Source organism: Sceloporus occidentalis, unplaced genomic scaffold (genome assembly GCF_023333645.1).
Source record: "Sceloporus occidentalis isolate IW3139 unplaced genomic scaffold, rSceOcc1.0.p SCAF_185, whole genome shotgun sequence".
NCBI classification, from domain to species: domain Eukaryota; kingdom Metazoa; phylum Chordata; class Lepidosauria; order Squamata; family Phrynosomatidae; genus Sceloporus; species Sceloporus occidentalis.
Genome location: NW_028317165.1, coordinates 588,013 through 732,191, shown reverse-complemented (window position 1 = coordinate 732,191; position 144,179 = coordinate 588,013).

Below are 144,179 nucleotides of genomic sequence, written 5' to 3'. Positions count from 1 at the left end.
TAATGTCCTTTGTTTCTCTTGTGGTTGGTCAAACTGGTGACCAGGGGAGGGCTGGCAGCCTAAGGCCTGGGGGGCAAGTCTAGTCAAGTGGCCCATTGCGCCACCAAAGCGGTTGCGAGCGACATTGATAGCAGTCACTCCACCGGCGCCTAATGAAATTAAAGCGGCCGGCGTGCACGCACCGCGCCGCCCAATAGCCGTGCCTCAGCTCTTTATCCCACCTCTTTTAAGACGTGGGACAAAGAGCTGAGGAATGGCCATTGGGTCTGACTGCTGCATGATGCAGGGGCGTACCTAGAGTATTTGGCACCTGTGGCAGATCCTGTATGTGCCCCCCCCCCCACACACACACACACACTTTAAAACTGCATAGTTTCTATGGTTAGGCAAACATTGACAGGGGTACAGCATAACTGTTATCATTATATACTTAGGGATTACGCTGTACCACTGTCAATGTGTGCCTATACATTGAGCCAGACACTGACAATACTGCAGTACAACCCCTATCACTGTATACTAAGCCAAACATTGATGTGGTGTAGGCCTACCACTTCAGTGACTGGCTTAGTATATAGTAGGGATGCACCGAAATTAAAATTCTGGACCTAAACTGAAAATTCAGCATTCATTTGGCCAAAACCGAAAATAAAAACGTTTCAAATACTTTATTTGTAAGTAACACACCAAAATTAGACAAAAAAAAAATCGATAACAATATTAATATATATATATATATATATATATATATATACACATATAATTAACAGCAATCACAATCCTATCATGCCCAAGTTCTAGCATGTACTGGCTGACTTAGCATAAGGATAGGCGTGTGATTGCTGTTTGCAAGCATATATATATATTAATACTGTTATTGAATTATTGGACGAAAAAAAATAAAAAATTGATAACAGCAATCACACTCCTATCATTCCTAGACAGCCTCCCTATGCAATGCTATCCCCCCACACTTCCATGCAATCTGAAACCCTCATTCACAAACATTCATCATAAACTACAGCATAACACCCATCCCTCTCACACACTTACTAATATTTTCCTACCTTTCCTCTGGCACTGTCACTTTTCCTACTCCTCTTCATTCTTCCTCTTCTTCTCCCTCTTCTGTGTCCTGTCCTTCCGGTGTGCGGAAGACGGTGGGCGTGGCTTCAGTGTTGTGCGCCGGGATTTGACATCAAGTCCTGACGCACAGCCACAGTTGCCGCGCGCTTCGTTTTCGGAGGCGTGCCGGCACCCCTCAGTGAGCGGCACGCCAGGCGGACCACCCCCCACCAGGTACACTACCGGCACGGCGGCCAGTCCCGGTGGCAGCCGCTTAGTTTTTAACTTTGCGGCTGCCATGAATGGTCGTCTGCCGGCCGGCCGCCCGGCCAGCCGTCCGGCCCGGATTCAGGGCGGCCTGGGGGGCAATTGCACGGCGGCCAGTCGCGGTGGCAGCAGCTTAGTTTTTAACAGTGCAGGCACCGGCAGTGCATATACCTGTTTGGATTAACACAGAAAGTGGGTGACAAAGACGGTTTCCTTAGCTTTTGCAGAACTAATCCAGGAGTCCTGGTCAACGGAGCTGATACCAAGGAGAAATATAAGAAGAAGAGAAGAAGTGGAGCTGGCTGAAAGAAGACGCGTTGGGGCCAGCGGACAAGGTAGAGCAACTTTTTTATTATTTAGAAAGAAATATTCATTAACAATGATTATGAGAATAGTCAAAGCTTTTTTTTTTTTATCATTTTAAATATTGGATGAATGGGTGAGGTGGTGGCCACGATGGGGTCCTGCTTGGTGCATAATGTCCTTCTTGTGTAGCAGATTTAGTCGTTTACAAGATAGAAATTATCAGGAAAGACTAAAGTATCTTAATATATATATAGCTTGGAGTAAAGAAGATGATTGGAGATGCAATAGAAGCATTTAAATACTTAAACGGGAATTAACATAGTAGAAAAGGTCATAGTCTAAACAGGTCATAGTCTAAACCTAGAGGGTCTGAGGCTTAGGGGCAATTTAAGTGTCAAGTTAACCCTTTAAGGCTGAAGACTCGTGGGGTTATGTTTGAGTGTGGGAGTAGGGCACTTTTGGATTTCTGGGGAGACTGCTTACCTGCTTGCCCAGTCCCTTGTCTGGGGAGCACAGGGTGTTGGAACCAGACTCCCATGCACTAGCCGGCCATGGGGGGTCTGCAAGCCAGGAAACACTCGATGCGCCTGACCGGGACCTAGCCACAAATTCATGGAACTGTGCGGCAGCTAGGGACCGTGGCGATGCCTGCCGACAATTGGAACAGCGTCGTTACGGATGCTCTTTTGAGGGTACATTAAGCTTGTGGTGGGCAATACTTGGTGATGGTTACAGAGAGCGAGCTCGTTTGGGAACCGTGGTTTAATTACCGATTTCTAGGACTGGGGTCTACCCAGCAGCGGCTGTGGTACTCTGCCCGGCTACCGCATGGACTATTCCCGGGGATGTTTCCAATGCTGCCGCTCAGGGTACCAACGTCGGATCACGTCGCTTTTTGGATCATAGAATCTTTGGACGCTGAGCTCTCTAATGGTACCCCGGGATTGACACCGCTCTACCGGGATCACCCTGAAATAGTGACTCTTTGTCGGGTGGGCATAGCTGGCCATAGACCTGTATGGTGGTTCTGGGCTGCCTGGTGGGTGATGGGATTATACCTTTAATCCAATCATGTTTGCTGTAAATATATATATATATATATATATATATATATATATGTGTGTGTGCTTTCCTTAGTAAAGAAAATTCTGTTTTACCCCTACACTAAGTCTCGGCTTGGGGGAATATACAGGTTTAATCACTTTAGCAATTAAGCTTTCAGTGGCAAGGATGATCTCTACAGTTCTCATCTGTGGTCAAATTCTGTGTTTCTATCAAGTCATAAAAATGACATGCATAAAGATTTTGGGTTTAAACGGTCGTTTATTATAGACGCTTGGTTATATTTGGACATTGCGTTAGCTGTTGTAAAAGAAAGCTCTTTATATAAAAAGGCAAAGAAGCTCAGCCGCCCACTTCATGTCTTGGCTCTGTTGTGGGGGCTGGAACAGGTACAGAACTGTGACCTGCTCCCGGATTCCTGCTAGACATACCTTGCGTCGGGGTAAGGGGAGAGTGGCGGGCAAGGGATCCTCTCTCACGAGAGCTTCCCCTGCTGGAGGAGCGTGGCTTCAGCCGGTGCAGGATTAAAAAATCCGGAGGTTCCAGTCTCTTTACCCTGGCGTGGTCCTCGCTTTGATATCAAGTCGGTTGCATTTTTGTTCGGCATGTTCCCGACCCTTGGCGTTCCTGACCTTCCTTTTGCTCAGCGATTCGAATTTGTTTCCGTCCTGTGTATGACCCGGTCCGCCTGACTACGCGCTCTGGAATTTAACCCCTGACTAGCCATCTAGTGTATGACCTTTGGACGCCTGACGTCCCGCTCTGCTTGTGATTCTGAGCTTGACTACATTTGTTTTTTGTGGTTTCACTAATTTAGCGAATCGTGCCCCAGACACGATTTTCCCATTCTCTGTGGTATTCAGTTTCAGAAACTTCACCTGGCATACTCAAGAACTATCATTTTAACATATTTATCTACTTATTCTGGAGCCTCCTCACTGTTAGGATCATTGGTACCCTGGTGGACGTTACTTGGGGTTTTTCCACTTGTACTGTTTTGCTGGGAGAAGAACTTTTGCGGCGAGTTCTCCGGCAAACGGTAGACGAGACAAGAACAATAGTACCGGTGCCGGCATTGTCAATACCCGTCTGGATCTGTGTCACACAGAAAGTTGGCGACAAAGGTGTTCTTTTTGCTTTCGTCATTGAACACATTCAGCTAACGACTGTGTATGCTTTAGTTTTAATAGATGTGTTAAATTAGTTAGATGTGTTTTTACAATAAATAACTAAAACATTTGATGTCAATTTCACAGTAACACCAAATTTCAATGACATAAAATCAAATTGGTAGTCCAAAAATAAGTTTCATTAGCACAGCATTGTAGACTTTTTGGAATAATACCATTTTAACTAAAGGTGATATTAATTTGAAAGAATTACTCATAGACCGCAACAATTATGAGAACAAACCTTTTTATTTAATAGTAAACATTGTATGGATAGTTTAAAGATGGAGCTGCCTCTGGACTCACGAAGAGTCATTCTTCAGCACGGAGGAAAGAAAAAACCTTGTTTTATTGAAGGAAATCTCTGGGAAGCCATGGCTCGAAGAACTGCCCCTCCCTCTGGGCACTAAGAGGCTAACTCTGACTAGTACTAAAATGTAAAGAATTTTTTTCTTAAAATGTCATAGCAACAAGAAATACATAGAAACGTTGACAGTCTTCAAATCTGTTGATGGAAACCTGACGCTCTGCGGATCTCTTTGCCGGGGAGCCGACACTCCGCAGATCATTTTGCCAGGTAGCCAGCTGTCTTGAGATGGTCCTTCAAAAGTGTTTGCGCTCTGTGTGTGTGTGTGGAGAGCCAGCGTAACATATGAGACTTCTAGTATGATGGCACAATGATAGCTGGCAGGAGAGGTTCCATTGGTCACAAAGCACGTTGAAGCATATAACTAAATACTACAGCTTTATTTAAAAGAACAAAATGTGCAAGTGTAAATCACTAAGATGCTAATCCATAAATTTTATTGAAAAGATTACATTTTACATTTCCTTTTAAGTTACATTTTAATGTGATATTTGAAACTATGTGGATTTACCTTTTTACTTTTAATTTGAGGCCCCCTGGTGTTGGAGATGTGAGAGGAGACCAAGTGAAATGTGGGAAGGGAGATCTAAACAGATATGCTTGGTGGTTTGGATATGTCTTTCCATGCATATATGTTTCTTTTTAGTAAACCCCATGGAATAACTTTATGAAGTGTACTAAACAGCATTCAATGGAGGGTGGACCCTAAAGGTCAGAAAGGAGTTGTTTTGCTTTTTTTTCAAGAGTTATAGAGCATCCCATTCCTTTAGTTTGCTCCTTGTTGGTGTTCCTTCCTGAGCATAATCGCTTGACACAATGCAGTCTATTGAAGGTCAGATTGCACACTGTTCCTGCAACATTTCTACAGGTGGAGCGCTATGATACAATTGTAACAGAATATAACAAAATAGTATTATCACAAAAGTAAAACATGATACTTAAGTAAACTGTTAGATGGTCCTGAAGAGCTTCATTTGAGAATACAATTTATCTTCCTCTTCTTTTTCCTCAAATATCAGGCTATTATAAAATAAAAAAATCAAACATCGTACACACTGTGTGATACGATTTTAAATACACAATCTCCCCCTCTGTAGTTCCACTCACAGATTAAAATACTGCTCAGTATATCGGCTTGTCTTTTTTTATTTTCTTTTTTTCAGATCCCAACCTCCAACATATAGCAGATGGCGCAGGCTCATACCGTAGAAAGCACAAGGGAAATACAATATATAGTGTAACACGTTTTTAATCATATATAAATTGAAAAAGATTAAAAAAGGCCTACTCTTAGCTGTGGTGACTACTCTCACGAGAGTCACCACAGCTAAAAAAATGACTTTTTCTCACTTTTGCTAAAAATAATGAAAAAAACCTGCTAAATAGATTATACTGTTTGTCTTGAGTTTTGTTTAGAAATACCCAATGTTTTTTTTGTTGTTGCTTTTTTCTGCACATTATTTTTCCCCCATGGTATGAGGGCATAAATTGCATTGGCCTGCTTCAAAGATACCCGAAATAGCACATGGGGCAGAATGAACAGCTTTGGGGAAAAAAATGGTTTCAAAACAGCAAAACGCTTCTTGTTCTTATTGCCCGATAATCCATAAAAACATTGGCTATTTCTAAACTCAGGACAAATAGTAGAATCTATTTAGCAGATTTTTTCATTAGCTTTTTTGGATGAATAAGTGAGAAAAAGTTTTGGTTTTTTTCAATTTTTCATTATATATATATATGTATATATATATATATATATATATTTATATATATATATATATATATATATATATATATTAGGAAATTAGATAATGTGATCAAAAAATGGTATCTGAACAAAGCCTATATAACGTGTGTGGGTACACTAAATGAGTGACATCTAAGCACAAGAACCGAAAAAGTGTTAAAACATCCTCGGTCCCAAAGGGTACAAAAAAGTAAAAGACTGGTCCTTAAGGGGTTAAAAAAATCTCCTCCTTTATCATGCTGATTCCCTTTATGTATTTACATGTTTTTATTCACATACCTCCCCCCCCCAAACCCCTTTCCTTTCGTACAGTCCTAACCTCAACATCACATGTTCTATGCGCTGCCCTTGGGTTTTTATGACCGAAGGGCATTAACTTGCCCTTTGCCACATTAAACACAAGTTGCCACGGCTCTGAGTATTTGTATAGTTTACCTAAATCATTTGGCATTTGACTTATCCCTCCAAGAACATCAATATAGCAAAATAATACACATATAATTAACTTTTTCTGCCTATGTGTTTGATTTCATACACTTGTTAGCAATGGGTGCAGCCGAAACACCTAAACTCAATAGTTAGGAGGGGTGCCCCAATACTTTTGGTCATATAGTGTATCTATATCTATCCATTCATACAAACGCTGCAGCCTGGATTGTGAATGTGTCCCTGCGATGTCCTGTCATCCCCTCTAGATGGCAGTGAAGCCACACTTAACCCGTAGAAGACCATAAAAGAAACTGACATAATATTTTGGAGGGCTTAATGGCATTATTGGGATTTTAAAAAGTGAATGGCAGCGGTGGGAATCGAACCCACGCTCTCATTGAGACTGGAGCCCGCCTCCTCCAGTGCCTTCTACCAGTAGGCCACGCTGCCTTACATCAACTGTAACTTGTGGTTGTCATTTAGTACCTTCCTTTGTCTTGTGTACGATCAGTGCAGACATGTGTGTATATATATATATATCCACAACCTTTGTAAAGTAATATTTCCTGATTTGCCCCTCTAATTTAAATCTATGTCCTTTTGGTTTTGGTAGTTTCTCTTCTTTTAAATATACTCTCCTCCTTTATCTGGCTGATTCCCTTTATGTATTTACATGTTTTTATTCACATACTGTTACCTCCTCCGTCGGGCTGCCGGCAGGGACGCCGAGACGCAGCCCGCGCAGTCGGCTCCCTGCTGGTGCCGTCACGGTGAGCTGCCGCCAGGTCCGTTCTCCTGCGAGACGCGCGTCCCCGGCGATTTCGAGGGATAATTCCGGGGCGCGCGCCTCTACGTCGTGAGAGCCGTTCGTGCATGCGCGAACGGCTAATCTTATGAATATTCATGTCGCTCTTAAAGCGACATTTATTCTTTTTCCTCCTCCCCCTAATTAGGAGGGTAGGAGGATCCATATTGTTGGAGGGATATTTAAACCCTCATTTGGCACTACACCATTGCCTGTGTTAGTGCCTTTTTGCCTTTCACTAGCGTTTGAATCCTGATTAAGCTTTCTGGTATTGACTCCTGCTTGAACCTGACCTCCGTTATATTGCTGCCTGCCCTGACCTTTGCTTGTGACCCCGACTACTCTTTTGCCTGACCCCTGACTGGTGGCAGTACGTCCTCTCTCCTCCAGAGGGCGCTGATTCTGCAGCGCGGATCCAGAACCTGTACCCCGGTCGTGACACATACCGCCCAAACCCCTTTCCTTTCATACAGTCCCAACCTCAACATCAAATATTTTATGCATTCCCCTTGGTTTTTTATGCCCCAGGGGCTTTATCTTGCACTTATCCACACAAAACACCAGTTGCCACAGCTCCTGAGTGTTTTTATAGTTTACCTAAATCATTTGGCATTTGGCTTAGCCCTCCAGGAACATTAATATAGCAAAAATACACATATAATTAGCTTTATATGCCTGTGTTTTTGATTCCATACACGTGTTAGCAAAGGTGTGCGGCTGAAACACCTAAACTCAATAATTAGGAGGGGTGTCCCAATACCTAGAAGAAGGTAGAAGGTAAGCAGGCATTGCAAGAGTGAGAATCTGACTATACACACCTAGAACCCTGGAGCTCAGACCCTGAATGTTCCAGGTATCGGCGGGATAGGCAGTGGTATTAAGCTATGGGGTTTGCATATAACGACCAATACTAATACAAAGGGTGATATCCATAATCATTAGTATTAAAAACCATAAGTGTACCTACAGCATTAATATGTTCAGTGAAGCAAGCATGTAGGATCTGAAGACAATTTAGTTTCAAAGATGTATTTTGTTCTGAAACAACTTCAAAGGAACAGTGTGTCTTACAGCACTTTCTTTCTTTGCTTGGCGTTTAAAAAGAGGGTGTGGGTAACTGGGTGATATATTATTTGGGCAAGAGTGAGATCAAGGTTCTTTTTATGAGCTACGAAATCCTAGTACAATAAAGTATGAAGAAAATGGAACTAATCGTCAAAAGAACCAAAGTAAGCAGATGTCTTGTCAAGTTTGTACATAACCATAGTTTATGAACCTCCTAAGAGACTGTAAGCTCACAAGACCAGGGATCTCTTTTCCTTCTTTACCAGATTCCTGAAATACATACATCGCCTACATAGCCGTGGTGACTACTCTCACGAGAGTCACTAACAATGCATAGAGTCCGTCTCTAGCAAAGGTTTGCTCTTTAAAGACAAAATCTTTTTGTTTTGTTTTTTTAAAATCCTCATGAAATGTTGACAACGCTTTATAGAATGTTACTTACATAAAAATACCGTATTTGCTCGATTATAAGAGAAGGTTTTTTTTCAGAGCAAATGCTAGTCTGATGCAGACCTTCCCCGGCTGTCAAAAGATCAGAGTTCCCCGCACCGGTGTGGCACGCAGACAACCCCCGCTGCTAGCCACGCCTCCTTCCGGCTGCAGCGTGAGTCTACACGCTGCCCCAGCTACATGACAGGAGACTCAGAAGTACCGGTAAGTGGGGCGGGGGGGAGTGTTAAATGGGGGGCATAAGGCATTTCTGGAGGCAGGGTGCTTTGTGAAATGCCTTTTAACCCCCTTAATGCCACTCTGCCTCCAGAAATGGCTTTTTAACCCTCTATACGCCACTCTGCCTCCTGAAATGCCTTAAACCTCCCTATATGCCACTCTTCCCCATAATATGCCTTTTAACCCTCTAAGTGCCAGAGTGGCATATAGGGTTAAAAGGCATATCATGGGGCAAAGTGGCATATAGGGTTAAAAGGCATATCATGGGGCACAGTGGCATTTAGAGGGTTAAAAGGCATATCATGGGGCACAGTGGTATATAGGGGGTATAAGGCATTTCTGGGGCAGATGTGCGTTACTGGGGGGCAGGTTGGAAAATAGAAGGAAATAAAACCAAAATATTTTTCTCAGTCATAGCTTTTATTAAAAAAATAGTTTAAATGAATTAACATTTACTGGTAAAACTTTTTTCCTATAGGGTCGTCTTATATTCAGGCTTTTTCTTTTTTTCCTAAATTAATATTAAGATTTGGGGGGTCGTCTTATAATCAGGGTCGTTTTATAATCTAGCAAATACGGTATATGGTTTTTAGTAATTAGCTAAAAGCTTCCAATGTTAAGCTTACCTCTGCTGCCCACTTCTGTAATGTCCTTTGTTTCTCTTGTGGTTGGTCAAACTGGTGACCAGGGGAGGGCTGGCAGCCTAAGGCCTGGGGGGCAAGTCTAGTCAAGTGGCCCATTGCGCCACCAAAGCGGTTGCGAGCGACATTGATAGCAGTCACTCCACCGGCGCCTAATGAAATTAAAGCGGCCGGCGTGCACGCACCGCGCCGCCCAATAGCCGTGCCTCAGCTCTTTATCCCACCTCTTTTAAGACGTGGGACAAAGAGCTGAGGAATGGCCATTGGGTCTGACTGCTGCATGATGCAGGGGCGTACCTAGAGTATTTGGCACCTGTGGCAGATCCTGTATGTGCCCCCCCCCCCCACACACACACACACTTTAAAACTGCATAGTTTCTATGGTTAGGCAAACATTGACAGGGGTACAGCATAACTGTTATCATTATATACTTAGGGATTACGCTGTACCACTGTCAATGTGTGCCTATACATTGAGCCAGACACTGACAATACTGCAGTACAACCCCTATCACTGTATACTAAGCCAAACATTGATGTGGTGTAGGCCTACCACTTCAGTGACTGGCTTAGTATATAGTAGGGATGCACCGAAATTAAAATTCTGGACCTAAACTGAAAATTCATTTGGCCAAAACCGAAAAATAAAAACTTTTCAAATACTTTATTTGTAAGTAACACACCAAAATTAGACAAAAAAAAAATCGATAACAATATTAATATATATATATATATACATATATATATATATAAATATACACATATAATTAACAGCAATCACAATCCTATCATGCCCAAGTTCTAGCATGTACTTGCTGACTTAGCATAAGGATAGGCGTGTGATTGCTGTTTGCAACCATATATATCTATTAATACTGTTATTGAATTATTGGACGAAAAAAAATAAAAAATTGACAACAGCAATTACACTCCTATCATGCCTAGGCAGCCTCCCTATGCCATGCTATCCCCCCACACTTCCATGCAATCTGAAACCCTCATTCACAAACATTCATCATAAACTACAGCATAACACCCATCCCTCTCACACACTTACTAATATTTTCCTACCTTTCCTCTGGCACTGTCACTTTTCCTACTCCTCTTCATTCTTCCTCTTCTTCTCCCTCTTCTGTGTCCTGTCCTTCCGGTGTGCGGAAGACGGTGGGCGTGGCTTCAGTGTTGTGCGCCGGGATTTGACATCAAGTCCTGACGCACAGCCACAGTTGCCGCGCGCTTCGTTTTCGGAGGCGTGCCGGCACCCCTCAGTGAGCGGCACGCCAGGCGGACCACCCCCCACCAGGTACACTACCGGCACGGCGGCCAGTCCCGGTGGCAGCCGCTTAGTTTTTAACTTTGCGGCTGCCATGAATGGTCGTCTGCCGGCCGGCCAGCCGTCCGGCCCGGATTCAGGGCGGCCTGGGGGGCAATTGCACGGCGGCCAGTCCCGGTGGCAGCAGCTTAGTTTTTAACAGTGCAGGCACCGGCAGTGCATATACCTGTTTGGATTAACACAGAAAGTGGGTGACAAAGACGGTTTCCTTAGCTTTTGCAGAACTAATCCAGGAGTCCTGGTCAATGGAGCTGATACCAAGGAGAAATATAAGAAGAAGAGAAGAAGTGGAGCTGGCTGAAAGAAGACGCGTTGGGGCCAGCGGACAAGGTAGAGCAACTTTTTTATTATTTAGAAAGAAATATTCATTAACAATGATTATGAGAATAGTCAAAGCTTTTTTTTCTTTATCATTTTAAATATTGGATGAATGGGTGAGGTGGTGGCCACGATGGGGTCCTGCTTGGTGCATAATGTCCTTCTTGTGTAGCAGATTTAGTCGTTTACAAGATAGAAATTATCAGGAAAGACTAAAGTATCTTAATATATATATAGCTTGGAGTAAAGAAGATGATCGGAGATGCAATAGAAGCATTTAAATACTTAAACGGGAATTAACATAGTAGAAAAGGTCATAGTCTAAACAGGTCATAGTCTAAACCTAGAGGGTCTGAGGCTTAGGGGCAATTTAAGTGTCAAGTTAACCCTTTAAGGCTGAAGACTCGTGGGGTTATGTTTGAGTGTGGGAGTAGGGCACTTTTGGATTTCTGGGGAGACTGCTTACCTGCTTGCCCAGTCCCTTGTCTGGGGAGCACAGGGTGTTGGAACCAGACTCCCATGCACTAGCCGGCCATGGGGGGTCTGCAAGCCAGGAAACACTCGATGCGCCTGACCGGGACCTAGCCACAAATTCATGGAACTGTGCGGCAGCTAGGGACCGTGGCGATGCCTGACGACAATTGGAACAGCGTCGTTACGGATGCTCTTTTGAGGGTACATTAAGCTTGTGGTGGGCAATACTTGGTGATGGTTACAGAGAGCGAGCTCGTTTGGGAACCGTGGTTTAATTACCGATTTCTAGGACTGGGGTCTACCCAGCAGCGGCTGTGGTACTCTGCCCGGCTACCGCATGGACTATTCCCGGGGATGTTTCCAATGCTGTCGCTCAGGGTACCAACGTCGGATCACGTCGCTTTTTGGATCATAGAATCTTTGGACGCTGAGCTCTCTAATGGTACCCCGGGATTGACACGGCTTTACCGGGATCACCCTGAAATAGTGACTCTTTGTCGGGTGGGCATAGCTGGCCATAGACCTGTATGGCGGTTCTGGGCTGCCTGGTGGGTGATGGGATTATACCTTTAATCCAATCATGTTTGCTGTAAATATATATATATATATATATATATATGTGTGTGTGTGTGCTTTCCTTAGTAAAGAAAATTCTGTTTTACCCCTACACTAAGTCTCGGCTAGTGCTTGGGGGAATATACAGGTTTAATCACTTTAGCAATTAAGCTTTCAGTGGCAAGGATGATCTCTACAGTTCTCATCTGTGGTCAAATTCTGTGTTTCTATCAAGTCATAAAAATGACATGCATAAAGATTTTGGGTTTAAACGGTCGTTTATTACAGACGCTTGGTTATATTTGGACATTGCGTTAGCTGTTGTAAAAGAAAGCTCTTTATATAAAAAGGCAAAGAAGCTCAGCCGCCCACTTCATGTCTTGGCTCTGTTGTGGGGGCTGGAACAGGTACAGAACTGTGACCCGCTCCCGGATTCCTGCTAGACATACCTTGCGTCGGGGTAAGGGGAGAGTGGCGGGCAAGGGATCCTCTCTCACAAGAGCTTCCCCTGCTGGAGGAGCGTGGCTTCAGCCGGTGCAGGATTAAAAAATCCGGAGGTTCCAGTCTCTTTACCCTGGCGTGGTCCTCGCTTTGATATCAAGTCGGTTGCATTTTTGTTCGGCATGTTCCCGACCCTTGGCGTTCCTGACCTTCCTTTTGCTCAGCGATTCGAATTTGTTTCCGTCCTGTGTATGACCCGGTCCGCCTGACTACGTGCTCTGGAATTTAACCCCTGTTCATCTGACTAGCCATCTAGTGTATGACCTTTGGCCCGCCTGGCGTCCCGCTCTGGTTGTGATTATGAACTTGACTACATTTGTTTTTTTGTGGTTTCACTAATTTAGCGAATCGTGCCCCAGACACGATTTTCCCATTCTCTGTGGTATTCAGTTTCAGAAACTTCACCTGGCATACTCAAGAACTATCATTTTAACATATTTATCTACTTATTCTGGAGCCTCCTCACTGTTAGGATCATCGGTATCCTGGTGGACGTTACTTGGGGTTTTTCCACTTGTACTGTTTTGCTGGGAGAAGAACTTTTGCGGCGAGTTCTCCGGCAAACGGTAGATGAGACAAGAACAATAGTACCGGTGCCGGCATTGTCAATACCCGTCTGGATCTGTGTCACACAGAAAGTTGCGACAAAGGTGTTCTTTTTGCTATTGTCATTGAACACATTCAGCTAACGACTGTGTATGCTTTAGTTTTAATAGATGTGTTAAATTAGTTAGATGTGTTTTTACAATAAATAACTAAAACATTTGATGTCAATTTCACAGTAACACCAAATTTCAATGACATAAAATCAAATTGGTAGTCCAAAAATAAGTTTCATTAGCACAGCATTGTAGACTTTTTGGAATAATACCATTTTAACTAAAGGTGATATTAATTTGAAAGAATTACTCATAGACCGCAACAATTATGAGAACAAACCTTTTTATTTAATAGTAAACATTGTATGGATAGTTTAAAGATGGAGCTGCCTCTGGACTCACGAAGAGTCATTCTTCAGCACGGAGGAAAGAAAAAACCTTGTTTTATTGAAGGAAATCTCTGGGAAGCCATGGCTCGAAGAACTGCCCCTCCCTCTGGGCACTAAGAGGCTAACTCTGACTAGTACTAAAATGTAAAGAATTTTTTTCTTAAAATGTCATAGCAACAAGAAATACATAGAAACGTTGACAGTCTTCAAATCTGTTGATGGAAACCTGACGCTCTGCGGATCTCTTTGCCGGGGAGCCGACACTCCGCAGATCATTTTGCCAGGTAGCCAGCTGTCTTGAGATGGTCCTTCAAAACTGTTTGCGCTCTGTGTGTGTGTGTATGTGTGGAGAGCCAGCGTAACATATGAGACTTCTAGTATGATGACACAATGATAGCTGGCAGGAGAGGTTCCATTGGTCACAAAGCACGTTGAAGCATATAACTAAATACTACAGCTTTATTTAAAAGAACAAAATGTGCAAGTGTAAATCACTAAGATGCTAATCCATAAAATTTATTGAAAAGATTACATTTTACATTTCCTTTTAAGTGACATTTTAATGTGATATTTGAAACTATGTGGATTTACCTTTTTACTTTTAATTTGAGGCCCCCTGGTGTTGGAGATGTGAGAGGAGACCAAGTGAAATGTGGGAAGGGAGATCTAAACAGATATGCTTGGTGGTTTGGATATGTCTTTCCATAGTAAACCCCATGGAATAACTTTATGAAGTGTACTAAACAGCATTCAATGGAGGGTGGACCCTAAAGGTCAGAAAGGAGTTGTTTTGCTTTTTTTTCCAGAGTTATAGAGCATCCCATTCCTTTAGTTTGCTCCTTGTTGGTGTTCCTTCCTGAGCATAATCGCTTGACACAATGCAGTCTATTGAAGGTCAGATTGCACACTGTTCCTGCAACATTTCTACAGGTGGAGCGCTATGATACAATTGTAACAGAATATAACAAAATAGTATTATCACAAAAGTAAAACATGATACTTAAGTAAACTGTTAGATGGTCCTGAAGAGCTTCATTTGAGAATACAATTTATCTTCCTCTTCTTTTTCCTCAAATATCAGGCAATTATAAAATAGAAAAAATCAAACATCGTACACACTGTGTGATACGATTTTAAATACACAATCTCCCCCTCTGTAGTTCCACTCACAGATTAAAATACTGCTCAGTATATCGGCTTGTCTTTTTTTATTTTCTTTTTTTCAGATCCCAACCTCCAACATATAGCAGATGGCGCAGGCTCATACCGTAGAAAGCACAAGGGAAATACAATATATAGTGTAACACGTTTTTAATCATATATAAATTGAAAAAGATTAAAAAAGGCCTACTCTTAGCTGTGGTGACTACTCTCACGAGAGTCACCACAGCTAAAAAATGACTTTTTCTCACTTTTGCTAAAAATAATGAAAAAAACCTGCTAAATAGATTATACTGTTTGTCTTGAGTTTTGTTTAGAAATACCCAATGTTTTTTTTGTTGTTGCTTTTTTCTGCACATTATTTTTCCCCCATGGTATGAGGGCATAAATTGCATTGGCCTGCTTCAAAGATACCCGAAATAGCACATGGGGCAGAATGAACAGCTTTGGGGAAAAAAATGGTTTCAAAACAGCAAAACGCTTCTTGTTCTTATTGCCCGATAATCCATAAAAACATTGGCTATTTCTAAACTCAGGACAAATAGTAGAATCTATTTAGCAGATTTTTTCATTAGCTTTTTTGGATGAATAAGTGAGAAAAAGTTTTGTTTTTTTTCAATTTTTCATTATATATATATATGTATATATATATATGTATATATATATATATATTTATATATATATATATATATATATATATATATATCTTAGGAAATTAGATAATGTGATCAAAAAATGGTATCTGAACAAAGCCTATATAACGTGTGTGGGTACACTAAATGAGTGACATCTAAGCACAAGAACCGAAAAAGTGTTAAAACATCCTCGGTCCCAAAGGGTACAAAAAAGTAAAAGACTGGTCCTTAAGGGGTTAAAAAAAAATCTCCTCCTTTATCATGCTGATTCCCTTTATGTATTTACATGTTTTTATTCACATACCTTCCCCCCCCCCAAACCCCTTTCCTTTCCTACAGTCCTAACCTCAACATCACATGTTCTATGCGCTGCCCTTGGGTTTTTATGACCGAAGGGCATTAACTTGCCCTTTGCCACATTAAACACAAGTTGCCACGGCTCTGAGTATTTGTATAGTTTACCTAAATCATTTGGCATTTGACTTATCCCTCCAAGAACATCAATATAGCAAAATAATACACATATAATTAACTTTTTCTGCCTATGTGTTTGATTTCATACACTTGTTAGCAATGGGTGCAGCCGAAACACCTAAACTCAATAGTTAGGAGGGGTGCCCCAATACTTTTGGTCATATAGTGTATCTATATCTATCCATTCATACAAACGCTGCAGCCTGGATTGTGAATGTGTCCCTGCGATGTCCTGTCATCCCCTCTAGATGGCAGTGAAGCCACACTTAACCCGTAGAAGACCATAAAAGTAACTGACATAATATTTTGGAGGGCTTAATGGCATTATTGGGATTTTAAAAAGCGAATGGCAGCTGTGGGAATCGAACCCACGCTCTCATTGAGACTGGAGCCCGCCTCCTCCAGTGCCTTCTACCAGTAGGCCACGCTGCCTTACATCAACTGTAACTTGTGGTTGTCATTTAGTACCTTCCTTTGTCTTGTGTACGATCAGTGCAGACGTGTGTATATATATATATATCCACAACCTTTGTAAAGTAATATTTCCTGATTTGCCCCTCTAATTTAAATCTATGTCCTTTTGGTTTTGGTAGTTTCTCTTCTTTTAAATATACTCTCCTCCTTTATCTGGCTGATTCCCTTTATGTATTTACATGTTTTTATTCACATACTGTTACCTCCTCCGTCGGGCTGCCGGCAGGGACGCCGAGACGCAGCCCGCGCAGTCGGCTCCCTGCTGGTGCCGTCACGGTGAGCTGCCGCCAGGTCCGTTCTCCTGCGAGACGCGCGTCCCCGGCGATTTCGAGGGATAATTCCGGGGCGCGCGCCTCTACGTCGTGAGAGCCGTTCGTGCATGCGCGAACGGCTAATCTTATGAATATTCATGTCGCTCTTAAAGCGACATTTATTCTTTTTCCTCCTCCCCCTAATTAGGAGGGTAGGAGGATCCATATTGTTGGAGGGATATTTAAACCCTCATTTGGCACTACACCATTGCCTGTGTTAGTGCCTTTTTGCCTTTCACTAGCGTTTGAATCCTGATTAAGCTTTCTGGTATTGACTCCTGCTTGAACCTGACCTCCGTTATATTGCTGCCTGCCCTGACCTTTGCTTGTGACCCCGACTACTCTTTTGCCTGACCCCTGACTGGTGGCAGTACGTCCTCTCTCCTCCAGAGGGCGCTGATTCTGCAGCGCGGATCCAGAACCTGTACCCCGGTCGTGACACATACCGCCCAAACCCCTTTCCTTTCATACAGTCCCAACCTCAACATCAAATATTTTATGCATTCCCCTTGGTTTTTTATGCCCCAGGGGCTTTATCTTGCACTTATCCACACAAAACACCAGTTGCCACAGCTCCTGAGTGTTTTTATAGTTTACCTAAATCATTTGGCATTTGGCTTAGCCCTCCAGGAACATTAATATAGCAAAAATAAACATATAATTAGCTTTATATGCCTGTGTTTTTGATTCCATACACGTGTTAGCAAAGGTGTGCGGCTGAAACACCTAAACTCAATAATTAGGAGGAGTGTCCCAATACCTAGAAGAAGGTAGAAGGTAAGCAGGCATTGCAAGAGTGAGAATCTGACTATACACACCTAGAACCCTGGAGCTCAGACCCTGAATGTTCCAGGTATCGGCGGGATAGGCAGTGGTATTAAGCTATGGGGTTTGCATATAACGACCAATACTAGTACAAAGGGTGATATCCATAATCATTAGTATTAAAAACCATAAGTGTACCTACAGCATTAATATGTTCAGTGAAGCAAGCATGTAGGATCTGAAGACAATTTAGTTTCAAAGATGTATTTTGTTCTGAAACAACTTCAAAGGAACAGTGTGTCTTACAGCACTTTCTTTCTTTGCTTGGCGTTTAAAAAGAGGGTGTGGGTAACTGGGTGATATATTATTTGGGCAAGAGTGAGATCAAGGTTCTTTTTATGAGCTACGAAATCCTAGTACAATAAAGTATGAAGAAAATGGAACTAATCGTCAAAAGAACCAAAGTAAGCAGATGTCTTGTCAAGTTTGTACATAACCATAGTTTATGAACCTCCTAAGAGACTGTAAGCTCACAAGACCAGGGATCTCTTTTCCTTCTTTACCAGATTCCTGAAATACATACATCGCCTACATAGCCGTGGTGACTACTCTCACGAGAGTCACTAACAATGCATAGAGTCCGTCTCTAGCAAAGGTTTGCTCTTTAAAGACAAAATCTTTTTGTTTTGTTTTTTTAAAATCCTCATGAAATGTTGACAACGCTTTATAGAATGTTACTTACATAAAAATACCGTATTTGCTCGATTATAAGAGAAGGTTTTTTTTCAGAGCAAATGCTAGTCTGATGCAGACCTTCCCCGGCTGTCAAAAGATCAGAGTTCCCCGCACCGGTGTGGCACGCAGACAACCCCCGCTGCTAGCCACGCCTCCTTCCGGCTGCAGCGTGAGTCTACACGCTGCCCCAGCTACATGACAGGAGACTCAGAAGTACCGGTAAGTGGGGCGGGGGGGAGTGTTAAATGGGGGGCATAAGGCATTTCTGGAGGCAGGGTGCTTTGTGAAATGCCTTTTAACCCCCTTAATGCCACTCTGCCTCCAGAAATGGCTTTTTAACCCTCTATACGCCACTCTGCCTCCTGAAATGCCTTAAACCTCCCTATATGCCACTCTTCCCCATAATATGCCTTTTAACCCTCTAAGTGCCAGAGTGGCATATAGGGTTAAAAGGCATATCATGGGGCACAGTGGCATTTAGAGGGTTAAAAGGCATATCATGGGGCACAGTGGTATATAGGGGGTATAAGGCATTTCTGGGGCAGATGTGCGTTACTGGGGGGCAGGTTGGAAAATAGAAGGAAATAAAACCAAAATATTTTTCTCAGTCATAGCTTTTATTAAAAAAATAGTTTAAATGAATTAACATTTACTGGTAAAACTTTTTTCCTATAGGGTCGTCTTATATTCAGGCTTTTTCTTTTTTTCCTAAATTAATATTAAGATTTGGGGGGTCGTCTTATAATCAGGGTCGTTTTATAATCTAGCAAATACGGTATATGGTTTTTAGTAATTAGCTAAAAGCTTCCAATGTTAAGCTTACCTCTGCTGCCCACTTCTGTAATGTCCTTTGTTTCTCTTGTGGTTGGTCAAACTGGTGACCAGGGGAGGGCTGGCAGCCTAAGGCCTGGGGGGCAAGTCTAGTCAAGTGGCCCATTGCGCCACCAAAGCGGTTGCGAGCGACATTGATAGCAGTCACTCCACCGGCGCCTAATGAAATTAAAGCGGCCGGCGTGCACGCACCGCGCCGCCCAATAGCCGTGCCTCAGCTCTTTATCCCACCTCTTTTAAGACGTGGGACAAAGAGCTGAGGAATGGCCATTGGGTCTGACTGCTGCATGATGCAGGGGCGTACCTAGAGTATTTGGCACCTGTGGCAGATCCTGTATGTGCCCCCCCCACACACACACACACACACACTTTAAAACTGCATAGTTTCTATGGTTAGGCAAACATTGACAGGGGTACAGCATAACTGTTATCATTATATACTTAGGGATTACGCTGTACCACTGTCAATGTGTGCCTATACATTGAGCCAGACACTGACAATACTGCAGTACAACCCCTATCACTGTATACTAAGCCAAACATTGATGTGGTGTAGGCCTACCACTTCAGTGACTGGCTTAGTATATAGTAGGGATGCACCGAAATTAAAATTCTGGACCTAAACTGAAAATTCAGCATTCATTTGGCCAAAACCGAAAATAAAAACGTTTCAAATACTTTATTTGTAAGTAACACACCAAAATTAGACAAAAAAAAAATCGATAACAATATTAATATATATATATATATATATATATATATATATATATATACACATATAATTAACAGCAATCACAATCCTATCATGCCCAAGTTCTAGCATGTACTGGCTGACTTAGCATAAGGATAGGCGTGTGATTGCTGTTTGCAAGCATATATATATATTAATACTGTTATTGAATTATTGGACGAAAAAAAATAAAAAATTGATAACAGCAATCACACTCCTATCATTCCTAGACAGCCTCCCTATGCAATGCTATCCCCCCACACTTCCATGCAATCTGAAACCCTCATTCACAAACATTCATCATAAACTACAGCATAACACCCATCCCTCTCACACACTTACTAATATTTTCCTACCTTTCCTCTGGCACTGTCACTTTTCCTACTCCTCTTCATTCTTCCTCTTCTTCTCCCTCTTCTGTGTCCTGTCCTTCCGGTGTGCGGAAGACGGTGGGCGTGGCTTCAGTGTTGTGCGCCGGGATTTGACATCAAGTCCTGACGCACAGCCACAGTTGCCGCGCGCTTCGTTTTCGGAGGCGTGCCGGCACCCCTCAGTGAGCGGCACGCCAGGCGGACCACCCCCCACCAGGTACACTACCGGCACGGCGGCCAGTCCCGGTGGCAGCCGCTTAGTTTTTAACTTTGCGGCTGCCATGAATGGTCGTCTGCCGGCCGGCCGCCCGGCCAGCCGTCCGGCCCGGATTCAGGGCGGCCTGGGGGGCAATTGCACGGCGGCCAGTCGCGGTGGCAGCAGCTTAGTTTTTAACAGTGCAGGCACCGGCAGTGCATATACCTGTTTGGATTAACACAGAAAGTGGGTGACAAAGACGGTTTCCTTAGCTTTTGCAGAACTAATCCAGGAGTCCTGGTCAACGGAGCTGATACCAAGGAGAAATATAAGAAGAAGAGAAGAAGTGGAGCTGGCTGAAAGAAGACGCGTTGGGGCCAGCGGACAAGGTAGAGCAACTTTTTTATTATTTAGAAAGAAATATTCATTAACAATGATTATGAGAATAGTCAAAGCTTTTTTTTCTTTATCATTTTAAATATTGGATGAATGGGTGAGGTGGTGGCCACGATGGGGTCCTGCTTGGTGCATAATGTCCTTCTTGTGTAGCAGATTTAGTCGTTTACAAGATAGAAATTATCAGGAAAGACTAAAGTATCTTAATATATATATAGCTTGGAGTAAAGAAGATGATCGGAGATGCAATAGAAGCATTTAAATACTTAAACGGGAATTAACATAGTAGAAAAGGTCATAGTCTAAACAGGTCATAGTCTAAACCTAGAGGGTCTGAGGCTTAGGGGCAATTTAAGTGTCAAGTTAACCCTTTAAGGCTGAAGACTCGTGGGGTTATGTTTGAGTGTGGGAGTAGGGCACTTTTGGATTTCTGGGGAGACTGCTTACCTGCTTGCCCAGTCCCTTGTCTGGGGAGCACAGGGTGTTGGAACCAGACTCCCATGCACTAGCCGGCCATGGGGGGTCTGCAAGCCAGGAAACACTCGATGCGCCTGACCGGGACCTAGCCACAAATTCATGGAACTGTGCGGCAGCTAGGGACCGTGGCGATGCCTGCCGACAATTGGAACAGCGTCGTTACGGATGCTCTTTTGAGGGTACATTAAGCTTGTGGTGGGCAATACTTGGTGATGGTTACAGAGAGCGAGCTCGTTTGGGAACCGTGGTTTAATTACCGATTTCTAGGACTGGGGTCTACCCAGCAGCGGCTGTGGTACTCTGCCCGGCTACCGCATGGACTATTCCCGGGGATGTTTCCAATGCTGCCGCTCAGGGTACCAACGTCGGATCACGTCGCTTTTTGGATCATAGAATCTTTGGACGCTGAGCTCTCTAATGGTACCCCGGGATTGACACCGCTCTACCGGGATCACCCTGAAATAGTGACTCTTTGTCGGGTGGGCATAGCTGGCCATAGACCTGTATGGTGGTTCTGGGCTGCCTGGTGGGTGATGGGATTATACCTTTAATCCAATCATGTTTGCTGTAAATATATATATATATATATATATATATATATATATATGTGTGTGTGCTTTCCTTAGTAAAGAAAATTCTGTTTTACCCCTACACTAAGTCTCGGCTTGGGGGAATATACAGGTTTAATCACTTTAGCAATTAAGCTTTCAGTGGCAAGGATGATCTCTACAGTTCTCATCTGTGGTCAAATTCTGTGTTTCTATCAAGTCATAAAAATGACATGCATAAAGATTTTGGGTTTAAACGGTCGTTTATTACAGACGCTTGGTTATATTTGGACATTGCGTTAGCTGTTGTAAAAGAAAGCTCTTTATATAAAAAGGCAAAGAAGCTCAGCCGCCCACTTCATGTCTTGGCTCTGTTGTGGGGGCTGGAACAGGTACAGAACTGTGACCCGCTCCCGGATTCCTGCTAGACATACCTTGCGTCGGGGTAAGGGGAGAGTGGCGGGCAAGGGATCCTCTCTCACGAGAGCTTCCCCTGCTGGAGGAGCGTGGCTTCAGCCGGTGCAGGATTCAAAAATCCGGAGGTTCCAGTCTCTTTACCCTGGCGTGGTCCTCGCTTTGATATCAAGTCGGTTGCATTTTTGTTCGGCATGTTCCCGACCCTTGGCGTTCCTGACCTTCCTTTTGCTCAGCGATTCGAATTTGTTTCCGTCCTGTGTATGACCCGGTCCGCCTGACTACGTGCTCTGGAATTTAACCCCTGTTCATCTGACTAGCCATCTAGTGTATGACCTTTGGCCCGCCTGGCGTCCCGCTCTGGTTGTGATTATGAACTTGACTACATTTGTTTTTTTGTGGTTTCACTAATTTAGCGAATCGTGCCCCAGACACGATTTTCCCATTCTCTGTGGTATTCAGTTTCAGAAACTTCACCTGGCATACTCAAGAACTATCATTTTAACATATTTATCTACTTATTCTGGAGCCTCCTCACTGTTAGGATCATCGGTATCCTGGTGGACGTTACTTGGGGTTTTTCCACTTGTACTGTTTTGCTGGGAGAAGAACTTTTGCGGCGAGTTCTCCGGCAAACGGTAGATGAGACAAGAACAATAGTACCGGTGCCGGCATTGTCAATACCCGTCTGGATCTGTGTCACACAGAAAGTTGCGACAAAGGTGTTCTTTTTGCTATTGTCATTGAACACATTCAGCTAACGACTGTGTATGCTTTAGTTTTAATAGATGTGTTAAATTAGTTAGATGTGTTTTTACAATAAATAACTAAAACATTTGATGTCAATTTCACAGTAACACCAAATTTCAATGACATAAAATCAAATTGGTAGTCCAAAAATAAGTTTCATTAGCACAGCATTGTAGACTTTTTGGAATAATACCATTTTAACTAAAGGTGATATTAATTTGAAAGAATTACTCATAGACCGCAACAATTATGAGAACAAACCTTTTTATTTAATAGTAAACATTGTATGGATAGTTTAAAGATGGAGCTGCCTCTGGACTCACGAAGAGTCATTCTTCAGCACGGAGGAAAGAAAAAACCTTGTTTTATTGAAGGAAATCTCTGGGAAGCCATGGCTCGAAGAACTGCCCCTCCCTCTGGGCACTAAGAGGCTAACTCTGACTAGTACTAAAATGTAAAGAATTTTTTTCTTAAAATGTCATAGCAACAAGAAATACATAGAAACGTTGACAGTCTTCAAATCTGTTGATGGAAACCTGACGCTCTGCGGATCTCTTTGCCGGGGAGCCGACACTCCGCAGATCATTTTGCCAGGTAGCCAGCTGTCTTGAGATGGTCCTTCAAAAGTGTTTGCGCTCTGTGTGTGTGTGTGGAGAGCCAGCGTAACATATGAGACTTCTAGTATGATGGCACAATGATAGCTGGCAGGAGAGGTTCCATTGGTCACAAAGCACGTTGAAGCATATAACTAAATACTACAGCTTTATTTAAAAGAACAAAATGTGCAAGTGTAAATCACTAAGATGCTAATCCATAAATTTTATTGAAAAGATTACATTTTACATTTCCTTTTAAGTTACATTTTAATGTGATATTTGAAACTATGTGGATTTACCTTTTTACTTTTAATTTGAGGCCCCCTGGTGTTGGAGATGTGAGAGGAGACCAAGTGAAATGTGGGAAGGGAGATCTAAACAGATATGCTTGGTGGTTTGGATATGTCTTTCCATGCATATATGTTTCTTTTTAGTAAACCCCATGGAATAACTTTATGAAGTGTACTAAACAGCATTCAATGGAGGGTGGACCCTAAAGGTCAGAAAGGAGTTGTTTTGCTTTTTTTTCAAGAGTTATAGAGCATCCCATTCCTTTAGTTTGCTCCTTGTTGGTGTTCCTTCCTGAGCATAATCGCTTGACACAATGCAGTCTATTGAAGGTCAGATTGCACACTGTTCCTGCAACATTTCTACAGGTGGAGCGCTATGATACAATTGTAACAGAATATAACAAAATAGTATTATCACAAAAGTAAAACATGATACTTAAGTAAACTGTTAGATGGTCCTGAAGAGCTTCATTTGAGAATACAATTTATCTTCCTCTTCTTTTTCCTCAAATATCAGGCTATTATAAAATAAAAAAATCAAACATCGTACACACTGTGTGATACGATTTTAAATACACAATCTCCCCCTCTGTAGTTCCACTCACAGATTAAAATACTGCTCAGTATATCGGCTTGTCTTTTTTTATTTTCTTTTTTTCAGATCCCAATCTCCAACATATAGCAGATGGCGCAGGCTCATACCGTAGAAAGCACAAGGGAAATACAATATATAGTGTAACACGTTTTTAATCATATATAAATTGAAAAAGATTAAAAAAGGCCTACTCTTAGCTGTGGTGACTACTCTCACGAGAGTCACCACAGCTAAAAAAATGACTTTTTCTCACTTTTGCTAAAAATAATGAAAAAAACCTGCTAAATAGATTATACTGTTTGTCTTGAGTTTTGTTTAGAAATACCCAATGTTTTTTTTGTTGTTGCTTTTTTCTGCACATTATTTTTCCCCCATGGTATGAGGGCATAAATTGCATTGGCCTGCTTCAAAGATACCCGAAATAGCACATGGGGCAGAATGAACAGCTTTGGGGAAAAAAATGGTTTCAAAACAGCAAAACGCTTCTTGTTCTTATTGCCCGATAATCCATAAAAACATTGGCTATTTCTAAACTCAGGACAAATAGTAGAATCTATTTAGCAGATTTTTTCATTAGCTTTTTTGGATGAATAAGTGAGAAAAAGTTTTGGTTTTTTTCAATTTTTCATTATATATATATATGTATATATATATATATATATATTTATATATATATATATATATATATATATATATTAGGAAATTAGATAATGTGATCAAAAAATGGTATCTGAACAAAGCCTATATAACGTGTGTGGGTACACTAAATGAGTGACATCTAAGCACAAGAACCGAAAAAGTGTTAAAACATCCTCGGTCCCAAAGGGTACAAAAAAGTAAAAGACTGGTCCTTAAGGGGTTAAAAAAATCTCCTCCTTTATCATGCTGATTCCCTTTATGTATTTACATGTTTTTATTCACATACCTCCCCCCCCCAAACCCCTTTCCTTTCGTACAGTCCTAACCTCAACATCACATGTTCTATGCGCTGCCCTTGGGTTTTTATGACCGAAGGGCATTAACTTGACCTTTGCCACATTAAACACAAGTTGCCACGGCTCTGAGTATTTGTATAGTTTACCTAAATCATTTGGCATTTGACTTATCCCTCCAAGAACATCAATATAGCAAAATAATACACATATAATTAACTTTTTCTGCCTATGTGTTTGATTTCATACACTTGTTAGCAATGGGTGCAGCCGAAACACCTAAACTCAATAGTTAGGAGGGGTGCCCCAATACTTTTGGTCATATAGTGTATCTATATCTATCCATTCATACAAACGCTGCAGCCTGGATTGTGAATGTGTCCCTGCGATGTCCTGTCATCCCCTCTAGATGGCAGTGAAGCCACACTTAACCCGTAGAAGACCATAAAAGAAACTGACATAATATTTTGGAGGGCTTAATGGCATTATTGGGATTTTAAAAAGTGAATGGCAGCGGTGGGAATCGAACCCACGCTCTCATTGAGACTGGAGCCCGCCTCCTCCAGTGCCTTCTACCAGTAGGCCACGCTGCCTTACATCAACTGTAACTTGTGGTTGTCATTTAGTACCTTCCTGTGTCTTGTGTACGATCAGTGCAGACATGTGTGTATATATATATATATATATATATATATGCACAATGTCTATCCCTCGCATGCTTAAACTCCTTCACTCTATTAACGTCTACCACTTCTGTTGCAAGGCTATTCCATGCATCCACAACCTTTGTAAAGTAATATTTCCTGATTTGCCCCTCTAATTTAAATCTATGTCCTTTTGGTTTTGGTAGTTTCTCTTCTTTTAAATATACTCTCCTCCTTTATCTGGCTGATTCCCTTTATGTATTTACATGTTTTTATTCACATACTGTTACCTCCTCCGTCGGGCTGCCGGCAGGGACGCCGAGACGCAGCCCGCGCAGTCGGCTCCCTGCTGGTGCCGTCACGGTGAGCTGCCGCCAGGTCCGTTCTCCTGCGAGACGCGCGTCCCCGGCGATTTCGAGGGATAATTCCGGGGCGCGCGAACGGCTAATCTTATGAATATTCATGTCGCTCTTAAAGCGACATTTGTTCTTTTTCCTCCTCCCCCTAATTAGGAGGGTAGGAGGATCCATATTGTTGGAGGGATATTTAAACCCTCATTTGGCACTACACCATTGCCTGTGTTAGTGCCTTTTTGCCTTTCACTAGCGTTTGAATCCTGATTAAGCTTTCTGGTATTGACTCCTGCTTGAACCTGACCTCCGTTATATTGCTGCCTGCCCTGACCTTTGCTTGTGACCCCGACTACTCTTTTGCCTGACCCCTGACTGGTGGCAGTACGTCCTCTCTCCTCCAGAGGGCGCTGATTCTGCAGCGCGGATCCAGAACCTGTACCCCGGTCGTGACACATACCGCCCAAACCCCTTTCCTTTCATACAGTCCCAACCTCAACATCAAATATTTTATGCATTCCCCTTGGTTTTTTATGCCCCAGGGGCTTTATCTTGCACTTATCCACACAAAACACCAGTTGCCACAGCTCCTGAGTGTTTTTATAGTTTACCTAAATCATTTGGCATTTGGCTTAGCCCTCCAGGAACATTAATATAGCAAAAATACACATATAATTAGCTTTATATGCCTGTGTTTTTGATTCCATACACGTGTTAGCAAAGGTGTGCGGCTGAAACACCTAAACTCAATAATTAGGAGGGGTGTCCCAATACCTAGAAGAAGGTAGAAGGTAAGCAGGCATTGCAAGAGTGAGAATCTGACTATACACACCTAGAACCCTGGAGCTCAGACCCTGAATGTTCCAGGTATCGGCGGGATAGGCAGTGGTATTAAGCTATGGGGTTTGCATATAACGACCAATACTAGTACAAAGGGTGATATCCATAATCATTAGTATTAAAAACCATAAGTGTACCTACAGCATTAATATGTTCAGTGAAGCAAGCATGTAGGATCTGAAGACAATTTAGTTTCAAAGATGTATTTTGTTCTGAAACAACTTCAAAGGAACAGTGTGTCTTACAGCACTTTCTTTCTTTGCTTGGCGTTTAAAAAGAGGGTGTGGGTAACTGGGTGATATATTATTTGGGCAAGAGTGAGATCAAGGTTCTTTTTATGAGCTACGAAATCCTAGTACAATAAAGTATGAAGAAAATGGAACTAATCGTCAAAAGAACCAAAGTAAGCAGATGTCTTGTCAAGTTTGTACATAACCATAGTTTATGAACCTCCTAAGAGACTGTAAGCTCACAAGACCAGGGATCTCTTTTCCTTCTTTACCAGATTCCTGAAATACATACATCGCCTACATAGCCGTGGTGACTACTCTCACGAGAGTCACTAACAATGCATAGAGTCCGTCTCTAGCAAAGGTTTGCTCTTTAAAGACAAAATCTTTTTGTTTTGTTTTTTTAAAATCCTCATGAAATGTTGACAACGCTTTATAGAATGTTACTTACATAAAAATACCGTATTTGCTCGATTATAAGAGAAGGTTTTTTTTCAGAGCAAATGCTAGTCTGATGCAGACCTTCCCCGGCTGTCAAAAGATCAGAGTTCCCCGCACCGGTGTGGCACGCAGACAACCCCCGCTGCTAGCCACGCCTCCTTCCGGCTGCAGCGTGAGTCTACACGCTGCCCCAGCTACATGACAGGAGACTCAGAAGTACCGGTAAGTGGGGCGGGGGGGGAGTGTTAAATGGGGGGCATAAGGCATTTCTGGAGGCAGGGTGCTTTGTGAAATGCCTTTTAACCCCCTTAATGCCACTCTGCCTCCAGAAATGGCTTTTTAACCCTCTATACGCCACTCTGCCTCCTGAAATGCCTTAAACCTCCCTATATGCCACTCTTCCCCATAATATGCCTTTTAACCCTCTAAGTGCCAGAGTGGCATATAGGGTTAAAAGGCATATCATGGGGCAAAGTGGCATATAGGGTTAAAAGGCATATCATGGGGCACAGTGGCATTTAGAGGGTTAAAAGGCATATCATGGGGCACAGTGGTATATAGGGGGTATAAGGCATTTCTGGGGCAGATGTGCGTTACTGGGGGGCAGGTTGGAAAATAGAAGGAAATAAAACCAAAATATTTTTCTCAGTCATAGCTTTTATTAAAAAAATAGTTTAAATGAATTAACATTTACTGGTAAAACTTTTTTCCTATAGGGTCGTCTTATATTCAGGCTTTTTCTTTTTTTCCTAAATTAATATTAAGATTTGGGGGGTCGTCTTATAATCAGGGTCGTTTTATAATCTAGCAAATACGGTATATGGTTTTTAGTAATTAGCTAAAAGCTTCCAATGTTAAGCTTACCTCTGCTGCCCACTTCTGTAATGTCCTTTGTTTCTCTTGTGGTTGGTCAAACTGGTGACCAGGGGAGGGCTGGCAGCCTAAGGCCTGGGGGGCAAGTCTAGTCAAGTGGCCCATTGCGCCACCAAAGCGGTTGCGAGCGACATTGATAGCAGTCACTCCACCGGCGCCTAATGAAATTAAAGCGGCCGGCGTGCACGCACCGCGCCGCCCAATAGCCGTGCCTCAGCTCTTTATCCCACCTCTTTTAAGACGTGGGACAAAGAGCTGAGGAATGGCCATTGGGTCTGACTGCTGCATGATGCAGGGGCGTACCTAGAGTATTTGGCACCTGTGGCAGATCCTGTATGTGCCCCCCCCCCCACACACACACACACACACTTTAAAACTGCATAGTTTCTATGGTTAGGCAAACATTGACAGGGGTACAGCATAACTGTTATCATTATATACTTAGGGATTACGCTGTACCACTGTCAATGTGTGCCTATACATTGAGCCAGACACTGACAATACTGCAGTACAACCCCTATCACTGTATACTAAGCCAAACATTGATGTGGTGTAGGCCTACCACTTCAGTGACTGGCTTAGTATATAGTAGGGATGCACCGAAATTAAAATTCTGGACCTAAACTGAAAATTCAGCATTCATTTGGCCAAAACCGAAAATAAAAACGTTTCAAATACTTTATTTGTAAGTAACACACCAAAATTAGACAAAAAAAAAATCGATAACAATATTAATATATATATATATATATATATATACACATATAATTAACAGCAATCACAATCCTATCATGCCCAAGTTCTAGCATGTACTGGCTGACTTAGCATAAGGATAGGCGTGTGATTGCTGTTTGCAAGCATATATATATATTAATACTGTTATTGAATTATTGGACGAAAAAAAATAAAAAATTGATAACAGCAATCACACTCCTATCATTCCTAGACAGCCTCCCTATGCAATGCTATCCCCCCACACTTCCATGCAATCTGAAACCCTCATTCACAAACATTCATCATAAACTACAGCATAACACCCATCCCTCTCACACACTTACTAATATTTTCCTACCTTTCCTCTGGCACTGTCACTTTTCCTACTCCTCTTCATTCTTCCTCTTCTTCTCCCTCTTCTGTGTCCTGTCCTTCCGGTGTGCGGAAGACGGTGGGCGTGGCGGACAAGGTAGAGCAACTTTTTTATTATTTAGAAAGAAATATTCATTAACAATGATTATGAGAATAGTCAAAGCTTTTTTTTCTTTATCATTTTAAATATTGGATGAATGGGTGAGGTGGTGGCCACGATGGGGTCCTGCTTGGTGCATAATGTCCTTCTTGTGTAGCAGATTTAGTCGTTTACAAGATAGAAATTATCAGGAAAGACTAAAGTATCTTAATATATATATATAGCTTGGAGTAAAGAAGATGATCGGAGATGCAATAGAAGCATTTAAATACTTAAACGGGAATTAACATAGTAGAAAAGGTCATAGTCTAAACAGGTCATAGTCTAAACCTAGAGGGTCTGAGGCTTAGGGGCAATTTAAGTGTCAAGTTAACCCTTTAAGGCTGAAGACTCGTGGGGTTATGTTTGAGTGTGGGAGTAGGGCACTTTTGGATTTCTGGGGAGACTGCTTACCTGCTTGCCCAGTCCCTTGTCTGGGGAGCACAGGGTGTTGGAACCAGACTCCCATGCACTAGCCGGCCATGGGGGGTCTGCAAGCCAGGAAACACTCGATGCGCCTGACCGGGACCTAGCCACAAATTCATGGAACTGTGCGGCAGCTAGGGACCGTGGCGATGCCTGACGACAATTGGAACAGCGTCGTTACGGATGCTCTTTTGAGGGTACATTAAGCTTGTGGTGGGCAATACTTGGTGATGGTTACAGAGAGCGAGCTCGTTTGGGAACCGTGGTTTAATTACCGATTTCTAGGACTGGGGTCTACCCAGCAGCGGCTGTGGTACTCTGCCCGGCTACCGCATGGACTATTCCCGGGGATGTTTCCAATGCTGTCGCTCAGGGTACCAACGTCGGATCACGTCGCTTTTTGGATCATAGAATCTTTGGACGCTGAGCTCTCTAATGGTACCCCGGGATTGACACGGCTTTACCGGGATCACCCTGAAATAGTGACTCTTTGTCGGGTGGGCATAGCTGGCCATAGACCTGTATGGCGGTTCTGGGCTGCCTGGTGGGTGATGGGATTATACCTTTAATCCAATCATGTTTGCTGTAAATATATATATATATATATATATATATATATATATATATATATATATATATATGTGTGTGTGTGTGCTTTCCTTAGTAAAGAAAATTCTGTTTTACCCCTACACTAAGTCTCGGCTAGTGCTTGGGGGAATATACAGGTTTAATCACTTTAGCAATTAAGCTTTCAGTGGCAAGGATGATCTCTACAGTTCTCATCTGTGGTCAAATTCTGTGTTTCTATCAAGTCATAAAAATGACATGCATAAAGATTTTGGGTTTAAACGGTCGTTTATTACAGACGCTTGGTTATATTTGGACATTGCGTTAGCTGTTGTAAAAGAAAGCTCTTTATATAAAAAGGCAAAGAAGCTCAGCCGCCCACTTCATGTCTTGGCTCTGTTGTGGGGGCTGGAACAGGTACAGAACTGTGACCCGCTCCCGGATTCCTGCTAGACATACCTTGCGTCGGGGTAAGGGGAGAGTGGCGGGCAAGGGATCCTCTCTCACAAGAGCTTCCCCTGCTGGAGGAGCGTGGCTTCAGCCGGTGCAGGATTAAAAAATCCGGAGGTTCCAGTCTCTTTACCCTGGCGTGGTCCTCGCTTTGATATCAAGTCGGTTGCATTTTTGTTCGGCATGTTCCCGACCCTTGGCGTTCCTGACCTTCCTTTTGCTCAGCGATTCGAATTTGTTTCCGTCCTGTGTATGACCCGGTCCGCCTGACTACGTGCTCTGGAATTTAACCCCTGTTCATCTGACTAGCCATCTAGTGTATGACCTTTGGCCCGCCTGGCGTCCCGCTCTGGTTGTGATTATGAACTTGACTACATTTGTTTTTTTGTGGTTTCACTAATTTAGCGAATCGTGCCCCAGACACGATTTTCCCATTCTCTGTGGTATTCAGTTTCAGAAACTTCACCTGGCATACTCAAGAACTATCATTTTAACATATTTATCTACTTATTCTGGAGCCTCCTCACTGTTAGGATCATCGGTATCCTGGTGGACGTTACTTGGGGTTTTTCCACTTGTACTGTTTTGCTGGGAGAAGAACTTTTGCGGCGAGTTCTCCGGCAAACGGTAGATGAGACAAGAACAATAGTACCGGTGCCGGCATTGTCAATACCCGTCTGGATCTGTGTCACACAGAAAGTTGCGACAAAGGTGTTCTTTTTGCTATTGTCATTGAACACATTCAGCTAACGACTGTGTATGCTTTAGTTTTAATAGATGTGTTAAATTAGTTAGATGTGTTTTTACAATAAATAACTAAAACATTTGATGTCAATTTCACAGTAACACCAAATTTCAATGACATAAAATCAAATTGGTAGTCCAAAAATAAGTTTCATTAGCACAGCATTGTAGACTTTTTGGAATAATACCATTTTAACTAAAGGTGATATTAATTTGAAAGAATTACTCATAGACCGCAACAATTATGAGAACAAACCTTTTTATTTAATAGTAAACATTGTATGGATAGTTTAAAGATGGAGCTGCCTCTGGACTCACGAAGAGTCATTCTTCAGCACGGAGGAAAGAAAAAACCTTGTTTTATTGAAGGAAATCTCTGGGAAGCCATGGCTCGAAGAACTGCCCCTCCCTCTGGGCACTAAGAGGCTAACTCTGACTAGTACTAAAATGTAAAGAATTTTTTTCTTAAAATGTCATAGCAACAAGAAATACATAGAAACGTTGACAGTCTTCAAATCTGTTGATGGAAACCTGACGCTCTGCGGATCTCTTTGCCGGGGAGCCGACACTCCGCAGATCATTTTGCCAGGTAGCCAGCTGTCTTGAGATGGTCCTTCAAAACTGTTTGCGCTCTGTGTGTGTGTGTATGTGTGGAGAGCCAGCGTAACATATGAGACTTCTAGTATGATGACACAATGATAGCTGGCAGGAGAGGTTCCATTGGTCACAAAGCACGTTGAAGCATATAACTAAATACTACAGCTTTATTTAAAAGAACAAAATGTGCAAGTGTAAATCACTAAGATGCTAATCCATAAATTTTATTGAAAAGATTACATTTTACATTTCCTTTTAAGTGACATTTTAATGTGATATTTGAAACTATGTGGATTTACCTTTTTACTTTTAATTTGAGGCCCCCTGGTGTTGGAGATGTGAGAGGAGACCAAGTGAAATGTGGGAAGGGAGATCTAAACAGATATGCTTGGTGGTTTGGATATGTCTTTCCATGCATATATGTTTCTTTTTAGTAAACCCCATGGAATAACTTTATGAAGTGTACTAAACAGCATTCAATGGAGGGTGGACCCTAAAGGTCAGAAAGGAGTTGTTTTGCTTTTTTTTCCAGAGTTATAGAGCATCCCATTCCTTTAGTTTGCTCCTTGTTGGTGTTCCTTCCTGAGCATAATCGCTTGACACAATGCAGTCTATTGAAGGTCAGATTGCACACTGTTCCTGCAACATTTCTACAGGTGGAGCGCTATGATACAATTGTAACAGAATATAACAAAATAGTATTATCACAAAAGTAAAACATGATACTTAAGTAAACTGTTAGATGGTCCTGAAGAGCTTCATTTGAGAATACAATTTATCTTCCTCTTCTTTTTCCTCAAATATCAGGCAATTATAAAATAGAAAAAATCAAACATCGTACACACTGTGTGATACGATTTTAAATACACAATCTCCCCCTCTGTAGTTCCACTCACAGATTAAAATACTGCTCAGTATATCGGCTTGTCTTTTTTTATTTTCTTTTTTTCAGATCCCAACCTCCAACATATAGCAGATGGCGCAGGCTCATACCGTAGAAAGCACAAGGGAAATACAATATATAGTGTAACACGTTTTTAATCATATATAAATTGAAAAAGATTAAAAAAGGCCTACTCTTAGCTGTGGTGACTACTCTCACGAGAGTCACCACAGCTAAAAAATGACTTTTTCTCACTTTTGCTAAAAATAATGAAAAAAACCTGCTAAATAGATTATACTGTTTGTCTTGAGTTTTGTTTAGAAATACCCAATGTTTTTTTTGTTGTTGCTTTTTTCTGCACATTATTTTTCCCCCATGGTATGAGGGCATAAATTGCATTGGCCTGCTTCAAAGATACCCGAAATAGCACATGGGGCAGAATGAACAGCTTTGGGGAAAAAAATGGTTTCAAAACAGCAAAACGCTTCTTGTTCTTATTGCCCGATAATCCATAAAAACATTGGCTATTTCTAAACTCAGGACAAATAGTAGAATCTATTTAGCAGATTTTTTCATTAGCTTTTTTGGATGAATAAGTGAGAAAAAGTTTTGGTTTTTTTCAATTTTTCATTATATATATATATGTATATATATATATGTATATATATATATATATTTATATATATATATATATATATATATATCTTAGGAAATTAGATAATGTGATCAAAAAATGGTATCTGAACAAAGCCTATATAACGTGTGTGGGTACACTAAATGAGTGACATCTAAGCACAAGAACCGAAAAAGTGTTAAAACATCCTCGGTCCCAAAGGGTACAAAAAAGTAAAAGACTGGTCCTTAAGGGGTTAAAAAAAAATCTCCTCCTTTATCATGCTGATTCCCTTTATGTATTTACATGTTTTTATTCACATACCTTCCCCCCCCCAAACCCCTTTCCTTTCCTACAGTCCTAACCTCAACATCACATGTTCTATGCGCTGCCCTTGGGTTTTTATGACCGAAGGGCATTAACTTGCCCTTTGCCACATTAAACACAAGTTGCCACGGCTCTGAGTATTTGTATAGTTTACCTAAATCATTTGGCATTTGACTTATCCCTCCAAGAACATCAATATAGCAAAATAATACACATATAATTAACTTTTTCTGCCTATGTGTTTGATTTCATACACTTGTTAGCAATGGGTGCAGCCGAAACACCTAAACTCAATAGTTAGGAGGGGTGCCCCAATACTTTTGGTCATATAGTGTATCTATATCTATCCATTCATACAAACGCTGCAGCCTGGATTGTGAATGTGTCCCTGCGATGTCCTGTCATCCCCTCTAGATGGCAGTGAAGCCACACTTAACCCGTAGAAGACCATAAAAGTAACTGACATAATATTTTGGAGGGCTTAATGGCATTATTGGGATTTTAAAAAGCGAATGGCAGCGGTGGGAATCGAACCCACGCTCTCATTGAGACTGGAGCCCGCCTCCTCCAGTGCCTTCTACCAGTAGGCCACGCTGCCTTACATCAACTGTAACTTGTGGTTGTCATTTAGTACCTTCCTTTGTCTTGTGTACGATCAGTGCAGACATGTGTGTATATATATATATATCCACAACCTTTGTAAAGTAATATTTCCTGATTTGCCCCTCTAATTTAAATCTATGTCCTTTTGGTTTTGGTAGTTTCTCTTCTTTTAAATATACTCTCCTCCTTTATCTGGCTGATTCCCTTTATGTATTTACATGTTTTTATTCACATACTGTTACCTCCTCCGTCGGGCTGCCGGCAGGGACGCCGAGACGCAGCCCGCGCAGTCGGCTCCCTGCTGGTGCCGTCACGGTGAGCTGCCGCCAGGTCCGTTCTCCTGCGAGACGCGCGTCCCCGGCGATTTCGAGGGATAATTCCGGGGCGCGCGCCTCTACGTCGTGAGAGCCGTTCGTGCATGCGCGAACGGCTAATCTTATGAATATTCATGTCGCTCTTAAAGCGACATTTATTCTTTTTCCTCCTCCCCCTAATTAGGAGGGTAGGAGGATCCATATTGTTGGAGGGATATTTAAACCCTCATTTGGCACTACACCATTGCCTGTGTTAGTGCCTTTTTGCCTTTCACTAGCGTTTGAATCCTGATTAAGCTTTCTGGTATTGACTCCTGCTTGAACCTGACCTCCGTTATATTGCTGCCTGCCCTGACCTTTGCTTGTGACCCCGACTACTCTTTTGCCTGACCCCTGACTGGTGGCAGTACGTCCTCTCTCCTCCAGAGGGCGCTGATTCTGCAGCGCGGATCCAGAACCTGTACCCCGGTCGTGACACATACCGCCCAAACCCCTTTCCTTTCATACAGTCCCAACCTCAACATCAAATATTTTATGCATTCCCCTTGGTTTTTTATGCCCCAGGGGCTTTATCTTGCACTTATCCACACAAAACACCAGTTGCCACAGCTCCTGAGTGTTTTTATAGTTTACCTAAATCATTTGGCATTTGGCTTAGCCCTCCAGGAACATTAATATAGCAAAAATACACATATAATTAGCTTTATATGCCTGTGTTTTTGATTCCATACACGTGTTAGCAAAGGTGTGCGGCTGAAACACCTAAACTCAATAATTAGGAGGGGTGTCCCAATACCTAGAAGAAGGTAGAAGGTAAGCAGGCATTGCAAGAGTGAGAATCTGACTATACACACCTAGAACCCTGGAGCTCAGACCCTGAATGTTCCAGGTATCGGCGGGATAGGCAGTGGTATTAAGCTATGGGGTTTGCATATAACGACCAATACTAGTACAAAGGGTGATATCCATAATCATTAGTATTAAAAACCATAAGTGTACCTACAGCATTAATATGTTCAGTGAAGCAAGCATGTAGGATCTGAAGACAATTTAGTTTCAAAGATGTATTTTGTTCTGAAACAACTTCAAAGGAACAGTGTGTCTTACAGCACTTTCTTTCTTTGCTTGGCGTTTAAAAAGAGGGTGTGGGTAACTGGGTGATATATTATTTGGGCAAGAGTGAGATCAAGGTTCTTTTTATGAGCTACGAAATCCTAGTACAATAAAGTATGAAGAAAATGGAACTAATCGTCAAAAGAACCAAAGTAAGCAGATGTCTTGTCAAGTTTGTACATAACCATAGTTTATGAACCTCCTAAGAGACTGTAAGCTCACAAGACCAGGGATCTCTTTTCCTTCTTTACCAGATTCCTGAAATACATACATCGCCTACATAGCCGTGGTGACTACTCTCACGAGAGTCACTAACAATGCATAGAGTCCGTCTCTAGCAAAGGTTTGCTCTTTAAAGACAAAATCTTTTTGTTTTGTTTTTTTAAAATCCTCATGAAATGTTGACAACGCTTTATAGAATGTTACTTACATAAAAATACCGTATTTGCTCGATTATAAGAGAAGGTTTTTTTTCAGAGCAAATGCTAGTCTGATGCAGACCTTCCCCGGCTGTCAAAAGATCAGAGTTCCCCGCACCGGTGTGGCACGCAGACAACCCCCGCTGCTAGCCACGCCTCCTTCCGGCTGCAGCGTGAGTCTACACGCTGCCCCAGCTACATGACAGGAGACTCAGAAGTACCGGTAAGTGGGGCGGGGGGGAGTGTTAAATGGGGGGCATAAGGCATTTCTGGAGGCAGGGTGCTTTGTGAAATGCCTTTTAACCCCCTTAATGCCACTCTGCCTCCAGAAATGGCTTTTTAACCCTCTATACGCCACTCTGCCTCCTGAAATGCCTTAAACCTCCCTATATGCCACTCTTCCCCATAATATGCCTTTTAACCCTCTAAGTGCCAGAGTGGCATATAGGGTTAAAAGGCATATCATGGGGCAAAGTGGCATATAGGGTTAAAAGGCATATCATGGGGCACAGTGGCATTTAGAGGGTTAAAAGGCATATCATGGGGCACAGTGGTATATAGGGGGTATAAGGCATTTCTGGGGCAGATGTGCGTTACTGGGGGGCAGGTTGGAAAATAGAAGGAAATAAAACCAAAATATTTTTCTCAGTCATAGCTTTTATTAAAAAAATAGTTTAAATGAATTAACATTTACTGGTAAAACTTTTTTCCTATAGGGTCGTCTTATATTCAGGCTTTTTCTTTTTTTCCTAAATTAATATTAAGATTTGGGGGGTCGTCTTATAATCAGGGTCGTTTTATAATCTAGCAAATACGGTATATGGTTTTTAGTAATTAGCTAAAAGCTTCCAATGTTAAGCTTACCTCTGCTGCCCACTTCTGTAATGTCCTTTGTTTCTCTTGTGGTTGGTCAAACTGGTGACCAGGGGAGGGCTGGCAGCCTAAGGCCTGGGGGGCAAGTCTAGTCAAGTGGCCCATTGCGCCACCAAAGCGGTTGCGAGCGACATTGATAGCAGTCACTCCACCGGCGCCTAATGAAATTAAAGCGGCCGGCGTGCACGCACCGCGCCGCCCAATAGCCGTGCCTCAGCTCTTTATCCCACCTCTTTTAAGACGTGGGACAAAGAGCTGAGGAATGGCCATTGGGTCTGACTGCTGCATGATGCAGGGGCGTACCTAGAGTATTTGGCACCTGTGGCAGATCCTGTATGTGCCCCCCCCCCACACACACACACACACACTTTAAAACTGCATAGTTTCTATGGTTAGGCAAACATTGACAGGGGTACAGCATAACTGTTATCATTATATACTTAGGGATTACGCTGTACCACTGTCAATGTGTGCCTATACATTGAGCCAGACACTGACAATACTGCAGTACAACCCCTATCACTGTATACTAAGCCAAACATTGATGTGGTGTAGGCCTACCACTTCAGTGACTGGCTTAGTATATAGTAGGGATGCACCGAAATTAAAATTCTGGACCTAAACTGAAAATTCATTTGGCCAAAACCGAAAAATAAAAACTTTTCAAATACTTTATTTGTAAGTAACACACCAAAATTAGACAAAAAAAAAATCGATAACAATATTAATATATATATATATATATACATATATATATAAATATACACATATAATTAACAGCAATCACAATCCTATCATGCCCAAGTTCTAGCATGTACTGGCTGACTTAGCATAAGGATAGGCGTGTGATTGCTGTTTGCAACCATATATATCTATTAATACTGTTATTGAATTATTGGACGAAAAAAAATAAAAAATTGACAACAGCAATTACACTCCTATCATGCCTAGGCAGCCTCCCTATGCCATGCTATCCCCCCACACTTCCATGCAATCTGAAACCCTCATTCACAAACATTCATCATAAACTACAGCATAACACCCATCCCTCTCACACACTTACTAATATTTTCCTACCTTTCCTCTGGCACTGTCACTTTTCCTACTCCTCTTCATTCTTCCTCTTCTTCTCCCTCTTCTGTGTCCTGTCCTTCCGGTGTGCGGAAGACGGTGGGCGTGGCTTCAGTGTTGTGCGCCGGGATTTGACATCAAGTCCTGACGCACAGCCACAGTTGCCGCGCGCTTCGTTTTCGGAGGCGTGCCGGCACCCCTCAGTGAGCGGCACGCCAGGCGGACCACCCCCCACCAGGTACACTACCGGCACGGCGGCCAGTCCCGGTGGCAGCCGCTTAGTTTTTAACTTTGCGGCTGCCATGAATGGTCGTCTGCCGGCCGGCCAGCCGTCCGGCCCGGATTCAGGGCGGCCTGGGGGGCAATTGCACGGCGGCCAGTCCCGGTGGCAGCAGCTTAGTTTTTAACAGTGCAGGCACCGGCAGTGCATATACCTGTTTGGATTAACACAGAAAGTGGGTGACAAAGACGGTTTCCTTAGCTTTTGCAGAACTAATCCAGGAGTCCTGGTCAATGGAGCTGATACCAAGGAGAAATATAAGAAGAAGAGAAGAAGTGGAGCTGGCTGAAAGAAGACGCGTTGGGGCCAGCGGACAAGGTAGAGCAACTTTTTTATTATTTAGAAAGAAATATTCATTAACAATGATTATGAGAATAGTCAAAGCTTTTTTTTCTTTATCATTTTAAATATTGGATGAATGGGTGAGGTGGTGGCCACGATGGGGTCCTGCTTGGTGCATAATGTCCTTCTTGTGTAGCAGATTTAGTCGTTTACAAGATAGAAATTATCAGGAAAGACTAAAGTATCTTAATATATATATAGCTTGGAGTAAAGAAGATGATCGGAGATGCAATAGAAGCATTTAAATACTTAAACGGGAATTAACATAGTAGAAAAGGTCATAGTCTAAACAGGTCATAGTCTAAACCTAGAGGGTCTGAGGCTTAGGGGCAATTTAAGTGTCAAGTTAACCCTTTAAGGCTGAAGACTCGTGGGGTTATGTTTGAGTGTGGGAGTAGGGCACTTTTGGATTTCTGGGGAGACTGCTTACCTGCTTGCCCAGTCCCTTGTCTGGGGAGCACAGGGTGTTGGAACCAGACTCCCATGCACTAGCCGGCCATGGGGGGTCTGCAAGCCAGGAAACACTCGATGCGCCTGACCGGGACCTAGCCACAAATTCATGGAACTGTGCGGCAGCTAGGGACCGTGGCGATGCCTGACGACAATTGGAACAGCGTCGTTACGGATGCTCTTTTGAGGGTACATTAAGCTTGTGGTGGGCAATACTTGGTGATGGTTACAGAGAGCGAGCTCGTTTGGGAACCGTGGTTTAATTACCGATTTCTAGGACTGGGGTCTACCCAGCAGCGGCTGTGGTACTCTGCCCGGCTACCGCATGGACTATTCCCGGGGATGTTTCCAATGCTGTCGCTCAGGGTACCAACGTCGGATCACGTCGCTTTTTGGATCATAGAATCTTTGGACGCTGAGCTCTCTAATGGTACCCCGGGATTGACACGGCTTTACCGGGATCACCCTGAAATAGTGACTCTTTGTCGGGTGGGCATAGCTGGCCATAGACCTGTATGGCGGTTCTGGGCTGCCTGGTGGGTGATGGGATTATACCTTTAATCCAATCATGTTTGCTGTAAATATATATATATATATATATATATATGTGTGTGTGTGTGCTTTCCTTAGTAAAGAAAATTCTGTTTTACCCCTACACTAAGTCTCGGCTAGTGCTTGGGGGAATATACAGGTTTAATCACTTTAGCAATTAAGCTTTCAGTGGCAAGGATGATCTCTACAGTTCTCATCTGTGGTCAAATTCTGTGTTTCTATCAAGTCATAAAAATGACATGCATAAAGATTTTGGGTTTAAACGGTCGTTTATTACAGACGCTTGGTTATATTTGGACATTGTGTTAGCTGTTGTAAAAGAAAGCTCTTTATATAAAAAGGCAAAGAAGCTCAGCCGCCCACTTCATGTCTTGGCTCTGTTGTGGGGGCTGGAACAGGTACAGAACTGTGACCCGCTCCCGGATTCCTGCTAGACATACCTTGCGTCGGGGTAAGGGGAGAGTGGCGGGCAAGGGATCCTCTCTCACAAGAGCTTCCCCTGCTGGAGGAGCGTGGCTTCAGCCGGTGCAGGATTAAAAAATCCGGAGGTTCCAGTCTCTTTACCCTGGCGTGGTCCTCGCTTTGATATCAAGTCGGTTGCATTTTTGTTCGGCATGTTCCCGACCCTTGGCGTTCCTGACCTTCCTTTTGCTCAGCGATTCGAATTTGTTTCCGTCCTGTGTATGACCCGGTCCGCCTGACTACGTGCTCTGGAATTTAACCCCTGTTCATCTGACTAGCCATCTAGTGTATGACCTTTGGCCCGCCTGGCGTCCCGCTCTGGTTGTGATTATGAACTTGACTACATTTGTTTTTTTGTGGTTTCACTAATTTAGCGAATCGTGCCCCAGACACGATTTTCCCATTCTCTGTGGTATTCAGTTTCAGAAACTTCACCTGGCATACTCAAGAACTATCATTTTAACATATTTATCTACTTATTCTGGAGCCTCCTCACTGTTAGGATCATCGGTATCCTGGTGGACGTTACTTGGGGTTTTTCCACTTGTACTGTTTTGCTGGGAGAAGAACTTTTGCGGCGAGTTCTCCGGCAAACGGTAGATGAGACAAGAACAATAGTACCGGTGCCGGCATTGTCAATACCCGTCTGGATCTGTATCACACAGAAAGTTGCGACAAAGGTGTTCTTTTTGCTATTGTCATTGAACACATTCAGCTAACGACTGTGTATGCTTTAGTTTTAATAGATGTGTTAAATTAGTTAGATGTGTTTTTACAATAAATAACTAAAACATTTGATGTCAATTTCACAGTAACACCAAATTTCAATGACATAAAATCAAATTGGTAGTCCAAAAATAAGTTTCATTAGCACAGCATTGTAGACTTTTTGGAATAATACCATTTTAACTAAAGGTGATATTAATTTGAAAGAATTACTCATAGACCGCAACAATTATGAGAACAAACCTTTTTATTTAATAGTAAACATTGTATGGATAGTTTAAAGATGGAGCTGCCTCTGGACTCACGAAGAGTCATTCTTCAGCACGGAGGAAAGAAAAAACCTTGTTTTATTGAAGGAAATCTCTGGGAAGCCATGGCTCGAAGAACTGCCCCTCCCTCTGGGCACTAAGAGGCTAACTCTGACTAGTACTAAAATGTAAAGAATTTTTTTCTTAAAATGTCATAGCAACAAGAAATACATAGAAACGTTGACAGTCTTCAAATCTGTTGATGGAAACCTGACGCTCTGCGGATCTCTTTGCCGGGGAGCCGACACTCCGCAGATCATTTTGCCAGGTAGCCAGCTGTCTTGAGATGGTCCTTCAAAACTGTTTGCGCTCTGTGTGTGTGTGTATGTGTGGAGAGCCAGCGTAACATATGAGACTTCTAGTATGATGACACAATGATAGCTGGCAGGAGAGGTTCCATTGGTCACAAAGCACGTTGAAGCATATAACTAAATACTACAGCTTTATTTAAAAGAACAAAATGTGCAAGTGTAAATCACTAAGATGCTAATCCATAAAATTTATTGAAAAGATTACATTTTACATTTCCTTTTAAGTGACATTTTAATGTGATATTTGAAACTATGTGGATTTACCTTTTTACTTTTAATTTGAGGCCCCCTGGTGTTGGAGATGTGAGAGGAGACCAAGTGAAATGTGGGAAGGGAGATCTAAACAGATATGCTTGGTGGTTTGGATATGTCTTTCCATGCATATATGTTTCTTTTTAGTAAACCCCATGGAATAACTTTATGAAGTGTACTAAACAGCATTCAATGGAGGGTGGACCCTAAAGGTCAGAAAGGAGTTGTTTTGCTTTTTTTTCCAGAGTTATAGAGCATCCCATTCCTTTAGTTTGCTCCTTGTTGGTGTTCCTTCCTGAGCATAATCGCTTGACACAATGCAGTCTATTGAAGGTCAGATTGCACACTGTTCCTGCAACATTTCTACAGGTGGAGCGCTATGATACAATTGTAACAGAATATAACAAAATAGTATTATCACAAAAGTAAAACATGATACTTAAGTAAACTGTTAGATGGTCCTGAAGAGCTTCATTTGAGAATACAATTTATCTTCCTCTTCTTTTTCCTCAAATATCAGGCAATTATAAAATAGAAAAAATCAAACATCGTACACACTGTGTGATACGATTTTAAATACACAATCTCCCCCTCTGTAGTTCCACTCACAGATTAAAATACTGCTCAGTATATCGGCTTGTCTTTTTTTATTTTCTTTTTTTCAGATCCCAACCTCCAACATATAGCAGATGGCGCAGGCTCATACCGTAGAAAGCACAAGGGAAATACAATATATAGTGTAACACGTTTTTAATCATATATAAATTGAAAAAGATTAAAAAAGGCCTACTCTTAGCTGTGGTGACTACTCTCACGAGAGTCACCACAGCTAAAAAATGACTTTTTCTCACTTTTGCTAAAAATAATGAAAAAAACCTGCTAAATAGATTATACTGTTTGTCTTGAGTTTTGTTTAGAAATACCCAATGTTTTTTTTTGTTGTTGCTTTTTTCTGCACATTATTTTTCCCCCATGGTATGAGGGCATAAATTGCATTGGCCTGCTTCAAAGATACCCGAAATAGCACATGGGGCAGAATGAACAGCTTTGGGGAAAAAAATGGTTTCAAAACAGCAAAACGCTTCTTGTTCTTATTGCCCGATAATCCATAAAAACATTGGCTATTTCTAAACTCAGGACAAATAGTAGAATCTATTTAGCAGATTTTTTCATTAGCTTTTTTGGATGAATAAGTGAGAAAAAGTTTTGTTTTTTTTCAATTTTTCATTATATATATATATGTATATATATATATGTATATATATATATATATTTATATATATATATATATATATATATATCTTAGGAAATTAGATAATGTGATCAAAAAATGGTATCTGAACAAAGCCTATATAACGTGTGTGGGTACACTAAATGAGTGACATCTAAGCACAAGAACCGAAAAAGTGTTAAAACATCCTCGGTCCCAAAGGGTACAAAAAAGTAAAAGACTGGTCCTTAAGGGGTTAAAAAAAAATCTCCTCCTTTATCATGCTGATTCCCTTTATGTATTTACATGTTTTTATTCACATACCTTCCCCCCCCCAAACCCCTTTCCTTTCCTACAGTCCTAACCTCAACATCACATGTTCTATGCGCTGCCCTTGGGTTTTTATGACCGAAGGGCATTAACTTGCCCTTTGCCACATTAAACACAAGTTGCCACGGCTCTGAGTATTTGTATAGTTTACCTAAATCATTTGGCATTTGACTTATCCCTCCAAGAACATCAATATAGCAAAATAATACACATATAATTAACTTTTTCTGCCTATGTGTTTGATTTCATACACTTGTTAGCAATGGGTGCAGCCGAAACACCTAAACTCAATAGTTAGGAGGGGTGCCCCAATACTTTTGGTCATATAGTGTATCTATATCTATCCATTCATACAAACGCTGCAGCCTGGATTGTGAATGTGTCCCTGCGATGTCCTGTCATCCCCTCTAGATGGCAGTGAAGCCACACTTAACCCGTAGAAGACCATAAAAGTAACTGACATAATATTTTGGAGGGCTTAATGGCATTATTGGGATTTTAAAAAGCGAATGGCAGCGGTGGGAATCGAACCCACGCTCTCATTGAGACTGGAGCCCGCCTCCTCCAGTGCCTTCTACCAGTAGGCCACGCTGCCTTACATCAACTGTAACTTGTGGTTGTCATTTAGTACCTTCCTTTGTCTTGTGTACGATCAGTGCAGACGTGTGTATATATATATATATCCACAACCTTTGTAAAGTAATATTTCCTGATTTGCCCCTCTAATTTAAATCTATGTCCTTTTGGTTTTGGTAGTTTCTCTTCTTTTAAATATACTCTCCTCCTTTATCTGGCTGATTCCCTTTATGTATTTACATGTTTTTATTCACATACTGTTACCTCCTCCGTCGGGCTGCCGGCAGGGACGCCGAGACGCAGCCCGCGCAGTCGGCTCCCTGCTGGTGCCGTCACGGTGAGCTGCCGCCAGGTCCGTTCTCCTGCGAGACGCGCTTCCCCGGCGATTTCGAGGGATAATTCCGGGGCGCGCGCCTCTACGTCGTGAGAGCCGTTCGTGCATGCGCGAACGGCTAATCTTATGAATATTCATGTCGCTCTTAAAGCGACATTTATTCTTTTTCCTCCTCCCCCTAATTAGGAGGGTAGGAGGATCCATATTGTTGGAGGGATATTTAAACCCTCATTTGGCACTACACCATTGCCTGTGTTAGTGCCTTTTTGCCTTTCACTAGCGTTTGAATCCTGATTAAGCTTTCTGGTATTGACTCCTGCTTGAACCTGACCTCCGTTATATTGCTGCCTGCCCTGACCTTTGCTTGTGACCCCCGACTACTCTTTTGCCTGACCCCTGACTGGTGGCAGTACGTCCTCTCTCCTCCAGAGGGCGCTGATTCTGCAGCGCGGATCCAGAACCTGTACCCCGGTCGTGACACATACCGCCCAAACCCCTTTCCTTTCATACAGTCCCAACCTCAACATCAAATATTTTATGCATTCCCCTTGGTTTTTTATGCCCCAGGGGCTTTATCTTGCACTTATCCACACAAAACACCAGTTGCCACAGCCCTGAGTGTTTTTATAGTTTACCTAAATCATTTGGCATTTGGCTTAGCCCTCCAGGAACATTAATATAGCAAAAATACACATATAATTAGCTTTATATGCCTGTGTTTTTGATTCCATACACGTGTTAGCAAAGGTGTGCGGCTGAAACACCTAAACTCAATAATTAGGAGGAGTGTCCCAATACCTAGAAGAAGGTAGAAGGTAAGCAGGCATTGCAAGAGTGAGAATCTGACTATACACACCTAGAACCCTGGAGCTCAGACCCTGAATGTTCCAGGTATCGGCGGGATAGGCAGTGGTATTAAGCTATGGGGTTTGCATATAACGACCAATACTAGTACAAAGGGTGATATCCATAATCATTAGTATTAAAAACCATAAGTGTACCTACAGCATTAATATGTTCAGTGAAGCAAGCATGTAGGATCTGAAGACAATTTAGTTTCAAAGATGTATTTTGTTCTGAAACAACTTCAAAGGAACAGTGTGTCTTACAGCACTTTCTTTCTTTGCTTGGCGTTTAAAAAGAGGGTGTGGGTAACTGGGTGATATATTATTTGGGCAAGAGTGAGATCAAGGTTCTTTTTATGAGCTACGAAATCCTAGTACAATAAAGTATGAAGAAAATGGAACTAATCGTCAAAAGAACCAAAGTAAGCAGATGTCTTGTCAAGTTTGTACATAACCATAGTTTATGAACCTCCTAAGAGACTGTAAGCTCACAAGACCAGGGATCTCTTTTCCTTCTTTACCAGATTCCTGAAATACATACATCGCCTACATAGCCGTGGTGACTACTCTCACGAGAGTCACTAACAATGCATAGAGTCCGTCTCTAGCAAAGGTTTGCTCTTTAAAGACAAAATCTTTTTGTTTTGTTTTTTTAAAATCCTCATGAAATGTTGACAACGCTTTATAGAATGTTACTTACATAAAAATACCGTATTTGCTCGATTATAAGAGAAGGTTTTTTTTCAGAGCAAATGCTAGTCTGATGCAGACCTTCCCCGGCTGTCAAAAGATCAGAGTTCCCCGCACCGGTGTGGCACGCAGACAACCCCCGCTGCTAGCCACGCCTCCTTCCGGCTGCAGCGTGAGTCTACACGCTGCCCCAGCTACATGACAGGAGACTCAGAAGTACCGGTAAGTGGGGCGGGGGGGAGTGTTAAATGGGGGGCATAAGGCATTTCTGGAGGCAGGGTGCTTTGTGAAATGCCTTTTAACCCCCTTAATGCCACTCTGCCTCCAGAAATGGCTTTTTAACCCTCTATACGCCACTCTGCCTCCTGAAATGCCTTAAACCTCCCTATATGCCACTCTTCCCCATAATATGCCTTTTAACCCTCTAAGTGCCAGAGTGGCATATAGGGTTAAAAGGCATATCATGGGGCAAAGTGGCATATAGGGTTAAAAGGCATATCATGGGGCACAGTGGCATTTAGAGGGTTAAAAGGCATATCATGGGGCACAGTGGTATATAGGGGGTATAAGGCATTTCTGGGGCAGATGTGCGTTACTGGGGGGCAGGTTGGAAAATAGAAGGAAATAAAACCAAAATATTTTTCTCAGTCATAGCTTTTATTAAAAAAATAGTTTAAATGAATTAACATTTACTGGTAAAACTTTTTTCCTATAGGGTCGTCTTATATTCAGGCTTTTTCTTTTTTTCCTAAATTAATATTAAGATTTGGGGGGTCGTCTTATAATCAGGGTCGTTTTATAATCTAGCAAATACGGTATATGGTTTTTAGTAATTAGCTAAAAGCTTCCAATGTTAAGCTTACCTCTGCTGCCCACTTCTGTAATGTCCTTTGTTTCTCTTGTGGTTGGTCAAACTGGTGACCAGGGGAGGGCTGGCAGCCTAAGGCCTGGGGGGCAAGTCTAGTCAAGTGGCCCATTGCGCCACCAAAGCGGTTGCGAGCGACATTGATAGCAGTCACTCCACCGGCGCCTAATGAAATTAAAGCGGCCGGCGTGCACGCACCGCGCCGCCCAATAGCCGTGCCTCAGCTCTTTATCCCACCTCTTTTAAGACGTGGGACAAAGAGCTGAGGAATGGCCATTGGGTCTGACTGCTGCATGATGCAGGGGCGTACCTAGAGTATTTGGCACCTGTGGCAGATCCTGTATGTGCCCCCCCCACACACACACACACACACACTTTAAAACTGCATAGTTTCTATGGTTAGGCAAACATTGACAGGGGTACAGCATAACTGTTATCATTATATACTTAGGGATTACGCTGTACCACTGTCAATGTGTGCCTATACATTGAGCCAGACACTGACAATACTGCAGTACAACCCCTATCACTGTATACTAAGCCAAACATTGATGTGGTGTAGGCCTACCACTTCAGTGACTGGCTTAGTATATAGTAGGGATGCACCGAAATTAAAATTCTGGACCTAAACTGAAAATTCAGCATTCATTTGGCCAAAACCGAAAATAAAAACGTTTCAAATACTTTATTTGTAAGTAACACACCAAAATTAGACAAAAAAAAAATCGATAACAATATTAATATATATATATATATATATATATATATATATACACATATAATTAACAGCAATCACAATCCTATCATGCCCAAGTTCTAGCATGTACTGGCTGACTTAGCATAAGGATAGGCGTGTGATTGCTGTTTGCAAGCATATATATATATTAATACTGTTATTGAATTATTGGACGAAAAAAAATAAAAAATTGATAACAGCAATCACACTCCTATCATTCCTAGACAGCCTCCCTATGCAATGCTATCCCCCCACACTTCCATGCAATCTGAAACCCTCATTCACAAACATTCATCATAAACTACAGCATAACACCCATCCCTCTCACACACTTACTAATATTTTCCTACCTTTCCTCTGGCACTGTCACTTTTCCTACTCCTCTTCATTCTTCCTCTTCTTCTCCCTCTTCTGTGTCCTGTCCTTCCGGTGTGCGGAAGACGGTGGGCGTGGCTTCAGTGTTGTGCGCCGGGATTTGACATCAAGTCCTGACGCACAGCCACAGTTGCCGCGCGCTTCGTTTTCGGAGGCGTGCCGGCACCCCTCAGTGAGCGGCACGCCAGGCGGACCACCCCCCACCAGGTACACTACCGGCACGGCGGCCAGTCCCGGTGGCAGCCGCTTAGTTTTTAACTTTGCGGCTGCCATGAATGGTCGTCTGCCGGCCGGCCGCCCGGCCAGCCGTCCGGCCCGGATTCAGGGCGGCCTGGGGGGCAATTGCACGGCGGCCAGTCGCGGTGGCAGCAGCTTAGTTTTTAACAGTGCAGGCACCGGCAGTGCATATACCTGTTTGGATTAACACAGAAAGTGGGTGACAAAGACGGTTTCCTTAGCTTTTGCAGAACTAATCCAGGAGTCCTGGTCAACGGAGCTGATACCAAGGAGAAATATAAGAAGAAGAGAAGAAGTGGAGCTGGCTGAAAGAAGACGCGTTGGGGCCAGCGGACAAGGTAGAGCAACTTTTTTATTATTTAGAAAGAAATATTCATTAACAATGATTATGAGAATAGTCAAAGCTTTTTTTTCTTTATCATTTTAAATATTGGATGAATGGGTGAGGTGGTGGCCACGATGGGGTCCTGCTTGGTGCATAATGTCCTTCTTGTGTAGCAGATTTAGTCGTTTACAAGATAGAAATTATCAGGAAAGACTAAAGTATCTTAATATATATATAGCTTGGAGTAAAGAAGATGATCGGAGATGCAATAGAAGCATTTAAATACTTAAACGGGAATTAACATAGTAGAAAAGGTCATAGTCTAAACAGGTCATAGTCTAAACCTAGAGGGTCTGAGGCTTAGGGGCAATTTAAGTGTCAAGTTAACCCTTTAAGGCTGAAGACTCGTGGGGTTATGTTTGAGTGTGGGAGTAGGGCACTTTTGGATTTCTGGGGAGACTGCTTACCTGCTTGCCCAGTCCCTTGTCTGGGGAGCACAGGGTGTTGGAACCAGACTCCCATGCACTAGCCGGCCATGGGGGGTCTGCAAGCCAGGAAACACTCGATGCGCCTGACCGGGACCTAGCCACAAATTCATGGAACTGTGCGGCAGCTAGGGACCGTGGCGATGCCTGCCGACAATTGGAACAGCGTCGTTACGGATGCTCTTTTGAGGGTACATTAAGCTTGTGGTGGGCAATACTTGGTGATGGTTACAGAGAGCGAGCTCGTTTGGGAACCGTGGTTTAATTACCGATTTCTAGGACTGGGGTCTACCCAGCAGCGGCTGTGGTACTCTGCCCGGCTACCGCATGGACTATTCCCGGGGATGTTTCCAATGCTGCCGCTCAGGGTACCAACGTCGGATCACGTCGCTTTTTGGATCATAGAATCTTTGGACGCTGAGCTCTCTAATGGTACCCCGGGATTGACACCGCTCTACCGGGATCACCCTGAAATAGTGACTCTTTGTCGGGTGGGCATAGCTGGCCATAGACCTGTATGGTGGTTCTGGGCTGCCTGGTGGGTGATGGGATTATACCTTTAATCCAATCATGTTTGCTGTAAATATATATATATATATATATATATATATATATATATATATATATGTGTGTGTGCTTTCCTTAGTAAAGAAAATTCTGTTTTACCCCTACACTAAGTCTCGGCTTGGGGGAATATACAGGTTTAATCACTTTAGCAATTAAGCTTTCAGTGGCAAGGATGATCTCTACAGTTCTCATCTGTGGTCAAATTCTGTGTTTCTATCAAGTCATAAAAATGACATGCATAAAGATTTTGGGTTTAAACGGTCGTTTATTACAGACGCTTGGTTATATTTGGACATTGCGTTAGCTGTTGTAAAAGAAAGCTCTTTATATAAAAAGGCAAAGAAGCTCAGCCGCCCACTTCATGTCTTGGCTCTGTTGTGGGGGCTGGAACAGGTACAGAACTGTGACCCGCTCCCGGATTCCTGCTAGACATACCTTGCGTCGGGGTAAGGGGAGAGTGGCGGGCAAGGGATCCTCTCTCACGAGAGCTTCCCCTGCTGGAGGAGCGTGGCTTCAGCCGGTGCAGGATTCAAAAATCCGGAGGTTCCAGTCTCTTTACCCTGGCGTGGTCCTCGCTTTGATATCAAGTCGGTTGCATTTTTGTTCGGCATGTTCCCGACCCTTGGCGTTCCTGACCTTCCTTTTGCTCAGCGATTCGAATTTGTTTCCGTCCTGTGTATGACCCGGTCCGCCTGACTACGCGCTCTGGAATTTAACCCCTGACTAGCCATCTAGTGTATGACCTTAGGACGCCTGACGTCCCGCTCTGGTTGTGATTCTGAGCTTGACTACATTTGTTTTTTGTGGTTTCACTAATTTAGCGAATCGTGCCCCAGACACGATTTTCCCATTCTCTGTGGTATTCAGTTTCAGAAACTTCACCTGGCATACTCAAGAACTATCATTTTAACATATTTATCTACTTATTCTGGAGCCTCCTCACTGTTAGGATCATCGGTACCCTGGTGGACGTTACTTGGGGTTTTTCCACTTGTACTGTTTTGCTGGGAGAAGAACTTTTGCGGCGAGTTCTCCGGCAAACGGTAGACGAGACAAGAACAATAGTACCGGTGCCGGCATTGTCAATACCCGTCTGGATCTGTGTCACACAGAAAGTTGGCGACAAAGGTGTTCTTTTTGCTTTCGTCATTGAACACATTCAGCTAACGACTGTGTATGCTTTAGTTTTAATAGATGTGTTAAATTAGTTAGATGTGTTTTTACAATAAATAACTAAAACATTTGATGTCAATTTCACAGTAACACCAAATTTCAATGACATAAAATCAAATTGGTAGTCCAAAAATAAGTTTCATTAGCACAGCATTGTAGACTTTTTGGAATAATACCATTTTAACTAAAGGTGATATTAATTTGAAAGAATTACTCATAGACCGCAACAATTATGAGAACAAACCTTTTTATTTAATAGTAAACATTGTATGGATAGTTTAAAGATGGAGCTGCCTCTGGACTCACGAAGAGTCATTCTTCAGCACGGAGGAAAGAAAAAACCTTGTTTTATTGAAGGAAATCTCTGGGAAGCCATGGCTCGAAGAACTGCCCCTCCCTCTGGGCACTAAGAGGCTAACTCTGACTAGTACTAAAATGTAAAGAATTTTTTTCTTAAAATGTCATAGCAACAAGAAATACATAGAAACGTTGACAGTCTTCAAATCTGTTGATGGAAACCTGACGCTCTGCGGATCTCTTTGCCGGGGAGCCGACACTCCGCAGATCATTTTGCCAGGTAGCCAGCTGTCTTGAGATGGTCCTTCAAAAGTGTTTGCGCTCTGTGTGTGTGTGTGGAGAGCCAGCGTAACATATGAGACTTCTAGTATGATGGCACAATGATAGCTGGCAGGAGAGGTTCCATTGGTCACAAAGCACGTTGAAGCATATAACTAAATACTACAGCTTTATTTAAAAGAACAAAATGTGCAAGTGTAAATCACTAAGATGCTAATCCATAAATTTTATTGAAAAGATTACATTTTACATTTCCTTTTAAGTTACATTTTAATGTGATATTTGAAACTATGTGGATTTACCTTTTTACTTTTAATTTGAGGCCCCCTGGTGTTGGAGATGTGAGAGGAGACCAAGTGAAATGTGGGAAGGGAGATCTAAACAGATATGCTTGGTGGTTTGGATATGTCTTTCCATGCATATATGTTTCTTTTTAGTAAACCCCATGGAATAACTTTATGAAGTGTACTAAACAGCATTCAATGGAGGGTGGACCCTAAAGGTCAGAAAGGAGTTGTTTTGCTTTTTTTTCAAGAGTTATAGAGCATCCCATTCCTTTAGTTTGCTCCTTGTTGGTGTTCCTTCCTGAGCATAATCGCTTGACACAATGCAGTCTATTGAAGGTCAGATTGCACACTGTTCCTGCAACATTTCTACAGGTGGAGCGCTATGATGCTATGATACAATTGTAACAGAATATAACAAAATAGTATTATCACAAAAGTAAAACATGATACTTAAGTAAACTGTTAGATGGTCCTGAAGAGCTTCATTTGAGAATACAATTTATCTTCCTCTTCTTTTTCCTCAAATATCAGGCTATTATAAAATAAAAAAATCAAACATCGTACACACTGTGTGATACGATTTTAAATACACAATCTCCCCCTCTGTAGTTCCACTCACAGATTAAAATACTGCTCAGTATATCGGCTTGTCTTTTTTTATTTTCTTTTTTTCAGATCCCAACCTCCAACATATAGCAGATGGCGCAGGCTCATACCGTAGAAAGCACAAGGGAAATACAATATATAGTGTAACACGTTTTTAATCATATATAAATTGAAAAAGATTAAAAAAGGCCTACTCTTAGCTGTGGTGACTACTCTCACGAGAGTCACCACAGCTAAAAAAATGACTTTTTCTCACTTTTGTTAAAAATAATGAAAAAAAACCTGCTAAATAGATTATACTGTTTGTCTTGAGTTTTGTTTAGAAATACCCAATGTTTTTTTTGTTGTTGCTTTTTTCTGCACATTATTTTTCCCCCATGGTATGAGGGCATAAATTGCATTGGCCTGCTTCAAAGATACCCGAAATAGCACATGGGGCAGAATGAACAGCTTTGGGGAAAAAAATGGTTTCAAAACAGCAAAACGCTTCTTGTTCTTATTGCCCGATAATCCATAAAAACATTGGCTATTTCTAAACTCAGGACAAATAGTAGAATCTATTTAGCAGATTTTTTCATTAGCTTTTTTGGATGAATAAGTGAGAAAAAGTTTGGTTTTTTTCAATTTTTCATTATATATATATATGTATATATATATATATTTATATATATATATATATATATATATATTAGGAAATTAGATAATGTGATCAAAAAATGGTATCTGAACAAAGCCTATATAACGTGTGTGGGTACACTAAATGAGTGACATCTAAGCACAAGAACCGAAAAAGTGTTAAAACATCCTCGGTCCCAAAGGGTACAAAAAAGTAAAAGACTGGTCCTTAAGGGGTTAAAAAAATCTCCTCCTTTATCATGCTGATTCCCTTTATGTATTTACATGTTTTTATTCACATACCTCCCCCCCCCAAACCCCTTTCCTTTCGTACAGTCCTAACCTCAACATCACATGTTCTATGCGCTGCCCTTGGGTTTTTATGACCGAAGGGCATTAACTTGACCTTTGCCACATTAAACACAAGTTGCCACGGCTCTGAGTATTTGTATAGTTTACCTAAATCATTTGGCATTTGACTTATCCCTCCAAGAACATCAATATAGCAAAATAATACACATATAATTAACTTTTTCTGCCTATGTGTTTGATTTCATACACTTGTTAGCAATGGGTGCAGCCGAAACACCTAAACTCAATAGTTAGGAGGGGTGCCCCAATACTTTTGGTCATATAGTGTATCTATATCTATCCATTCATACAAACGCTGCAGCCTGGATTGTGAATGTGTCCCTGCGATGTCCTGTCATCCCCTCTAGATGGCAGTGAAGCCACACTTAACCCGTAGAAGACCATAAAAGAAACTGACATAATATTTTGGAGGGCTTAATGGCATTATTGGGATTTTAAAAAGTGAATGGCAGCGGTGGGAATCGAACCCACGCTCTCATTGAGACTGGAGCCCGCCTCCTCCAGTGCCTTCTACCAGTAGGCCACGCTGCCTTACATCAACTGTAACTTGTGGTTGTCATTTAGTACCTTCCTGTGTCTTGTGTACGATCAGTGCAGACATGTGTGTATATATATATATATATATATATATATATATATATATATATATATATATATATATATATATATATATATATGCACAATGTCTATCCCTCGCATGCTTAAACTCCTTCACTCTCTTAACGTCTACCACTTCTGTTGCAAGGCTATTCCATGCATCCACAACCTTTGTAAAGTAATATTTCCTGATTTGCCCCTCTAATTTAAATCTATGTCCTTTTGGTTTTGGTAGTTTCTCTTCTTTTAAATATACTCTCCTCCTTTATCTGGCTGATTCCCTTTATGTATTTACATGTTTTTATTCACATACTGTTACCTCCTCCGTCGGGCTGCCGGCAGGGACGCCGAGACGCAGCCCGCGCAGTCGGCTCCCTGCTGGTGCCGTCACGGTGAGCTGCCGCCAGGTCCGTTCTCCTGCGAGACGCGCGTCCCCGGCGATTTCGAGGATAATTCCGGGGCGCGCGAACGGCTAATCTTATGAATATTCATGTCGCTCTTAAAGCGACATTTATTCTTTTTCCTCCTCCCCCTAATTAGGAGGGTAGGAGGATCCATATTGTTGGAGGGATATTTAAACCCTCATTTGGCACTACACCATTGCCTGTGTTAGTGCCTTTTTGCCTTTCACTAGCGTTTGAATCCTGATTAAGCTTTCTGGTATTGACTCCTGCTTGAACCTGACCTCCGTTATATTGCTGCCTGCCCTGACCTTTGCTTGTGACCCCGACTACTCTTTTGCCTGACCCCTGACTGGTGGCAGTACGTCCTCTCTCCTCCAGAGGGCGCTGATTCTGCAGCGCGGATCCAGAACCTGTACCCGGTCGTGACACATACCGCCCAAACCCCTTTCCTTTCATACAGTCCCAACCTCAACATCAAATATTTTATGCATTCCCCTTGGTTTTTTTATGCCCCAGGGGCTTTATCTTGCACTTATCCACACAAAACACCAGTTGCCACAGCTCCTGAGTGTTTTTATAGTTTACCTAAATCATTTGGCATTTGGCTTAGCCCTCCAGGAACATTAATATAGCAAAAATACACATATAATTAACTTTATATGCCTGTGTTTTTGATTCCATACACGTGTTAGCAAAGGTGTGCGGCTGAAACACCTAAACTCAATAATTAGGAGGGGTGTCCCAATACCTAGAAGAAGGTAGAAGGTAAGCAGGCATTGCAAGAGTGAGAATCTGACTATACACACCTAGAACCCTGGAGCTCAGACCCTGAATGTTCCAGGTATCGGCGGGATAGGCAGTGGTATTAAGCTATGGGGTTTGCATATAACGACCAATACTAGTACAAAGGGTGATATCCATAATCATTAGTATTAAAAACCATAAGTGTACCTACAGCATTAATATGTTCAGTGAAGCAAGCATGTAGGATCTGAAGACAATTTAGTTTCAAAGATGTATTTTGTTCTGAAACAACTTCAAAGGAACAGTGTGTCTTACAGCACTTTCTTTCTTTGCTTGGCGTTTAAAAAGAGGGTGTGGGTAACTGGGTGATATATTATTTGGGCAAGAGTGAGATCAAGGTTCTTTTTATGAGCTACGAAATCCTAGTACAATAAAGTATGAAGAAAATGGAACTAATCGTCAAAAGAACCAAAGTAAGCAGATGTCTTGTCAAGTTTGTACATAACCATAGTTTATGAACCTCCTAAGAGACTGTAAGCTCACAAGACCAGGGATCTCTTTTCCTTCTTTACCAGATTCCTGAAATACATACATCGCCTACATAGCCGTGGTGACTACTCTCACGAGAGTCACTAACAATGCATAGAGTCCGTCTCTAGCAAAGGTTTGCTCTTTAAAGACAAAATCTTTTTGTTTTGTTTTTTTAAAATCCTCATGAAATGTTGACAACGCTTTATAGAATGTTACTTACATAAAAATACCGTATTTGCTCGATTATAAGAGAAGGTTTTTTTTCAGAGCAAATGCTAGTCTGATGCAGACCTTCCCCGGCTGTCAAAAGATCAGAGTTCCCCGCACCGGTGTGGCACGCAGACAACCCCCGCTGCTAGCCACGCCTCCTTCCGGCTGCAGCGTGAGTCTACACGCTGCCCCAGCTACATGACAGGAGACTCAGAAGTACCGGTAAGTGGGGCGGGGGGGAGTGTTAAATGGGGGGCATAAGGCATTTCTGGAGGCAGGGTGCTTTGTGAAATGCCTTTTAACCCCCTTAATGCCACTCTGCCTCCAGAAATGGCTTTTTAACCCTCTATACGCCACTCTGCCTCCTGAAATGCCTTAAACCTCCCTATATGCCACTCTTCCCCATAATATGCCTTTTAACCCTCTAAGTGCCAGAGTGGCATATAGGGTTAAAAGGCATATCATGGGGCAAAGTGGCATATAGGGTTAAAAGGCATATCATGGGGCACAGTGGCATTTAGAGGGTTAAAAGGCATATCATGGGGCACAGTGGTATATAGGGGGTATAAGGCATTTCTGGGGCAGATGTGCGTTACTGGGGGGCAGGTTGGAAAATAGAAGGAAATAAAACCAAAATATTTTTCTCAGTCATAGCTTTTATTAAAAAAATAGTTTGAATGAATTAACATTTACTGGTAAAACTTTTTTCCTATAGGGTCGTCTTATATTCAGGCTTTTTCTTTTTTTCCTAAATTAATATTAAGATTTGGGGGGTCGTCTTATAATCAGGGTCGTTTTATAATCTAGCAAATACGGTATATGGTTTTTAGTAATTAGCTAAAAGCTTCCAATGTTAAGCTTACCTCTGCTGCCCACTTCTGTAATGTCCTTTGTTTCTCTTGTGGTTGGTCAAACTGGTGACCAGGGGAGGGCTGGCAGCCTAAGGCCTGGGGGGCAAGTCTAGTCAAGTGGCCCATTGCGCCACCAAAGCGGTTGCGAGCGACATTGATAGCAGTCACTCCACCGGCGCCTAATGAAATTAAAGCGGCCGGCGTGCACGCACCGCGCCGCCCAATAGCCGTGCCTCAGCTCTTTATCCCACCTCTTTTAAGACGTGGGACAAAGAGCTGAGGAATGGCCATTGGGTCTGACTGCTGCATGATGCAGGGGCGTACCTAGAGTATTTGGCACCTGTGGCAGATCCTGTATGTGCCCCCCCCCCCACACACACACACACACACTTTAAAACTGCATAGTTTCTATGGTTAGGCAAACATTGACAGGGGTACAGCATAACTGTTATCATTATATACTTAGGGATTACGCTGTACCACTGTCAATGTGTGCCTATACATTGAGCCAGACACTGACAATACTGCAGTACAACCCCTATCACTGTATACTAAGCCAAACATTGATGTGGTGTAGGCCTACCACTTCAGTGACTGGCTTAGTATATAGTAGGGATGCACCGAAATTAAAATTCTGGACCTAAACTGAAAATTCAGCATTCATTTGGCCAAAACCGAAAATAAAAACGTTTCAAATACTTTATTTGTAAGTAACACACCAAAATTAGACAAAAAAAAAATCGATAACAATATTAATATATATATATATATATATATATATATATATATATATACACATATAATTAACAGCAATCACAATCCTATCATGCCCAAGTTCTAGCATGTACTGGCTGACTTAGCATAAGGATAGGCGTGTGATTGCTGTTTGCAAGCATATATATATATTAATACTGTTATTGAATTATTGGACGAATAAAAATAAAAAATTGATAACAGCAATCACACTCCTATCATTCCTAGACAGCCTCCCTATGCAATGCTATCCCCCCACACTTCCATGCAATCTGAAACCCTCATTCACAAACATTCATCATAAACTACAGCATAACACCCATCCCTCTCACACACTTACTAATATTTTCCTACCTTTCCTCTGGCACTGTCACTTTTCCTACTCCTCTTCATTCTTCCTCTTCTTCTCCCTCTTCTGTGTCCTGTCCTTCCGGTGTGCGGAAGACGGTGGGCGTGGCTTCAGTGTTGTGCGCCGGGATTTGACATCAAGTCCTGACGCACAGCCACAGTTGCCGCGCGCTTCGTTTTCGGAGGCGTGCCGGCACCCCTCAGTGAGCGGCACGCCAGGCGGACCACCCCCCACCAGGTACACTACCGGCACGGCGGCCAGTCCCGGTGGCAGCCGCTTAGTTTTTAACTTTGCGGCTGCCATGAATGGTCGTCTGCCGGCCGGCCGCCCGGCCAGCCGTCCGGCCCGGATTCAGGGCGGCCTGGGGGGCAATTGCACGGCGGCCAGTCGCGGTGGCAGCAGCTTAGTTTTTAACAGTGCAGGCACCGGCAGTGCATATACCTGTTTGGATTAACACAGAAAGTGGGTGACAAAGACGGTTTCCTTAGCTTTTGCAGAACTAATCCAGGAGTCCTGGTCAACGGAGCTGATACCAAGGAGAAATATAAGAAGAAGAGAAGAAGTGGAGCTGGCTGAAAGAAGACGCGTTGGGGCCAGCGGACAAGGTAGAGCAACTTTTTTATTATTTAGAAAGAAATATTCATTAACAATGATTATGAGAATAGTCAAAGCTTTTTTTTCTTTATCATTTTAAATATTGGATGAATGGGTGAGGTGGTGGCCACGATGGGGTCCTGCTTGGTGCATAATGTCCTTCTTGTGTAGCAGATTTAGTCGTTTACAAGATAGAAATTATCAGGAAAGACTAAAGTATCTTAATATATATATAGCTTGGAGTAAAGAAGATGATCGGAGATGCAATAGAAGCATTTAAATACTTAAACGGGAATTAACATAGTAGAAAAGGTCATAGTCTAAACAGGTCATAGTCTAAACCTAGAGGGTCTGAGGCTTAGGGGCAATTTAAGTGTCAAGTTAACCCTTTAAGGCTGAAGACTCGTGGGGTTATGTTTGAGTGTGGGAGTAGGGCACTTTTGGATTTCTGGGGAGACTGCTTACCTGCTTGCCCAGTCCCTTGTCTGGGGAGCACAGGGTGTTGGAACCAGACTCCCATGCACTAGCCGGCCATGGGGGGTCTGCAAGCCAGGAAACACTCGATGCGCCTGACCGGGACCTAGCCACAAATTCATGGAACTGTGCGGCAGCTAGGGACCGTGGCGATGCCTGCCGACAATTGGAACAGCGTCGTTACGGATGCTCTTTTGAGGGTACATTAAGCTTGTGGTGGGCAATACTTGGTGATGGTTACAGAGAGCGAGCTCGTTTGGGAACCGTGGTTTAATTACCGATTTCTAGGACTGGGGTCTACCCAGCAGCGGCTGTGGTACTCTGCCCGGCTACCGCATGGACTATTCCCGGGGATGTTTCCAATGCTGCCGCTCAGGGTACCAACGTCGGATCACGTCGCTTTTTGGATCATAGAATCTTTGGACGCTGAGCTCTCTAATGGTACCCCGGGATTGACACCGCTCTACCGGGATCACCCTGAAATAGTGACTCTTTGTCGGGTGGGCATAGCTGGCCATAGACCTGTATGGTGGTTCTGGGCTGCCTGGTGGGTGATGGGATTATACCTTTAATCCAATCATGTTTGCTGTAAATATATATATATATATATATATATATATATATATATATGTGTGTGTGCTTTCCTTAGTAAAGAAAATTCTGTTTTACCCCTACACTAAGTCTCGGCTTGGGGGAATATACAGGTTTAATCACTTTAGCAATTAAGCTTTCAGTGGCAAGGATGATCTCTACAGTTCTCATCTGTGGTCAAATTCTGTGTTTCTATCAAGTCATAAAAATGACATGCATAAAGATTTTGGGTTTAAACGGTCGTTTATTACAGACGCTTGGTTATATTTGGACATTGCGTTAGCTGTTGTAAAAGAAAGCTCTTTATATAAAAAGGCAAAGAAGCTCAGCCGCCCACTTCATGTCTTGGCTCTGTTGTGGGGGCTGGAACAGGTACAGAACTGTGACCCGCTCCCGGATTCCTGCTAGACATACCTTGCGTCGGGGTAAGGGGAGAGTGGCGGGCAAGGGATCCTCTCTCACGAGAGCTTCCCCTGCTGGAGGAGCGTGGCTTCAGCCGGTGCAGGATTCAAAAATCCGGAGGTTCCAGTCTCTTTACCCTGGCGTGGTCCTCGCTTTGATATCAAGTCGGTTGCATTTTTGTTCGGCATGTTCCCGACCCTTGGCGTTCCTGACCTTCCTTTTGCTCAGCGATTCGAATTTGTTTCCGTCCTGTGTATGACCCGGTCCGCCTGACTACGCGCTCTGGAATTTAACCCCTGACTAGCCATCTAGTGTATGACCTTAGGACGCCTGACGTCCCGCTCTGGTTGTGATTCTGAGCTTGACTACATTTGTTTTTTGTGGTTTCACTAATTTAGCGAATCGTGCCCCAGACACGATTTTCCCATTCTCTGTGGTATTCAGTTTCAGAAACTTCACCTGGCATACTCAAGAACTATCATTTTAACATATTTATCTACTTATTCTGGAGCCTCCTCACTGTTAGGATCATCGGTACCCTGGTGGACGTTACTTGGGGTTTTTCCACTTGTACTGTTTTGCTGGGAGAAGAACTTTTGCGGCGAGTTCTCCGGCAAACGGTAGACGAGACAAGAACAATAGTACCGGTGCCGGCATTGTCAATACCCGTCTGGATCTGTGTCACACAGAAAGTTGGCGACAAAGGTGTTCTTTTTGCTTTCGTCATTGAACACATTCAGCTAACGACTGTGTATGCTTTAGTTTTAATAGATGTGTTAAATTAGTTAGATGTGTTTTTACAATAAATAACTAAAACATTTGATGTCAATTTCACAGTAACACCAAATTTCAATGACATAAAATCAAATTGGTAGTCCAAAAATAAGTTTCATTAGCACAGCATTGTAGACTTTTTGGAATAATACCATTTTAACTAAAGGTGATATTAATTTGAAAGAATTACTCATAGACCGCAACAATTATGAGAACAAACCTTTTTATTTAATAGTAAACATTGTATGGATAGTTTAAAGATGGAGCTGCCTCTGGACTCACGAAGAGTCATTCTTCAGCACGGAGGAAAGAAAAAACCTTGTTTTATTGAAGGAAATCTCTGGGAAGCCATGGCTCGAAGAACTGCCCCTCCCTCTGGGCACTAAGAGGCTAACTCTGACTAGTACTAAAATGTAAAGAATTTTTTTCTTAAAATGTCATAGCAACAAGAAATACATAGAAACGTTGACAGTCTTCAAATCTGTTGATGGAAACCTGACGCTCTGCGGATCTCTTTGCCGGGGAGCCGACACTCCGCAGATCATTTTGCCAGGTAGCCAGCTGTCTTGAGATGGTCCTTCAAAAGTGTTTGCGCTCTGTGTGTGTGTGTGTATGTGTGGAGAGCCAGCGTAACATATGAGACTTCTAGTATGATGGCACAATGATAGCTGGCAGGAGAGGTTCCATTGGTCACAAAGCACGTTGAAGCATATAACTAAATACTACAGCTTTATTTAAAAGAACAAAATGTGCAAGTGTAAATCACTAAGATGCTAATCCATAAATTTTATTGAAAAGATTACATTTTACATTTCCTTTTAAGTTACATTTTAATGTGATATTTGAAACTATGTGGATTTACCTTTTTACTTTTAATTTGAGGCCCCCTGGTGTTGGAGATGTGAGAGGAGACCAAGTGAAATGTGGGAAGGGAGATCTAAACAGATATGCTTGGTGGTTTGGATATGTCTTTCCATGCATATATGTTTCTTTTTAGTAAACCCCATGGAATAACTTTATGAAGTGTACTAAACAGCATTCAATGGAGGGTGGACCCTAAAGGTCAGAAAGGAGTTGTTTTGCTTTTTTTTCAAGAGTTATAGAGCATCCCATTCCTTTAGTTTGCTCCTTGTTGGTGTTCCTTCCTGAGCATAATCGCTTGACACAATGCAGTCTATTGAAGGTCAGATTGCACACTGTTCCTGCAACATTTCTACAGGTGGAGCGCTATGATACAATTGTAACAGAATATAACAAAATAGTATTATCACAAAAGTAAAACATGATACTTAAGTAAACTGTTAGATGGTCCTGAAGAGCTTCATTTGAGAATACAATTTATCTTCCTCTTCTTTTTCCTCAAATATCAGGCTATTATAAAATAAAAAAATCAAACATCGTACACACTGTGTGATACGATTTTAAATACACAATCTCCCCCTCTGTAGTTCCACTCACAGATTAAAATACTGCTCAGTATATCGGCTTGTCTTTTTTTATTTTCTTTTTTTCAGATCCCAACCTCCAACATATAGCAGATGGCGCAGGCTCATACCGTAGAAAGCACAAGGGAAATACAATATATAGTGTAACACGTTTTTAATCATATATAAATTGAAAAAGATTAAAAAAGGCCTACTCTTAGCTGTGGTGACTACTCTCACGAGAGTCACCACAGCTAAAAAAATGACTTTTTCTCACTTTTGTTAAAAATAATGAAAAAAACCTGCTAAATAGATTATACTGTTTGTCTTGAGTTTTGTTTAGAAATACCCAATGTTTTTTTTGTTGTTGCTTTTTTCTGCACATTATTTTTCCCCCATGGTATGAGGGCATAAATTGCATTGGCCTGCTTCAAAGATACCCGAAATAGCACATGGGGCAGAATGAACAGCTTTGGGGAAAAAAATGGTTTCAAAACAGCAAAACGCTTCTTGTTCTTATTGCCCGATAATCCATAAAAACATTGGCTATTTCTAAACTCAGGACAAATAGTAGAATCTATTTAGCAGATTTTTTCATTAGCTTTTTTGGATGAATAAGTGAGAAAAAGTTTTGGTTTTTTTCAATTTTTCATTATATATATATATGTATATATATATATATTTATATATATATATATATATATATATTAGGAAATTAGATAATGTGATCAAAAAATGGTATCTGAACAAAGCCTATATAACGTGTGTGGGTACACTAAATGAGTGACATCTAAGCACAAGAACCGAAAAAGTGTTAAAACATCCTCGGTCCCAAAGGGTACAAAAAAGTAAAAGACTGGTCCTTAAGGGGTTAAAAAAATCTCCTCCTTTATCATGCTGATTCCCTTTATGTATTTACATGTTTTTATTCACATACCTCCCCCCCCCAAACCCCTTTCCTTTCGTACAGTCCTAACCTCAACATCACATGTTCTATGCGCTGCCCTTGGGTTTTTATGACCGAAGGGCATTAACTTGACCTTTGCCACATTAAACACAAGTTGCCACGGCTCTGAGTATTTGTATAGTTTACCTAAATCATTTGGCATTTGACTTATCCCTCCAAGAACATCAATATAGCAAAATAATACACATATAATTAACTTTTTCTGCCTATGTGTTTGATTTCATACACTTGTTAGCAATGGGTGCAGCCGAAACACCTAAACTCAATAGTTAGGAGGGGTGCCCCAATACTTTTGGTCATATAGTGTATCTATATCTATCCATTCATACAAACGCTGCAGCCTGGATTGTGAATGTGTCCCTGCGATGTCCTGTCATCCCCTCTAGATGGCAGTGAAGCCACACTTAACCCGTAGAAGACCATAAAAGAAACTGACATAATATTTTGGAGGGCTTAATGGCATTATTGGGATTTTAAAAAGTGAATGGCAGCGGTGGGAATCGAACCCACGCTCTCATTGAGACTGGAGCCCGCCTCCTCCAGTGCCTTCTACCAGTAGGCCACGCTGCCTTACATCAACTGTAACTTGTGGTTGTCATTTAGTACCTTCCTGTGTCTTGTGTACGATCAGTGCAGACATGTGTGTATATATATATATATATATATATATATATATATATATATATATATATATATATATATGCACAATGTCTATCCCTCGCATGCTTAAACTCCTTCACTCTCTTAACGTCTACCACTTCTGTTGCAAGGCTATTCCATGCATCCACAACCTTTGTAAAGTAATATTTCCTGATTTGCCCCTCTAATTTAAATCTATGTCCTTTTGGTTTTGGTAGTTTCTCTTCTTTTAAATATACTCTCCTCCTTTATCTGGCTGATTCCCTTTATGTATTTACATGTTTTTATTCACATACTGTTACCTCCTCCGTCGGGCTGCCGGCAGGGACGCCGAGACGCAGCCCGCGCAGTCGGCTCCCTGCTGGTGCCGTCACGGTGAGCTGCCGCCAGGTCCGTTCTCCTGCGAGACGCGCGTCCCCGGCGATTTCGAGGGATAATTCCGGGGCGCGCGAACGGCTAATCTTATGAATATTCATGTCGCTCTTAAAGCGACATTTATTCTTTTTCCTCCTCCCCCTAATTAGGAGGGTAGGAGGATCCATATTGTTGGAGGGATATTTAAACCCTCATTTGGCACTACACCATTGCCTGTGTTAGTGCCTTTTTGCCTTTCACTAGCGTTTGAATCCTGATTAAGCTTTCTGGTATTGACTCCTGCTTGAACCTGACCTCCGTTATATTGCTGCCTGCCCTGACCTTTGCTTGTGACCCCGACTACTCTTTTGCCTGACCCCTGACTGGTGGCAGTACGTCCTCTCTCCTCCAGAGGGCGCTGATTCTGCAGCGCGGATCCAGAACCTGTACCCCGGTCGTGACACATACCGCCCAAACCCCTTTCCTTTCATACAGTCCCAACCTCAACATCAAATATTTTATGCATTCCCCTTGGTTTTTTATGCCCCAGGGGCTTTATCTTGCACTTATCCACACAAAACACCAGTTGCCACAGCTCCTGAGTGTTTTTATAGTTTACCTAAATCATTTGGCATTTGGCTTAGCCCTCCAGGAACATTAATATAGCAAAAATACACATATAATTAACTTTATATGCCTGTGTTTTTGATTCCATACACGTGTTAGCAAAGGTGTGCGGCTGAAACACCTAAACTCAATAATTAGGAGGGGTGTCCCAATACCTAGAAGAAGGTAGAAGGTAAGCAGGCATTGCAAGAGTGAGAATCTGACTATACACACCTAGAACCCTGGAGCTCAGACCCTGAATGTTCCAGGTATCGGCGGGATAGGCAGTGGTATTAAGCTATGGGGTTTGCATATAACGACCAATACTAGTACAAAGGGTGATATCCATAATCATTAGTATTAAAAACCATAAGTGTACCTACAGCATTAATATGTTCAGTGAAGCAAGCATGTAGGATCTGAAGACAATTTAGTTTCAAAGATGTATTTTGTTCTGAAACAACTTCAAAGGAACAGTGTGTCTTACAGCACTTTCTTTCTTTGCTTGGCGTTTAAAAAGAGGGTGTGGGTAACTGGGTGATATATTATTTGGGCAAGAGTGAGATCAAGGTTCTTTTTATGAGCTACGAAATCCTAGTACAATAAAGTATGAAGAAAATGGAACTAATCGTCAAAAGAACCAAAGTAAGCAGATGTCTTGTCAAGTTTGTACATAACCATAGTTTATGAACCTCCTAAGAGACTGTAAGCTCACAAGACCAGGGATCTCTTTTCCTTCTTTACCAGATTCCTGAAATACATACATCGCCTACATAGCCGTGGTGACTACTCTCACGAGAGTCACTAACAATGCATAGAGTCCGTCTCTAGCAAAGGTTTGCTCTTTAAAGACAAAATCTTTTTGTTTTGTTTTTTTAAAATCCTCATGAAATGTTGACAACGCTTTATAGAATGTTACTTACATAAAAATACCGTATTTGCTCGATTATAAGAGAAGGTTTTTTTTCAGAGCAAATGCTAGTCTGATGCAGACCTTCCCCGGCTGTCAAAAGATCAGAGTTCCCCGCACCGGTGTGGCACGCAGACAACCCCCGCTGCTAGCCACGCCTCCTTCCGGCTGCAGCGTGAGTCTACACGCTGCCCCAGCTACATGACAGGAGACTCAGAAGTACCGGTAAGTGGGGCGGGGGGGAGTGTTAAATGGGGGGCATAAGGCATTTCTGGAGGCAGGGTGCTTTGTGAAATGCCTTTTAACCCCCTTAATGCCACTCTGCCTCCAGAAATGGCTTTTTAACCCTCTATACGCCACTCTGCCTCCTGAAATGCCTTAAACCTCCCTATATGCCACTCTTCCCCATAATATGCCTTTTAACCCTCTAAGTGCCAGAGTGGCATATAGGGTTAAAAGGCATATCATGGGGCAAAGTGGCATATAGGGTTAAAAGGCATATCATGGGGCACAGTGGCATTTAGAGGGTTAAAAGGCATATCATGGGGCACAGTGGTATATAGGGGGTATAAGGCATTTCTGGGGCAGATGTGCGTTACTGGGGGGCAGGTTGGAAAATAGAAGGAAATAAAACCAAAATATTTTTCTCAGTCATAGCTTTTATTAAAAAAATAGTTTGAATGAATTAACATTTACTGGTAAAACTTTTTTCCTATAGGGTCGTCTTATATTCAGGCTTTTTCTTTTTTTCCTAAATTAATATTAAGATTTGGGGGGTCGTCTTATAATCAGGGTCGTTTTATAATCTAGCAAATACGGTATATGGTTTTTAGTAATTAGCTAAAAGCTTCCAATGTTAAGCTTACCTCTGCTGCCCACTTCTGTAATGTCCTTTGTTTCTCTTGTGGTTGGTCAAACTGGTGACCAGGGGAGGGCTGGCAGCCTAAGGCCTGGGGGGCAAGTCTAGTCAAGTGGCCCATTGCGCCACCAAAGCGGTTGCGAGCGACATTGATAGCAGTCACTCCACCGGCGCCTAATGAAATTAAAGCGGCCGGCGTGCACGCACCGCGCCGCCCAATAGCCGTGCCTCAGCTCTTTATCCCACCTCTTTTAAGACGTGGGACAAAGAGCTGAGGAATGGCCATTGGGTCTGACTGCTGCATGATGCAGGGGCGTACCTAGAGTATTTGGCACCTGTGGCAGATCCTGTATGTGCCCCCCCCCCCACACACACACACACACACTTTAAAACTGCATAGTTTCTATGGTTAGGCAAACATTGACAGGGGTACAGCATAACTGTTATCATTATATACTTAGGGATTACGCTGTACCACTGTCAATGTGTGCCTATACATTGAGCCAGACACTGACAATACTGCAGTACAACCCCTATCACTGTATACTAAGCCAAACATTGATGTGGTGTAGGCCTACCACTTCAGTGACTGGCTTAGTATATAGTAGGGATGCACCGAAATTAAAATTCTGGACCTAAACTGAAAATTCATTTGGCCAAAACCGAAAAATAAAAACTTTTCAAATACTTTATTTGTAAGTAACACACCAAAATTAGACAAAAAAAAAATCGATAACAATATTAATATATATATATATATACATATATATATATATAAATATACACATATAATTAACAGCAATCACAATCCTATCATGCCCAAGTTCTAGCATGTACTGGCTGACTTAGCATAAGGATAGGCGTGTGATTGCTGTTTGCAACCATATATATCTATTAATACTGTTATTGAATTATTGGACGAAAAAAAATAAAAAATTGACAACAGCAATTACACTCCTATCATGCCTAGGCAGCCTCCCTATGCCATGCTATCCCCCCACACTTCCATGCAATCTGAAACCCTCATTCACAAACATTCATCATAAACTACAGCATAACACCCATCCCTCTCACACACTTACTAATATTTTCCTACCTTTCCTCTGGCACTGTCACTTTTCCTACTCCTCTTCATTCTTCCTCTTCTTCTCCCTCTTCTGTGTCCTGTCCTTCCGGTGTGCGGAAGACGGTGGGCGTGGCTTCAGTGTTGTGCGCCGGGATTTGACATCAAGTCCTGACGCACAGCCACAGTTGCCGCGCGCTTCGTTTTCGGAGGCGTGCCGGCACCCCTCAGTGAGCGGCACGCCAGGCGGACCACCCCCCACCAGGTACACTACCGGCACGGCGGCCAGTCCCGGTGGCAGCCGCTTAGTTTTTAACTTTGCGGCTGCCATGAATGGTCGTCGTCCGGCCCGGATTCAGGGCGGCCTGGGGGGCAATTGCACGGCGGCCAGTCCCGGTGGCAGCAGCTTAGTTTTTAACAGTGCAGGCACCGGCAGTGCATATACCTGTTTGGATTAACACAGAAAGTGGGTGACAAAGACGGTTTCCTTAGCTTTTGCAGAACTAATCCAGGAGTCCTGGTCAATGGAGCTGATACCAAGGAGAAATATAAGAAGAAGAGAAGAAGTGGAGCTGGCTGAAAGAAGACGCGTTGGGGCCAGCGGACAAGGTAGAGCAACTTTTTTATTATTTAGAAAGAAATATTCATTAACAATGATTATGAGAATAGTCAAAGCTTTTTTTTCTTTATCATTTTAAATATTGGATGAATGGGTGAGGTGGTGGCCACGATGGGGTCCTGCTTGGTGCATAATGTCCTTCTTGTGTAGCAGATTTAGTCGTTTACAAGATAGAAATTATCAGGAAAGACTAAAGTATCTTAATATATATATAGCTTGGAGTAAAGAAGATGATCGGAGATGCAATAGAAGCATTTAAATACTTAAACGGGAATTAACATAGTAGAAAAGGTCATAGTCTAAACAGGTCATAGTCTAAACCTAGAGGGTCTGAGGCTTAGGGGCAATTTAAGTGTCAAGTTAACCCTTTAAGGCTGAAGACTCGTGGGGTTATGTTTGAGTGTGGGAGTAGGGCACTTTTGGATTTCTGGGGAGACTGCTTACCTGCTTGCCCAGTCCCTTGTCTGGGGAGCACAGGGTGTTGGAACCAGACTCCCATGCACTAGCCGGCCATGGGGGGTCTGCAAGCCAGGAAACACTCGATGCGCCTGACCGGGACCTAGCCACAAATTCATGGAACTGTGCGGCAGCTAGGGACCGTGGCGATGCCTGACGACAATTGGAACAGCGTCGTTACGGATGCTCTTTTGAGGGTACATTAAGCTTGTGGTGGGCAATACTTGGTGATGGTTACAGAGAGCGAGCTCGTTTGGGAACCGTGGTTTAATTACCGATTTCTAGGACTGGGGTCTACCCAGCAGCGGCTGTGGTACTCTGCCCGGCTACCGCATGGACTATTCCCGGGGATGTTTCCAATGCTGTCGCTCAGGGTACCAACGTCGGATCACGTCGCTTTTTGGATCATAGAATCTTTGGACGCTGAGCTCTCTAATGGTACCCCGGGATTGACACGGCTTTACCGGGATCACCCTGAAATAGTGACTCTTTGTCGGGTGGGCATAGCTGGCCATAGACCTGTATGGCGGTTCTGGGCTGCCTGGTGGGTGATGGGATTATACCTTTAATCCAATCATGTTTGCTGTAAATATATATATATATATATATATATATATGTGTGTGTGTGTGCTTTCCTTAGTAAAGAAAATTCTGTTTTACCCCTACACTAAGTCTCGGCTAGTGCTTGGGGGAATATACAGGTTTAATCACTTTAGCAATTAAGCTTTCAGTGGCAAGGATGATCTCTACAGTTCTCATCTGTGGTCAAATTCTGTGTTTCTATCAAGTCATAAAAATGACATGCATAAAGATTTTGGGTTTAAACGGTCGTTTATTACAGACGCTTGGTTATATTTGGACATTGCGTTAGCTGTTGTAAAAGAAAGCTCTTTATATAAAAAGGCAAAGAAGCTCAGCCGCCCACTTCATGTCTTGGCTCTGTTGTGGGGGCTGGAACAGGTACAGAACTGTGACCCGCTCCCGGATTCCTGCTAGACATACCTTGCGTCGGGGTAAGGGGAGAGTGGCGGGCAAGGGATCCTCTCTCACAAGAGCTTCCCCTGCTGGAGGAGCGTGGCTTCAGCCGGTGCAGGATTAAAAAATCCGGAGGTTCCAGTCTCTTTACCCTGGCGTGGTCCTCGCTTTGATATCAAGTCGGTTGCATTTTTGTTCGGCATGTTCCCGACCCTTGGCGTTCCTGACCTTCCTTTTGCTCAGCGATTCGAATTTGTTTCCGTCCTGTGTATGACCCGGTCCGCCTGACTACGTGCTCTGGAATTTAACCCCTGTTCATCTGACTAGCCATCTAGTGTATGACCTTTGGCCCGCCTGGCGTCCCGCTCTGGTTGTGATTATGAACTTGACTACATTTGTTTTTTTGTGGTTTCACTAATTTAGCGAATCGTGCCCCAGACACGATTTTCCCATTCTCTGTGGTATTCAGTTTCAGAAACTTCACCTGGCATACTCAAGAACTATCATTTTAACATATTTATCTACTTATTCTGGAGCCTCCTCACTGTTAGGATCATCGGTATCCTGGTGGACGTTACTTGGGGTTTTTCCACTTGTACTGTTTTGCTGGGAGAAGAACTTTTGCGGCGAGTTCTCCGGCAAACGGTAGATGAGACAAGAACAATAGTACCGGTGCCGGCATTGTCAATACCCGTCTGGATCTGTGTCACACAGAAAGTTGCGACAAAGGTGTTCTTTTTGCTATTGTCATTGAACACATTCAGCTAACGACTGTGTATGCTTTAGTTTTAATAGATGTGTTAAATTAGTTAGATGTGTTTTTACAATAAATAACTAAAACATTTGATGTCAATTTCACAGTAACACCAAATTTCAATGACATAAAATCAAATTGGTAGTCCAAAAATAAGTTTCATTAGCACAGCATTGTAGACTTTTTGGAATAATACCATTTTAACTAAAGGTGATATTAATTTGAAAGAATTACTCATAGACCGCAACAATTATGAGAACAAACCTTTTTATTTAATAGTAAACATTGTATGGATAGTTTAAAGATGGAGCTGCCTCTGGACTCACGAAGAGTCATTCTTCAGCACGGAGGAAAGAAAAAACCTTGTTTTATTGAAGGAAATCTCTGGGAAGCCATGGCTCGAAGAACTGCCCCTCCCTCTGGGCACTAAGAGGCTAACTCTGACTAGTACTAAAATGTAAAGAATTTTTTTCTTAAAATGTCATAGCAACAAGAAATACATAGAAACGTTGACAGTCTTCAAATCTGTTGATGGAAACCTGACGCTCTGCGGATCTCTTTGCCGGGGAGCCGACACTCCGCAGATCATTTTGCCAGGTAGCCAGCTGTCTTGAGATGGTCCTTCAAAAGTGTTTGCGCTCTGTGTGTGTGTGTGTATGTGTGGAGAGCCAGCGTAACATATGAGACTTCTAGTATGATGGCACAATGATAGCTGGCAGGAGAGGTTCCATTGGTCACAAAGCACGTTGAAGCATATAACTAAATACTACAGCTTTATTTAAAAGAACAAAATGTGCAAGTGTAAATCACTAAGATGCTAATCCATAAATTTTATTGAAAAGATTACATTTTACATTTCCTTTTAAGTTACATTTTAATGTGATATTTGAAACTATGTGGATTTACCTTTTTACTTTTAATTTGAGGCCCCCTGGTGTTGGAGATGTGAGAGGAGACCAAGTGAAATGTGGGAAGGGAGATCTAAACAGATATGCTTGGTGGTTTGGATATGTCTTTCCATGCATATATGTTTCTTTTTAGTAAACCCCATGGAATAACTTTATGAAGTGTACTAAACAGCATTCAATGGAGGGTGGACCCTAAAGGTCAGAAAGGAGTTGTTTTGCTTTTTTTTCAAGAGTTATAGAGCATCCCATTCCTTTAGTTTGCTCCTTGTTGGTGTTCCTTCCTGAGCATAATCGCTTGACACAATGCAGTCTATTGAAGGTCAGATTGCACACTGTTCCTGCAACATTTCTACAGGTGGAGCGCTATGATACAATTGTAACAGAATATAACAAAATAGTATTATCACAAAAGTAAAACATGATACTTAAGTAAACTGTTAGATGGTCCTGAAGAGCTTCATTTGAGAATACAATTTATCTTCCTCTTCTTTTTCCTCAAATATCAGGCTATTATAAAATAAAAAAATCAAACATCGTACACACTGTGTGATACGATTTTAAATACACAATCTCCCCCTCTGTAGTTCCACTCACAGATTAAAATACTGCTCAGTATATCGGCTTGTCTTTTTTTATTTTCTTTTTTTCAGATCCCAACCTCCAACATATAGCAGATGGCGCAGGCTCATACCGTAGAAAGCACAAGGGAAATACAATATATAGTGTAACACGTTTTTAATCATATATAAATTGAAAAAGATTAAAAAAGGCCTACTCTTAGCTGTGGTGACTACTCTCACGAGAGTCACCACAGCTAAAAAAATGACTTTTTCTCACTTTTGCTAAAAATAATGAAAAAAACCTGCTAAATAGATTATACTGTTTGTCTTGAGTTTTGTTTAGAAATACCCAATGTTTTTTTTGTTGTTGCTTTTTTCTGCACATTATTTTTCCCCCATGGTATGAGGGCATAAATTGCATTGGCCTGCTTCAAAGATACCCGAAATAGCACATGGGGCAGAATGAACAGCTTTGGGGAAAAAAATGGTTTCAAAACAGCAAAACGCTTCTTGTTCTTATTGCCCGATAATCCATAAAAACATTGGCTATTTCTAAACTCAGGACAAATAGTAGAATCTATTTAGCAGATTTTTTCATTAGCTTTTTTGGATGAATAAGTGAGAAAAAGTTTTGGTTTTTTTCAATTTTTCATTATATATATATATGTATATATATATATATATATATATTTATATATATATATATATATATTTATATATATATATATATATATATATTAGGAAATTAGATAATGTGATCAAAAAATGGTATCTGAACAAAGCCTATATAACGTGTGTGGGTACACTAAATGAGTGACATCTAAGCACAAGAACCGAAAAAGTGTTAAAACATCCTCGGTCCCAAAGGGTACAAAAAAGTAAAAGACTGGTCCTTAAGGGGTTAAAAAAATCTCCTCCTTTATCATGCTGATTCCCTTTATGTATTTACATGTTTTTATTCACATACCTCCCCCCCCCAAACCCCTTTCCTTTCGTACAGTCCTAACCTCAACATCACATGTTCTATGCGCTGCCCTTGGGTTTTTATGACCGAAGGGCATTAACTTGCCCTTTGCCACATTAAACACAAGTTGCCACGGCTCTGAGTATTTGTATAGTTTACCTAAATCATTTGGCATTTGACTTATCCCTCCAAGAACATCAATATAGCAAAATAATACACATATAATTAACTTTTTCTGCCTATGTGTTTGATTTCATACACTTGTTAGCAATGGGTGCAGCCGAAACACCTAAACTCAATAGTTAGGAGGGGTGCCCCAATACTTTTGGTCATATAGTGTATCTATATCTATCCATTCATACAAACGCTGCAGCCTGGATTGTGAATGTGTCCCTGCGATGTCCTGTCATCCCCTCTAGATGGCAGTGAAGCCACACTTAACCCGTAGAAGACCATAAAAGAAACTGACATAATATTTTGGAGGGCTTAATGGCATTATTGGGATTTTAAAAAGTGAATGGCAGCGGTGGGAATCGAACCCACGCTCTCATTGAGACTGGAGCCCGCCTCCTCCAGTGCCTTCTACCAGTAGGCCACGCTGCCTTACATCAACTGTAACTTGTGGTTGTCATTTAGTACCTTCCTGTGTCTTGTGTACGATCAGTGCAGACATGTGTGTATATATATATATATATATATATATGCACAATGTCTATCCCTCGCATGCTTAAACTCCTTCACTCTATTAACGTCTACCACTTCTGTTGCAAGGCTATTCCATGCATCCACAACCTTTGTAAAGTAATATTTCCTGATTTGCCCCTCTAATTTAAATCTATGTCCTTTTGGTTTTGGTAGTTTCTCTTCTTTTAAATATACTCTCCTCCTTTATCTGGCTGATTCCCTTTATGTATTTACATGTTTTTATTCACATACTGTTACCTCCTCCGTCGGGCTGCCGGCAGGGACGCCGAGACGCAGCCCGCGCAGTCGGCTCCCTGCTGGTGCCGTCACGGTGAGCTGCCGCCAGGTCCGTTCTCCTGCGAGACGCGCGTCCCCGGCGATTTCGAGGGATAATTCCGGGGCGCGCGAACGGCTAATCTTATGAATATTCATGTCGCTCTTAAAGCGACATTTATTCTTTTTCCTCCTCCCCCTAATTAGGAGGGTAGGAGGATCCATATTGTTGGAGGGATATTTAAACCCTCATTTGGCACTACACCATTGCCTGTGTTAGTGCCTTTTTGCCTTTCACTAGCGTTTGAATCCTGATTAAGCTTTCTGGTATTGACTCCTGCTTGAACCTGACCTCCGTTATATTGCTGCCTGCCCTGACCTTTGCTTGTGACCCCGACTACTCTTTTGCCTGACCCCTGACTGGTGGCAGTACGTCCTCTCTCCTCCAGAGGGCGCTGATTCTGCAGCGCGGATCCAGAACCTGTACCCCGGTCGTGACACATACCGCCCAAACCCCTTTCCTTTCATACAGTCCCAACCTCAACATCAAATATTTTATGCATTCCCCTTGGTTTTTTATGCCCCAGGGGCTTTATCTTGCACTTATCCACACAAAACACCAGTTGCCACAGCTCCTGAGTGTTTTTATAGTTTACCTAAATCATTTGGCATTTGGCTTAGCCCTCCAGGAACATTAATATAGCAAAAATACACATATAATTAGCTTTATATGCCTGTGTTTTTGATTCCATACACGTGTTAGCAAAGGTGTGCGGCTGAAACACCTAAACTCAATAATTAGGAGGGGTGTCCCAATACCTAGAAGAAGGTAGAAGGTAAGCAGGCATTGCAAGAGTGAGAATCTGACTATACACACCTAGAACCCTGGAGCTCAGACCCTGAATGTTCCAGGTATCGGCGGGATAGGCAGTGGTATTAAGCTATGGGGTTTGCATATAACGACCAATACTAGTACAAAGGGTGATATCCATAATCATTAGTATTAAAAACCATAAGTGTACCTACAGCATTAATATGTTCAGTGAAGCAAGCATGTAGGATCTGAAGACAATTTAGTTTCAAAGATGTATTTTGTTCTGAAACAACTTCAAAGGAACAGTGTGTCTTACAGCACTTTCTTTCTTTGCTTGGCGTTTAAAAAGAGGGTGTGGGTAACTGGGTGATATATTATTTGGGCAAGAGTGAGATCAAGGTTCTTTTTATGAGCTACGAAATCCTAGTACAATAAAGTATGAAGAAAATGGAACTAATCGTCAAAAGAACCAAAGTAAGCAGATGTCTTGTCAAGTTTGTACATAACCATAGTTTATGAACCTCCTAAGAGACTGTAAGCTCACAAGACCAGGGATCTCTTTTCCTTCTTTACCAGATTCCTGAAATACATACATCGCCTACATAGCCGTGGTGACTACTCTCACGAGAGTCACTAACAATGCATAGAGTCCGTCTCTAGCAAAGGTTTGCTCTTTAAAGACAAAATCTTTTTGTTTTGTTTTTTTAAAATCCTCATGAAATGTTGACAACGCTTTATAGAATGTTACTTACATAAAAATACCGTATTTGCTCGATTATAAGAGAAGGTTTTTTTTCAGAGCAAATGCTAGTCTGATGCAGACCTTCCCCGGCTGTCAAAAGATCAGAGTTCCCCGCACCGGTGTGGCACGCAGACAACCCCCGCTGCTAGCCACGCCTCCTTCCGGCTGCAGCGTGAGTCTACACGCTGCCCCAGCTACATGACAGGAGACTCAGAAGTACCGGTAAGTGGGGCGGGGGGGGAGTGTTAAATGGGGGGCATAAGGCATTTCTGGAGGCAGGGTGCTTTGTGAAATGCCTTTTAACCCCCTTAATGCCACTCTGCCTCCAGAAATGGCTTTTTAACCCTCTATACGCCACTCTGCCTCCTGAAATGCCTTAAACCTCCCTATATGCCACTCTTCCCCATAATATGCCTTTTAACCCTCTAAGTGCCAGAGTGGCATATAGGGTTAAAAGGCATATCATGGGGCAAAGTGGCATATAGGGTTAAAAGGCATATCATGGGGCACAGTGGCATTTAGAGGGTTAAAAGGCATATCATGGGGCACAGTGGTATATAGGGGGTATAAGGCATTTCTGGGGCAGATGTGCGTTACTGGGGGGCAGGTTGGAAAATAGAAGGAAATAAAACCAAAATATTTTTCTCAGTCATAGCTTTTATTAAAAAAATAGTTTAAATGAATTAACATTTACTGGTAAAACTTTTTTCCTATAGGGTCGTCTTATATTCAGGCTTTTTCTTTTTTTCCTAAATTAATATTAAGATTTGGGGGGTCGTCTTATAATCAGGGTCGTTTTATAATCTAGCAAATACGGTATATGGTTTTTAGTAATTAGCTAAAAGCTTCCAATGTTAAGCTTACCTCTGCTGCCCACTTCTGTAATGTCCTTTGTTTCTCTTGTGGTTGGTCAAACTGGTGACCAGGGGAGGGCTGGCAGCCTAAGGCCTGGGGGGCAAGTCTAGTCAAGTGGCCCATTGCGCCACCAAAGCGGTTGCGAGCGACATTGATAGCAGTCACTCCACCGGCGCCTAATGAAATTAAAGCGGCCGGCGTGCACGCACCGCGCCGCCCAATAGCCGTGCCTCAGCTCTTTATCCCACCTCTTTTAAGACGTGGGACAAAGAGCTGAGGAATGGCCATTGGGTCTGACTGCTGCATGATGCAGGGGCGTACCTAGAGTATTTGGCACCTGTGGCAGATCCTGTATGTGCCCCCCCCCACACACACACACACACACACTTTAAAACTGCATAGTTTCTATGGTTAGGCAAACATTGACAGGGGTACAGCATAACTGTTATCATTATATACTTAGGGATTACGCTGTACCACTGTCAATGTGTGCCTATACATTGAGCCAGACACTGACAATACTGCAGTACAACCCCTATCACTGTATACTAAGCCAAACATTGATGTGGTGTAGGCCTACCACTTCAGTGACTGGCTTAGTATATAGTAGGGATGCACCGAAATTAAAATTCTGGACCTAAACTGAAAATTCATTTGGCCAAAACCGAAAAATAAAAACTTTTCAAATACTTTATTTGTAAGTAACACACCAAAATTAGACAAAAAAAAAATCGATAACAATATTAATATATATATATATATACATATATATATATATAAATATACACATATAATTAACAGCAATCACAATCCTATCATGCCCAAGTTCTAGCATGTACTGGCTGACTTAGCATAAGGATAGGCGTGTGATTGCTGTTTGCAACCATATATATCTATTAATACTGTTATTGAATTATTGGACGAAAAAAAATAAAAAATTGACAACAGCAATTACACTCCTATCATGCCTAGGCAGCCTCCCTATGCCATGCTATCCCCCCACACTTCCATGCAATCTGAAACCCTCATTCACAAACATTCATCATAAACTACAGCATAACACCCATCCCTCTCACACACTTACTAATATTTTCCTACCTTTCCTCTGGCACTGTCACTTTTCCTACTCCTCTTCATTCTTCCTCTTCTTCTCCCTCTTCTGTGTCCTGTCCTTCCGGTGTGCGGAAGACGGTGGGCGTGGCTTCAGTGTTGTGCGCCGGGATTTGACATCAAGTCCTGACGCACAGCCACAGTTGCCGCGCGCTTCGTTTTCGGAGGCGTGCCGGCACCCCTCAGTGAGCGGCACGCCAGGCGGACCACCCCCCACCAGGTACACTACCGGCACGGCGGCCAGTCCCGGTGGCAGCCGCTTAGTTTTTAACTTTGCGGCTGCCATGAATGGTCGTCTGCCGGCCGGCCACCCGGCCAGCCGTCCGGCCCGGATTCAGGGCGGCCTGGGGGGCAATTGCACGGCGGCCAGTCCCGGTGGCAGCAGCTTAGTTTTTAACAGTGCAGGCACCGGCAGTGCATATACCTGTTTGGATTAACACAGAAAGTGGGTGACAAAGACGGTTTCCTTAGCTTTTGCAGAACTAATCCAGGAGTCCTGGTCAATGGAGCTGATACCAAGGAGAAATATAAGAAGAAGAGAAGAAGTGGAGCTGGCTGAAAGAAGACGCGTTGGGGCCAGCGGACAAGGTAGAGCAACTTTTTTATTATTTAGAAAGAAATATTCATTAACAATGATTATGAGAATAGTCAAAGCTTTTTTTTCTTTATCATTTTAAATATTGGATGAATGGGTGAGGTGGTGGCCACGATGGGGTCCTGCTTGGTGCATAATGTCCTTCTTGTGTAGCAGATTTAGTCGTTTACAAGATAGAAATTATCAGGAAAGACTAAAGTATCTTAATATATATATAGCTTGGAGTAAAGAAGATGATCGGAGATGCAATAGAAGCATTTAAATACTTAAACGGGAATTAACATAGTAGAAAAGGTCATAGTCTAAACAGGTCATAGTCTAAACCTAGAGGGTCTGAGGCTTAGGGGCAATTTAAGTGTCAAGTTAACCCTTTAAGGCTGAAGACTCGTGGGGTTATGTTTGAGTGTGGGAGTAGGGCACTTTTGGATTTCTGGGGAGACTGCTTACCTGCTTGCCCAGTCCCTTGTCTGGGGAGCACAGGGTGTTGGAACCAGACTCCCATGCACTAGCCGGCCATGGGGGGTCTGCAAGCCAGGAAACACTCGATGCGCCTGACCGGGACCTAGCCACAAATTCATGGAACTGTGCGGCAGCTAGGGACCGTGGCGATGCCTGACGACAATTGGAACAGCGTCGTTACGGATGCTCTTTTGAGGGTACATTAAGCTTGTGGTGGGCAATACTTGGTGATGGTTACAGAGAGCGAGCTCGTTTGGGAACCGTGGTTTAATTACCGATTTCTAGGACTGGGGTCTACCCAGCAGCGGCTGTGGTACTCTGCCCGGCTACCGCATGGACTATTCCCGGGGATGTTTCCAATGCTGTCGCTCAGGGTACCAACGTCGGATCACGTCGCTTTTTGGATCATAGAATCTTTGGACGCTGAGCTCTCTAATGGTACCCCGGGATTGACACGGCTTTACCGGGATCACCCTGAAATAGTGACTCTTTGTCGGGTGGGCATAGCTGGCCATAGACCTGTATGGCGGTTCTGGGCTGCCTGGTGGGTGATGGGATTATACCTTTAATCCAATCATGTTTGCTGTAAATATATATATATATATATATATATATATGTGTGTGTGTGTGCTTTCCTTAGTAAAGAAAATTCTGTTTTACCCCTACACTAAGTCTCGGCTAGTGCTTGGGGGAATATACAGGTTTAATCACTTTAGCAATTAAGCTTTCAGTGGCAAGGATGATCTCTACAGTTCTCATCTGTGGTCAAATTCTGTGTTTCTATCAAGTCATAAAAATGACATGCATAAAGATTTTGGGTTTAAACGGTCGTTTATTACAGACGCTTGGTTATATTTGGACATTGCGTTAGCTGTTGTAAAAGAAAGCTCTTTATATAAAAAGGCAAAGAAGCTCAGCCGCCCACTTCATGTCTTGGCTCTGTTGTGGGGGCTGGAACAGGTACAGAACTGTGACCCGCTCCCGGATTCCTGCTAGACATACCTTGCGTCGGGGTAAGGGGAGAGTGGCGGGCAAGGGATCCTCTCTCACAAGAGCTTCCCCTGCTGGAGGAGCGTGGCTTCAGCCGGTGCAGGATTAAAAAATCCGGAGGTTCCAGTCTCTTTACCCTGGCGTGGTCCTCGCTTTGATATCAAGTCGGTTGCATTTTTGTTCGGCATGTTCCCGACCCTTGGCGTTCCTGACCTTCCTTTTGCTCAGCGATTCGAATTTGTTTCCGTCCTGTGTATGACCCGGTCCGCCTGACTACGTGCTCTGGAATTTAACCCCTGTTCATCTGACTAGCCATCTAGTGTATGACCTTTGGCCCGCCTGGCGTCCCGCTCTGGTTGTGATTATGAACTTGACTACATTTGTTTTTTTGTGGTTTCACTAATTTAGCGAATCGTGCCCCAGACACGATTTTCCCATTCTCTGTGGTATTCAGTTTCAGAAACTTCACCTGGCATACTCAAGAACTATCATTTTAACATATTTATCTACTTATTCTGGAGCCTCCTCACTGTTAGGATCATCGGTATCCTGGTGGACGTTACTTGGGGTTTTTCCACTTGTACTGTTTTGCTGGGAGAAGAACTTTTGCGGCGAGTTCTCCGGCAAACGGTAGATGAGACAAGAACAATAGTACCGGTGCCGGCATTGTCAATACCCGTCTGGATCTGTGTCACACAGAAAGTTGCGACAAAGGTGTTCTTTTTGCTATTGTCATTGAACACATTCAGCTAACGACTGTGTATGCTTTAGTTTTAATAGATGTGTTAAATTAGTTAGATGTGTTTTTACAATAAATAACTAAAACATTTGATGTCAATTTCACAGTAACACCAAATTTCAATGACATAAAATCAAATTGGTAGTCCAAAAATAAGTTTCATTAGCACAGCATTGTAGACTTTTTGGAATAATACCATTTTAACTAAAGGTGATATTAATTTGAAAGAATTACTCATAGACCGCAACAATTATGAGAACAAACCTTTTTATTTAATAGTAAACATTGTATGGATAGTTTAAAGATGGAGCTGCCTCTGGACTCACGAAGAGTCATTCTTCAGCACGGAGGAAAGAAAAAACCTTGTTTTATTGAAGGAAATCTCTGGGAAGCCATGGCTCGAAGAACTGCCCCTCCCTCTGGGCACTAAGAGGCTAACTCTGACTAGTACTAAAATGTAAAGAATTTTTTTCTTAAAATGTCATAGCAACAAGAAATACATAGAAACGTTGACAGTCTTCAAATCTGTTGATGGAAACCTGACGCTCTGCGGATCTCTTTGCCGGGGAGCCGACACTCCGCAGATCATTTTGCCAGGTAGCCAGCTGTCTTGAGATGGTCCTTCAAAAGTGTTTGCGCTCTGTGTGTGTGTGTGTGGAGAGCCAGCGTAACATATGAGACTTCTAGTATGATGGCACAATGATAGCTGGCAGGAGAGGTTCCATTGGTCACAAAGCACGTTGAAGCATATAACTAAATACTACAGCTTTATTTAAAAGAACAAAATGTGCAAGTGTAAATCACTAAGATGCTAATCCATAAATTTTATTGAAAAGATTACATTTTACATTTCCTTTTAAGTTACATTTTAATGTGATATTTGAAACTATGTGGATTTACCTTTTTACTTTTAATTTGAGGCCCCCTGGTGTTGGAGATGTGAGAGGAGACCAAGTGAAATGTGGGAAGGGAGATCTAAACAGATATGCTTGGTGGTTTGGATATGTCTTTCCATGCATATATGTTTCTTTTTAGTAAACCCCATGGAATAACTTTATGAAGTGTACTAAACAGCATTCAATGGAGGGTGGACCCTAAAGGTCAGAAAGGAGTTGTTTTGCTTTTTTTTCAAGAGTTATAGAGCATCCCATTCCTTTAGTTTGCTCCTTGTTGGTGTTCCTTCCTGAGCATAATCGCTTGACACAATGCAGTCTATTGAAGGTCAGATTGCACACTGTTCCTGCAACATTTCTACAGGTGGAGCGCTATGATACAATTGTAACAGAATATAACAAAATAGTATTATCACAAAAGTAAAACATGATACTTAAGTAAACTGTTAGATGGTCCTGAAGAGCTTCATTTGAGAATACAATTTATCTTCCTCTTCTTTTTCCTCAAATATCAGGCTATTATAAAATAAAAAAATCAAACATCGTACACACTGTGTGATACGATTTTAAATACACAATCTCCCCCTCTGTAGTTCCACTCACAGATTAAAATACTGCTCAGTATATCGGCTTGTCTTTTTTTATTTTCTTTTTTTCAGATCCCAACCTCCAACATATAGCAGATGGCGCAGGCTCATACCGTAGAAAGCACAAGGGAAATACAATATATAGTGTAACACGTTTTTAATCATATATAAATTGAAAAAGATTAAAAAAGGCCTACTCTTAGCTGTGGTGACTACTCTCACGAGAGTCACCACAGCTAAAAAAATGACTTTTTCTCACTTTTGCTAAAAATAATGAAAAAAACCTGCTAAATAGATTATACTGTTTGTCTTGAGTTTTGTTTAGAAATACCCAATGTTTTTTTTGTTGTTGCTTTTTTCTGCACATTATTTTTCCCCCATGGTATGAGGGCATAAATTGCATTGGCCTGCTTCAAAGATACCCGAAATAGCACATGGAGCATAATGAACAGCTTTGGGGAAAAAAATGGTTTCAAAACAGCAAAACGCTTCTTGTTCTTATTGCCCGATAATCCATAAAAACATTGGCTATTTCTAAACTCAGGACAAATAGTAGAATCTATTTAGCAGATTTTTTCATTAGCTTTTTTGGATGAATAAGTGAGAAAAAGTTTTGGTTTTTTTCAATTTTTCATTATATATATATATGTATATATATATATATATATATTTATATATATATATATATATATATTTATATATATATATATATATATATATATATATATTAGGAAATTAGATAATGTGATCAAAAAATGGTATCTGAACAAAGCCTATATAACGTGTGTGGGTACACTAAATGAGTGACATCTAAGCACAAGAACCGAAAAAGTGTTAAAACATCCTCGGTCCCAAAGGGTACAAAAAAGTAAAAGACTGGTCCTTAAGGGGTTAAAAAAATCTCCTCCTTTATCATGCTGATTCCCTTTATGTATTTACATGTTTTTATTCACATACCTCCCCCCCCCAAACCCCTTTCCTTTCGTACAGTCCTAACCTCAACATCACATGTTCTATGCGCTGCCCTTGGGTTTTTATGACCGAAGGGCATTAACTTGCCCTTTGCCACATTAAACACAAGTTGCCACGGCTCTGAGTATTTGTATAGTTTACCTAAATCATTTGGCATTTGACTTATCCCTCCAAGAACATCAATATAGCAAAATAATACACATATAATTAACTTTTTCTGCCTATGTGTTTGATTTCATACACTTGTTAGCAATGGGTGCAGCCGAAACACCTAAACTCAATAGTTAGGAGGGGTGCCCCAATACTTTTGGTCATATAGTGTATCTATATCTATCCATTCATACAAACGCTGCAGCCTGGATTGTGAATGTGTCCCTGCGATGTCCTGTCATCCCCTCTAGATGGCAGTGAAGCCACACTTAACCCGTAGAAGACCATAAAAGAAACTGACATAATATTTTGGAGGGCTTAATGGCATTATTGGGATTTTAAAAAGTGAATGGCAGCGGTGGGAATCGAACCCACGCTCTCATTGAGACTGGAGCCCGCCTCCTCCAGTGCCTTCTACCAGTAGGCCACGCTGCCTTACATCAACTGTAACTTGTGGTTGTCATTTAGTACCTTCCTGTGTCTTGTGTACGATCAGTGCAGACATGTGTGTATATATATATATATATATATATATATGCACAATGTCTATCCCTCGCATGCTTAAACTCCTTCACTCTATTAACGTCTACCACTTCTGTTGCAAGGCTATTCCATGCATCCACAACCTTTGTAAAGTAATATTTCCTGATTTGCCCCTCTAATTTAAATCTATGTCCATTTGGTTTTGGTAGTTTCTCTTCTTTTAAATATACTCTCCTCCTTTATCTGGCTGATTCCCTTTATGTATTTACATGTTTTTATTCACATACTGTTACCTCCTCCGTCGGGCTGCCGGCAGGGACGCCGAGACGCAGCCCGCGCAGTCGGCTCCCTGCTGGTGCCGTCACGGTGAGCTGCCGCCAGGTCCGTTCTCCTGCGAGACGCGCGTCCCCGGCGATTTCGAGGGATAATTCCGGGGCGCGCGAACGGCTAATCTTATGAATATTCATGTCGCTCTTAAAGCGACATTTATTCTTTTTCCTCCTCCCCCTAATTAGGAGGGTAGGAGGATCCATATTGTTGGAGGGATATTTAAACCCTCATTTGGCACTACACCATTGCCTGTGTTAGTGCCTTTTTGCCTTTCACTAGCGTTTGAATCCTGATTAAGCTTTCTGGTATTGACTCCTGCTTGAACCTGACCTCCGTTATATTGCTGCCTGCCCTGACCTTTGCTTGTGACCCCGACTACTCTTTTGCCTGACCCCTGACTGGTGGCAGTACATCCTCTCTCCTCCAGAGGGCGCTGATTCTGCAGCGCGGATCCAGAACCTGTACCCCGGTCGTGACACATAACGCCCAAACCCCTTTCCTTTCATACAGTCCCAACCTCAACATCAAATATTTTATGCATTCCCCTTGGTTTTTTATGCCCCAGGGGCTTTATCTTGCACTTATCCACACAAAACACCAGTTGCCACAGCTCCTGAGTGTTTTTATAGTTTACCTAAATCATTTGGCATTTGGCTTAGCCCTCCAGGAACATTAATATAGCAAAAATACACATATAATTAGCTTTATATGCCTGTGTTTTTGATTCCATACACGTGTTAGCAAAGGTGTGCGGCTGAAACACCTAAACTCAATAATTAGGAGGGGTGTCCCAATACCTAGAAGAAGGTAGAAGGTAAGCAGGCATTGCAAGAGTGAGAATCTGACTATACACACCTAGAACCCTGGAGCTCAGACCCTGAATGTTCCAGGTATCGGCGGGATAGGCAGTGGTATTAAGCTATGGGGTTTGCATATAACGACCAATACTAGTACAAAGGGTGATATCCATAATCATTAGTATTAAAAACCATAAGTGTACCTACAGCATTAATATGTTCAGTGAAGCAAGCATGTAGGATCTGAAGACAATTTAGTTTCAAAGATGTATTTTGTTCTGAAACAACTTCAAAGGAACAGTGTGTCTTACAGCACTTTCTTTCTTTGCTTGGCGTTTAAAAAGAGGGTGTGGGTAACTGGGTGATATATTATTTGGGCAAGAGTGAGATCAAGGTTCTTTTTATGAGCTACGAAATCCTAGTACAATAAAGTATGAAGAAAATGGAACTAATCGTCAAAAGAACCAAAGTAAGCAGATGTCTTGTCAAGTTTGTACATAACCATAGTTTATGAACCTCCTAAGAGACTGTAAGCTCACAAGACCAGGGATCTCTTTTCCTTCTTTACCAGATTCCTGAAATACATACATCGCCTACATAGCCGTGGTGACTACTCTCACGAGAGTCACTAACAATGCATAGAGTCCGTCTCTAGCAAAGGTTTGCTCTTTAAAGACAAAATCTTTTTGTTTTGTTTTTTTAAAATCCTCATGAAATGTTGACAACGCTTTATAGAATGTTACTTACATAAAAATACCGTATTTGCTCGATTATAAGAGAAGGTTTTTTTTCAGAGCAAATGCTAGTCTGATGCAGACCTTCCCCGGCTGTCAAAAGATCAGAGTTCCCCGCACCGGTGTGGCACGCAGACAACCCCCGCTGCTAGCCACGCCTCCTTCCGGCTGCAGCGTGAGTCTACACGCTGCCCCAGCTACATGACAGGAGACTCAGAAGTACCGGTAAGTGGGGCGGGGGGGAGTGTTAAATGGGGGGCATAAGGCATTTCTGGAGGCAGGGTGCTTTGTGAAATGCCTTTTAACCCCCTTAATGCCACTCTGCCTCCAGAAATGGCTTTTTAACCCTCTATACGCCACTCTGCCTCCTGAAATGCCTTAAACCTCCCTATATGCCACTCTTCCCCATAATATGCCTTTTAAACCTCTAAGTGCCAGAGTGGCATATAGGGTTAAAAGGCATATCATGGGGCACAGTGGCATATAGGGTTAAAAGGCATATCATGGGGCACAGTGGCATTTAGAGGGTTAAAAGGCATATCATGGGGCACAGTGGCATATAGGGGGTATAAGGCATTTCTGGGGCAGATGTGCGTTACTGGGGGGCAGGTTGGAAAATAGAAGGAAATAAAACCAAAATATTTTTCTCAATCATAGCTTTTATTAAAAAAATAGTTTAAATGAATTAACATTTACTGGTAAAACTTTTTTCCTATAGGGTCGTCTTTTATTCAGGCTTTTTCTTTTTTTCCTAAATTAATATTAAGATTTGGGGCTCGTCTTATAATCAGGGTCGTTTTATAATCTAGCAAATACGGTATATGGTTTTTAGTAATTAGCTAAAAGCTTCCAATGTTAAGCTTACCTCTGCTGCCCACTTCTGGAATGTCCTTTGTCTCTCTTGTGGTTGGTCAAACTGGTGACCAGGGGAGGGCTGGCAGCCTAAGGCCTGGGGGGCAAGTCTAGTCAAGTGGCCCATTGCGCCACCAAAGTGGTTGCGAGCGACATTGATAGCAGTCACTCCACCGGCGCCTAATGAATTTAATTTAATGAAATTAAAGCGGCCGGCGTGCACGCACCGCGCCGCCCAATAGCCGTGCCTCAGCTCTTTATCCCACCCCTTTTAAGACGTGGGACGAAGAGCTGAGGAATGGCCATTGGGTCTGACTGCTGCATGATGCAGGGGCGTACCTAGAGTATTTGGCACCTGTGGCAGATCCTGTATGTGGCACCCCCCCACACACGCACACACACACTTTAAAACTGCATAGTTTCTATGGTTAGGCAAACATTGACAGGGGTACAGCATAACTGTTATCATTATATACTTAGGGATTACGCTGTACCACTGTAAGTGTGTCCCTATACATTGAGCCAGACACTGACAATACTGCAGTACAACCCCTATCACTGTATACTAAGCCAAACATTGATGTGGTGTAGGCCTACCACTTCCGTGACTGGCTTAGTATATAGTAGGGATGCACCGAAATTAAAATTCTGGACCTAAACTGAAAATTCAGCATTCATTTGGCCAAAACCGAAAAAAAAAACGTTTCAAATACTTTATTAAAAGTAACACACCAAAATTAGACAAAAAAAAATCAATAACAATATTAATATATATATATATATATATATATATATATACATATATATATATATATATATATATATATATATACACATATAATTAACAGTAATCACAATCCTATCATGCCCAGGTTCTAGCATCTACTGGCTGACTTAGCATAAGGATAGGCGTGTGATTGCTGTTTGCAAGCATATATATATATTAATACTGTTATTGAATTATTGGACGAAAAAAAATAAAAAATTGATAACAGCAATCACGCTCCTATCATTCCTAGACAGCCTCCCTATGCAATGCTATCCCCCCACACTTCCATGTAATCTGAAACCCTCATTCACAAACATTCATCATAAACTACAGCATAACACCCATCCCTCTCACACACTAATATTTTCCTACCTTTCCTCTGGCACTGTCATTTTTCCTATTCCTCTTCATTCTTCCTCTTCTTCTCCCTCTTCTGTGTCCTGTCCTTCCGGTGTGCGGAAGACGGTGGGCGTGGCTTCAGTGTTGTGCGCCGGGATTCCACATCAATTCCTGACACACAGCCACAGTTGCCGCGCGCATCGTTTTCGGAGGCAACTGTGGTCCCGGTGGCAGCCGCTTAGTTTTTAACTTTGCGGCTGCCATGAATGGTCGTCTGCTAGCCGCCCGGCCAGCCATCCGGCCCGGATTCAGGGCGGTCTGGGGGGCAATTGCCCCCCTGCCCCCTGGCCCAGCCCGCCCCTGCTGGTGACCAACAGTGCAGGCACCGACAGTGCATATACCTGTTTGGATTAACACAGAAAGTGGGTGACAAAGACGATTTCCTTAGCTTTTGCAGAACTAATCCAGGAGTCCTGGTCAACGGAGCTGATACCAAGGAGAAATATAAGAAGAAGAGAAGTGGAGCTGGCTGAAAGAAGACGCGTTGGGGCCAGCGGACAAGGTAGAGCAACTTTTTTATTATTTAGAAATAAATATTCATTAACAATGATTATGAGAATAGTCAAAGCTTTTTTTTCTTTATAATTTTAAATATTGGATGAATGGGTGAGGTGGTGGCCACGATGGGGTCCTGCTTGGTGCATAATGTCCCTCTTATGTAGCAGATTTAGTCGTTTACAAGATAGAAATTATCAGGAAAGACTAAAGTATCTTAATATATATATAGCTTGGAGTAAAGAAGATGATCGGAGATGCAATAGAAGCATTTAAATACTTAAACGGGAATTAACATAGTAGAAAAGGCAAGCTTATTTAAAAGGAAGAACAATGTTAGAACAACAGGTCATAGTCTAAACCTAGAGGGTCTGAGGCTTAGGGGCAATTTAAGTGTCAAGTTAACCCTTTAAGGCTGAAGACTCGTGGGGTTATGTTTGAGTGTGGGAGTAGGGCAGTTTTGGATTTCTGGGGAGACTCCTTACCTGCTTGCCCAGTCCCTTGTCTGGGGAGCACAGGGTGTTGGAACCAGACTCCCATGCACTAGCCGGCCATGGGGGGTCTGCAAGCCAGGAAACACTCGATGCGCCTGACCGGGACCTAGCCACAAATTCATGGAACTGTGCGGCAGCTAGGGACCGTGGCGATGCCTGCTGACAATTGGAACAGCGTCGTTACGGATGCTCTTTTGAGGGTACATTAAGCTTGTGGTGGGCCATACTTGGTGAGGGAGCTCGTTTGGGAACCGTGGTTTAATTACCAATTTCTAGGACTGGGGTCTACCCAGCAGCGGCTGTGGTACTCTGCCCGGCTACCGCATGGACTATTCCCGGGGATGTTTCCAACGCTGTCGCTCAGGGTACCAACATCGGATGACGTCGCTTTTTGGATCATAGAATCTTTGGACACTGAGCTCTCCAATGGTACCCCGGGATTGACACCGCTCTACCGGGATCACCCTGAAATAGTGATTCTTTGTCGGGTGGGCATAGCTGGCCATAGACCTGTATGGTGGTTCTGGGCTGCCTGGTGGGTGATGGGATTATACCTTTAATCCAATCATGTTTGCTGTAAATATATATATATATATATATATATATATATATATGTGTGTGTGTGCTTTCCTTAGTAAAGAAAATTCTGTTTTACCCCTACACTAAGTCTCGGCTAGTGCTTGGGGGAATATACAGGTTTAATCACTTTAGCAATTAAGCTTTCAGTGGCAAGGATGAGCTCTACAGTTCTCATCTGTGGTCAAATTCTGTGTTTCTATCAAGTCATAAAAATGACATGCATAAAGATTTTGGGTTTAAACGGTCGTTTATTACAGACGCTTGGTTATATTTGGACATTGCGTTAGCTGTTGTAAAAGAAAGCTCTTTATATAAAAAGGCAAAGAAGCTCAGCTGCCCACTTCATGTCTTGGCTCTGTTGTGGGGGCTGGAACAGGTACAGAACTGTGACCCGCTCCCGGATTCCTGCTAGACATACCTTGCGTCGGGGTAAGGGGAGAGTGGCGGGCAAGGGATCCTCTCTCACAAGAGCTTCCCCTGCTGGAGGAGCGTGGCTTCAGCCGGTGCAGGATTAAAAAATCCGGAGGTTCCAGTCTCTTTACCCTGGCGTGGTCCTCGCTTTGATATCAAGTCGGTTGCATTTTTGTTCGGCATGTTCCCGACCCTTGGCGTTCCTGACCTTCCTTTTGCTCAGCGATTCGAATTTGTTTCCGTCCTGTGTATGACCCGGTCCGCCTGACTACGTGCTCTGGAATTTAACCCCTGTTCATCTGACTAGCCATCTAGTGTATGACCTTTGGCCCGCCTGACGTCCCGCTCTGGTTGTGATTATGAACTTGACTACATTTGTTTTTTTGTGGTTTCACTAATTTAGCGAATCGTGCCCCAGACACGATTTTCCCATTCTCTGTGGTATTCAGTTTCAGAAACTTCACCTGGCATACTCAAGAACTATCATTTTAACATATTTATCTACTTATTCTGGAGCCTCCTCACTGTTAGGATCATCGGTATCCTGGTGGACGTTACTTGGGGTTTTTCCACTTGTACTGTTTTGCTGGGAGAAGAACTTTTGCGGCGAGTTCTCCGGCAAACGGTAGATGAGACAAGAACAATAGTACCGGTGCCGGCATTGTCAATACCCGTCTGGATCTGTGTCACACAGAAAGTTGCGACAAAGGTGTTCTTTTTGCTATTGTCATTGAACACATTCAGCTAACGACTGTGTATGCTTTAGTTTTAATAGATGTGTTAAATTAGTTAGATGTGTTTTTACAATAAATAACTAAAACATTTGATGTCAATTTCACAGTAACACCAAATTTCAATGACATAAAATCAAATTGGTAGTCCAAAAATAAGTTTCATTAGCACAGCATTGTAGACTTTTTGGAATAATACCATTTTAACTAAAGGTGATATTAATTTGAAAGAATTACTCATAGACCGCAACAATTATGAGAACAAACCTTTTTATTTAATAGTAAACATTGTATGGATAGTTTAAAGATGGAGCTGCCTCTGGACTCACGAAGAGTCATTCTTCAGCACGGAGGAAAGAAAAAACCTTGTTTTATTGAAGGAAATCTCTGGGAAGCCATGGCTCGAAGAACTGCCCCTCCCTCTGGGCACTAAGAGGCTAACTCTGACTAGTACTAAAATGTAAAGAATTTTTTTCTTAAAATGTCATAGCAACAAGAAATACATAGAAACGTTGACAGTCTTCAAATCTGTTGATGGAAACCTGACGCTCTGCGGATCTCTTTGCCGGGGAGCCGACACTCCGCAGATCATTTTGCCAGGTAGCCAGCTGTCTTGAGATGGTCCTTCAAAAGTGTTTGCGCTCTGTGTGTGTGTGTGTATGTGTGGAGAGCCAGCGTAACATATGAGACTTCTAGTATGATGACACAATGATAGCTGGCAGGAGAGGTTCCATTGGTCACAAAGCACGTTGAAGCATATAACTAAATACTACAGCTTTATTTAAAAGAACAAAATGTGCAAGTGTAAATCACAAAGATGCTAATCCATAAATTTTATTGAAAAGATTACATTTTACATTTCCTTTTAAGTGACATTTTAATGTGATATTTGAAACTATGTGGATTTACCTTTTTACTTTTAATTTGAGGCCCCCTGGTGTTGGAGATGTGAGAGGAGACCAAGTGAAATGTGGGAAGGGAGATCTAAACAGATATGCTTGGTGGTTTGGATATGTCTTTCCATGCATATATGTTTCTTTTTAGTAAACCCCATGGAATAACTTTATGAAGTGTACTAAACAGCATTCAATGGAGGGTGGACCCTAAAGGTCAGAAAGGAGTTGTTTTGCTTTTTTTTCCAGAGTTATAGAGCATCCCATTCCTTTAGTTTGCTCCTTGTTGGTGTCCCTTCCTGAGCATAATCGCTTGACACAATGCAGTCTATTGAAGGTCAGATTGCACACTGTTCCTGCAACATTTCTACAGGTGGAGCGCTATGATACAATTGTAACAGAATATAACAAAATAGTATTATCACAAAAGTAAAACATGATACTTAAGTAAACTGTTAGATGGTCCTGAAGAGCTTCATTTGAGAATACAATTTATCTTCCTCTTCTTTTTCCTCAAATATCAGGCTATTATAAAATAGAAAAAATCAAACATCGTACACACTGTGTGATACGATTTTAAATACACAATCTCCCCCTCTGTAGTTCCACTCACAGATTAAAATACTGCTCAGTATATCGGCTTGTCTTTTTTTCTTTTCTTTTTTTCAGATCCCAACCTCCAACATATAGCAGATGGCGCAGGCTCATACCGTAGAAAGCACAAGGGAAATACAATATATAGTGTAACACGTTTTTAATCATATATAAATTGAAAAAGATTAAAAAAGGCCTACTCTTAGCTGTGGTGACTACTCTCACGAGAGTCACCACAGCTAAAAAATGACCTTTTTCTCACTTTTGCTAAAAATAATGAAAAAAACCTGCTAAATAGATTATACTGTTTGTCTTGAGTTTTGTTTAGAAATACCCAATGTTTTTTTTGTTGTTGCTTTTTTCTGCACATTATTTTTCCCCCATGGTATGAGGGCATAAATTGCATTGGCCTGCTTCAAAGATACCCGAAATAGCACATGGGGCAGAATGAACAGCTTTGGGGAAAAAAATGGTTTCAAAACAGCAAAACGCTTCTTGTTCTTATTGCCCGATAATCCATAAAAACATTGGCTATTTCTAAACTCAGGACAAATAGTAGAATCTATTTAGCAGATTTTTTCATTAGCTTTTTTGGATGAATAAGTGAGAAAAAGTTTTGTTTTTTTTCAATTTTTCATTATATATATATATGTATATATATATATATGTATATATATATATATATTTATATATATATATATATATATATATATATATATATATATATATATATATATATATATATATATCTTAGGAAATTAGATAATGTGATCAAAAAATGGTATCTGAACAAAGCCTATATAACGTGTGTGGGTACACTAAATGAGTGACATCTAAGCACAAGAACCGAAAAAGTGTTAAAACATCCTCGGTCCCAAAGGGTACAAAAAAGTAAAAGACTGGTCCTTAAGGGGTTAAAAAAAATCTCCTCCTTTATCATGCTGATTCCCTTTATGTATTTACATGTTTTTATTCACATACCTTCCCCCCCCAAAACCCCTTTCCTTTCCTACAGTCCTAACCTCAACATCACATGTTCTATGCGCTGCCCTTGGGTTTTTATGACCGAAGGGCATTAACTTGCCCTTTGCCACATTAAACACAAGTTGCCACGGCTCTGAGTATTTGTATAGTTTACCTAAATCATTTGGCATTTGACTTATCCCTCCAAGAACATCAATATAGCAAAATAATACACATATAATTAACTTTTTCTGCCTATGTGTTTGATTTCATACACTTGTTAGCAATGGGTGCAGCCGAAACACCTAAACTCAATAGTTAGGAGGGGTGCCCCAATACTTTTGGTCATATAGTGTATCTATATCTATCCATTCATACAAACGCTGCAGCCTGGATTGTGAATGTGTCCCTGCGATGTCCTGTCATCCCCTCTAGATGGCAGTGAAGCCACACTTAACCCGTAGAAGACCATAAAAGTAACTGACATAATATTTTGGAGGGCTTAATGGCATTATTGGGATTTTAAAAAGCGAATGGCAGCGGTGGGAATCGAACCCACGCTCTCATTGAGACTGGAGCCCGCCTCCTCCAGTGCCTTCTACCAGTAGGCCACGCTGCCTTACATCAACTGTAACTTGTGGTTGTCATTTAGTACCTTCCTTTGTCTTGTGTACGATCAGTGCAGACATGTGTGTATATATATATATATATATATATATATATATATATATATATATATATATATATATATGCACAATGTCTATCCCTCGCATGCTTAAACTCCTTCACTCTATTAACCTCTACCACTTCTGTTGCAAGGCTATTCCATGCATCCACAACCTTTGTAAAGTAATATTTCCTGATTTGCCCCTCTAATTTAAATCTATGTCCATTTGGTTTTGGTAGTTTCTCTTCTTTTAAATATACTCTCCTCCTTTATCTGGCTGATTCCCTTTATGTATTTACATGTTTTTATTCACATACTGTTACCTCCTCCGTCGGGCTGCCGGCAGGGACGCCGAGACGCAGCCCGCGCAGTCGGCTCCCTGCTGGTGCCGTCACGGTGAGCTGCCGCCAGGTCCGTTCTCCTGCGAGACGCGCGTCCCCGGCGATTTCGAGGGATAATTCCGGGGCGCGCGCCTCTACGTCGTGAGAGCCGTTCGTGCATGCGCGAACGGCTAATCTTATGAATATTCATGTCGCTCTTAAAGCGACATTTATTCTTTTTCCTCCTCCCCCTAATTAGGAGGGTAGGAGGATCCATATTGTTGGAGGGATATTTAAACCCTCATTTGGCACTACACCATTGCCTGTGTTAGTGCCTTTTTGCCTTTCACTAGCGTTTGAATCCTGATTAAGCTTTCTGGTATTGACTCCTGCTTGAACCTGACCTCCGTTATATTGCTGCCTGCCCTGACCTTTGCTTGTGACCCCGACTACTCTTTTGCCTGACCCCTGACTTTTGGCAGTACGTCCTCTCTCCTCCAGAGGGCGCTGATTCTGCAGCGCGGATCCAGAACCTGTACCCCGGTCGTGACACATACCGCCCAAAGACCTTTCCTTTCATACAGTCCCAACCTCAACATCAAATATTTTATGCATTCCCCTTGGTTTTTTATGCCCCAGGGGCTTTATCTTGCACTTATCCACACAAAACACCAGTTGCCACAGCTCCTGAGTGTTTTTATAGTTTACCTAAATCATTTGGCATTTGGCTTAGCCCTCCAGGAACATTAATATAGCAAAAATACACATATAATTAACTTTATATGCCTGTGTTTTTGATTCCATACACGTGTTAGCAAAGGTGTGCGGCTGAAACACCTAAACTCAATAATTAGGAGGGGTGTCCCAATACCTAGAAGAAGGTAGAAGGTAAGCAGGCATTGCAAGAGTGAGAATCTGACTATACACACCTAGAACCCTGGAGCTCAGACCCTGAATGTTCCAGGTATCGGCGGGATAGGCAGTGGTATTAAGCTATGGGGTTTGCATATAACGACCAATACTAGTACAAAGGGTGATATCCATAATCATTAGTATTAAAAACCATAAGTGTACCTACAGCATTAATATGTTCAGTGAAGCAAGCATGTAGGATCTGAAGACAATTTAGTTTCAAAGATGTATTTTGTTCTGAAACAACTTCAAAGGAACAGTGTGTCTTACAGCACTTTCTTTCTTTGCTTGGCGTTTAAAAAGAGGGTGTGGGTAACTGGGTGATATATTATTTGGGCAAGAGTGAGATCAAGGTTCTTTTTATGAGCTACGAAATCCTAGTACAATAAAGTATGAAGAAAATGGAACTAATCGTCAAAAGAACCAAAGTAAGCAGATGTCTTGTCAAGTTTGTACATAACCATAGTTTATGAACCTCCTAAGAGACTGTAAGCTCACAAGACCAGGGATCTCTTTTCCTTCTTTACCAGATTCCTGAAATACATACATCGCCTACATAGCCGTGGTGACTACTCTCACGAGAGTCACTAACAATGCATAGAGTCCGTCTCTAGCAAAGGTTTGCTCTTTAAAGACAAAATCTTTTTGTTTTGTTTTTTTAAAATCCTCATGAAATGTTGACAACGCTTTATAGAATGTTACTTACATAAAAATACCGTATTTGCTCGATTATAAGAGAAGGGTTTTTTTCAGAGCAAATGCTAGTCTGATGCAGACCTTCCCCGGCTGTCAAAAGATCAGAGTTCCCCGCACCGGTGTGGCACGCAGACAACCCCCGCTGCTAGCCACGCCTCCTTCCGGCTGCAGCGTGAGTCTACACGCTGCCCCAGCTACATGACAGGAGACTCAGAAGTACCGGTAAGTGGGGCGGGGGGGAGTGTTAAATGGGGGGCATAAGGCATTTCTGGAGGCAGGGTGCTTTGTGAAATGCCTTTTAACCCCCTTAATGCCACTCTGCCTCCAGAAATGGCTTTTTAACCCTCTATACGCCACTCTGCCTCCTGAAATGCCTTAAACCTCCCTATATGCCACTCTTCCCCATAATATGCCTTTTAACCCTCTAAGTGCCAGAGTGGCATATAGGGTTAAAAGGCATATCATGGGGCAAAGTGGCATATAGGGTTAAAAGGCATATCATGGGGCACAGTGGCATTTAGAGGGTTAAAAGGCATATCATGGGGCACAGTGGTATATAGGGGGTATAAGGCATTTCTGGGGCAGATGTGCGTTACTGGGGGGCAGGTTGGAAAATAGAAGGAAATAAAACCAAAATATTTTTCTCAGTCATAGCTTTTATTAAAAAAATAGTTTAAATGAATTAACATTTACTGGTAAAACTTTTTTCCTATAGGGTCGTCTTATATTCAGGCTTTTTCTTTTTTTCCTAAATTAATATTAAGATTTGGGGGGTCGTCTTATAATCAGGGTCGTTTTATAATCTAGCAAATACGGTATATGGTTTTTAGTAATTAGCTAAAAGCTTCCAATGTTAAGCTTACCTCTGCTGCCCACTTCTGTAATGTCCTTTGTTTCTCTTGTGGTTGGTCAAACTGGTGACCAGGGGAGGGCTGGCAGCCTAAGGCCTGGGGGGCAAGTCTAGTCAAGTGGCCCATTGCGCCACCAAAGCGGTTGCGAGCGACATTGATAGCAGTCACTCCACCGGCGCCTAATGAAATTAAAGCGGCCGGCGTGCACGCACCGCGCCGCCCAATAGCCGTGCCTCAGCTCTTTATCCCACCTCTTTTAAGACGTGGGACAAAGAGCTGAGGAATGGCCATTGGGTCTGACTGCTGCATGATGCAGGGGCGTACCTAGAGTATTTGGCACCTGTGGCAGATCCTGTATGTGCCCCCCCCCCCCCCACACACACACACACACTTTAAAACTGCATAGTTTCTATGGTTAGGCAAACATTGACAGGGGTACAGCATAACTGTTATCATTATATACTTAGGGATTACGCTGTACCACTGTCAATGTGTGCCTATACATTGAGCCAGACACTGACAATACTGCAGTACAACCCCTATCACTGTATACTAAGCCAAACATTGATGTGGTGTAGGCCTACCACTTCAGTGACTGGCTTAGTATATAGTAGGGATGCACCGAAATTAAAATTCTGGACCTAAACTGAAAATTCAGCATTCATTTGGCCAAAACCGAAAATAAAAACGTTTCAAATACTTTATTTGTAAGTAACAATATTAATATATATATATATATATATATATACATATATATATATATAAATATACACATATAATTAACAGCAATCACAATCCTATCATGCCCAAGTTCTAGCATGTACTGGCTGACTTAGCATAAGGATAGGCGTGTGATTGCTGTTTGCAACCATATATATCTATTAATACTGTTATTGAATTATTGGACGAAAAAAAATAAAAAATTGACAACAGCAATTACACTCCTATCATGCCTAGGCAGCCTCCCTATGCCATGCTATCCCCCCACACTTCCATGCAATCTGAAACCCTCATTCACAAACATTCATCATAAACTACAGCATAACACCCGTCCCTCTCACACACTTACTAATATTTTCCTACCTTTCCTCTGGCACTGTCACTTTTCCTACTCCTCTTCATTCTTCCTCTTCTTCTCCCTCTTCTGTGTCCTGTCCTTCCGGTGTGCGGAAGACGGTGGGCGTGGCTTCAGTGTTGTGCGCCGGGATTTGACATCAAGTCCTGACGCACAGCCACAGTTGCCGCGCGCTTCGTTTTCGGAGGCGTGCCGGCACCCCTCAGTGAGCGGCACGCCAGGCGGACCACCCCCCACCAGGTACACTACCGGCACGGCGGCCAGTCCCGGTGGCAGCCGCTTAGTTTTTAACTTTGCGGCTGCCATGAATGGTCGTCTGCCGGCCGGCCGCCCGGCCAGCCGTCCGGCCCGGATTCAGGGCGGCCTGGGGGGCAATTGCACGGCGGCCAGTCCCGGTGGCAGCAGCTTAGTTTTTAACAGTGCAGGCACCGGCAGTGCATATACCTGTTTGGATTAACACAGAAAGTGGGTGACAAAGACGGTTTCCTTAGCTTTTGCAGAACTAATCCAGGAGTCCTGGTCAACGGAGCTGATACCAAGGAGAAATATAAGAAGAAGAGAAGAAGTGGAGCTGGCTGAAAGAAGACGCGTTGGGGCCAGCGGACAAGGTAGAGCAACTTTTTTATTATTTAGAAAGAAATATTCATTAACAATGATTATGAGAATAGTCAAAGCTTTTTTTTCTTTATCATTTTAAATATTGGATGAATGGGTGAGGTGGTGGCCACGATGGGGTCCTGCTTGGTGCATAATGTCCTTCTTGTGTAGCAGATTTAGTCGTTTACAAGATAGAAATTATCAGGAAAGACTAAAGTATCTTAATATATATATAGCTTGGAGTAAAGAAGATGATCGGAGATGCAATAGAAGCATTTAAATACTTAAACGGGAATTAACATAGTAGAAAAGGTCATAGTCTAAACAGGTCATAGTCTAAACCTAGAGGGTCTGAGGCTTAGGGGCAATTTAAGTGTCAAGTTAACCCTTTAAGGCTGAAGACTCGTGGGGTTATGTTTGAGTGTGGGAGTAGGGCACTTTTGGATTTCGGGGGAGACTGCTTACCTGCTTGCCCAGTCCCTTGTCTGGGGAGCACAGGGTGTTGGAACCAGACTCCCATGCACTAGCCGGCCATGGGGGGTCTGCAAGCCAGGAAACACTCGATGCGCCTGACCGGGACCTAGCCACAAATTCATGGAACTGTGCGGCAGCTAGGGACCGTGGCGATGCCTGACGACAATTGGAACAGCGTCGTTACGGATGCTCTTTTGAGGGTACATTAAGCTTGTGGTGGGCAATACTTGGTGATGGTTACAGAGAGCGAGCTCGTTTGGGAACCGTGGTTTAATTACCGATTTCTAGGACTGGGGTCTACCCAGCAGCGGCTGTGGTACTCTGCCCGGCTACCGCATGGACTATTCCCGGGGATGTTTCCAATGCTGTCGCTCAGGGTACCAACGTCGGATCACGTCGCTTTTTGGATCATAGAATCTTTGGACGCTGAGCTCTCTAATGGTACCCCGGGATTGACACCGCTCTACCGGGATCACCCTGAAATAGTGACTCTTTGTCGGGTGGGCATAGCTGGCCATAGACCTGTATGGCGGTTCTGGGCTGCCTGGTGGGTGATGGGATTATACCTTTAATCCAATCATGTTTGCTGTAAATATATATATATATATATATATATATATATGTGTGTGTGTGTGCTTTCCTTAGTAAAGAAAATTCTGTTTTACCCCTACACTAAGTCTCGGCTAGTGCTTGGGGGAATATACAGGTTTAATCACTATAGCAATTAAGCGTTCAGTGGCAAGGATGATCTCTACAGTTCTCATCTGTGGTCAAATTCTGTGTTTCTATCAAGTCATAAAAATGAAATGCATAAAGATTTTGGGTTTAAACGGTCGTTTATTACAGACGCTTGGTTATATTTGGACATTGCGTTAGCTGTTGTAAAAGAAAGCTCTTTATATAAAAAGGCAAAGAAGCTCAGCCGCCCACTTCATGTCTTGGCTCTGTTATGGGGGCTGGAACAGGTACAGAACTGTCACCCGCTCCCGGATTCCTGCTAGACATACCTTGCGTCGGGGTAAGGGGAGAGTGGCAGGCAAGGGATCCTCTCTCACGAGAGCTTCCCCTGCTGGAGGAGCGTGGCTTCAGCCGGTGCAGGATTAAAAAATCCGGAGGTACCAGTCTCTTTACCCTGGCGTGGTCCTTGCTTTGGTATCAAGTTGGTTGCATTTTTGTTCGGCGTGTTCCCGACCCTTGGCGTTCCTGACCTTCCTTTTGCTCAGCGATTCGAATTTGTTTCCGTCCTGTGTATGACCCGGTCCGCCTGACTACGCGCTCTGGAATTTAACCCCTGTTGATCTGACTAGCCATGTAGTGTATGACCTTTGGACGCCTGACGTCCCGCTCTGCTTGTGATTCTGAGCTTGACTACATTTGTTTTTTTGTGGTTTCACTAATTTAGCGAATCGTGCCCCAGACACGATTTTCCCATTCTCTGTGGTATTCAGTTTCAGAAACTTCACCTGGCATACTCAAGAACTATCATTTTAACATATTTATCTACTTATTCTGGAGCCTCCTCACTGTTAGGATCATCGGTACCCTGGTGGACGTTACTTGGGGTTTTTCCACTTGTACTGTTTTGCTGGGAGAAGAACTTTTGCGGCGAGTTCTCCGGCAAACGGTAGACGAGACAAGAACAATAGTACCGGTGCCGGCATTGTCAATACCCGTCTGGATCTGTGTCACACAGAAAGTTGGCGACAAAGGTGTTCTTTTTGCTTTTGTCATTGAACACATTCAGCTAACGACTGTGTATGCTTTAGTTTTATAGATGTGTTAAATTAGTTAGATGTGTTTTTACAATAAATAACTAAAACATTTGATGTCAATTTCACAGTAACACCAAATTTCAATGACATAAAATCAAATTGGTAGTCCAAAAATAAGTTTCATTAGCACAGCATTGTAGACTTTTTGGAATAATACCATTTTAACTAAAGGTGATATTAATTTGAAAGAATTACTCATGGACCGCAACAATTATGAGAACAAACCTTTTTATTTAATAGTAAACATTGTATGGATAGTTTAAAGATGGAGCTGCCTCTGGACTCACGAAGAGTCATTCTTCAGCACGGAGGAAAGAAAAAACCTTGTTTTATTGAAGGAAATCTCTGGGAAGCCATGGCTCGAAGAACTGCCCCTCCCTCTGGGCACTAAGAGGCTAACTCTGACTAGTACTAAAATGTAAAGAATTTTTTTCTTAAAATGTCATAGCAACAAGAAATACATAGAAACGTTGACAGTCTTCAAATCTGTTGATGGAAACCTGACGCTCTGCGGATCTCTTTGCCGGGGAGCCGACACTCCGCAGATCATTTTGCCAGGTAGCCAGCTGTCTTGAGATGGTCCTTCAAAAGTGTTTGCGCTCTGTGTGTGTGTGTGTGTATGTGTGGAGAGCCAGCGTAACATATGAGACTTCTAGTATGATGACACAATGATAGCTGGCAGGAGAGGTTCCATTGGTCACAAAGCACGTTGAAGCATATAACTAAATACTACAGCTTTATTTAAAAGAACAAAATGTGCAAGTGTAAATCACAAAGATGCTAATCCATACATTTTATTGAAAAGATTACATTTTACATTTCCTTTTAAGTGACATTTTAATGTGATATTTGAAACTATGTGGATTTACCTTTTTACTTTTAATTTGAGGCCCCCTGGTGTTGGAGATGTGAGAGGAGACCAAGTGAAATGTGGGAAGGGAGATCTAAACAGATATGCTTGGTGGTTTGGATATGTCTTTCCATGCATATATGTTTCTTTTTAGTAAACCCCATGGAATAACTTTATGAAGTGTACTAAACAGCATTCAATGGAGGGTGGACCCTAAAGGTCAGAAAGGAGTTGTTTTGCTTTTTTTTCCAGAGTTATAGAGCATCCCATTCCTTTAGTTTGCTCCTTGTTGGTGTCCCTTCCTGAGCATAATCGCTTGACACAATGCAGTCTATTGAAGGTCAGATTGCACACTGTTCCTGCAACATTTCTACAGGTGGAGCGCTATGATACAATTGTAACAGAATATAACAAAATAGTATTATCACAAAAGTAAAACATGATACTTAAGTAAACTGTTAGATGGTCCTGAAGAGCTTCATTTGAGAATACAATTTATCTTCCTCTTCTTTTTCCTCAAATATCAGGCAATTATAAAATAGAAAAAATCAAACATCGTACACACTGTGTGATACGATTTTAAATACACAATCTCCCCCTCTGTAGTTCCACTCACAGATTAAAATACTGCTCAGTATATCGGCTTGTCTTTTTTTCTTTTCTTTTTTTCAGATCCCAACCTCCAACATATAGCAGATGGCGCAGGCTCATACCGTAGAAAGCACAAGGGAAATACAATATATAGTGTAACACGTTTTTAATCATATATAAATTGAAAAAGATTAAAAAAGGCCTACTCTTAGCTGTGGTGACTACTCTCACGAGAGTCACCACAGCTAAAAAATGACTTTTTCTCACTTTTGCTAAAAATAATGAAAAAAACCTGCTAAATAGATTATACTGTTTGTCTTGAGTTTTGTTTAGAAATACCCAATGTTTTTTTTGTTGTTGCTTTTTTCTGCACATTATTTTTCCCCCATGGTATGAGGGCATAAATTGCATTGGCCTGCTTCAAAGATACCCGAAATAGCACATGGGGCAGAATGAACAGTTTTGGGGAAAAAAATGGTTTCAAAACAGCAAAACGCTTCTTGTTCTTATTGCCCGATAATCCATAAAAACATTGGCTATTTCTAAACTCAGGACAAATAGTAGAATCTATTTAGCAGATTTTTTCATTAGCTTTTTTGGATGAATAAGTGAGAAAAAGTTTTGGTTTTTTTCAATTTTTCATTATATATATATATGTATATATATATATATATTTATATATATATATATATATATCTTAGGAAATTAGATAATGTGATCAAAAAATGGTATCTGAACAAAGCCTATATAACGTGTGTGGGTACACTAAATGAGTGACATCTAAGCACAAGAACCGAAAAAGTGTTAAAACATCCTCGGTCCCAAAGGGTACAAAAAAGTAAAAGACTGGTCCTTAAGGGGTTAAAAAAAATCTCCTCCTTTATCATGCTGATTCCCTTTATGTATTTACATGTTTTTATTCACATACCTTCCCCCCCCCAAACCCCTTTCCTTTCCTACAGTCCTAACCTCAACATCACATGTTCTATGCGCTGCCCTTGGGTTTTTATGACCGAAGGGCATTAACTTGCCCTTTGCCACATTAAACACAAGTTGCCACGGCTCTGAGTATTTGTATAGTTTACCTAAATCATTTGGCATTTGACTTATCCCTCCAAGAACATCAATATAGCAAAATAATACACATATAATTAACTTTTTCTGCCTATGTGTTTGATTTCATACACTTGTTAGCAATGGGTGCAGCCGAAACACCTAAACTCAATAGTTAGGAGGGGTGCCCCAATACTTTTGGTCATATAGTGTATCTATATCTATCCATTCATACAAACGCTGCAGCCTGGATTGTGAATGTGTCCCTGCGATGTCCTGTCATCCCCTCTAGATGGCAGTGAAGCCACACTTAACCCGTAGAAGACCATAAAAGTAACTGACATAATATTTTGGAGGGCTTAATGGCATTATTGGGATTTTAAAAAGCGAATGGCAGCGGTGGGAATCGAACCCACGCTCTCATTGAGACTGGAGCCCGCCTCCTCCAGTGCCTTCTACCAGTAGGCCACGCTGCCTTACATCAACTGTAACTTGTGGTTGTCATTTAGTACCTTCCTTTGTCTTGTGTACGATCAGTGCAGACATGTGTGTATATATATATATATATATATATATATATGCACAATGTCTATCCCTCGCATGCTTAAACTCCTTCACTCTATTAACCTCTACCACTTCTGTTGCAAGGCTATTCCATGCATCCACAACCTTTGTAAAGTAATATTTCCTGATTTGCCCCTCTAATTTAAATCTATGTCCTTTTGGTTTTGGTAGTTTCTCTTCTTTTAAATATACTCTCCTCCTTTATCTGGCTGATTCCCTTTATGTATTTACATGTTTTTATTCACATACTGTTACCTCCTCCGTCGGGCTGCCGGCAGGGACGCCGAGACGCAGCCCGCACAGTCGGCTCCCTGCTGGTGCCATCACGGTGAGCTGCCGCCAGGTCCGTTCTCCTGCGAGACGCGCGTCCCCGGCGATTTCGAGGGATAATTCCGGGGCGCGCGCCTCTACGTCGTAATCTTATGAATATTCATGTCGCTCTTAAAGCGACATTTATTCTTTTTCCTCCTCCCCCTAATTAGGAGGGTAGGAGGATCCATATTGTTGGAGGGATATTTAAACCCTCATTTGGCACTACACCATTGCCTGTGTTAGTGCCTTTTTGCCTTTCACTAGTGTTTGAATCCTGATAAAGCTTTCTGGTATTGACTCCTGCTTGAACCTGACCTCCGTTATATTGCTGCCTGCCCTGACCTTTGCTTGTGACCCCGACTACTCTTTTGCCTGACCCCTGACTGGTGGCAGTACGTCCTCTCTCCTCCAGAGGGCGCTGATTCTGCAGCGCGGATCCAGAACCTGTACCCCGGTCGTGACACATACCGCCCAAACCCCTTTCCTTTCATACAGTCCCAACCTCAACATCAAATATTTTATGCATTCCCCTTGGTTTTTTATGCCCCAGGGGCTTTATCTTGCACTTATCCACACAAAACACCAGTTGCCACAGCTCCTGAGTGTTTTTATAGTTTACCTAAATCATTTGGCATTTGGCTTAGCCCTCCAGGAACATTAATATAGCAAAAATACACATATAATTAACTTTATATGCCTGTGTTTTTGATTCCATACACGTGTTAGCAAAGGTGTGCGGCTGAAACACCTAAACTCAATAATTAGGAGGGGTGTCCCAATACCTAGAAGAAGGTAGAAGGTAAGCAGGCATTGCAAGAGTGAGAATCTGACTATACACACCTAGAACCCTGGAGCTCAGACCCTGAATGTTCCAGGTATCGGCGGGATAGGCAGTGGTATTAAGCTATGGGGTTTGCATATAACGACCAATACTAGTACAAAGGGTGATATCCATAATCATTAGTATTAAAAACCATAAGTGTACCTACAGCATTAATATGTTCAGTGAAGCAAGCATGTAGGATCTGAAGACAATTTAGTTTCAAAGATGTATTTTGTTCTGAAACAACTTCAAAGGAACAGTGTGTCTTACAGCACTTTCTTTCTTTGCTTGGCGTTTAAAAAGAGGGTGTGGGTAACTGGGTGATATATTATTTGGGCAAGAGTGAGATCAAGGTTCTTTTTATGAGCTACGAAATCCTAGTACAATAAAGTATGAAGAAAATGGAACTAATCGTCAAAAGAACCAAAGTAAGCAGATGTCTTGTCAAGTTTGTACATAACCATAGTTTATGAACCTCCTAAGAGACTGTAAGCTCACAAGACCAGGGATCTCTTTTCCTTCTTTACCAGATTCCTGAAATACATACATCGCCTACATAGCCGTGGTGACTACTCTCACGAGAGTCACTAACAATGCATAGAGTCCGTCTCTAGCAAAGGTTTGCTCTTTAAAGACAAAATCTTTTTGTTTTGTTTTTTTAAAATCCTCATGAAATGTTGACAACGCTTTATAGAATGTTACTTACATAAAAATACCGTATTTGCTCGATTATAAGAGAAGGTTTTTTTTCAGAGCAAATGCTAGTCTGATGCAGACCTTCCCCGGCTGTCAAAAGATCAGAGTTCCCCGCACCGGTGTGGCACGCAGACAACCCCCGCTGCTAGCCACGCCTCCTTCCGGCTGCAGCGTGAGTCTACACGCTGCCCCAGCTACATGACAGGAGACTCAGAAGTACCGGTAAGTGGGGCGGGGGGGAGTGTTAAATGGGGGGCATAAGGCATTTCTGGAGGCAGGGTGCTTTGTGAAATGCCTTTTAACCCCCTTAATGCCACTCTGCCTCCAGAAATGGCTTTTTAACCCTCTATACGCCACTCTGCCTCCTGAAATGCCTTAAACCTCCCTATATGCCACTCTTCCCCATAATATGCCTTTTAACCCTCTAAGTGCCAGAGTGGCATATAGGGTTAAAAGGCATATCATGGGGCAAAGTGGCATATAGGGTTAAAAGGCATATCATGGGGCACAGTGGCATTTAGAGGGTTAAAAGGCATATCATGGGGCACAGTGGTATATAGGGGGTATAAGGCATTTCTGGGGCAGATGTGCGTTACTGGGGGGCAGGTTGGAAAATAGAAGGAAATAAAACCAAAATATTTTTCTCAGTCATAGCTTTTATTAAAAAAATAGTTTAAATGAATTAACATTTACTGGTAAAACTTTTTTCCTATAGGGTCGTCTTATATTCAGGCTTTTTCTTTTTTTCCTAAATTAATATTAAGATTTGGGGGGTCGTCTTATAATCAGGGTCGTTTTATAATCTAGCAAATACGGTATATGGTTTTTAGTAATTAGCTAAAAGCTTCCAATGTTAAGCTTACCTCTGCTGCCCACTTCTGTAATGTCCTTTGTTTCTCTTGTGGTTGGTCAAACTGGTGACCAGGGGAGGGCTGGCAGCCTAAGGCCTGGGGGGCAAGTCTAGTCAAGTGGCCCATTGCGCCACCAAAGCGGTTGCGAGCGACATTGATAGCAGTCACTCCACCGGCGCCTAATGAAATTAAAGCGGCCGGCGTGCACGCACCGCGCCGCCCAATAGCCGTGCCTCAGCTCTTTATCCCACCTCTTTTAAGACGTGGGACAAAGAGCTGAGGAATGGCCATTGGGTCTGACTGCTGCATGATGCAGGGGCGTACCTAGAGTATTTGGCACCTGTGGCAGATCCTGTATGTGCCCCCCCCCCCCCCACACACACACACACACACTTTAAAACTGCATAGTTTCTATGGTTAGGCAAACATTGACAGGGGTACAGCATAACTGTTATCATTATATACTTAGGGATTACGCTGTACCACTGTCAATGTGTGCCTATACATTGAGCCAGACACTGACAATACTGCAGTACAACCCCTATCACTGTATACTAAGCCAAACATTGATGTGGTGTAGGCCTACCACTTCAGTGACTGGCTTAGTATATAGTAGGGATGCACCGAAATTAAAATTCTGGACCTAAACTGAAAATTCAGCATTCATTTGGCCAAAACCGAAAATAAAAACGTTTCAAATACTTTATTTGTAAGTAACAATATTAATATATATATATATATATATATACATATATATATATATAAATATACACATATAATTAACAGCAATCACAATCCTATCATGCCCAAGTTCTAGCATGTACTGGCTGACTTAGCATAAGGATAGGCGTGTGATTGCTGTTTGCAACCATATATATCTATTAATACTGTTATTGAATTATTGGACGAAAAAAAATAAAAAATTGACAACAGCAATTACACTCCTATCATGCCTAGGCAGCCTCCCTATGCCATGCTATCCCCCCACACTTCCATGCAATCTGAAACCCTCATTCACAAACATTCATCATAAACTACAGCATAACACCCGTCCCTCTCACACACTTACTAATATTTTCCTACCTTTCCTCTGGCACTGTCACTTTTCCTACTCCTCTTCATTCTTCCTCTTCTTCTCCCTCTTCTGTGTCCTGTCCTTCCGGTGTGCGGAAGACGGTGGGCGTGGCTTCAGTGTTGTGCGCCGGGATTTGACATCAAGTCCTGACGCACAGCCACAGTTGCCGCGCGCTTCGTTTTCGGAGGCGTGCCGGCACCCCTCAGTGAGCGGCACGCCAGGCGGACCACCCCCCACCAGGTACACTACCGGCACGGCGGCCAGTCCCGGTGGCAGCCGCTTAGTTTTTAACTTTGCGGCTGCCATGAATGGTCGTCTGCCGGCCGGCCGCCCGGCCAGCCGTCCGGCCCGGATTCAGGGCGGCCTGGGGGGCAATTGCACGGCGGCCAGTCCCGGTGGCAGCAGCTTAGTTTTTAACAGTGCAGGCACCGGCAGTGCATATACCTGTTTGGATTAACACAGAAAGTGGGTGACAAAGACGGTTTCCTTAGCTTTTGCAGAACTAATCCAGGAGTCCTGGTCAACGGAGCTGATACCAAGGAGAAATATAAGAAGAAGAGAAGAAGTGGAGCTGGCTGAAAGAAGACGCGTTGGGGCCAGCGGACAAGGTAGAGCAACTTTTTTATTATTTAGAAAGAAATATTCATTAACAATGATTATGAGAATAGTCAAAGCTTTTTTTTCTTTATCATTTTAAATATTGGATGAATGGGTGAGGTGGTGGCCACGATGGGGTCCTGCTTGGTGCATAATGTCCTTCTTGTGTAGCAGATTTAGTCGTTTACAAGATAGAAATTATCAGGAAAGACTAAAGTATCTTAATATATATATAGCTTGGAGTAAAGAAGATGATCGGAGATGCAATAGAAGCATTTAAATACTTAAACGGGAATTAACATAGTAGAAAAGGTCATAGTCTAAACAGGTCATAGTCTAAACCTAGAGGGTCTGAGGCTTAGGGGCAATTTAAGTGTCAAGTTAACCCTTTAAGGCTGAAGACTCGTGGGGTTATGTTTGAGTGTGGGAGTAGGGCACTTTTGGATTTCGGGGGAGACTGCTTACCTGCTTGCCCAGTCCCTTGTCTGGGGAGCACAGGGTGTTGGAACCAGACTCCCATGCACTAGCCGGCCATGGGGGGTCTGCAAGCCAGGAAACACTCGATGCGCCTGACCGGGACCTAGCCACAAATTCATGGAACTGTGCGGCAGCTAGGGACCGTGGCGATGCCTGACGACAATTGGAACAGCGTCGTTACGGATGCTCTTTTGAGGGTACATTAAGCTTGTGGTGGGCAATACTTGGTGATGGTTACAGAGAGCGAGCTCGTTTGGGAACCGTGGTTTAATTACCGATTTCTAGGACTGGGGTCTACCCAGCAGCGGCTGTGGTACTCTGCCCGGCTACCGCATGGACTATTCCCGGGGATGTTTCCAATGCTGTCGCTCAGGGTACCAACGTCGGATCACGTCGCTTTTTGGATCATAGAATCTTTGGACGCTGAGCTCTCTAATGGTACCCCGGGATTGACACCGCTCTACCGGGATCACCCTGAAATAGTGACTCTTTGTCGGGTGGGCATAGCTGGCCATAGACCTGTATGGCGGTTCTGGGCTGCCTGGTGGGTGATGGGATTATACCTTTAATCCAATCATGTTTGCTGTAAATATATATATATATATATATATATATATATGTGTGTGTGTGTGCTTTCCTTAGTAAAGAAAATTCTGTTTTACCCCTACACTAAGTCTCGGCTAGTGCTTGGGGGAATATACAGGTTTAATCACTATAGCAATTAAGCGTTCAGTGGCAAGGATGATCTCTACAGTTCTCATCTGTGGTCAAATTCTGTGTTTCTATCAAGTCATAAAAATGAAATGCATAAAGATTTTGGGTTTAAACGGTCGTTTATTACAGACGCTTGGTTATATTTGGACATTGCGTTAGCTGTTGTAAAAGAAAGCTCTTTATATAAAAAGGCAAAGAAGCTCAGCCGCCCACTTCATGTCTTGGCTCTGTTATGGGGGCTGGAACAGGTACAGAACTGTCACCCGCTCCCGGATTCCTGCTAGACATACCTTGCGTCGGGGTAAGGGGAGAGTGGCAGGCAAGGGATCCTCTCTCACGAGAGCTTCCCCTGCTGGAGGAGCGTGGCTTCAGCCGGTGCAGGATTAAAAAATCCGGAGGTACCAGTCTCTTTACCCTGGCGTGGTCCTTGCTTTGGTATCAAGTTGGTTGCATTTTTGTTCGGCGTGTTCCCGACCCTTGGCGTTCCTGACCTTCCTTTTGCTCAGCGATTCGAATTTGTTTCCGTCCTGTGTATGACCCGGTCCGCCTGACTACGCGCTCTGGAATTTAACCCCTGTTGATCTGACTAGCCATGTAGTGTATGACCTTTGGACGCCTGACGTCCCGCTCTGCTTGTGATTCTGAGCTTGACTACATTTGTTTTTTTGTGGTTTCACTAATTTAGCGAATCGTGCCCCAGACACGATTTTCCCATTCTCTGTGGTATTCAGTTTCAGAAACTTCACCTGGCATACTCAAGAACTATCATTTTAACATATTTATCTACTTATTCTGGAGCCTCCTCACTGTTAGGATCATCGGTACCCTGGTGGACGTTACTTGGGGTTTTTCCACTTGTACTGTTTTGCTGGGAGAAGAACTTTTGCGGCGAGTTCTCCGGCAAACGGTAGACGAGACAACAACAATAGTACCGGTGCCGGCATTGTCAATACCCGTCTGGATCTGTGTCACACAGAAAGTTGGCGACAAAGGTGTTCTTTTTGCTTTTGTCATTGAACACATTCAGCTAACGACTGTGTATGCTTTAGTTTTATAGATGTGTTAAATTAGTTAGATGTGTTTTTACAATAAATAACTAAAACATTTGATGTCAATTTCACAGTAACACCAAATTTCAATGACATAAAATCAAATTGGTAGTCCAAAAATAAGTTTCATTAGCACAGCATTGTAGACTTTTTGGAATAATACCATTTTAACTAAAGGTGATATTAATTTGAAAGAATTACTCATGGACCGCAACAATTATGAGAACAAACCTTTTTATTTAATAGTAAACATTGTATGGATAGTTTAAAGATGGAGCTGCCTCTGGACTCACGAAGAGTCATTCTTCAGCACGGAGGAAAGAAAAAACCTTGTTTTATTGAAGGAAATCTCTGGGAAGCCATGGCTCGAAGAACTGCCCCTCCCTCTGGGCACTAAGAGGCTAACTCTGACTAGTACTAAAATGTAAAGAATTTTTTTCTTAAAATGTCATAGCAACAAGAAATACATAGAAACGTTGACAGTCTTCAAATCTGTTGATGGAAACCTGACGCTCTGCGGATCTCTTTGCCGGGGAGCCGACACTCCGCAGATCATTTTGCCAGGTAGCCAGCTGTCTTGAGATGGTCCTTCAAAAGTGTTTGCGCTCTGTGTGTGTGTGTGTGTATGTGTGGAGAGCCAGCGTAACATATGAGACTTCTAGTATGATGACACAATGATAGCTGGCAGGAGAGGTTCCATTGGTCACAAAGCACGTTGAAGCATATAACTAAATACTACAGCTTTATTTAAAAGAACAAAATGTGCAAGTGTAAATCACAAAGATGCTAATCCATACATTTTATTGAAAAGATTACATTTTACATTTCCTTTTAAGTGACATTTTAATGTGATATTTGAAACTATGTGGATTTACCTTTTTACTTTTAATTTGAGGCCCACTGGTGTTGGAGATGTGAGAGGAGACCAAGTGAAATGTGGGAAGGGAGATCTAAACAGATATGCTTGGTGGTTTGGATATGTCTTTCCATGCATATATGTTTCTTTTTAGTAAACCCCATGGAATAACTTTATGAAGTGTACTAAACAGCATTCAATGGAGAGTGGACCCTAAAGGTCAGAAAGGAGTTGTTTTGCTTTTTTTTCCAGAGTTATAGAGCATCCCATTCCTTTAGTTTGCTCCTTGTTGGTGTCCCTTCCTGAGCATAATCGCTTGACACAATGCAGTCTATTGAAGGTCAGATTGCACACTGTTCCTGCAACATTTCTACAGGTGGAGCGCTATGATACAATTGTAACAGAATATAACAAAATAGTATTATCACAAAAGTAAAACATGATACTTAAGTAAACTGTTAGATGGTCCTGAAGAGCTTCATTTGAGAATACAATTTATCTTCCTCTTCTTTTTCCTCAAATATCAGGCAATTATAAAATAGAAAAAATCAAACATCGTACACACTGTGTGATACGATTTTAAATACACAATCTCCCCCTCTGTAGTTCCACTCACAGATTAAAATACTGCTCAGTATATCGGCTTGTCTTTTTTTCTTTTCTTTTTTTCAGATCCCAACCTCCAACATATAGCAGATGGCGCAGGCTCATACCGTAGAAAGCACAAGGGAAATACAATATATAGTGTAACACGTTTTTAATCATATATAAATTGAAAAAGATTAAAAAAGGCCTACTCTTAGCTGTGGTGACTACTCTCACGAGAGTCACCACAGCTAAAAAATTACTTTTTCTCACTTTTGCTAAAAATAATGAAAAAAACCTGCTAAATAGATTATACTGTTTGTCTTGAGTTTTGTTTAGAAATACCCAATGTTTTTTTTGTTGTTGCTTTTTTCTGCACATTATTTTTCCCCCATGGTATGAGGGCATAAATTGCATTGGCCTGCTTCAAAGATACCCGAAATAGCACATGGGGCAGAATGAACAGCTTTGGGGAAAAAAATGGTTTCAAAACAGCAAAACGCTTCTTGTACTTATTGCCCGATAATCCATAAAAACATTGGCTATTTCTAAACTCAGGACAAATAGTAGAATCTATTTAGCAGATTTTTTCATTAGCTTTTTTGGATGAATAAGTGAGAAAAAGTTTTGTTTTTTTTCAATTTTTCATTATATATATATATGTATATATATATATATATATTTATATATATATATATATATATATATATATATATATTAGGAAATTAGATAATGTGATCAAAAAATGGTATCTGAACAAAGCCTATATAACGTGTGTGGGTACACTAAATGAGTGACATCTAAGCACAAGAACCGAAAAAGTGTTAAAACATCCTCGGTCCCAAAGGGTACAAAAAAGTAAAAGACTGGTCCTTAAGGGGTTAAAAAAATCTCCTCCTTTATCATGCTGATTCCCTTTATGTATTTACATGTTTTTATTCACATACCTTCCCCCCCCAAACCCCTTTCCTTTCGTACAGTCCTAACCTCAACATCACATGTTCTATGCGCTGCCCTTGGGTTTTTATGACCGAAGGGCATTAACTTGCCCTTTGCCACATTAAACACAAGTTGCCACGGCTCTGAGTATTTGTATAGTTTACCTAAATCATTTGGCATTTGACTTATCCCTCCAAGAACATCAATATAGCAAAATAATACACATATAATTAACTTTTTCTGCCTATGTGTTTGATTTCATACACTTGTTAGCAATGGGTGCAGCCGAAACACCTAAACTCAATAGTTAGGAGGGGTGCCCCAATACTTTTGGTCATATAGTGTATCTATATCTATCCATTCATACAAACGCTGCAGCCTGGATTGTGAATGTGTCCCTGCGATGTCCTGTCATCCCCTCTAGATGGCAGTGAAGCCACACTTAACCCGTAGAAGACCATAAAAGAAACTGACATAATATTTTGGAGGGCTTAATGGCATTATTGGGATTTTAAAAAGTGAATGGCAGCGGTGGGAATCGAACCCACGCTCTCATTGAGACTGGAGCCCGCCTCCTCCAGTGCCTTCTACCAGTAGGCCACGCTGCCTTACATCAACTGTAACTTGTGGTTGTCATTTAGTACCTTCCTGTGTCTTGTGTACGATCAGTGCAGACATGTGTGTATATATATATATATATATATATATATATATGCACAATCTCTATCCCTCGCATGCTTAAACTCCTTCACTCTATTAACCTCTACCACTTCTGTTGCAAGGCTATTCCATGCATCCACAACCTTTGTAAAGTAATATTTCCTGATTTGCCCCTCTAATTTAAATCTATGTCCTTTTGGTTTTGGTAGTTTCTCTTCTTTTAAATATACTCTCCTCCTTTATCTGGCTGATTCCCTTTATGTATTTACATGTTTTTATTCACATACTGTTACCTCCTCTGTCGGGCTGCCGGCAGGGACGCCGAGACGCAGCCCGCGCAGTCGGCTCCCTGCTGGTGCCGTCACGGTGAGCTGCCGCCAGGTCCGTTCTCCTGCGAGACGCGCGTCCCCGGCGGTTTCGAGGGATAATTCCGGGGCGCGCACCTCTACGTCGTGAGAGCCGTTCGTGCATGCGCGAACGGCTAATCTTATGAATATTCATGTCGCTCTTAAAGCGACATTTATTCTTTTTCCTCCTCCCCCTAATTAGGAGGGTAGGAGGATCCATATTGTTGGAGGGATATTTAAACCCTCATTTGGCACTACACCATTGCCTGTGTTAGTGCCTTTTTGCCTTTCACTAGCGTTTGAATCCTGATTAAGCTTTCTGGTATTGACTCCTGCTTGAACCTGACCTCCGTTATAGTGCTGCCTGCCCTGACCTTTGCTTGTGACCCCGGCTACTCTTTTGCCTGACCCCTCGGATACCGTTATTATTATTTATTTATTTTTTGTTCCTGAGTTCCACCTTTCATTATTCTTGGTGGTGTACGATCTGTCTCCTGTGCCTGGTGGCAGTACGTCCTCTCTCCTCCAGAGGGCGCTGATTCTGCAGCGCGGATCCAGAACCTGTACCCCGGTCGTGACACATACCGCCCAAACCCCTTTCCTTTCATACAGTCCCAACCTCAACATCAAATATTTTATGCATTCCCCTTGGTTTTTTATGCCCCAGGGGCTTTATCTTGCACTTATCCACACAAAACACCAGTTGCCACGGCTCCTGAGTGTTTTTATAGTTTACCTAAATCATTTGGCATTTGGCTTAGCCCTCCAGGAACATTAATATAGCAAAAATACACATATAATTAACTTTATATGCCTGTGTTTTTGATTCCATACACGTGTTAGCAAAGGTGTGGAAGGGGCTGAAACACCTAAACTCAATAATTAGGAGGGGTGTCCCAATACCTAGAAGAAGGTAGAAGGTAAGCAGGCATTGCAAGAGTGAGAATCTGACTATACACACCTAGAACCCTGGAGCTCAGACCCTGAGTGTTCCAGGTATCGGCGGGATAGGCAGTGGTATTAAGCTATGGGGTTTGCATATAACGACCAATACTAGTACAAAGGGTGATATCCATAATCATTAGTATTAAAAACCATAAGTGTACCTACAGGATTAATATGTTCAGTGAAGCAAGCATGTAGGATCTGAAGACAATTTAGTTTCAAAGATGTATTTTGTTCTGAAACAACTTCAAAGGAACAGTGTGTCTTACAGCACTTTCTTTCTTTGCTTGGCGTTTAAAAAGAGGGTGTGGGTAACTGGGTGATATATTATTTGGGCAAGAGTGAGATCAAGGTTCTTTTTATGAGCTAAGAAATCCTAGTACAATAAAGTATGAAGAAAATGGAACTAATCGGCAAAAGAACCAAAGTAAGCAGATGTCTTGTCAAGTTTGTACATAACCATAGTTTATGAACCTCCTAAGAGACTGTAAGCTCACAAGACCAGGGATCTCTTTTCCTTCTTTACCAGATTCCTGAAATACATACATCGCCTACATAGCCGTGGTGACTACTCTCACGAGAGTCACTAACAATGCATAGAGTCCGTCTCTAGCAAAGGTTTGCTCTTTAAAGACAAAATCTTTTTGTTTTGTTTTTTTAAAATCCTCATGAAATGTTGACAACGCTTTATAGAATGTTACTTACATAAAAATACCGTATTTGCTCGATTATAAGAGAAGGTTTTTTTTCAGAGCAAATGCTAGTCTGATGCAGACCTTCCCCGGCTGTCAAAAGATCAGAGTTCCCCGCACCGGTGTGGCACGCAGACAACCCCCGCTGCTAGCCACGCCTCCTTCCGGCTGCAGCGTGAGTCTACACGCTGCCCCAGCTACATGACAGGAGACTCAGAAGTACCGGTAAGTGGGGCGGGGGGGAGTGTTAAATGGGGGGCATAAGGCATTTCTGGAGGCAGGGTGCTTTGTGAAATGCCTTTTAACCCCCTTAATGCCACTCTGCCTCCAGAAATGGCTTTTTAACCCTCTATACGCCACTCTGCCTCCTGAAATGCCTTAAACCTCCCTATATGCCACTCTTCCCCATAATATGCCTTTTAACCCTCTAAGTGCCAGAGTGGCATATAGGGTTAAAAGGCATATCATGGGGCAAAGTGGCATATAGGGTTAAAAGGCATATCAAGGGGCACAGTGGCATTTAGAGGGTTAAAAGGCATATCATGGGGCACAGTGGTATATAGGGGGTATAAGGCATTTCTGGGGCAGATGTGCGTTACTGGGGGGCAGGTTGGAAAATAGAAGGAAATAAAACCAAAATATTTTTCTCAGTCATAGCTTTTATTAAAAAAATAGTTTAAATGAATTAACATTTACTGGTAAAACTTTTTTCCTATAGGGTCGTCTTATATTCAGGCTTTTTCTTTTTTTCCTAAATTAATATTAAGATTTGGGGGGTCGTCTTATAATCAGGGTCGTTTTATAATCTAGCAAATACGGTATATGGTTTTTAGTAATTAGCTAAAAGCTTCCAATGTTAAGCTTACCTCTGCTGCCCACTTCTGTAATGTCCTTTGTTTCTCTTGTGGTTGGTCAAACTGGTGACCAGGGGAGGGCTGGCAGCCTAAGGCCTGGGGGGCAAGTCTAGTCAAGTGGCCCATTGCGCCACCAAAGCGGTTGCGAGCGACATTGATAGCAGTCACTCCACCGGCGCCTAATGAAATTAAAGCGGCCGGCGTGCACGCACCGCGCCGCCCAATAGCCGTGCCTCAGCTCTTTATCCCACCTCTTTTAAGACGTGGGACAAAGAGCTGAGGAATGGCCATTGGGTCTGACTGCTGCATGATGCAGGGGCGTACCTAGAGTATTTGGCACCTGTGGCAGATCCTGTATGTGCCCCCCCCCCCCCCCACACACACACACACACACTTTAAAACTGCATAGTTTCTATGGTTAGGCAAACATTGACAGGGGTACAGCATAACTGTTATCATTATATACTTAGGGATTACGCTGTACCACTGTCAATGTGTGCCTATACATTGAGCCAGACACTGACAATACTGCAGTACAACCCCTATCACTGTATACTAAGCCAAACATTGATGTGGTGTAGGCCTACCACTTCAGTGACTGGCTTAGTATATAGTAGGGATGCACCGAAATTAAAATTCTGGACCTAAACTGAAAATTCAGCATTCATTTGGCCAAAACCGAAAATAAAAACGTTTCAAATACTTTATTTGTAAGTAACAATATTAATATATATATATATATATATATACATATATATATATATAAATATACACATATAATTAACAGCAATCACAATCCTATCATGCCCAAGTTCTAGCATGTACTGGCTGACTTAGCATAAGGATAGGCGTGTGATTGCTGTTTGCAACCATATATATCTATTAATACTGTTATTGAATTATTGGACGAAAAAAAATAAAAAATTGACAACAGCAATTACACTCCTATCATGCCTAGGCAGCCTCCCTATGCCATGCTATCCCCCCACACTTCCATGCAATCTGAAACCCTCATTCACAAACATTCATCATAAACTACAGCATAACACCCGTCCCTCTCACACACTTACTAATATTTTCCTACCTTTCCTCTGGCACTGTCACTTTTCCTACTCCTCTTCATTCTTCCTCTTCTTCTCCCTCTTCTGTGTCCTGTCCTTCCGGTGTGCGGAAGACGGTGGGCGTGGCTTCAGTGTTGTGCGCCGGGATTTGACATCAAGTCCTGACGCACAGCCACAGTTGCCGCGCGCTTCGTTTTCGGAGGCGTGCCGGCACCCCTCAGTGAGCGGCACGCCAGGCGGACCACCCCCCACCAGGTACACTACCGGCACGGCGGCCAGTCCCGGTGGCAGCCGCTTAGTTTTTAACTTTGCGGCTGCCATGAATGGTCGTCTGCCGGCCGGCCGCCCGGCCAGCCGTCCGGCCCGGATTCAGGGCGGCCTGGGGGGCAATTGCACGGCGGCCAGTCCCGGTGGCAGCAGCTTAGTTTTTAACAGTGCAGGCACCGGCAGTGCATATACCTGTTTGGATTAACACAGAAAGTGGGTGACAAAGACGGTTTCCTTAGCTTTTGCAGAACTAATCCAGGAGTCCTGGTCAACGGAGCTGATACCAAGGAGAAATATAAGAAGAAGAGAAGAAGTGGAGCTGGCTGAAAGAAGACGCGTTGGGGCCAGCGGACAAGGTAGAGCAACTTTTTTATTATTTAGAAAGAAATATTCATTAACAATGATTATGAGAATAGTCAAAGCTTTTTTTTCTTTATCATTTTAAATATTGGATGAATGGGTGAGGTGGTGGCCACGATGGGGTCCTGCTTGGTGCATAATGTCCTTCTTGTGTAGCAGATTTAGTCGTTTACAAGATAGAAATTATCAGGAAAGACTAAAGTATCTTAATATATATATAGCTTGGAGTAAAGAAGATGATCGGAGATGCAATAGAAGCATTTAAATACTTAAACGGGAATTAACATAGTAGAAAAGGTCATAGTCTAAACAGGTCATAGTCTAAACCTAGAGGGTCTGAGGCTTAGGGGCAATTTAAGTGTCAAGTTAACCCTTTAAGGCTGAAGACTCGTGGGGTTATGTTTGAGTGTGGGAGTAGGGCACTTTTGGATTTCGGGGGAGACTGCTTACCTGCTTGCCCAGTCCCTTGTCTGGGGAGCACAGGGTGTTGGAACCAGACTCCCATGCACTAGCCGGCCATGGGGGGTCTGCAAGCCAGGAAACACTCGATGCGCCTGACCGGGACCTAGCCACAAATTCATGGAACTGTGCGGCAGCTAGGGACCGTGGCGATGCCTGACGACAATTGGAACAGCGTCGTTACGGATGCTCTTTTGAGGGTACATTAAGCTTGTGGTGGGCAATACTTGGTGATGGTTACAGAGAGCGAGCTCGTTTGGGAACCGTGGTTTAATTACCGATTTCTAGGACTGGGGTCTACCCAGCAGCGGCTGTGGTACTCTGCCCGGCTACCGCATGGACTATTCCCGGGGATGTTTCCAATGCTGTCGCTCAGGGTACCAACGTCGGATCACGTCGCTTTTTGGATCATAGAATCTTTGGACGCTGAGCTCTCTAATGGTACCCCGGGATTGACACCGCTCTACCGGGATCACCCTGAAATAGTGACTCTTTGTCGGGTGGGCATAGCTGGCCATAGACCTGTATGGCGGTTCTGGGCTGCCTGGTGGGTGATGGGATTATACCTTTAATCCAATCATGTTTGCTGTAAATATATATATATATATATATATATATATATGTGTGTGTGTGTGCTTTCCTTAGTAAAGAAAATTCTGTTTTACCCCTACACTAAGTCTCGGCTAGTGCTTGGGGGAATATACAGGTTTAATCACTATAGCAATTAAGCGTTCAGTGGCAAGGATGATCTCTACAGTTCTCATCTGTGGTCAAATTCTGTGTTTCTATCAAGTCATAAAAATGAAATGCATAAAGATTTTGGGTTTAAACGGTCGTTTATTACAGACGCTTGGTTATATTTGGACATTGCGTTAGCTGTTGTAAAAGAAAGCTCTTTATATAAAAAGGCAAAGAAGCTCAGCCGCCCACTTCATGTCTTGGCTCTGTTATGGGGGCTGGAACAGGTACAGAACTGTCACCCGCTCCCGGATTCCTGCTAGACATACCTTGCGTCGGGGTAAGGGGAGAGTGGCAGGCAAGGGATCCTCTCTCACGAGAGCTTCCCCTGCTGGAGGAGCGTGGCTTCAGCCGGTGCAGGATTAAAAAATCCGGAGGTACCAGTCTCTTTACCCTGGCGTGGTCCTTGCTTTGGTATCAAGTTGGTTGCATTTTTGTTCGGCGTGTTCCCGACCCTTGGCGTTCCTGACCTTCCTTTTGCTCAGCGATTCGAATTTGTTTCCGTCCTGTGTATGACCCGGTCCGCCTGACTACGCGCTCTGGAATTTAACCCCTGTTGATCTGACTAGCCATGTAGTGTATGACCTTTGGACGCCTGACGTCCCGCTCTGCTTGTGATTCTGAGCTTGACTACATTTGTTTTTTTGTGGTTTCACTAATTTAGCGAATCGTGCCCCAGACACGATTTTCCCATTCTCTGTGGTATTCAGTTTCAGAAACTTCACCTGGCATACTCAAGAACTATCATTTTAACATATTTATCTACTTATTCTGGAGCCTCCTCACTGTTAGGATCATCGGTACCCTGGTGGACGTTACTTGGGGTTTTTCCACTTGTACTGTTTTGCTGGGAGAAGAACTTTTGCGGCGAGTTCTCCGGCAAACGGTAGACGAGACAACAACAATAGTACCGGTGCCGGCATTGTCAATACCCGTCTGGATCTGTGTCACACAGAAAGTTGGCGACAAAGGTGTTCTTTTTGCTTTTGTCATTGAACACATTCAGCTAACGACTGTGTATGCTTTAGTTTTATAGATGTGTTAAATTAGTTAGATGTGTTTTTACAATAAATAACTAAAACATTTGATGTCAATTTCACAGTAACACCAAATTTCAATGACATAAAATCAAATTGGTAGTCCAAAAATAAGTTTCATTAGCACAGCATTGTAGACTTTTTGGAATAATACCATTTTAACTAAAGGTGATATTAATTTGAAAGAATTACTCATGGACCGCAACAATTATGAGAACAAACCTTTTTATTTAATAGTAAACATTGTATGGATAGTTTAAAGATGGAGCTGCCTCTGGACTCACGAAGAGTCATTCTTCAGCACGGAGGAAAGAAAAAACCTTGTTTTATTGAAGGAAATCTCTGGGAAGCCATGGCTCGAAGAACTGCCCCTCCCTCTGGGCACTAAGAGGCTAACTCTGACTAGTACTAAAATGTAAAGAATTTTTTTCTTAAAATGTCATAGCAACAAGAAATACATAGAAACGTTGACAGTCTTCAAATCTGTTGATGGAAACCTGACGCTCTGCGGATCTCTTTGCCGGGGAGCCGACACTCCGCAGATCATTTTGCCAGGTAGCCAGCTGTCTTGAGATGGTCCTTCAAAAGTGTTTGCGCTCTGTGTGTGTGTGTGTGTATGTGTGGAGAGCCAGCGTAACATATGAGACTTCTAGTATGATGACACAATGATAGCTGGCAGGAGAGGTTCCATTGGTCACAAAGCACGTTGAAGCATATAACTAAATACTACAGCTTTATTTAAAAGAACAAAATGTGCAAGTGTAAATCACAAAGATGCTAATCCATACATTTTATTGAAAAGATTACATTTTACATTTCCTTTTAAGTGACATTTTAATGTGATATTTGAAACTATGTGGATTTACCTTTTTACTTTTAATTTGAGGCCCACTGGTGTTGGAGATGTGAGAGGAGACCAAGTGAAATGTGGGAAGGGAGATCTAAACAGATATGCTTGGTGGTTTGGATATGTCTTTCCATGCATATATGTTTCTTTTTAGTAAACCCCATGGAATAACTTTATGAAGTGTACTAAACAGCATTCAATGGAGAGTGGACCCTAAAGGTCAGAAAGGAGTTGTTTTGCTTTTTTTTCCAGAGTTATAGAGCATCCCATTCCTTTAGTTTGCTCCTTGTTGGTGTCCCTTCCTGAGCATAATCGCTTGACACAATGCAGTCTATTGAAGGTCAGATTGCACACTGTTCCTGCAACATTTCTACAGGTGGAGCGCTATGATACAATTGTAACAGAATATAACAAAATAGTATTATCACAAAAGTAAAACATGATACTTAAGTAAACTGTTAGATGGTCCTGAAGAGCTTCATTTGAGAATACAATTTATCTTCCTCTTCTTTTTCCTCAAATATCAGGCAATTATAAAATAGAAAAAATCAAACATCGTACACACTGTGTGATACGATTTTAAATACACAATCTCCCCCTCTGTAGTTCCACTCACAGATTAAAATACTGCTCAGTATATCGGCTTGTCTTTTTTTCTTTTCTTTTTTTCAGATCCCAACCTCCAACATATAGCAGATGGCGCAGGCTCATACCGTAGAAAGCACAAGGGAAATACAATATATAGTGTAACACGTTTTTAATCATATATAAATTGAAAAAGATTAAAAAAGGCCTACTCTTAGCTGTGGTGACTACTCTCACGAGAGTCACCACAGCTAAAAAATTACTTTTTCTCACTTTTGCTAAAAATAATGAAAAAAACCTGCTAAATAGATTATACTGTTTGTCTTGAGTTTTGTTTAGAAATACCCAATGTTTTTTTTGTTGTTGCTTTTTTCTGCACGTTATTTTTCCCCCATGGTATGAGGGCATAAATTGCATTGGCCTGCTTCAAAGATACCCGAAATAGCACATGGGGCAGAATGAACAGCTTTGGGGGAAAAAATGGTTTCAAAACAGCAAAACGCTTCTTGTTCTTATTGCCCGATAATCCATAAAAACATTGGCTATTTCTAAACTCAGGACAAATAGTAGAATCTATTTAGCAGATTTTTTCATTAGCTTTTTTGGATGAATAAGTGAGAAAAAGTTTTGTTTTTTTTCAATTTTTCATTATATATATATATATGTATATATATATATATTTATATATATATATATATATATATATCTTAGGAAATTAGATAATGTGATCAAAAAATGGTATCTGAACAAAGCCTATATAACGTGTGTGGGTACACTAAATGAGTGACATCTAAGCACAAGAACCGAAAAAGTGTTAAAACATCCTCGGTCCCAAAGGGTACAAAAAAGTAAAAGACTGGTCCTTAAGGGGTTAAAAAAAATCTCCTCCTTTATCATGCTGATTCCCTTTATGTATTTACATGTTTTTATTCACATACCTTCCCCCCCCAAAACCCTTTCCTTTCGTACAGTCCTAACCTCAACATCACATGTTCTATGCGCTGCCCTTGGGTTTTTATGACCGAAGGGCATTAACTTGCCCTTTGCCACATTAAACACAAGTTGCCACGGCTCTGAGTATTTGTATAGTTTACCTAAATCATTTGGCATTTGACTTATCCCTCCAAGAACATCAATATAGCAAAATAATACACATATAATTAACTTTTTCTGCCTATGTGTTTGATTTCATACACTTGTTAGCAATGGGTGCAGCCGAAACACCTAAACTCAATAGTTAGGAGGGGTGCCCCAATACTTTTGGTCATATAGTGTATCTATATCTATCCATTCATACAAACGCTGCAGCCTGGATTGTGAATGTGTCCCTGCGATGTCCTGTCATCCCCTCTAGATGGCAGTGAAGCCACACTTAACCCGTAGAAGACCATAAAAGTAACTGACATAATATTTTGGAGGGCTTAATGGCATTATTGGGATTTTAAAAAGCGAATGGCAGCGGTGGGAATCGAACCCACGCTCTCATTGAGACTGGAGCCCGCCTCCTCCAGTGCCTTCTACCAGTAGGCCACGCTGCCTTACATCAACTGTCACTTGTGGTTGTCATTTAGTACCTTCCTTTGTCTTGTGTACGATCAGTGCAGACATGTGTGTATATATATATATATCCACAACCTTTGTAAAGTAATATTTCCTGATTTGCCCCTCTAATTTAAATCTATGTCCTTTTGGTTTTGGTAGTTTCTCTTCTTTTAAATATACTCTCCTCCTTTATCTGGCTGATTCCCTTTATGTATTTACATGTTTTTATTCACATACTGTTACCTCCTCCGTCGGGCTGCCGGCAGGGACGCCGAGACGCAGCCCGCGCAGTCGGCTCCCTGCTGGTGCCGTCACGGTGAGCTGCCGCCAGGTCCGTTCTCCTGCGAGACGCGCGTCCCCGGCGATTTCGAGGGATAATTCCGGGGCGCGCGCCTCTACGTCGTGAGAGCCGTTCGTGCATGCGCGAACGGCTAATCTTATGAATATTCATGTCGCTCTTAAAGCGACATTTATTCTTTTTCCTCCTCCCCCTAATTAGGAGGGTAGGAGGATCCATATTGTTGGAGGGATATTTAAACCCTCATTTGGCACTACACCATTGCCTGTGTTAGTGCCTTTTTGCCTTTCACTAGCGTTTGAATCCTGATTAAGCTTTCTGGTATTGACTCCTGCTTGAACCTGACCTCCGTTATATTGCTGCCTGCCCTGACCTTTGCTTGTGACCCCGACTACTCTTTTGCCTGACCCCTGACTGGTGGCAGTACGTCCTCTCTCCTCCAGAGGGCGCTGATTCTGCAGCGCGGATCCAGAACCTGTACCCCGGTCGTGACACATACCGCCCAAACCCCTTTCCTTTCATACAGTCCCAACCTCAACATCAAATATTTTATGCATTCCCCTTGGTTTTTTATGCCCCAGGGGCTTTATCTTGCACTTATCCACACAAAACACCAGTTGCCACAGCTCCTGAGTGTTTTTATAGTTTACCTAAATCATTTGGCATTTGGCTTAGCCCTCCAGGAACATTAATATAGCAAAAATACACATATAATTAACTTTATATGCCTGTGTTTTTGATTCCATACACGTGTTAGCAAAGGTGTGCGGCTGAAACACCTAAACTCAATAATTAGGAGGGGTGTCCCAATACCTAGAAGAAGGTAGAAGGTAAGCAGGCATTGCAAGAGTGAGAATCTGACTATACACACCTAGAACCCTGGAGCTCAGACCCTGAATGTTCCAGGTATCGGCGGGATAGGCAGTGGTATTAAGCTATGGGGTTTGCATATAACGACCAATACTAGTACAAAGGGTGATATCCATAATCATTAGTATTAAAAACCATAAGTGTACCTACAGCATTAATATGTTCAGTGAAGCAAGCATGTAGGATCTGAAGACAATTTAGTTTCAAAGATGTATTTTGTTCTGAAACAACTTCAAAGGAACAGTGTGTCTTACAGCACTTTCTTTCTTTGCTTGGCGTTTAAAAAGAGGGTGTGGGTAACTGGGTGATATATTATTTGGGCAAGAGTGAGATCAAGGTTCTTTTTATGAGCTACGAAATCCTAGTACAATAAAGTATGAAGAAAATGGAACTAATCGTCAAAAGAACCAAAGTAAGCAGATGTCTTGTCAAGTTTGTACATAACCATAGTTTATGAACCTCCTAAGAGACTGTAAGCTCACAAGACCAGGGATCTCTTTTCCTTCTTTACCAGATTCCTGAAATACATACATCGCCTACATAGCCGTGGTGACTACTCTCACGAGAGTCACTAACAATGCATAGAGTCCGTCTCTAGCAAAGGTTTGCTCTTTAAAGACAAAATCTTTTTGTTTTGTTTTTTTAAAATCCTCATGAAATGTTGACAACGCTTTATAGAATGTTACTTACATAAAAATACCGTATTTGCTCGATTATAAGAGAAGGTTTTTTTTCAGAGCAAATGCTAGTCTGATGCAGACCTTCCCCGGCTGTCAAAAGATCAGAGTTCCCCGCACCGGTGTGGCACGCAGACAACCCCCGCTGCTAGCCACGCCTCCTTCCGGCTGCAGCGTGAGTCTACACGCTGCCCCAGCTACATGACAGGAGACTCAGAAGTACCGGTAAGTGGGGCGGGGGGGGAGTGTTAAATGGGGGGCATAAGGCATTTCTGGAGGCAGGGTGCTTTGTGAAATGCCTTTTAACCCCCTTAATGCCACTCTGCCTCCAGAAATGGCTTTTTAACCCTCTATACGCCACTCTGCCTCCTGAAATGCCTTAAACCTCCCTATATGCCACTCTTCCCCATAATATGCCTTTTAACCCTCTAAGTGCCAGAGTGGCATATAGGGTTAAAAGGCATATCATGGGGCAAAGTGGCATATAGGGTTAAAAGGCATATCATGGGGCACAGTGGCATTTAGAGGGTTAAAAGGCATATCATGGGGCACAGTGGTATCTAGGGGGTATAAGGCATTTCTGGGGCAGATGTGCGTTACTGGGGGGCAGGTTGGAAAATAGAAGGAAATAAAACCAAAATATTTTTCTCAGTCATAGCTTTTATTAAAAAAATAGTTTAAATGAATTAACATTTACTGGTAAAACTTTTTTCCTATAGGGTCGTCTTATATTCAGGCTTTTTCTTTTTTTCCTAAATTAATATTAAGATTTGGGGGGTCGTCTTATAATCAGGGTCGTTTTATAATCTAGCAAATACGGTATATGGTTTTTAGTAATTAGCTAAAAGCTTCCAATGTTAAGCTTACCTCTGCTGCCCACTTCTGTAATGTCCTTTGTTTCTCTTGTGGTTGGTCAAACTGGTGACCAGGGGAGGGCTGGCAGCCTAAGGCCTGGGGGGCAAGTCTAGTCAAGTGGCCCATTGCGCCACCAAAGCGGTTGCGAGCGACATTGATAGCAGTCACTCCACCGGCGCCTAATGAAATTAAAGCGGCCGGCGTGCACGCACCGCGCCGCCCAATAGCCGTGCCTCAGCTCTTTATCCCACCTCTTTTAAGACGTGGGACAAAGAGCTGAGGAATGGCCATTGGGTCTGACTGCTGCATGATGCAGGGGCGTACCTAGAGTATTTGGCACCTGTGGCAGATCCTGTATGTGCCCCCCCCCCACACACACACACACACACTTTAAAACTGCATAGTTTCTATGGTTAGGCAAACATTGACAGGGGTACAGCATAACTGTTATCATTATATACTTAGGGATTACGCTGTACCACTGTCAATGTGTGCCTATACATTGAGCCAGACACTGACAATACTGCAGTACAACCCCTATCACTGTATACTAAGCCAAACATTGATGTGGTGTAGGCCTACCACTTCAGTGACTGGCTTAGTATATAGTAGGGATGCACCGAAATTAAAATTCTGGACCTAAACTGAAAATTCAGCATTCATTTGGCCAAAATCGAAAATAAAAACGTTTCAAATACTTTATTTGTAAGTAACACACCAAAATTAGACAAAAAAAAAATCGATAACAATATTAATATATATATACATATATATATATAAATATACACATATAATTAACAGCAATCACAATCCTATCATGCCCAAGTTCTAGCATGTACTGGCTGACTTAGCATAAGGATAGGCGTGTGATTGCTGTTTGCAACCATATATATCTATTAATACTGTTATTGAATTATTGGACGAAAAAAATAAAAAATTGACAACAGCAATTACACTCCTATCATGCCTAGACAGCCTCCCTATGCCATGCTATCCCCCCACACTTCCATGCAATCTGAAACCCTCATTCACAAACATTCATAATAAACTACAGCATAACACCCATCCCTCTCACACACTTACTAATATTTTCCTACCTTTCCTCTGGCACTGTCACTTTTCCTACTCCTCTTCATTCTTCCTCTTCTTCTCCCTCTTCTGTGTCCTGTCCTTCCGGTGTGCGGAAGACGGTGGGCGTGGCTTCAGTGTTGTGCGCCGGGATTTGACATCAAGTCCTGACGCACAGCCACAGTTGCCGCGCGCTTCGTTTTCGGAGGCGTGCCGGCACCCCTCAGTGAGCGGCACGCCAGGCGGACCGCCCCCCACCAGGTACACTACCGGCACGGCGGCCAGTCCCGATCACGTCGCTTTTTGGATCATAGAATCTTTGGACGCTGAGCTCTCTAATGGTACCCCGGGATTGACACCGCTCTACCGGGATCACCCTGAAATAGTGACTCTTTTTCGGGTGGGCATAGCTGGCCATAGACCTGTATGGTGGTTCTGGGCTGCCTGGTGGGTGATGGGATTATACCTTTAATCCAATCATGTTTGCTGTAAATATATATATATATATATATATATATATATATGTGTGTGTGTGCTTTCCTTAGTAAAGAAAATTCTGTTTTACCCCTACACTAAGTCTCGGCTAGTGCTTGGGGGAATATACAGGTTTAATCACTTTAGCAATTAAGCTTTCAGTGGCAAGGATGATCTCTACAGTTCTCATCTGTGGTCAAATTCTGTGTTTCTATCAAGTCATAAAAATGACATGCATAAAGATTTTGGGTTTAAACGGTCGTTTATTACAGACGCTTGGTTATATTTGGACATTGCGTTAGCTGTTGTAAAAGAAAGCTCTTTATATAAAAAGGCAAAGAAGCTCAGCCGCCCACTTCATGTCTTGGCTCTGTTGTGGGGGCTGGAACAGGTACAGAACTGTGACCCGCTCCCGGATTCCTGCTAGACATACCTTGCGTCGGGGTAAGGGGAGAGTGGCGGGCAAGGGATCCTCTCTCACGAGAGCTTCCCCTGCTGGAGGAGCGTGGCTTCAGCCGGTGCAGGATTAAAAAATCCGGAGGTTCCAGTCTCTTTACCCTGGCGTGGTCCTCGCTTTGATATCAAGTCGGTTGCATTTTTGTTCGGCATGTTCCCGACCCTTGGCGTTCCTGACCTTCCTTTTGCTCAGCGATTCGAATTTGTTTCCGTCCTGTGTATGACCCGGTCCGCCTGACTACGCGCTCTGGAATTTAACCCCTGACTAGCCATCTAGTGTATGACCTTTGGACGCCTGACGTCCCGCTCTGGTTGTGATTCTGAGCTTGACTACATTTGTTTTTTTGTGGTTTCACTAATTTAGCGAATCGTGCCCCAGACACGATTTTCCCATTCTCTGTGGTATTCAGTTTCAGAAACTTCACCTGGCATACTCAAGAACTATCATTTTAACATATTTATCTACTTATTCTGGAGCCTCCTCACTGTTAGGATCATCGGTACCCTGGTGGACGTTACTTGGGGTTTTTCCACTTGTACTGTTTTGCTGGGAGAAGAACTTTTGCGGCGAGTTCTCCGGCAAACGGTAGACGAGACAAGAACAATAGTACCGGTGCCGGCATTGTCAATACCCGTCTGGATCTGTGTCACACAGAAAGTTGGCGACAAAGGTGTTCTTTTTGCTTTCGTCATTGAACACATTCAGCTAACGACTGTGTATGCTTTAGTTTTAATAGATGTGTTAAATTAGTTAGATGTGTTTTTACAATAAATAACTAAAACATTTGATGTCAATTTCACAGTAACACCAAATTTCAATGACATAAAATCAAATTGGTAGTCCAAAAATAAGTTTCATTAGCACAGCATTGTAGACTTTTTGGAATAATACCATTTTAACTAAAGGTGATATTAATTTGAAAGAATTACTCATAGACCGCAACAATTATGAGAACAAACCTTTTTATTTAATAGTAAACATTGTATGGATAGTTTAAAGATGGAGCTGCCTCTGGACTCACGAAGAGTCATTCTTCAGCACGGAGGAAAGAAAAAACCTTGTTTTATTGAAGGAAATCTCTGGGAAGCCATGGCTCGAAGAACTGCCCCTCCCTCTGGGCACTAAGAGGCTAACTCTGACTAGTACTAAAATGTAAAGAATTTTTTTCTTAAAATGTCATAGCAACAAGAAATACATAGAAACGTTGACAGTCTTCAAATCTGTTGATGGAAACCTGACGCTCTGCGGATCTCTTTGCCGGGGAGCCGACACTCCGCAGATCATTTTGCCAGGTAGCCAGCTGTCTTGAGATGGTCCTTCAAAAGTGTTTGCGCTCTGTGTGTGTGTGTGGAGAGCCAGCATAACATATGAGACTTCTAGTATGATGACACAATGATAGCTGGCAGGAGAGGTTCCATTGGTCACAAAGCACGTTGAAGCATATAACTAAATTTAAAAGAACAAAATGTGCAAGTGTAAATCACAAAGATGCTAATCCATAAATTTTATTGAAAAGATTACATTTTACATTTCCTTTTAAGTGACATTTTAATGTGATATTTGAAACTATGTGGATTTAACTTTTTTACTTTTAATTTGAGGCCCCCTGGTGTTGGAGATGTGAGAGGAGACCAAGTGAAATGTGGGAAGGGAGATCTAAACAGATATGCTTGGTGGTTTGGATATGTCTTTCCATGCATATATGTTTCTTTTTAGTAAACCCCATGGAATAACTTTATGAAGTGTACTAAACAGCATTCAATGGAGGGTGGACCCTAAAGGTCAGAAAGGAGTTGATTTGCTTTTTTTTCAAGAGTTATAGAGCATCCCATTCCTTTAGTTTGCTCCTTGTTGGTGTCCCTTCCTGAGCATAATCGCTTGACACAATGCAGTCTATTGAAGGTCAGATTGCACACTGTTCCTGCAACATTTCTACAGGTGGAGCCCTATGATACAATTGTAACAGAATATAACAAAATAGTATTATCACAAAAGTAAAACATGATACTTAAGTAAACTGTTAGATGGTCCTGAAGAGCTTCATTTGAGAATACAATTTATCTTCCTCTTCTTTTTCCTCAAATATCAGGCAATTATAAAATAGAAAAAATCAAACATCGTACACACTGTGTGATACGATTTTAAATACACAATCTCCCCCTTTGTAGTTCCACTCACAGATTAAAATACTGCTCAGTATATCTGCTTGTCTTTTTTTCTTTTCTTTTTTTCAGATCCCAACCTCCAACATATAGCAGATGGCGCAGGCTCATACCGTAGAAAGCACAAGGGAAATACAATATAGTGTAACACGTTTTTAATCATATATAAATTGAAAAAGATTAAAAAAGGCCTACTCTTAGCTGTGGTGACTACTCTCACGAGAGTCACCACAGCTAAAAAATGACTTTTTCTCACTTTTGCTAAAAATAATGAAAAAAACCTGCTAAATAGATTATACTGTTTGTCTTGAGTTTTGTTTAGAAATACCCAATGTTTTTTTTGTTGTTGCTTTTTTCTGCACACTATTTTTCCCCCATGGTATGAGGGCATAAATTGCATTGGCATTGCACACAGGGCCGATACTACCTACGGGCAAGGTAGGCGCCGGCCTATAGCGCACTCAGCCTAGGGCCTTCAGCCAGTCTTGCATACACCTTTACAATAGTCGTCATAGGCCGGATGTGCTAACAGACACCCCAGTCGCTTTCAGACACTCTCACATATAGCCATATCACAGTCAACTGAGGCCGGATGTGCCGACAGACACCACCGTCGCCTTCAGCCAGTCTAGCATACACCTCTACTACGGTCGCCATGGGCCGGATGTGCTAACAGAAACCCCAGTCGCTTTAGGCAACTCTCACATTCACTCATATCACGGTTGACTCAGGCCGGATGTCACAACAGACACTACCGTGAGCTTCAGTCAGTCTTGCATACACCTCTATTACGGTCACCATAGGCCGCATGTGCCAACAAACACTAGTTGCTTCTGGCCACTCTCACATATACCCATATGACTGTCGCCTTAAGTCGCATGTACCAACAGACACCGGCGTCACCTTCGGCAAGTCTCACATACACCCCTACTACTGCCGCCTTAGGCCGGTTGCACCAAAAGACATCCCATCTACCTTTGGCCTGTCTCGCATACACCCGTACTGTGGCTGCGTTGGGTCGGTTGCGCCAAGAGACACCACCGTCGCCTTTGGCAAGTCTCACATACACCCCTGCTACTGCCGCCTTAGAATGGTTGCGCAAAGAAACAGCACAGTTGTCTTCTGCCAATTTTACATACACCCACATTATGGTCAATTTAGGCCAGTCTCACATACACTGCTATTACGGTCACTGTAGGCCGGTTGTGCCCACAGACACCACCGTCGCCTTCGCCACACTCACATATACCCATTTCACAGTCACCTTATGCGGATGTGCCAACAGACACCAACATCGCCTTGGGCCAGTCTCGCATATAACCCTATTACGGTTTTAGGCTGGTTAAGCCAACAGACACCACCGTCACCTTTGGCCAATCTCACATTTACTTACATCACGGTTGACTCAGGCCGGATGTGCCAAGAGACACCACCGTCGCCTTTAGCCAGTCTTGAATACACCTCTACTACGGTCGCCGTAGGCCGGATGTGCCAACAGACACCACCGTTGCCTTGGGTCAGTCTCACGTATACCCCTACTACTGTCGCCGTAGAACGGTTGTGCTAACAGACACCCCAGTTGCTTTCACCCACTCTCACATGTACCCATATCACAGGCAACTGAGGCCGGATGTGCCAACAGACACCACCATCGCCTTCAGCAAGCTTGCATACACTTTTACTACGGTCGCCATAGGCCGCATGTGTCAACAAACACCAGTTGCTTTCGGCCACTCTCACATATACCCATATGACTTAGGCTGGATGTGGCAACAGACACCACCGTCGCCCTCAGCAAGTCTTGCATACACCTCTACTATGGGTGCAATAGGCCGGATATGCCAACAGACACCACCGTCGCCTTGGGCCAGTCTCGCATATACCCCCTACTACTGTCGCCTTAGAACGGTTGTGCTAACAGACACCCAGTTGCTTTCACCCACTTTCACACGTACCCATATCACAGTCAACTGAGGCCGGATATGCCAACAGACACCACCGTTGCCTTTACCCAATCTCACATTCACTCATATCCCGGTTGACTCAGGCCGGATGTGCCAACAGACACCACCGTCGCCTTGGGCCAGTCTCGCATATACCCCCTACTACTGTCGCCTTAGAACGGTTGTGCTAACAGACACCCAGTTGCTTTCACCCACTTTCACACGTACCCATATCACAGTCAACTGAGGCCGGATATGCCAACAGACACCACCGTTGCCTTTACCCAATCTCACATTCACTCATATCCCGGTTGACTCAGGCCGGATGTGCCAACAGGCACCACCGTCGCCTTGGGCCAGTCTCGCATATACCCCCTACTACTGTCGCCTTAGAACGGTTGTGCTAACAGACACCCAGTTGCTTTCACCCACTTTCACACGTACCCATATCACAGTCAAGTGAGGCCGGATATGCCAACAGACACCACCGTTGCCTTTACGCAATCTCACATTCACTCATATCCCGGTTGACTCAGGCCGGATGTGCCAACAGACACCACCGTCGCCTTCAGCCAGTCTACCATACACCTCTACCACGGTCGCCATAGGCCAGATGTGCTAACAGACACCCCAGTTGCTTTCAGCCACTATTAAAAATACCCATATCACAGTCACCTGAGGCCGGATGTGCCAACAGACACCACCGTCGCCTTCAGCCAGTCTCACAAACTACTCACCGTCGCCTTCAGCCAGTCTGACAAACTACTATGGTTGCAATAGGCCGGATGTGCCAACAGACACCACCGTCGCCTTGGGCTAGTCTTGCATATACCCCTACTACTGTCGCCCTAGAACAGTAGTGCTGACATACACCCAGTTGCTTTCACCCACTCTCACATGTACCCATATCACAGTGAACTAAGGCTGGATGTGCCAACAGACACCACCGTTGCCTTTACCCAATCTCACATTCACTCATATCACGGCTGACTCATCACATTCACCAACAGACACCACCGTTACCTTTACCCAATCTCACAATCACTCATATCACGGTTGTCGCAGGCCGGATGTGCCAACAGACACCACCGTCGCCTTCAGCCAGTCTAGCATATACCTCTACCACGGTCGCCATAGGCCAGATGTGCTAACAGATACCCCAGTCGCTTTCGGCCACTATTAAAAATACCCATATCACAGTCACCTGAGGCCGGATGTGCCAATCGACACCACCGTCGCCTTCAGCCAGTCATGCATACACCTCTACTACGGTCGCCATAGGCCGGATGCGCCAACAAACACCAGTTGCTTTCGGCCACTCTCACATATACCCATATGACTGTCAGCTTAGGTCCCATGTGCCAATAGACTCCACTGTCGCCTTCTGTCAATCTCACATATACCCATATCACAATCTCCTTAGGCCGGATGTGCCAACAGACACCACCGTCGCCTTGGGCCAGTCTCGCATATACCCCTACTACTGTCGCCTTAGAACGGTTGTGCTAACAGACACCCAGTTGCTTTCACCCACTCTCACATGTACCCATATCACAGTCAACTGAGGCCGGATGTGCCAACAGACACCACCGTCGCCTTCAGCCAGTCTACCATACACCTCTACCACAGTCGCCATAGGCCAGATGTGCTAACAGACACCCCAGTCGCTTTCGGCCACTATTAAAAATACCCATATCACAGTCACCTGAGGCCGGATGTGCCAATCGACACCACCGTCGCCTTCAGCCAGTCATGCATACACCTCTACTACGGTCGCCATAGGCCGGATGCGCCAACAAACACCAGTTGCTTTCGGCCACTCTCACATATACCCATATGACTGTCAGCTTAGGTCCCATGTGCCAATAGACTCCACTGTCGCCTTCTGTCAATCTCACATATACCCATATCACAATCTCCTTAGGCCGGATGTGCCAACAGACACCACCGTCGCCTTGGGCCAGTCTCGCATATACCCCTACTACTGTCGCCTTAGAACGGTTGTGCTAACAGACACCCAGTTGCTTTCACCCACTCTCACATGTACCCATATCACAGTCAACTGAGGCCGGATGTGCCAACAGACACCACCGTCGCCTTCAGCCAGTCTACCATACACCTCTACCACAGTCGCCATAGGCCAGATGTGCTAACAGACACCCCAGTCGCTTTCAGCCACTATTAAAAATACCCATATCACAGTCACCTGAGGCCGGATGTGTCAACAGACACCACTGTCGCCTTGGGCCAGTCTCGCATATACCCCTACTACTGTCGCCTTAGAACAGTAGTGCTAACATACACCCAGTTGCTTTCACCCACTCTCACATGTACCCATATCACAGTGAACTGAGGCCCGATGTGCCAACAGACACCACCGTCGCCTTCAGCCAGTCTACCATACACCTCTACCACGGTCGCCATAGGCCAGATGTGCTAACAGATACCCCAGTCACCTGAGGCCGGATGTGCTAACAGATACCCCAGTCACCTGAGGCCGGATGTGCCAACAGACACCACGGTCGCCTTCAGCCAGTCTCACAAACTACTCACCGTCGCCTTCAGCCAGTCTCACAAACTACTATGGTTGCAATAGGCCGGATGTGCCAACAGACACCACCGTCGCCTTGGGCTAGTCTTGCGTATACCCCTATTACTGTCGCCTTAGAACAGTAGTGCTAACATACACCCAGTTGCTTTCACCCACTCTCACATGTACCCATATCACAGTGAACTGAGGCCGGATGTGCCAACAGACACCACCGTAGCCTTCCGCCAGTCTAGCATACACTTCTACTACGGTCGCCATAGGCCGGATGCGCCAACAAACACCAGTTGCTTTCGGCCACTCTCACATATACCCATATGACTGTCAGCTTAGGTCCCATGTGCCAATAGACTCCACTGTCGCCTTCTGTCAATCTCACATATACCCATATCAAAATCTCCTTAGGCCGGATGTGCCAACAGACACCACCGTCGCCTTCAGCCAGTCTCACAAACACCCATATCATGTTGCCTAGGGACGGATGTGGTAACAAACACCAACGTCTTCTTCAGTCACTCCCACATACACCCCTACTATGGTCGTTTTAGGCCGATTGCGCAAACAGACACCACCATCGCTTTTAGCCTGTCTCATATACACTAGGGCTGCAACAACTAATCCATAAAATTAATAATAATCGATAATGAAAATCCTGGCCAATGCATTTCATTATCGATTAGTTGAATCGATTTTATCAATTATAAGATGAGGGTTTTTTCAGAGAAAATGCTCTGAAAACTACCACTCATTTTATAAATCGGTTCATTCAATGTCACTTACAGCAGTTACTACTTATGTCCCTCCCTGCAGTCACACTGATGATTGGCGCCCCCTGCCCCTTCCCTTATAGTGTCCACACTGCTCAGCAACTCATCAAACGGTAAGTATAAAACTAATATTTGGGCTGCTGAAAATTAGGGGATGTGGGGGTTAATTTAGGGACAGTTATGGTTTATGGGGTGTTTAGGGTTAATTTAGTGGCAGTTATGGTTAATGGGGTCTTTAGGGTTAATTTAGGGGCTGTTATGGTTGATGGGGTGTTTAGGGTTAATTGAAGGGCAGTTATGGTTAATGGGGTCGTTAGGGTTAGTTTAGGAGCATTTATGGTTAATGGGGTCTGCAGGGTTAATTTAGGGGCAGTTATCGTTGATGGGCTCTTTAGGGTTAATTTAGGGACAGTTTTGGTTAATGGGGTCTTTAGGGTTAATTTAGGGGCAGTTATGGTTAATTTAGGGACAGTTATGGTTAATAGGGTCTTTAGGGTTAATTTAGGGGCAGTTATGGTTGATGGGGTGTTTAGGGCTAATTTAGGATCAGTTTTGGTTAATGGGGTCTTTAGGGTTAATTAAGGGGCAGTAAAGGTTGATGGGCTCTTAAGGGTTAATTGAGGGGCAGTTATGGTTAATTTAGGTGCAGTTATGGTTAATGGGGTCGTTGGGTTAAATTAGGGGCAGTTATGGTTGATTCGGTCTTTAGGGTTAATTTAGGGGCAGTTGTGATTGATGGGGTCTTTAGGGTTAATTAAGGGGCAGTTATGGTTAATGGGATATTTAGGGTTAATTTAGTGCTGAGGGTTAATTTAATAAGGTTAACTTAAGGTGCTGTTAGAGGTTAAGGGGTGCAAACTAAGGGGAATCTAAATAAAGTATTGTGTCAGTTAGCTGTGAACAAGTCTGTGAATCTATGAGGGCACTATGGCATATCTGGGGGGTATAAGGCATGTGTGGGGGTATAAGGCATATCTGGGGAGGACGGAGTGGCATATCTGGGGGTATAAGGCATATCAGGGGGCAGAGTGGCATATCAGGGGGTGTAAGGCATAAGGGGTATATAAGGCATATGTGGGGAGGGCAGAGTGGCATATCTGGGGATATATGGCATATGTGGGGAGGGCAGAGTGGCATATCTGGGAGGCAGTGGGGCAAGCCTGGGCTCAAATGGGGCAGGATGGGAAATAAAAACAACATGCATTTTTACCAAAGGTTTCTTATTCTGCTATTTGTTTTTAACATCCTGTTTGTTTATTAAATTATTTTAAATAAATGAAAAAATTACATTTATTTTTTTATCTGATTAATCGAATAATCGAAAAAATAATCGGACAACTAATGAAAATAATCGTTAGATGCAGCCCTAATATACACCCATATCACTGTCGCCTTAGGCCGGATGAGCCAAAAGACACCACTGTCGCCTTGGGCCAGTCTCACATATACCCATATCAGGGTCACCTTAGGCCATGTGTACCAACAGACATCACGGCGGCCTTAAGCTTGTCTCACATACACCCATATCACGATCACCATAGCCCAGATGTGCCAACAGACACCACCGTCGCTTTAGACGGGTCTCACATACACACCTACCATGATTACAAGGATACATAAGTATGAAGGACTCCATAGCAGAGCGTAGGGCTCCAGGATTTTGTGTTAACTCTACAGCTCTGCTTACCAGAGCAGAGAAAAATGCTTGTTTTTCCAGTATGGTTTTTTTAAGTATGTGGTTTGAGTGATTAACCATGAATAATTATAGTGTGTGATAATTGGCACTTATTTGTACAAAATATATAGTGTAGATAACAGTGCAGCAAATCACTTTAAATCACCAATAAAAGATAATAAACTTTAACCATCAAGTGACAGTGTGCATCAAAAATTATAAATAGAAAGCCACTTATCTTAGTTTCTTCCAATGACCTCAAGGAAAGATCCATTAACCATTTGCTTCTACGCTGCTTACAGTGCTTTGCTCAAATCTATTGGCACGACGTATGGGTTATGAACAATATGAACAGCGCCAGTGGTTCAACATGAGCTCCAGTTCTTGGTAATCCTGTCCAACAAACATTAAAGTTACACAAGTAATGTTCAGAAACATTAATTGCAAATGGATATGGCTATGGCTATCGTCTGAATGGTAAAAAGTTTAAAGGTTTGGTACACTTTAAACATATTGACATTGATACATGAATTTGTTTTCTGTTTAAAACACTGCCAAAGAAAACCGTTGGCAATGGTTATCTTTTGAAATAGAGCAAACTAATTCTTCTATACTAAAATGTGTACCACTTTATTGAAGTAGAAATTAAATGCAAAAGCAGAATATCCCTCACCATAAAGCCCATAAAGACAGCCTGCAATAAACTGGATAAAGTCATCATGGCTTTAGAAAGCAGGTCTAGAATTAAGTATCTTGCACTAACAGCCATATCTGGAAACACCAAATGCTACAAAAAATTCTGTTATGAATGATCATCGCATCTCTGACTTGAGGAAGTATTGTTGCACAGACACCCCCCATTGCTTAATCAGATGGCGCCAAAGAGAAAGGTTACAGTAGACACCTGTCTTCCTCCAGCCGAGTGCTAAGCCCAATCCTGCTCCTACACAGGGAGACCAACCTGAGCCGCCACCTACGTAGCTGGCAGCTGTTATCCCTTTAAAACAAAAAGTTCCCATGAAGAAAAAAAACGTCAGACCTGTATCTGTTTGAGATCACCAATTCTTCATCCTATAGAAGAAGTGACTTTCAGATATACCGACTGGAACCCTGACACACACTGCGAGGTAGCTACCAATATCTATATCTCCCTCCATGTCCCTTCCCTGCACACTCTGAGTGTGCAGGGAAGATTTCCAGAAAGCAAGTGTCTATTGTTGCATTATGCTGTCATCAACAGTGTCAACAGTGTCGATGCCATCATTCACTGTTCCCAGCATCTGAAAATGATGGCTAACACTGGCATTTGAATCAAACTATATTTTTTATCTATTCTTCACAGAGATAATTTACTGACAGTGTAACTTCTGCTTGAATAATCTGAAAAGATAGGCAGTCAATGCATTTTATCAGAGAGTGCAAGACTTTAGAAAGGCTATAGGATTTGCCTGATGGGTGATACTTTGTTGAGTTATTCTGCTTGGTTGCTGCTGAGATGAATAATAGTTTGAATAAAGCATGGGCCAATGCATCATTATGTTTATTCTTAGAGGGCGTGTGGCCTTGTCTAAAATGGTTTGTTTGCTATCGTTGCATTTAGGCTCAAGGGAGAAAATAGGGTCCTCCAGCCCGTGATACAGAGGGATCCTATTCATACAATGTGTTGACATACCACTGGCTTAAATTATGAACAAAGTTGTTTATTTGGCCCATAATATAATTGCATATAAGTGAGCAATACTTTCACACACCTTTCACAATAACACATTTCAAGACACAGCCATTTGGATACAAAATAGGATAGTTACATGGAAGGACTCAATAACAGATCACTGGGGGCCCAGGATTTTGGGTTACACTACTGCTCTGCTTACCAGGCCACATTAATATTGCTGCATGTCGATGCATCAAGTAAGCTACAGGACTCCCTGAAATGTATATATTCATAGAATTTTTCTATGGATGCTGTGTTTTTTTTATTGTAAATGGACAGTTGGGGCGATCAGAGAACTCATCGTAACCATCCCATTAAGCAGCAGCTCTCCTGTTTCTCATTCAAAAAGCTGAAGATTATGTAAAATTATTTAATGTTTTCTACAACAGAGCACTGGAAAAATGGTTATTTATAGGTCAAATAAAGTACAATAGTATATTGTTAGATAATTGGATATCAGCAAATTTGAATCTAAAAATCACACACAATTGAAGACATGCTTATTCCATCCATAATTAATCTTGATGACTTTGCGGCGCCTGGGATGGCTAGCATACCTTAAAATTAGTTGCACACAGGGCCGATACTACCTACGGGCAAGGTAGGCGCCGGCCTATAGCGCACTCAGCCTAGGGCCTTCAGCCAGTCTTGCATACACCTTTACAATAGTCGTCATAGGCCGGATGTGCTAACAGACACCCCAGTCGCTTTCAGACACTCTCACATATAGCCATATCACAGTCAACTGAGGCCGGATGTGCCGACAGACACCACCGTCGCCTTCAGCCAGTCTAGCATACACCTCTACTACGGTCGCCATGGGCCGGATGTGCTAACAGAAACCCCAGTCGCTTTAGGCCACTCTCACACTCACTCATATCACGGTTGACTCAGGCCGGATGTCACAACAGACACCACCGTGAGCTTCAGTCAGTCTTGCATACACCTCTATTACGGTCACCATAGGCCGCATGTGCCAACAAACACTAGTTGCTTCTGGCCACTCTCACATATACCCATATGACTGTCGCCTTAAGTCGCATGTACCAACAGACACCGGCGTCACCTTCGGCAAGTCTCACATACACCCCTACTACTGCCGCCTTAGGCCGGTTGCACCAAAAGACATCCCATCTACCTTTGGCCTGTCTCGCATACACCCGTACTGTGGCTGCGTTGGGTCGGTTGCGCCAAGAGACACCACCGTCGCCTTTGGCAAGTCTCACATACACCCCTGCTACTGCCGCCTTAGAATGGTTGCGCAAAGAAACAGCACAGTTGTCTTCTGCCAATTTTACATACACCCACATTATGGTCAATTTAGGCCAGTCTCACATACACTGCTATTACGGTCACTTTAGGCCGGTTGTGCCCACAGACACCACCGTCGCCTTCGCCACTCTCACATATACCCATTTCACAGTCACCTTATGCGGATGTGCCAACAGACACCAACATCGCCTTGGGCCAGTCTCGCATATAACCCTATTACGGTTTTAGGCTGGTTAAGCCAACAGACACCACCGTCACCTTTGGCCAATCTCACATTTACTTACATCACGGTTGACTCAGGCCGGATGTGCCAAGAGACACCACCGTCGCCTTTAGCCAGTCTTGAATACACCTCTACTACGGTCGCCGTAGGCCGGATGTGCCAACAGACACCACCGTTGCCTTGGGTCAGTCTCACGTATACCCCTACTACTGTCGCCGTAGAACGGTTGTGCTAACAGACACCCCAGTTGCTTTCACCCACTCTCACATGTACCCATATTACAGGCAACTGAGGCCGGATGTGCCAACAGACACCACCGTCGCCTTCAGCAAGCTTGCATACACTTTTACTACGGTCGCCATAGGCCGCATGTGTCAACAAACACCAGTTGCTTTCGGCCACTCTCACATATACCCATATGACTTAGGCTGGATGTGGCAACAGACACCACCGTCGCCCTCAGCAAGTCTTGCATACACCTCTACTATGGGTGCAATAGGCCGGATGTGCCAACAGACACCACCGTCGCCTTGGGCCAGTCTCGCATATACCCCCTACTACTGTCGCCTTAGAACGGTTGTGCTAACAGACACCCAGTTGCTTTCACCCACTTTCACACGTACCCATATCACAGTCAACTGAGGCCGGATATGCCAACAGACACCACCGTTGCCTTTACCCAATCTCACATTCACTCATATCCCGGTTGACTCAGGCCGGATGTGCCAACAGACACCACCGTCGCCTTGGGCCAGTCTCGCATATACCCCCTACTACTGTCGCCTTAGAACGGTTGTGCTAACAGACACCCAGTTGCTTTCACCCACTTTCACACGTACCCATATCACAGTCAACTGAGGCCGGATATGCCAACAGACACCACCGTTGCCTTTACCCAATCTCACATTCACTCATATCCCGGTTGACTCAGGCCGGATGTGCCAACAGACACCACCGTCGCCTTCAGCCAGTCTACCATACACCTCTACCACGGTCGCCATAGGCCAGATGTGCTATCAGACACCCCAGTTGCTTTCAGCCACTATTAAAAATACCCATATCACAGTCAAGTGAGGCCGGATGTGCCAACAGACACCACCGTCGCCTTCAGCCAGTCTCACAAACTACTCACCGTCGCCTTCAGCCAGTCTGACAAACTACTATGGTTGCAATAGGCCGGATGTGCCAACAGACACCACCGTCACCTTGGGCTAGTCTTGCATATACCCCTACTACTGTCGCCCTAGAACAGTAGTGCTGACATACACCCAGTTGCTTTCACCCACTCTCACATGTACCCATATCACAGTGAACTGAGGCCGGATGTGCCAACAGACACCACCGTTGCCTTTACCCAATCTCACATTCACTCATATCACGGCTGACTCATCACATTCACCAACAGACACCACCGTTACCTTTACCCAATCTCACAATCACTCATATCACGGTTGTCGCAGGCCGGATGTGCCAACAGACACCACCGTCGCCTTCAGCCAGTCTAGCATACACCTCTACTACGGTCGCCATAGGCCGGATGCGCCAACAAACACCAGTTGCTTTCGGCCACTCTCACATATACCCATATGACTGTCAGCTTAGGTCCCATGTGCCAATAGACTCCACTGTCGCCTTCTGTCAATCTCACATATACCCATATCACAATCTCCTTAGGCCGGATGTGCCAACAGACACCACCGTCGCCTTGGGCCAGTCTCGCATATACCCCTACTACTGTCGCCTTAGAACGGTTGTGCTAACAGACACCCAGTTGCTTTCACCCACTCTCACATGTACCCATATCACAGTCAACTGAGGCCGGATGTGCCAACAGACACCACTGTCGCCTTCAGCCAGTCTACCATACACCTCTACCACAGTCGCCATAGGCCAGATGTGCTAACAGACACCCCAGTCGCTTTCAGCCACTATTAAAAATACCCATATCACAGTCACCTGAGGCCGGATGTGTCAACAGACACCACCGTCGCCTTGGGCCAGTCTCGCATATACCCCTACTACTGTCGCCTTAGAACAGTAGTGCTAACATACACCCAGTTGCTTTCACCCACTCTCACATGTACCCATATCACAGTGAACTGAGGCCCGATGTGCCAACAGACACCACCGTCACCTTCAGCCAGTCTACCATACACCTCTACCACGGTCGCCATAGGCCAGATGTGCTAACAGATACCCCAGTTGCTTTCAGCCACTATTAAAAATACCCATATCACAGTCACCTGAGGCCGGATGTGCCAACAGACACCACGGTCGCCTTCAGCCAGTCTCACAAACTACTCACCGTCACCTTCAGCCAGTCTCACAAACTACTATGGTTGCAATAGGCCGGATGTGCCAACAGACACCACCGTCGCCTTGGGCTAGTCTTGCGTATACCCCTACTACTGTCGCCTTAGAACAGTAGTGCTAACATACACCCAGTTGCTTTCACCCACTCTCACATGTACCCATATCACAGTGAACTGAGGCCGGATGTGCCAACAGACACCACCGTAGCCTTCAGCCAGTCTCACAAACACTCATATCACGTTGCCTAGGGACGGATGTGGTAACAAACACCACCGTCGTCTTCAGTCACTCCCACATACACCCCTACTATGGTCGTTTTAGGCCGATTGCGCAAACAGACACCACCATCGCTTTTAGCCTGTCTCATATACACTAGGGCTGCAACAACTAATCCATAAAATTAATAATAATCGATAATGAAAATCCTGGCCAATGCATTTCATTATTGATTAGTTGAATCGATTTTATCAATTATAAGATGAGGGTTTTTTCAGAGAAAATGCTCTGAAAACTACCACTCATTTTATAAATCGGTTCATTCAATGTCACTTACAGCAGTTACTACTTATGTCCCTCCCTGCAGTCACACTGATGATTGGCGCCCCCTGCCCCTTCCCTTATAGTGTCCACACTGCTCAGCAACTCATCAAACGGTAAGTATAAAACTAATATTTGGGCTGCTGAAAATTAGGGGATGTGGTCGTTAATTTAGGGACAGTTATGGTTTATGGGGTGTTTAGGGTTAATTTAGTGGCAGTTATGGTTAATGGGGTCTTTAGGGTTAATTTAGGGGCTGTTATGGTTGATGGGGTGTTTAGGGTTAATTGAAGGGCAGTTATGGTTAATGGGGTCGTTAGGGTTAGTTTAGGAGCATTTATGGTTAATGGGGTCTGCAGGGTTAATTTAGGGGCAGTTATCGTTGATGGGCTCTTTAGGGTTAATTTAGGGACAGTTTTGGTTAATGGGGTCTTTAGGGTTCATTTAGGGGCAGTTATGGTTAATTTAGGGACAGTTATGGTTAATAGGGTCTTTAGGGTTAATTTAGGGGCAGTTATGGTTGATGGGGTGTTTAGGGCTAATTTAGGATCAGTTTTGGTTAATGGGGTCTTTAGGGTTAATTAAGGGGCAGTAAAGGTTGATGGGCTCTTAAGGGTTAATTGAGGGGCAGTTAGGGTTAGTTTAGGAGCATTTATGGTTAATGGGGTCTGCAGGGTTAATTTAGGGGCAGTTATCGTTGATGGGCGCTTTAGGGTTAATTTAGGGACCGTTTTGGTTAATGGGGTCTTTAGGGTTCATTTAGGGGCAGTTATGGTTAATTTAGGGACAGTTATGGTTAATAGGGTCTTTAGGGTTAATTTAGGGGCAGTTATGGTTGATGGGGTGTTTAGGGCTAATTTAGGATCAGTTTTGGTTAATGGGGTCTTTAGGGTTAATTAAGGGGCAGTAAAGGTTGATGGGCTCTTAAGGGTTAATTAAGGGGCAGTTATGGTTAATTTAGGTGCAGTTATGGTTAATGGGGTCGTTGGGTTAAATTAGGGGCAGTTGTGGTTGATTCGGTCTTTAGGGTTAATTTAGGGGCAGTTGTGATTGATGGGGTCTTTAGGGTTAATTAAGGGGCAGTTATGGTTAATGGGATATTTAGGGTTAATTTAGTGCTGAGGGTTAATTTAATAAGGTTAACTTAAGGTGCTGTTAGAGGTTAAGGGGTGCAAACTAAGGGGAATCTAAATAAAGTATTGTGTCAGTTAGCTGTGAACAAGTCTGTGAATCTATGAGGGCACTATGGCATATCTGGGGGGTATAAGGCATGTGTGGGGGTATAAGGCATATCTGGGGAGGACGGAGTGGCATATCTGGGGGTATAAGGCATATCAGGGGGCAGAGTGGCATATCAGGGGGTATAAGGCATATGTGGGGAGGGCAGAGTGGCATATCTGTTGATATATGGCATATGTGGGGAGGGCAGAGTGGCATATCTGGGGGTATCTGGGGGTATGTGGCATATCTGGGAGGCAGTGGGGCAAGCCTGGGCTCAAATGGGGCAGGATGGGAAATAAAAACAACATGCTTTTTTACCAAAGGTTTCTTATTCTGCTATTTGTTTTTAACATCCTGTTTGTTTATTAAATTATTTTAAATAAATGAAAAAATTACATTTATTTTTTTATCTGGTTAATCGAGTAATCGAAAAAATAATCGGACAACTAATGAAAATAATCGTTAGATGCAGCCCTAATATACACCCATATCACTGTCGCCTTAGGCCGGATGAACCAAAAGACACCACTGTCGCCTTGGGCCAGTCTCACATATACCCATATCAGGGTCACCTTAGGCCATGTGTACCAACAGACATCACGGCGGCCTTAAGCTTGTCTCACATACACCCATATCACGATCACCATAGCCCAGATGTGCCAAC